The sequence below is a fragment of the Tauraco erythrolophus genome, chromosome 6 (genome assembly GCF_009769465.1).
Source record: "Tauraco erythrolophus isolate bTauEry1 chromosome 6, bTauEry1.pri, whole genome shotgun sequence".
NCBI classification, from domain to species: Eukaryota; Metazoa; Chordata; class Aves; order Musophagiformes; family Musophagidae; genus Tauraco; species Tauraco erythrolophus.
In genome coordinates this window covers 23,820,860-23,965,038 of record NC_141470.1, presented here as the reverse complement: position 1 = coordinate 23,965,038, position 144,179 = coordinate 23,820,860, and the positions used below count along the sequence as shown (strand labels likewise).

Here is a 144,179-nt window from a genome sequence, read left to right as displayed (position 1 = left end):
GAAAACATTAAAGCTCTAATTTGCAATAAACAGAAAAATTGAAATGATTGGAGGCTTCATTTTACTTTTATTGAATGCAACAAAGGAAAAAGGCCAAAATTAAAGGGTTTTGTGAAAAACGAAAGAGCATTTGTCTATGTGAGTTAGTCTCTTCCTGTGTACATCCTTTGAGACAACCTGCATCTGGGCACAAAACTGTAGCTCTATTTGTGGCAGAGATCTGAGAAAATATTTTCCATTTAAAAATTCATCAGCAGAGAGTAATAAAACATTATATAATCAGATATTTTTAGAAACTACTCATCATTTAGTGATTATTTACTTTTATGATGTCTTTTATTCACTGAAGATCTGTTACAAAAGTGTAGTTCACACAAATTTACTTAGTGGTCACAACTATTTTCCCCATTCTTGATATTAAATATCAGTGATGATGAGTAATTCATATGTAAATAGTGTTCTCAGTAATGAGTTTTGCTGAGAATTGAGATATCACAGAATAATCTGCAATTCTGGATGATGATCCCAGCATTTTCAGAATGGTTAATTTTTTCTTTCCCTGTGCAAATGTGTTGTTATCTCTGTTCTAGTGAGATAAGGAGAAAACTAAAGAACATAGCGTTTACGAGCAAAAACTGAGAAATTAGTTTCTTCTTATGGACTTTTTGCCTCAAAACCACTTTTCCAGTCGACTTACCCAGCATTCACCTGCATCTCTAACCGTGGGGCTTTGTGATGCTCCACGTATCATTATATTTGTTTTCGCATTATCTCTCAAAAAAAAGGTGTACATTGGCAAATTTTATGTCAATCACTGTAAACTTCATGGTGGCTAGGCAGGAGCCTGTGTAAAACATGACCAGTGAAAAGGCTGGCATTGCTGACCAACTGGTATGGCCATATGGGCTTTTCTGGGGAAATGAATGCAAATGCAGGTGTGCTGTTGCCAACACTTAAAAACTGATAAGGCTGCTTTTGTGGGAGACTGGAGGAGAGCGAACGGCCGTCTTGTCTCTGCCTGTGTTTGGCTGTGTGTTGCAGAAAATGGGGTAATTAAATTATGGTGCTGTTCAGACAAGCTGGGTTTCTTAGATGGTCTAGAAGAGATTGGTAGCAGATTACTATTAGAAGAGCTGCTCCTAAAATCAGTTTGATTAACATGAAAAGTTGAGAGAAAAGGGATGTGAGCTTTTTCTCCCAAAGGCTATGGGAGAAAAGGCTTAGGAACAGCTATGCTTCTGCAGGTGTCTGTCTGGGCAAAGCTAAGGGAAATTGAATTTGGAATTGGGTGCAATTGGGTGCAGGAAACAAGTGCTGGAGTTCAATGTGGTTTCTGAGTATTTTGCAGAAAAGCTGACAACCAATGGCTTTTGCAGGACTTCTTGAGATCAGATGGAAGGTGACAGCCTTGATGAGGGAGGGCATGACAGAAAGCCTCTTGGGAGTTTGAGCCTGTGCGTCTTCAGAGAATATCGAGATTCTTGTTCAACACATGCCGGAGAGGCCCGAGGCAGCTGTAGCTGTGACTGCAGACCTCTCCCAGAGCCGGTCTGAACTGTGCCACAGCTGCAGGAGTAGTGAAAGTGAACCTGAGTTACGGGATATGTGACAGTTTGCAGATCTGGGTAAAGAACTGTTGATTGATAGCTGCAATAGTAAAGTGGGTTCCAGCAGTGTCTGCAGTTAGATTCTGAAGCTGACATAGGCAATTCCCCCACCTTGCCTGGAATACTTCTTATACTTCTTATATTCTCAGTGGGAATTTGTGTTAGATGAGATTTCAGACATAAATGCCCAACTGATTTCCATTACAAATTTAAAGAATGTTTTCTGAAATTGCTGGAATTCTGGTGACCTCTGATTATTTTGGAGGCTATAAAGACACTGCGATATTCAGCTTCACAACTACTGCTGAACCTGTTGAAATCAACACCAATGTTTTTGACTTAGTGTTTGTTGCCCCTATCTAAATGTGCTAGAAGTGAAAGTTATATTAGAATTCCAAAAACTCTGCAAGTAATATTCCTCTGAATGTTTAGTTTGCATTTATTGCTCTCTTGTCTCAGTCTATACATAATCTGCTGTAGGTTCCTTGAAAAATAAATTCCTTTTATGTCAGAAAGATCTTGGGAAAAAACATCTCATGAAGTGGTTGAGAGTTAATTCTACACAAAACTCTTTCAGAAGCTTTGTGTTTTGGAAGTCAGTATCTGGGCCTGGAACTCCAATAGTAATCTGCAACATTTAAAAATAAATGTAGTAAACAGCAGTGGCTGTCAGACAGAGAACATGCAAGGCCTGGGAAGGGTAGTTTGCACTGGAAATGCGTGCCAGGAATGCTCAGGCTGGTGTCCGTCTAGGTTAGTTTCCTCTTCTTATCAAACTTCTGCATCACAAATAAATATCCATACAGAAATTTTAAACATAGGGGCTGCATCTTGTAAGATGTTAAAAATTTTTGTGCTAGCTGAGCAAAACACTTTGTAACACATGTGCAGACTGTGTGAAGTTCTACTTGTGTCTTTGTGATGGATTGGGTCAGAACAAGTCAGCACCTTGCAGGATCAGTCCTTGTGTTTGTGTAAAGCATTCCTGGGCAATTCAAACAACAAAAATATTGATGACAGCCTGCAGGAAGTCAATTAAAAATACCCAAAAAGCAATAACCAGCCACATCTGTTCATGTATCCTGTCTTCTAAAGGTTTCTGGTAACACTAATGAAAAAGTGATTGGAATAAAAAAATGAGACCCATGTTTAAATGTGCGCTGCACCTTTGGTGTGCTGCAGAATTTTAATGCTGCAAGTCTGAATTACTGTGGGAAAACTGCTTTCAAGAAGACAGCTAGGTACTTGCAGTCTTTTAAGTTTCTCAACCTTTGAGCCTCTTCCCCTCTATGAAAGTACTTCCTTAGAAAATGACAACCATAAAGAGTTGTGAAGTGCTCAGAAACTACTGTAATAAGCATTATCTCAGTAGTGTCTCAGTACACCCTCTGATATGTTTTGAAATGAAACCGTATGCAATATGGGGATGATTCAGATGATACACACCAAAAAGTTTCATCTTATTGCAATGCATACTGAAGTTTCTAAGTTTTGGCTGATTTAAAACTACTGGTTGCTCTGAAGTCTTTCTAGTACTTTCTGGTTTATTTACTTCAAGGCTCATAAGATTTTTCTGTCCTCTGCACACTGAGGGCTTCAGGCTTGTTCATACACACCTATGCTTTTTGTTGTTGAACCTACAGAGCAAAATGTACTTTCCAAAATATGGTTATGAAGAAGCATGCAGTTGAAAATAAGAATAAATTAATTAAATGGGAAGCTCATTTTAAAGATAAGAGAATGTGTACCTGACTAAATATATACTCTACATAATTATTCTATATCTATTACATAAATAATAATGGATATCAGACTGAGCTAGCCTGAGAGTTCCGTAAGTGTATCCCATAGGGGCAGCAAAAAGCAGCAAAGATTTCCCATTTCATTAAACCTTTAGACAATTTTGTAGATTTCAGGCCTGCTGGGATAAGAGATTGGCCTTATGTGACTTTCTTGGATGAGATGTAGTGTAAACACTCTTCTTTGGCTACAGTTTTCACAATGTTTTACATGATACTGGATATTCATGTTTGGATGAGCAGGCAGCTGGCAACTTGTGTATGCTTTAAGCAAACAAACTACAAGGCATCATCAACCCTGCTGAATACTGATATCAGTCAAATGTAGTAATGGTAATATTCTGAGGAACGTAAAGAGGGTTTTGGTTTGTGTGTTTCTGTCCATCTGAGATGCTATAGATAGTATGTCCTGCATTTAGGCAGTTGATGAAATAATTCATGTAATATGTTTGCTGAAACTCTGTCAAGCACTGTAAGATCTAGAATCTAGTGTCCTTCTTTCACTCTCCTTTACTTACTTGTCCATGTAATCAGTAGAACCTTATACATTTTTCATTACCGTATGTTAGCAGGGTCTGCAATGTTAAGAAAACTGAATGAGATCAGTAACTCAGGATTTGTTTAGGTAATTTCTCTGATTATTTCATAAAGAAGATAGTAATCAAAGATACCTTTTTACCAGGAGAAACAGAAATACAGTAGCAACTCATATCAACATTTTATTTTTATTGCACACAAATGTAGAGGCAACGTTACTACAGCTGCTGAATATGTTTGAGCCAAAATCTTTAGTTACCTATTTTCTTTAGTTTTTCACCCACTCAAAACCATGACTTGACAGTTTCCATGTCTCAGGATGTCCACAGTGCTAATGATATTCAGTGCTGAAAAAAGCTAAGATCCTCTTGATGTCTTTCTTGAACATGGTTATAACTTTTAAGTTCATTCTAAAGAAATGGTTCTGTAATTAAGAAATAAGTTTTAAATTCTAGTGGTGCACTTCCTTTGGGTCCCCTACTCTTCAAAATTATGAAATTGTTCAATAGTGTTGTTAAGTGATTATAAGTATCTCCCTCTGTGTTTTGAAATAAATGCTAATTGAAAATATATCCTTATATATAAGTAACATTATAGTAGAGGTTACAATAGTCCTTTAAAATTCCTGTCGGTGACGTACACTTTGCTTTATTGCTCTGCTCCTTCATGTATCAGTTTCCTAAGCTTTCAAGATTCAGAGGGTGGAATTATGCACTAACAGTGCTCAAGGGGCCCCTACTAGTCTTTGATTATGATCTTTTCTGGGTCAGATTAATAATTCATATAATATTTCTCTGTGAAAAGAGATATGTTGCCTGTCATCTCCTGTCATCTTTTTAAGGTTTCTTTCAGCCTTCTAATGGAACTGAGGCCAGATAAGTTCATTTGAGGATTAAACTTCAGAAAAAGGATAATTACTAGTTTATATGAACAGGCACCAAGTAAAAAGCGTTCATAACTTAGATGTGTTTTCTGGATCTTCAGCAATTAGACTGTGGAGCAACTTCTTATGGAAAATGTTGGAAGATTCGTTACATGAGGCACTTAAAATGCAATTGATAACCCCTGATGGGGAAAAAAAAAAAAATCACTGTGGGGAATAGTTTTGCTCTGTGTAAGAGCTGTAGATACAAATAAATTTTGCAACATTTTTTGAGGGAAGTGATACATTTCTCCTGCACCCTTTGCCTGGTTCCTTTAGGCCATTTAATTACTCTTAACATCTTATATGTTCTTTGGGATATAAAAGATATTTGATGAAGATGTCATATGTTTTAGATTTTAAAAATCATCTTTGATTTAAGAAAAAATGGATTACTTTACCTCAATTTTCAACTGAGGAAATCTATTTTCAGGAGAGAGACTCAGGTATTTCATAAACATGGGTTTGAACTGAACAATTCAGAACAGAAGACAAAGCCCAGGGATTTTGGTTAGCTTTACATTATCTCATAGGTGTTTTGTTTTTTGGTATTTGAGTTTTGTTTTTTTTCAGTTTGCCTGTAGTACTTGGGACACAGATAGTGTTTTGATAGTGACAGTTTCCCATCCCTTTGCCTGTCGCCTGCTTTCAAAAGAAAAAGAGGCAAAGCTTAGCTTGACAGTCTCATTACAGTCCTTATTTTTTGAAATGAGGTTGAAGAAGAAGTCTGGAAAGGGATGAGGAGAACCTCCCTGTGTAGACATCCATGGTTTGGCTATTCCTTCCTACAGAGCAAGGGAACAGATGAAGAGAAAGGGTTGTCCAGCCCAAGACATGACAATGCTGATTGAAATCTTCATCATATAGTGGACTTTCTGTATGACAGTGGGAAAGCTGTCTGGTTTCCCTGTCCACTGGTAAAACAGCCTAATGTGAGGAGAAATCTGTTAATCTGGCATACTCTGTACTAGAAAAAATGGGGCTATGTGTATTCTTGTTCTCCTAGAACCATGCTGTAGGATGATCCTGGCAGGGAAGGAGAAGGCTTCTACTTCAAAAGCAGTAGTGATTAATTCTTTTACTAAAGAATATAGTATTTTAGCTTCACATTGAATCTCAGTATCCCACTCTAAAATTATCTGGGACACTTTACATTAAGTTGAATGAAATAACTGACGTATGATTAATATTGCAGTTTCAAGATAAGGTCTTGATGATGTGTTGTTTGAAAGATAAATGAATGTATATAACAGCAATAAAGTTAGTATTTTCTGCACAGATATTTGAGGATAACTGTTTTTTCTTTCAAATTCCATCAGCCTGGGAAAGAATTTTAAAGTATCAACAGGGATTACAGCATAAAATAAACTGGTATATGATAGACATAGTATTCCTGTATTTTAAATTTATTATTAAATTGCAGGTAAGAGACTAAAACTTTTTATTATAGCAGTATAAAAAAGTAGATGGGGCTAACTTACTCTTTGAGGCACGAATTTCAGAAACATTGCGCAATCGCAGAGAGGATAGCAATATAACTTACAAGGAAAGTATTAAGGACAAAGAAATTTATGCAGAGATTTGAAGGTCTAATCACATATGTAAGTATTTAATCTGTGGCAAACCTTGGGACAGCTTAAATTGCATCTGAAAAAAAAAAAAAAGTAGGCTTTGAGATTATCTGTGTTATACTTTCTAAGTAGAACCCAGGACATTTTTTGAACACTAAAACTATCTTGTCTTAACCAGCAGCACCTGGTTAACATGAGCTGGAATTAAAGGTATCCGTTACTGCAGTCTCCAAAGTATTGGCTTAGGGAGAGCTGTCAGTGTTTGCTGTGTTCCCGGCTCCAATTTCTTTACATTGCTCTTAATTTCTTCCTCTACTAGAAGGATGAGAAATGACTTGTCATGAAATTTGCCCTGCCAGTTTTGCATCCCCTGAGGATTTCTTTAAGCTGGGAGAATCCTGCCATTCTCAGACAGGTTTGAAAGCTTTCTGGAGGTGTTTAACTCAGATATGTTTGCCTCACACAGCAAAACTTGTGATGTACTGTGTTTGCTTGCTGTCTGTCAGAACTAGCTACAAAAGGAAGGTTCATATTTGTAACAGTAAAGGAGGCTGTAGATCATAGAATCATAGAATCATAGAATGGTTTGGGTTGGAAGGGACCTCAAAGATCATCTAGTTCCAATTCCCCTGCCATGGACAGGGACACCCTCCACTACACCAGGTTGTCCAAAGCGTCATCCAACCTGGCCTTGAACACCTCCAGGGATGGGGCAGCCACAACTTCTCTGGACAACCTGTTCCAGTGCCTCACCACCCTCTGAGTGAAGAATTTCTTCCTCATATCTAATCTAAGTCTCCCCTCTTTCAGTTTAAATCCATTGCCCCTTGTCCTATCACTACATGCCCTTGTCAAAATTCCCTCTCCAGCTTTCCTGTAGGCCCCCTTTAAGTACTGGAAGGCTGCAATAAGATGACTCCGGAGCCTTCTCTTCTGCAGGCTGAACAGCTCCAACTATCTCAGCCTGTCTTCATAGCAGAGGTGCTCCAGCCCTCGGATCATCTTCGTGGTCCTCCTCTGGACCCTCTCCAGCAGCTCTATGTCCTTCTTGTGCTGAGGACTCCAGAGCTAAACACAGTATTCCAGGTGGGGTCTCACGAGAGCAGATTAGAGGGGCAGAACCACCTCCCTCGACCTGCTGGCCACGTTCCTTTTGATGCAGCCCAGGATATGGTTGGCTTTCTGGGCTGCTAGTGCACATTGCCGGCTCATGTTGAGCTTCTCATCCACCAGCACTTCCAAGTCCTTTTCCTCAGGGCTGCTCTCAATCCATTCTCCGCCCAGCCTGTACTTGTGCTTGGCATTGCTCCGACCCACATACAGGACCTTGCACTTGGCCTTGTTGAACTTCATGAGGTTCTCACAGGCCCACCTCTCAAGCCTGTCAAGGTCCCTCTGGATGGCATCCCTCCCCTCCAGCGTGTCCACAACACTACACAACTTGGTGTCATCTGCAAACTTGCTGAGGGTGCACTCGATCCCACTGTCCATGTCACCAACAAAGATGTTAAATAGCACTGGCCCCAGTACTGACCCCTGAGGAACACCATGCGTCACTGGCCTCCACTTGGACATTGAACCGTTGACCACAACTCTTTGAGTGCGACCATCCAGCCAATTCCTTATCCACCGAGTGGTCCATCCATCAAAACCATGTCTTTCCAGTTTAGAGACAAGGATGTCTTGTGGGACAGTATCAAATGCTTTGGATAAGTCCAGGAAGACGATGTCAGTTGCTCTTCCCCTATCCATCAGTGCTGTAACCTCATCATAGAAGGTCACCAAATTAGTCAGGCATGATTTGCCCTTAGTGAAGCCATGTTGGCTGCCACCAATCACCTCCTTATTTTCTACGTGCCTTAGCATAGTCGCCAGGAGGATCTGCTCCATGATCTTGCCAGGCACAGAGGTGAGACTGACTGGCCTGTAGTTCCCTGGGTCTTCTTTTTTTCCCTTTTTAAAAATGGGGGCTATGTTTCCCCTTTTCCAGTCAGTGGGAACTTTGCCAGATTGCCACGACTTCTGAAATATGATGGATAGTGGCTTAGCAACTTCATCTGCCAGTTCCCTCAGGACCTGCGGATGCACCTCATCAGGTCCCATGGACTTGTCCACCTTCAGGTTCTTTAGATGGCCTCGAACCTGATCTTTTCCTACAGTGGGTGGTTCTTCATTCTCCCAGTCCCTGCCTTTGCCTTCTATGACTTGGGCTGTGCAGCTGGAGCTCTTGCCAGTGAAGACTGAGGCAAAGAAGTCATTGAGAACCTCAGCCTTCTCCATACCCCGGGTAGCCAGGTCCCCTGTTTCCTTCTGGAGAGGGCCTACGTTTTCCCTAGATCTCTTTTTATCGCTGACATATCTATAGAAGTTTTTCTTGTTGCCCTTGATGTCCCTGGCCAGATTTAACTCTATCAGGGCTTTGGCTTTCTTAACCTGACCTCTGGTTGCTCGAACAATCACTCTGTATTCTTCCCGGCCTACCTGTCCTTGCTTCCACCCTCTGTAGGCCTTCTTTTTGTGTCCAAGCTGGTCCAGGAGCTCCTTGTTCATCCATGTAGGCCTCCTGGTGTTCCTACCTGACTTTCTCTTTGTTGGGATTCACCGCTCCTGAGCTTGGAGGAGGTGATCCTTGAATATTAACCAGCTTTCTTGGACCCCTCTTCCCTCCAGGGCTTCATCCCATTGTACTCTACCGAGGAGATCCCTGAAGAGGCTGAAGTCTCCTCTCCTGAAATCGAAGGTAGTGAGCCTGCTGTGCATCCTCCTTGCTTCCCTAAGTATCTTGAATTCCACCATTTCATGATCACTGCAGCCAAGGCTGTCCTTGAGCGTCACCTTCCCCACCAGCCCTTCTTTGTTGGTGAGAACAAGGTCCAGCAAAGCACCTCTCCTCATTGGTTCCTCTACCACTAGGAGAAGGAAGTTATCATCCATACATTCCAGGAACCTCCTGGATTGCCCTTGCCCTGCTGTGTTGTCCCTCCAACAGATATTGGGGTGGATGAAGTCCCCCATGAGGACCAGGGCTCGTGAACGTGAGGCAGCTCCTATCTGTCTGTAGAGGGCCTCATCCACTCGATCCTCCTGGTCAGGTGGTCTGTAGCAGACCCCCACTGCTATGTCCTCTGTCCCTGCTCTCCCTTTAATCCTAACCCATAAGCTCTCAGTTGGCACCTCATCCGTCCCCAGGTGCAGCTCCATGCACTCCAGCTGGTCTTTGACATAGAGGGCAACCCCTCCTCCTCTTCTCCCCTGCCTATCCTTCCTAAAGAGCCTGTACCCTTCTATTCTGACTCTCCAGTCATAGGATTCATCCCACCACATCTCCGTGATGCCAATAAGATCATATCCCAACAGGCGCGCACACACTGCTAACTCCTCTTGCTTATTCCCCATGCTGCGCACATTGGCATAAAGGCATTTAAGTTGGGCCCCAGATGAATCTGACTTCCTGGCTGGAGCTGCTGGAATTCCTTTCTTCCGTTCTTCTGTTATTTCCAGCATATCTTCATCGTTCTTGATATTATCCCCCTCCCCCTTTGAATCTAGTTTAAAGCCCTGTCAATGAGCCCTGCTAGCTGTTGCGCTAAGACCCTTGTTCCTCTCTGAGAAAGGCAAGTCCCATCTGGTGCCAGTAGGCCTGGTGCCATGTGGCCCGTCTCATTATCAAAAAAGCCAAATTGTGGTGATCACACCAGCCACGGAGCCACATATTAATGGACTGAATGCATTTGCTTCTTCCAGTGTCACTGCTTTCACCTGGAAGGATGGAAGAAAAGATAACCTGTGCCCCAGATCCTCTTACCAGTTGTCTCAGAGTCCTGAAATGTCTCTTGATTGACCATGGACTCCGTGTTTCAGCTTCATCAGCAGCCACATGGAAGAGCAATAAAGGATAGTAGTCCGTGGGCTGTACCAGGCTAGGAAGTTTCCTAGCGACATCTTTAACCCGGGCTCCAGGGAGGCAGCAGACTTCCCTCTGAGCAGGGTCAGCCCAGCATATCAGATCCCTAATGATTCATTAGAGTGCATATTTCTATCTGTTTGCAGACTGGGACAACTATGGTTTTATGGCTACAACCCACTGTGCCTTTGTTACTTCCTCTAATACTTATGAATAACTACCATTACCATCACCATAAAGTCAACTTACACACTGGAAAAGCACAAAACTCTCTCTCCACTGTTCCGGGTCCTCTCTGGTACAAATATTTTTACAGTATTTTGTGTTTTATACCATATGTTATAATATTGTTTAGAATATAGTAAAGTAGTTAGATTGTATAGTTTTATTGCAGTCACTAGAGCTTCTGAATAGATGATTAAAATATTTTTTATAAAAATGCAAAAAGGAAGAAGATAAAAGTCAAGCCTTTTTACTTTATCAGAAGCAAGTGCCAGTATATTGTTGAAATAAAGTACCTTGATATCATATAAAAGAAATGACACAGTTTAAGCTGCAACTTTCTCCAATAGAGTTTATTGAAAGCAGAGTTATTTCAATAAAGTATATAAAAATATATACTAGAAGTGCAATTCTTGTATATAAAGCAGTATTGTCAAAAAGATCTGAGCTAACTACTCAATCTTAGGTTCAATTACTGAGATTACTCTATTCGCTGTTTAGAATATAGAATCCACCTTCAGAAGAGTTCTAATGAATATCAGTACAATACCACTACACATTTCAGAAAAAAAATCCAGCACTGGATTTCTATCCTGCTGTGAATTTTTCTGACTTTTCACTTATACATTTAGTGTGCTTCAAGAGGATTTTACCATGTGGTTCTTAATATAATTTCTGAGTTTCACAGTCAAATCCATGAGGCTCAAACAGTAAATTCGCCCCTTGTGTTATTATAATGTAGTTTCCCAGGAAGAAGCTACCCTGCTGCCATATTTAATGAAACCCCAAACAAACAAACAAATGAGCCAGAAAAAAAAAAAAAAAAGAAATGAGAGACTGGAGATGGTCACAGTTGTTTTACAGGCGACCTATCAATTTTTTGAGTGTAGAATCATAATCGTTTTCAAGCCTTTCTATAAATGTATTAATTGAACAGCTCTTTAGTTTTCACAGAAGTAAATAATTTGTGCATGGCAAAGCACATACCCGTCTGGCAAAATCTGATGGGTTCTTTTGTAGGTAGCTAGCTATGTGATGGTGTATGTTTTCTCCAGAAAATACCCTGGAATGGTGCTGGAATCTGGGGTCAACTACATCTCTTACAAATGCATTGTTATATGAAGAGACAGTATGTGAAGAAGCATTCAGAAGAAGGATATGCAAGCCCTTCTCAGCTGACAGTCCATTATGACAAACCTAAAGAGAAGAAGCATGTATACCAGTAAGATATTTTCCAGATGGTAGCTTAGAACTATGACTGTCATTCAAAGAGAAAGATTAAAGCTTTCAGAACAGGATTTTCTCACTGATGTGATAAGTTCTCACAGAGCATGCAAATTCCCATGTTTCTTCCAGGGAACATTGTCAATGCATCAACAGGAAACCTGACTTCAGCAGAAATACAGAAATTCTTTGAAGGAGGCTACTGATGAAGAATTAGTTTACAGAGCTCCCCATCTACATGTTGTAAGGCAATTTCTTGAACAAGCCTCTCATCTTTTAGATTAACCGTCACGGGGTCTAACAATGAGCTTTGCATGATTTAAGATCAGGCCCGTTGTTAAGTGAGCACTGTAACTTTTTATCTTTTAGCTATTGCTTACATTGTCATCTAATACCTAATCTCATTTTAAAGATTCAGTTTTTGGTGCCTGTTTTGTTTGTAGCTATCTGATTGTCATTTTTAGCCAAATTAGGATAGTGGCACAGCTGGTGCCCTAGTTCAGGAGTTTTCTCGGTTTTTAAACTTTTATTGGTGACAGTTAAACAACTGTATCCTTTAAGAGAGAACACAATTTTATTTCTAATTCTAAAGACCATCACTTAAAACCATGGCTTGTTATGTTCTGAAATCTTTTCTTAGTTTTCATTTGTCTGTAAATATAAAAATAAATGAAACTGAAGAAATTTTAGTACATATCCATTGTTTGTGCTTTCATGTGCCATTTTCACGTTTCTGATAAGCAGAGGCACAACCTGGTGAATATGAAAGAGCTAGAGATACCATTGTCCCTGCATCACAATGATTCATCTTATGTGCTTGCTTCAATAAATGCACTGGGTTTTGTTCCTCACCTATGTTATTTTTTCCATCAAATTTTTACTTGCATTTTTTTTGTAGTTCATATGTAGACAATTTCTTGGGTTTAAGTGTATTTTGAGGCTTTAACTTTCATTTGTTCCATTAGCATTTCCTGCTAATAGAACAGAATTTTTGGAAGAATGTTGAACCACAATTTTCAAAAGGAACTGAAGCTGATGACAATGCTGCCATAAGACAGATACATATGGTAGTATATGCTGCCAGCTTGTCCCTGTCCAAGGAGTCCTGGCATGTTAAACTTATAGCAGACCTGCTTTGTCATGGTCAGGGCAATCCTATGGTAAGATAATATTCTATAGTTTTTTCTGTGCAAAAGAAGCTCTTTGGCAGATGTTGTTTAATAGGCACAGCATTTACGTAATTCAGGGTTTTGTCCATACTTTGCTGTTATCCACTAGACATATTATGCTGGAAGTAGGACAGTGTTGGAAGACCCTCATTCATCTCAGCACATCTTTAATGATCTCCATAGCATGTGATTAGAACTTCTAGTTCAATTTCAGAAATAAGGTAAGGGAATTGCATCTGGTAGTTCCAAGCAGTCAGCTTACAGGAAATTCGTGATAGTTCTTTTACACTACAGTTTTCTTCAGTAAGGAGAGAAATCACACTTTTTGTTTCAGATCTTTTATAGATTCATAAAAGTCCTTTTGTATAGTTTTGCATTTTGTTCACACCATTAGCAGTGCTTTTATTTTAGGCTGAGATTCTGCAATGAAATTTTGCAGTAAAGGAATAAACTGTGCATCTGTAGTATTGCAGAACAGCAAGAGGCCTGCTGGATGGCAGAATTAATTACATATGGACTTTCTGTGCTGTATGATGTCTTGCTCAGTAAGGACATGTTGCTCAAGATTAGTAGTTATTAACTGCTTAGTAGAAGAGGAAAAAACTGGATTGTTGCCTCCCAACTCTGTCTATTCTTTGATAAAATTGTTGGTGGCACATACATGCACTTACACATAAAGCAGGTTTTCCTATATCGCATGATTCAACATTATCCTTGGAATTTAGGTTCTGTTTACAAACGTTGACATGGTTCTACGAAAATAGTAGGTTAAAAAAATCATAGAATCATAGAAAAATCAAGAGGTACTGTGTAGTGTCACAAGGAATAAATTTGGTAGGTAATATGCAGTTCTAGATGAAAAAAGACTACTATTTATTTCATAATTATTACTATATTGTAAGAACTAGGCTGTGCTCAAAAATTAATTGCTGCTAGAATTTACAGGTTTTGTTTTTCATTTCACTTCAATCAGAATGTCATTTTATGAAATTAATTTTATTTAATGCTTGCTTTCTGTGTTCTCTTTGCACATTATTTTCTGTTTGAACTTACAAATTGTCTTTTCAAAATTTCAAAGATGCGAATTTGGGATCAATGCTTTAATAGAGTAAGACACATGAAAATAAGATGTAAATGCCTAAATGCACTTTTAAATTATCTGACACTCTTCATCACTGCTGATGACTAAGTGTAATAACTTATTAGATACATCTTAAAAAGGATTTGAAATTACCTTTTAATTCACATTCTATCAAATACACAGTTTTCTGTTTTATGAAAAACATGTTTAAATGGTAGCAAATTGGAAATGTGTAAAAGTATTTTAATTATACTCTTTAAAAATTGCATTAATCAACAAGGTAGAACTTATGGATTGTCATATTCCAGAATTTTAGTGTTCTGTGGTTTAATTATAGCAAATAATCTGTCTCAGAGTCAAGTCCTCATGCGTATATGAAATTTTAGTACAGAATCACAGAATCTCCCTTAAGCTGTGAAGCACACTGAAGAAAAATATTGATAGGAAAGAAGAAAACCTGTTTCTTAAATCATACAGTATGATTGATCACCCAGTAAAATTACACTTCTGACTCTCTCCAACATTAATAAAAGTTTTAGTATTTTCCAGTTCATCTCTGCTCTCTCCCCTTGTTTTGCCTGTCTTTGTTTATTTTTCTAAAGAACATAAAATAAATTGAATATAAGTTTAATATAAGTTAATATGCTTTCGTACATTACAGGAGTGTGCCACATGGCTGAATAGTTGTAGGTGTAGGAGAGAAAATGATCAACATGAGAAGGACCTAGTCTTTCTGTGTTAAACCTCATGAAATCTCATTGTAGAACCACTGCAGTGTTTTCAGGAAGTCTTTCTATTTTGAAATATTCTACAACTGAACTGCTGCTTTTTTAGAGAAAAAACATCTAATGAGTTTGATAGACTAAGGAGGACATCTCTCCTGTCCAACTGCTAAGAGATAAAAAAGTGCATTTAAAAATGTTCAGTATAATTTACCTTGGAACATATGTCAGTTTAGAAAAGATGGCACTTCCGTTAAAGAGGATATCCAGATTGCTGTTCACAATGTTAAAGTCACAGTTCTGTTCCATGATATCCATTTAATACCTTTTGCGAATAATATTTCAAGAAATATTTTTCCCTTACTGATAGTAAATGTACTGGTTTATAGCTTGGTGTCTAGGTACTTGGCTTTCACTGATAACATTTGTTTTGATCAGATCTTTCCTCTCAAAGAGTAAAATACTTCGTAGGTTAATGCTAAGTATTTTACTAGAAGAGATAATTAAGGGAGATGTGTCCAAGGCAAGCATAGCTCAGTCGGCAAACCCAGCACTTCTGCAGAGCAGTCATTCCTTTTACAGACTTGGCCTGTCTTCCCTGAATGTACATTACATCAGTGGGGGGGTTAGACAGAAAGAGGGCTAAAAAATCCTCTGAAGTGGGAGTGACTTAGTTACTATTGAAGTTTAAATGAATACACTGTCATCTCTGACGTTCTGCATATATGTAATATGAACAGGGAAGAAACTAGCAGCAGTAAAGGTATAATGTAGTATATTTTCACTCTTTACTGAATTTTTCACAAATCTCTATTCTTCTGGATTCCTGAGCTGTTCGTTCCCCATTTGCTCACTTACTGAAATTTTCTTCAGCTTCTGCTAATAAGTAGAACAATGTTTAAATTGCAGACTTTGAAGTGATTGTGATTGTCAACACTGAATGCTGCAATTCAGTGTAACTGTAAGAGCCTATTTGAGGTACCAGGAATGGGTTAGTCACAGCAGCATCAATTAAAGGCAGACTGATCCTCAAGCCACACAGACTTTAGTGTGTATGGTTCATTGTTATTTTTTAATATCTTTTATTGTTAAACAAGCCATTATGTAGTGCCATTGCTAATGATCTTCTGAGATTATATTTGCATTTCAAAAATAATAATTGTAAAATTAGTTCTGTTTTGCTGCATAGGATCTCAAAACGTTTTGTAACATGACATTAGGTCAATGCACAAATGGAAAGTTTATCTCTATTTCTCCTAATCAGAATTATTTCTGGAGACTTTGCATACTCAGATCAGAGCACTAGTCTCCAATAAGATCTACCAGCTTGTTTTAAAGAAAAGAAGAGGGGAAAAGGAGATGGAGCTGGAAAAGGAGATGGAGTTGTCATTACATTGAAAACCTACCAAGAAATATGTGTTTCTTTTATTTACATTAAATTATATATGAAAATGTATTGAAGCTAATTGGTTTCCTTTGAGAAATAGGTTCAGACAGTTAAAGGAAGGTGTAAATTATTAGAAATACAAAGATTTTAGGTAGATCTAACAGTCAGGAATAGCTCATTTCATCTGAAGTGTTAAAAGCACATAACAGCTTTCAGCCTGAGTGATTAATCTCTTGAGGTTTCTGTTTGGAAGCATATAGTCTTTCCAAAAGACCGTGCTAATAATAATGTGTCATTAGATCCACAGCTCAACACAGTGATGTAGGTTAAAAAGTTAGTAGAATTACTTTCATGCACCCCTTAACGAAGGAAAGATGAATAGATATCCTGAAGGCTACAGAATTCAGCTTCAGTGTGTATAATCATGAATAGGGAGCACTGTAAAATCAGAAACACAGTCTTTATCTGCTGGAAATATGTTCTTCTCCACAAATCCTTGATTACTCTTTTCTAATTAGAGTTGACTTGGGATAACAGCCAAGAAAAAATACTGTTTTCTTCACTGAAGGTTTAAATAAAAGCTGTAAATATCTTAATTTGAATCTATTTATGGTGGTCCTGTTTGATGCCTTACTTTTCACTGTGAAGGACGTGTGGGAGACCATGATCTTGCCATGATCTCAATGAAGCTGTAAACATCTGTTACTTGATGCTGGACATTCAACAAGTGCTAAGTTCATAGGCATCATCTGTGGAAGGCCGAAATCAGCATGCAGAGAACCCCTGTATGATAACAATGGAAGCGGAGATATTATATTAGAAAGTGTAATTTAAAATCATGTGAGATTCACCTAAGATCTCCGTGCTTCTTCTGCGTCTGCTTGCTATCCTATAATGAAAATACAGAGATAGTCTGAGATAGTTATCATATTTAAATGAATACCGTTGTTCAGTCAATTTAAATGTGTATTTTTCTAATGGCTTTCTGTAAAAATGAGAAAATTGTCATCAAGAAGGTTATTTATAAAGTGCTTTAAATAACACAATGCGTTATAAAAGAGCAGGATGTTTGAGTTTATTGGTCTTTCTACACAGGAGTATTGCTGCTATTTGTCTGGTTTGACTTGTGTTAATATATTCCATCTGTATCTTTCACTTACAGCAGTTCAGTGCTGCTTTCACAATTTCTATTAATGCTTTGCCAATTGTACCTTTCTCTTGTACCTAACATTTTTTTTACAGATCGTTTCATTGATCAGACTTTTTGAATTAATTGCTGGTTTCTTGTGTTTTATTTTAGGTTGCCGTCTAAATCAGCTAATGGTCTCCTCTGTTTACAAAAATGGAAAATAGGTAGGAATATATTTGAACATAATTCTACACTTTATAGCACTTTATGAGAAGACTGTGATGTATTGCTTTTTACGTGCTGATATTATACAGCTGCAAAGAGAATCTAAACCACATATATGTATATGTATATGTGAAATGTTATGAAGAACAGAACTCAAATGACTGTCAAAAGAGTGTAGGTTTCAGGTTCCCAGCAGTAACTTTTGCTCTGCAATCCACTCCTTTTGAGCCTTATTAATGCCCTGCAGACGGAAGGTCCCGTGGTTACAAAATCCCTTTCTTCTAAAGCAGTAAATTTTGAATGACATGGGCCTTGGCAGAGCTATGAGGCAATGTGACCAGGAGCAGCTGGTCATTGCCATCCCACAACCAAAACAAGTTTGATGAGCCCTGTTGTTACCTCCAAAACATCAGAAATAAGAAATTGCCTCTCCCTGACTCACTCAGTTTCAAATAATGCCTGACAGTTTGGTCCTTTGGTCTCCATGTATAATGGCCTGGCGACTTTGGGACATTGGCTTAGTTTGTGATACAAGTTAAGGTAACTCCGTCTAGAACTAGTAATATTACCTCTATAGCATCTTCATCCTACTATTATTCTAAAGCACCTTCATATATGAAGGCCCTGCAAGGTGTCAGTCCTCCTGTGCACCCTCAGAAATATTCTCAGCTCTTGTGCTGAAATAATCCTCTCCAGTCTGATTCTGAGCTTTGAGAATTATAGGCCTTTTACACACCTTACAGTGGTCTGAGTAGTGGACAAGAATTAACAGAAGTTGTGGTGTAAACAAGATGATAGATGTGAGAATTATGTTTGAATGTTAAAAGCTGCACAGAATTTTAGTAGGTGAGTAAATGTGTTCATGGATAGATTTGCACATGTCAGAAGATCTGAGAAAAGCACATCTCTAACTTTCAAGGTTAGTCTGATAGCATGGCTTTTTAGTGAGTACTGGTTTAAACTTACTTCCTATTATTCACTTCCTCTTGTATGTCTGCGTGCTTGTGTACTTACTGAATTTTGGTGCAAGTGAAATATGGTGTCTGAAATCCCAACTGGATTATTTACATTGCATAGTTTAAAATCACAGAGTCATTGAAGTTGGAAAGGACCTCTTGAGATCATCTCATCCAATCTCTATTTTTTAAAAATGAAGTTACTAAGTTTTATAAATATGAAAGGTGCAAATATTTCCAAAGAATAAAGTCTTTAGCATGTGGAATTTACAGACTTTTGCAGAACTTGTATTTTTCTGTTGCCCTTTGTTGCACACTGTTGAACAAGGACTGTGATTCATAGACTGAAAATTAGTAAGCAGCAATTTTTCAGGTAATATTTGAGTCAGTGTGGAACACTTTTTTTTTTTTTTTTTTTGCTAGGAGCAATCTATGTTACAAAAATTAATTTACATGCTTGCAAAATCAGAAAGGTCTGAAGAGAAAAAAAGAGAATATTTCTGTCCTATCTAAGTAGCTGTATTTTTTAATCCAGCATTAAAAAGTCAAAGCTGAAGGTTTCCCTTCTATAAATTCAATTTAAAATATCAGAATGAAAAGATATTAATCCATAATCACTACGTTTGAACACACAGTAATATATACTGGATGAAAAAATACAGAGAGCGCAAATAATTATTTCAGCAGATCACTGCATTGCTGAAACTCCAAAAGGTTCAAATTAAAGTGTTTGAGAGCCATCCTGTAGGCTAATTGTGTTTCCTCAAGCCCCAAGGCAACTCATGATGTCTCCATGGCAACTGTTCTTTACTTTTTTTATTTAGAAAACTGTTTATGCTTCGTACTTCACATATTATCAAGTATAATGAAAACCTAATGCTGTAGAAGTCTAATAGCAGCTCTTCCTTTTGCGGTATTTCCCTTAGTGCAGGTATTACAGTTGTGATTTCTGATCTTAACTAGATTTTCATATTTGAGTGATCATTACATTTTATTTTTGCACTGCAAAATATGTATTTGATAACAAGGAAAATGATGTCATGCTTTCTTACGCCATTGTAGGGGCAACTCAGCAGATTCTGGCTGCCCTTCATTTGTGTGTAATTTTCATGGAGTTTAGCAGAGGTATCACAGCTGAGATAGTAATTGACATCAATACTAAATCTGAGCATGAAGAACCAGATTCTTTTTGGTTTTTCAATCCATGTTGTTATGATTGGTACCTGGCTATTTTACTCACTATAACCTGACACAGAATTAGGACTGATATACTGAAATTGAAAAGAGAACCCCAATTACCGGGAGTGAATAGGAACCTGCAAAAGCTCTCTCCAATGTTCAGGCTAGCATATTCAGGAGATGAACACCTAAGTATATTTACCTTTAAATGAACTTGCTAAATGACTGCAGACAACTCATTTCACCTCTGTAACTCAGTTTCTGCACCTATAGGTGGTATTAATGATTTGTTTTTCCAACACACTGCAACATCTGCACTTTTGAAAAGAGATGAATTACAGCTCAAAGCTTTTCCTTCTTGGTGAATGCTAACCAACTTGCTTTCTGAAAATATTTTGACATTGTCAGTTCTTGCCTATTAGTGTTTATTTACGCCAGTGATACCGAGACTCTGTGGCCATTTCAGTGACCTGCACAGCTTTTGTAGTTGCAGTCATTCGAGAGATCTACTCAGCAATTTGAGTTCTGCCTTCCTGATCATTTTCATCAATAAAGTATTTTTGCTATGGCTACCAAATTGTATTTCTTCGTATGTGGCAAAGACATGGTTGGAGAGTTTTTGGCCAGCTGTTACTACTACCTGTGCTTTTACCCCACAGCTAAAATTTGTGCCAACATAGCTCATGTCATGCGTGCTTAAAGTGATTGGAAAGGATTACATTATCTTCCGTGTGCTGCCTTCTGGAAGGGACTGTGGCATGAACTGAATGAAGAGGGATAACTGAGAGTGACTCCTGCTTGGAGTAGGATGGTTCTTGACCTTGTAGCAAGACTCAGCTGAATTCAATAATCAGTTTGGGGAGGCAGTGGTAGTGAGACCTGTGAGCAGTTGTAGCCGAACATCTGACAAGGATGTTTTAGATATGGTTGATTCTCTTGTATAAATTGGGATGGGCAAGAGATCTCTTTGAACTGTTGGGGTTCCCTCCATGCCCATTTTTACAGTTTTATGGTACTTTTTAATAAGGTGTATTTTTTTTCAATTTTTTTCTTTTTTTTTTCTTTTTAAAATTCTTGCTTTATTATTTACTGAGAGTTTTATTTTTCCTTCAAAGGTCTGAACTTAAAGTTCATGTGAGTAAAACTCCACTTAATGACAGGCTTAAGTGTAAGCACTTGTTTAGATGCTTTATCAAATTGAAGTTTGTCCTCTCAGTGCCCAATTCTGTCTTCTTCACCCTCTCCCTGAGAAATATGAAACCAGCCTGGTGGTGACTAATCCTGCTGCTATTGTTGTGGTAGTGCTTAGATGCATCAGTGTAGAATATTTTTAAGAACATTTGCTAGTGTTTGAATTAATCTTTAATAAATCAGGGAACAGAAAAACTGCTGTGTGTCCTTGAACAAAAATAACACAATTCAGATACCTAATATAGAGGAAAAAGTTCCCAAGAGCATAAATTGTTGGCCTAAAGTAATCATCCAGTAATGATCACATCTATAAAGAATCTGTTATTTATTTTTATGGAAAATATACAAACAACACCCTTCCCCCAACTGTGTAATAGTAATAATTCATTTATCAGCAGCAGCTTGATAATAACAAACTGCCAGTCTATATTCTGGCTTGTACTAATAAGAAATTTCAGTCTCCTGTGCTAGTCCTAGAGAAGTACAGTGGAAAGCAGAATTAGGCACGCGTTGTATATGCCTGAATGCTGATTGATTACAATACTTCCATTAAAGCAGCTAAAGAATTTGCTCGTGGTTTTTATTTGCTCATACAGCCCAGTTATAAATGTGCACATTTCAATGAAACTGAACACAAGCTAGTTGTTAAACAGTTAGCAGGAGGGAAAAGTATTGGCTTAAAATTTGTTTATTGTAGTCTTTTTTGATTTGTTTTTCTAATAGCAGTAATAAGCAAGAACATGCTATGGAGTGTCTTACTGGCATTGTGTTTTCTAAAACCTAGTACAATAGCCTTGGTGGTATTTACTTAATGTTTACATTTAATATCACCAAAGAGATGAGCTCTAATATTCTAGGAATATTACAAATATATAATAAACAATAGTCCCTGCTTAAGACTCTCCGAGGATCTATTTAATCTAATTTTGATTTGTTTATATGCCTTATTTATTACAAATGACATTTCTTGTGTTTGACATCTCCATCTCTAAAGTCTTCTTTTAGGTCAGGAGCATTCAGAGCTAAGGCTTAAGTTGGTTTTGTGTGGTTTTTTTTTTAAATAGAGCGTGATCTGCTTTAGGAGTTTTGGGCCTTCTAAAGAGTCCCAAAGACAGCAGGGGAATTGCACACTATTTGTTAGAGAGGTAACTGTAGAAATCAAAATACTTACTATACACCTCCTAAAGACATCTCTGCAGACAGGGATCCTGGTAGAAAAAAATCTGTTTGCTTTCTGATGTGTTCTCAGTGCTCTTATGGCACAAGATAGCAATAAAGAATCTGCCTACAGAGTTAATGGTAATACCCATTGTAGATATTTTTAGTTATTCTAATGGAATCTATATCTTTAGAAATGCTGAGTTTTGTCCCTGATACAGGATATTTCCAAACAGATACAAAAAGTGAAACTGTATAAAACAGAAATGAAAATGAAAATCATTCAAGAATGCTAATAGCAATTTTAACTCCTTTGGTGAAAGTCCAATCTCAGAAACATGAACCTTGACTTCAGTAAGCATTCTGAGCATGGCTCTTAAATTGTGTTGAGCCCTCTCGACATAATTTGGAATGAATAGAAGTTGAATACTCAGTGGAAATCTCTCTTTCTTAAGTAATATTTGTATCAGGTAGGATGTTTTCAATTAAGAATTTAGATACCAATTAAAACATTGTCATGGTTTAACCCCAGCTGGCAACTACACCCCACAGAGCCGCTCACTCATTCCCCCGCAGTGGGATGGGGAAAAGAATCAGAAGGGTAAAAGTGAGAAAACTGCTGGGTTGAGATAAAGACAGTTTAATAGGTAAAGCAAAAGCTGTGTGCATAAGTAAAGCAAAGCAATTAATTCGTTCACCACTTCCCATTAGTAGGCAGGTGTTCAGCCATCTCCAGGAAAGCAGGGCTCCATCACACGTAATCATTACTTAGGAAGACAAATGCCATCACTCGGAACATCTGTCTCTTCCTTCTTCTTCCCCCAGTTTTATGTGCTGAGCATGACGTCATATGGTCTGGAATATCCCTTCGGTCAGTTGGGGTCAGCTGTCCCAGCTGCATCCTCTCCCAACTTCTTGTGCATCCCCAGCCTACTTGTCGGTGGGATGGGTTGAGAAGCAGAAAAGGCCTTGATTCTGTGTAAGCACTGCTCAGCAGTGACAAAAACATCCCTGTATTATCATCACTTTTCATCACAAATCCAAAACATAGTCCCATACACGCTACTATGGAAAATATTAATTCTATCCCGGTCAAAACCAGCACAAACATAAATATGCAGGGCAAAGAGAGCAATGATCATTGACCAATAATCTAAATATAAAATGATGGGACTGGGGTTAGAGATACTGAATAAATTAGAATGATCCTAAATAAGAATATAACCTTTTTTCTTAGTAAAAACTTATGTGGAAGAGAAACAAAAAACTAAACAGATAATTAGCACTCATTTCGTAATATTCGTGGTCTGGAGGTCTTTGTATAACTTGCCTTCAGCCCAAGGTGCCCTTAACTGTTAGAAGTCTCAAAGTCAGTTTAAAAAAAACAACAAAACAAAACACAAAAACATGGTGTAAGTAATGTCTAACATCAGTTGGTGTTCTTTTATTTTTTACAGAGCTTGACTGTAAGCAAAAATCATAGTTTTGTTGGCCCAAATATCAAAATCGCTGATCTCATACAGCATTTACCTCATTTTATTGACTAGTGCTGTATTGACCCCATTTATCGGTACAGCACTAAACTTTGGGGCAGTAATGGTGGGAGGGATGTGAAAGACGAAAACAGAGGAAAATGCAGAAAATGTAGAACAAAGAGGTACAATTTATTTTCTTCATAGTTTTATTAGTTTTCCATTCCTTTTGTCTGTGTACTAAGACAATGAGATAATTTGTATGACTGCCATTAATTGACTAATAACCTTAAAAATAAAAAGACTTGTTAATGTTAGGTGCAAGAGGAAGTTTATGGAAAAAACGTAGCTATGTGGTAACATCTGGTTGCATAGCCTGGAAACAGAAGCCCTGCTGGACCTTCAGCTTTATTGCTGCTACCCCATCATATTCACTGGTGCAAAAATGGCTTGTAACATAGAGATTGCAACCAAACATAGGAAAAGAGCAGTAGGAATAGATTAACTCATAAGAAAAAAAAATCTGATTTCCATAAAAAGACCTTAATTAAAAAAGGGGTAGAGCAGGGGGAGGAAAGGAAACAGAACTCACAGAAACAGATTGCTTTTTATGGCTGTATTTTTAGCACTTTTCATGGGTGACAATTACTGTGGAAGAGGAGCTTCTTAATACATTTTTTTCTGATGCTGAGTATGGTACAGTATGTGTGTGACTACAAATATACATAGATACAGGGTTAATGTTGAAAGATTCTTAGCATGACTTCAGTAGTTCAGTACATATATCAGTTCTCATTTAAGCTTTATCTGATCTTGTCTTGTGAAGCTAAATTTCTCTAGAAAGGTAACAGAAAATAACATGTATTGTTTTTCATCAGTTACGAATCTCATCTGCTAATTTAAGCCTACCTTGTGTCGGTTATTCTGTATCATATAGGTACATAAAAGCAGATGTGATTATCAGAGAAATAAGCACTATCCTCATGGGTAAAGAAACAAGTATATTCCTTCTGATATGCCTGAGGATGTAATGAAGCATCAGAAAACCCAGTAGATCCTACATTCCTTTGATGGTGCAACATCCTCCTGATGTAGGTCAGGGTTTAAGGACCACAGCAGAGTCCTCAACACGATTTGCACTTTTCACTTCTTCTGAAGTGTTCTTCCTTGATATTGTAGATATATTGATTACAGCTGATTGTATTAAGAAAGCATATTCCTCCTGCTCACCAGCATGGGAAGAAGCCACACGTGCACGTGTACGCTTGCTGTATGTAGTGCAGTTAAGCAGAGTAATTAATCAACTTCATTGTACCAAGAAAAATTAAAACCGTAGCATTAGAATGTTTTCTTAGCTTCGGAGACCATGGCAGCTAAGAATATTTTCCAGGAGGAACAGACTGGAGAGATTTTGATGCAGATTCATCTTTAGAACCAATACAGGCTGAAGATCTGATAAACTAAAGCAGCATTTCCTAAACTCCATTTTTAGTTTATTAGGTAGAGTAGTTTGATTTTGGCATCCTGAAATAACAGATGAGATACTTCACTCCATTTTCATTTCTATATATATTTATACGGCTCTGGGGTTGTTTTTTTTTTTTTTTTGTTTCATTTGTTTTGGAGCCTTTAGAATTCTTTGACAACCCATTAAAGTTGTCAGGATTTTTTCTACATCATTGCCTTTAATTCCAGTCCTGTCTCATTTTTTCCATCATATTCTTCTCTCCTCTTCGTCTCTCTTGCTATTGTCTTTTTTTTTTCCTCCCAGCTCTCTTGCTACTTTGCTTTCTGATTCATTATTTGAAATAAATTTTTTCTCCATATGATGAAGAATCACAGGCATGATTTACATGATATTTGCTTTCTTCAAATACAGACATTTACTCCAAATTCTGGACAGGGGCCTCTGAGTAATGTGGTTTAAGGGTATCTGTTGAATCCCTGGAGTTTCAGCAGAACATTTATTACTACTCTGATAATGTTGTTCCAAGTTAGAAAGACTGTCAGAAATGTAGAAAAGAAAAGCTAAGTGGGAAGACCATTCTGAATTTGATGTGAGGAGAAAGCACATTGGAACAAAGTAAAATCCCTTAATAGCAAAGCCTTATAAAAATAAACAAGACTTAAAGCAGAGGATGTATTTAATATGGCATTTGTTGCAGAAGCTCAATACATATATTTTTACTCGTGGTCTCTTGAATTACTGGGAAATATATCAAATAAATACTCTTTATGTATAAAGTAAAATGTCTTAAGTAACAGGAGCTGTTTAAAATCATACCTCTAAATTTGTTGCGCTTAGATGGAACAAGATTTTCAGAAGTGATGAGCAACCTACATTCTCATGTCAGAAAGGAACTTGTGCTAAGCCCTTTCTGCAAATTATAATTATTTCTTCCCCTAAGTAAATTCCCAGCTGGGCACACCAAAAATGGAAGCACACTGAATCAGTAAAAGCTGTTAATTTTTCTTTAAAAAGAATTCCAGTAGAGAAAATTCTCAGCTTCCTCACCTGGGGGCTTCTGATGCAGAAAGGTCAAGAAGATAAGGGGTTTTATAATGAGAGGACAAGACTAGTAAAAAGGATCGTTAGCAGTATTAATTACTGCTCCTTTAGTGGTGTCCATGTACTAGCTTGGCAGGATATGGGCAAAATGTTTCCATTTAATAATATCAATGGGATAAATGGCCAAGAAGGTTCTGCAGTACAGTCTTCATGTGACTGCAGTGTAACTCATCTGAAAATGTAAGTGAATTAATTGTAGAATGACTGCTTAATAGTAACAGAGCTGTGTTCATTAGATTGCATGGTAAGTCACATTTGCTAACTCATGACTGATAAGCCCTTGGGAAAGTTATTAATTTGTTGTTGAACACTGTCATTCCAGTCTCTGATGGTCTGAGGCAACAGAAAATAGATGTTGAATGGTTAAAAATGTGAGGTGGCAGGAATTGCCTGTGGTTCGTGATGGATCTGACAGAGACAATTAATCCTTTCCTTTGCTACCATCCAGTCATTCTACTTTATTCTGACATCCATGAGTGCAACATATCCATCCGAAAAGGATGGCTTGCAAACTACCCAGTTAATAATACTAAGTTAGTAATATCCTTAAACAAGGATTTAGTTCTTTTAATACTGAACAAAAAGAAGCACTGCGGTCTTTTGTTCATGTCCTAGCTCTGTCTGCCTTACGTGTTCAGGTCCTTGTATTTTATGTATATACATAAATGAACAGACATGCACCATGTTAAGCAACTTGTTGAGTTAGTATTTTATAAACTGAAGCATATATTGAACTAGGTATTCTTTTTTCCTCACTGTAGTCAACGGCAATATTTCTGGTAGTGTTTGTGAGTTGTAAGAACAGGCCAGAAAGCTGGTTTTGCTTGGATTAAGTGAGGGTACAACAGATTATTCTTTCAAGAAGTTGGAGCCTATTAGAAACATTTGTGGTTTTTTCCTTATGAGAGCAACATGCAGTCATTGTTTGCATGAAAATTGCACTAAAACTTGACTGAAATGTTTTAATGAGTCACTTAGGGACTCTACTAATGCCTTCATCTGTTAGGTTATATGCAAAATGAAGAACTGTCTCATTCAAGCTCAGTGCTCTGAAAAAGAATGTAAATATCTAACAGGGACTGTTCACTGCAATTAGAAAGAAGCAACAGTTGTTTGAAAGACAGAAGCTCCATGTTGGTCTAGACTGAAGGCCTTCTAGCAAAGATAATGGAAAGCTTCTTTCAGAAACTAGATGGAGCCAGTAGCACTTTGTGGTTTTTCAGTTTCTCAGCAGATGGCCAGAAGGTCTCAAAAAACTAAGTATGAAAACAAGAGCTCTAATTCTGTCATTTCAAAGGACTTTCTCTGAAGACAGGGACAAATCTTTTAGTTATGACTGTGATGAGGTTACAGCACAGCCTGAGAGCACCACCGAATCACACAATGAGAGCTCCACACCCACCAGATACTTAAAACTACGCAAACAAAAAAGGCAAAGTCTGTTCGACAATGACAAATTCAAAAATCATAGATCATGTGAAGATCACATGAAAATCACTTGAAGTCTATAAGTAACTAATATGGATGGGTTAATTTACTCTCTGATTTCTGAACGCTCAGATTTCTTTATATACCTTCTCAGAAACTAAGTGAAAGCTGAGATGCTTATTCAGTATCTTGGTTCTACCTGTGATTTTAAGAGAAAATGCTGAACATGTAACACTGGTGAAAAAAATGTGGTGGTTTGTGTCATTAATGATCAGAATGGATTTAAAGGCATGAAGTAGTCATTTGGATGGAATTTAGGTGCCTAAATTCAAAGCTGCAGTTTTGAGTATATTTGCTCTATTGAGATATTCACGTGAACTTTGCAAAATCATTAGATCTGTGAGATACCAAGTGACTTGACAAAATTATATGTGGAGAATCAGTGGCTGAAGACGTGGATATCCAGTTATATTTTAGATGAAGAAAACAATGAACAAAATACAGAAAGAGCCTTGGACCAGATCATGGACCAGAACATCAGTTTGAGTCTTCCAGTTAACATACAGAACCTTTTTTTTTTTCTTTCACTTATTCATACATTCCACATCACTCCATTTTTTCCCTACAAACTTCAGAAAAATATAGGGTAACACCACACTCTCCTCACATAACCTGTTACCACATTATAGTTTAACCTATTGCCACATGAGTTAGTGGCAGCTTGTAGATTTGAAACCCTCAGCTGACAAAGGACCTGTAGATCCTATATACATTTTTTATTTCTCTACTATCTGCTCCAGTTAAAGAGAGTATGGCCCTTGATTCAGATCAGAAGTTCATGTTTTCTTCATAGCATCTGGCTATAGCTATCTAATAGCTACAATTATTACAAAAACTAGTTTATGCCTGGCTGACTTGACTCAGCTCCAATTAGCATCCCATTGTGAAGTGTGCATCATCCTAACTCCAAAGAGGCTGTTTTCATGAAACATCGAAAAGGATCATTCATTACAACACCCTTCATAATTGTCAAATGTTTTATTTGTCATTTGATGGCAAATAACTGCATAATGCTGAAAAGAGACAAATAGCTATGCAACGATATGTTAAAAGATCTGAAGCAGAGGAAATTGTTGTTACTTCAGAAAAATTACAAGCTATGATACATTTTACTATTTCATTTTAACCATAACTTATCTTGAATATTTTCACATTAATTACCGAAGTCAGATTTAATTGACTGTACACCTGCAGATCTTGTTCAAATCTGAAGAGGTAATTTAGGAAATAATATTAAATTATAAAACTTCTCTAATAAAACATTTTGTTTTGTTTTATAAGTTTACAAGTATTTTTATGATTTCTATTATTACTGTCCTTTAACATTGCCAGTAATTTGGATGATCACACTTGTAAAAAATTTTGAAGTTTGTAATGTCTTAAATAATGTTTATTTTGTTTTGTGAATGTTCCCTTTTCAAATGTTTTTTGAAATTTAGTGGTGCCTTATTTACAATTGGGAACACATAATGATGGGTCATTAAAAATCTATGTCCATTTTCTCTGAATTAGTTTTGGGAACAGTTTAGATTAATAAAGGAAAAACAACATTTTTTTGTTTGATTATAAAATAAACTGTCAGTCAAATACTGTATCCTTTGCCATCTACACAGCTTGATATATTTCACAGATGAAAATATTTATCCCTGATTTACAGAGGGGGAAATTGAGGTATGGGTTGATGATTCGGACTTGTGGAAACCAACAGCATAAATGGAGGAATAAAAGCCTGTGTTCTTGTTCCATTACTAACACACTATTCACTTCATCATCCTGACAGAAGCCAAACCATCTAATGGGATTTCACTTGAAGCTGTGGACAGCAGCTTATACCTGTGAGGCAGCACTGGGGTCTGACCTCAGTATAAATACCTAAGAACTTTTATGGATAGGCTTGGATCTGGAGCTAAACTTAGAGACTTACATCTAAGGTCTCATTTCAGTGATAGGGAATACTAGAAACAGACTCACAGCTGTGCCTCTTGGAAATGATTTCTAATTGATCTTCATTTCTATGGTTATGTTTAAGGCTTAGAGCTTCAAACACATCCATACGAAGTTGTTTGAATATTCACATTGGTATGACTGAGCCATGCAAAATTCATTCAAAGGTGTTATTCTGGGGGACCTTTTCTGATGCAGCAGGCAGGAACACAGGCAACATTACTTCTTGCTGAGAAGATAAAGAAAAATGGCTGATCCTTTGAAATTCATTTTGCTAGAGAAGACGTGATTAGTGGGACAGATTTTGAATAAATTCTGTGTGTCTGTAGGTGAAATATTTTTCTAATGGAAAATACCCAGGGAAAACCTTCGAAGTATGTGCAGCCAAAGGCCTTACAGGGAGGCAGAGAAAGGAGGAAATTACTTGTAAAAGGATGAATGAAGTAAGATTATTTTGAAGACAAGAAGTGGACCTATGCAGTACATTTATTGCTCTTTCCCAGGATACATCCTGTTTTTGTCATTTTATTGTGGCTTAAGGGAAATGAATTTAGCTTTTATTTCCAGAACAGAAATCATTGCATGGAACAGGAATGGCCAGAGTAGGTAGTGCACAAGAAAATGTCAGGGACCAAAGGTGTAATACTCAGATTTCATTTGTTTGTCTAAAGTGGTGCTGGTTTGATTAGTTTGTCTAAAGATTTGCTTCCAGTTTAGCAAAACCTAAATCTTTGTCTCTCAGAGATGTAGTACAAGGCTCTTTTCACAGACGTGATGCAATAAGGTCACTTTCATTGGCTTGATTTTTTCAATATTATCTATATGATCAGTAGTGATGTCCATTGCTCATGACACCAAAAAGTTGAAAAAGGATTTATGACTAATGTAATTAAAAAAGATGACATGAAAGAGAATTTGTTTATAGGATTACCTAGCAAATAAAGGTGGTGATTAATAGTTAAATATATCCCAAAGGAAATACTAGAAAACTCTGACGTGCCTATATTGGTGGTACTTACTGGAAATGGGGCATTACTTTATCTTTGTGTCCCTGCTCTTGTTGTGCCTAGTGCATTCTGCCAGAAGGTTAATCCCCTTCAGTGTTGCCACATATGTATGTTGTGGGAGCACTCTAAGGTGCTTCAGCTTTGAAAGATCAAAAATATTACTTCTGTTATTACTTTTGTCATTAAAAGTCAATCCTAGAAGGATTCACTTAGCCTGGAAAAAAATATGAGCAGAGAGGAAATTTGCTGATGCTCTGAGTGCTCAGCTTTGGACTTTTCACATTGGATTCCTATTCTTTCTCCAAGTGTGCAGGAAATCCTGAAGTAAATGGAAATGTAACAATCTGAAACTTTCTATTTGTAGATCTAGAGGAAAAATAAAATAAAAAGAAAACAAAACATCCATGCACAGTACAAGTGATGGATGTACTGTTTTTTTTTTAAAAAAAACAACTGTGGCCCCAGCCACTTTATCAGCTGTTGGGTATCTCAGAGTGACTCAGACTAAAAGGAACTGAAAGCAACAACTCTTCGAATTACCAGAACATAAGCACTGAACAATAGTAATGATCATGTGAAGTCTGAAATAGTCCTGAAGCTTTTTGATCTCTTGCTAAATGAGGACACAGCTGTAAATGTAATTGTCAGTTCTTTATAGCGTGGACGAGGCCATACATAGTAAGTGAGCGTGAGTTAACTGCTGCTTTTAGAAATGAAGCTATGACAGATTTCTCTTCACATTTCTGTTGTTGAGAGGTGTGTATTTCAAGTGTCTATGCAGATTGCTGGAGAACATTTGATGTATGTACTAAAACGGATCAGAATAACATTTCTTCAAAGATAGATATGTAGTCCTTGGTTTCTGTTGAAGTAGCTTTGTGACAATAAAGCAGTTTTGCCAGCGGACAGACAACAGAAATTTAGTGACTTCAGCAATGCTATCCTTTCTAATTATTTTTCTCCCATAGCTGTACAACATTGGTTAGGTAGCTGAAAACCCAGACCAGTTGGCCAGCTGAATTCCCAGGCTCCATTTTTGTGCTGTTGAGAAGTAAACGATGTAGCTAGGTTTATCCTAAGTGAATGAATGAAATGTCTGCATAGTTAATTTTTTTTGACAGATTTCTTGCCACAACCTAATTGCAGCACAATTGGAGTCAGTAGAATGACACTAAGGGATGTTGGATAACGGTTCCCCTTCTAGATACCTTCCTTTGCCGTCAGTAAAGAGAGGAAGAATTCCTTACACTGAAGAAAAAGAAGTCTTTGTGTCAGAGATGATCTGTATTAAAGACAATGCTGCATAAGGGAAAAAGTTGAAACAAAGTTCTCACACAGGCTTCCCAGAAGCTTCAAGGCACTGAGAGTGGTGTGAAGGCTTTGAAGGCCCATCAGAGAAGAATAAATGCCTCTTCCACCTACTCCAGTCTGGTGGTTCTTTCCACAAGGTCCCCAAAAGGGAACACTGAGTTCTCTGCTGACTCCCTGCAGAGCCTCCCTGGCATTATGCTAGTTTTGAGCTGTCACATTTGGCATGTAAATTGTGTCAGTTGGTGGAAGGAGATCAAGAAGAGATCAAGCATATTTCCTCAGGCTCTTCAAATATGAAACGGTCCCTTGAGTTTGTCTGACACACAGCCCTGGGCAGCACAAAGACAATGTGTGTTTTGGCTACCATTCTACTGTCCTGTTCTTTTGGAAAGCATATCACAATGAAGAACTGGGCTCAGAAGTTTCATGAGTGTCAGATGTGTGTGGCCAGTTGCAGGAAAACAATATTGACATCAGTGAAGGTAGAAACTGTGAAGTCTGGGCAAAATTCTGGAGTGCAAAAGCTATTCTACCAGACTGAAGTTGCGATGGCAGATGTAGCTGGGATTTGTGTGGTACCCTATAAAACTCAGCATTGCACATAGGTTTGAGTGGAATTGGCCTTTATCTCACCTACCTATAGTGCATAAAAAATACTTGATTTTACTCCTCAATTAGCAACTTGGCAATCGTATGTCCTTTTGTCGTGGTTTTAGGCTGATCCAGCAACTAAACTCCACGCAGCCGGTCTCTCACCCCAGTAAAGTGGAGAGGAGAAAAATATAATAAAAGGACTGAGGGTCGAGACAAGAACAGAGGGAGCACCCACCAGCCATGGTCCCGGGCAAAAGCAACTCAGCTTTCTTAAAGCAAAACAATTTATTAACAGTTACTTAAAAGGACAAAGGGAAACAAAACCGGTTACTTGAGAGGGTAAAAAGAAACAAAGCCAGATCTTAAAACCGACACCTTTCTTCCCTCCCGCCCCCTTTCCTTTTCCTCCCAACTCTACCTCCTCCCCCAAGTGGCGCAGGGGGGCAGGGACTGGGGGAGTGCAGGTCAGTTCATCCCATGCTGTTACTGCTGCTTCTCTCTTAAAGGAGGAGGAGTCCTTACACCCTTTTCCCCTGCTCCAGTGGATCCCCAACTCACGAGGAAAAATCCACAAACTTCTCCAGCGCGAGTCCTACCCGCAGAATGCAATCCTTCCCCATCAGATTGCTCCAGAGCGGGCTTTACCACAGTCTCGGATTCTTAGGGAATTGTTGCCACTCGCTCCGGCACGCAGACTCCAGATGCCTCTCTGCCTTGTCGTGCATCCCAACACGACCGTCCTTAGGCTCAGGCATCTCCTCTCCATGGTCTGCGAGTGGGTCTCTACTCCACCAAGGCCGTCCTGGTTGCAGGGGAAACTCAGCTCCGGCACACCTCCTCCTGCCCATCCTCACTGACCTGGTGTCGATGCAGCCGTTTCTCTCAGATCTCAGTCCTCTCTGGGTGAACTCAGCCCAGTGGGCACCCCGGGAGTGGGGCACTCCCCGAGTTCCTCAGCCGGCTCCGCCGCTGCCATCCTCAGTGGGTGGCACCGGCCCGACGCAGGCGGCCGCCTGGCCGGGAGCCAGGGAGCAGGGGCAGTGCCCTCCGCCCTTCTCTCCTCGCTCCCGGGCAAAGCACCTTTTCCGGTTCCGTTGTACCGACTTAAACAGGGCAATTTGCAGAGGCGCCGATTGGCTCAACCCCAAGGGGGATGGGAATCTGATCTGGTGGCCAGAACCAGGTCTAACCCGGTTCCAAAACCAGGGAAATCACAGGGAGCAAAGCCCCTCTCCTGCCACCAGAACCTGCCCCCCCACATCAAACCATGACACTTTAATTGAGAAAAGAGTTAAAAGGCTTTACTTGCAGCCCTGATCTCCATAGGATCATCCTTTTCTTAAGTCCTTCAATAAATGTGGTAATTTTTCACTTGGAAACAAATTTTTGTAGGTTCAGGAATTTGTGAATCTGTGAAATTCCATTTATGAGCAGGATTAGATGGTAGTGATTTAATTGATGGTTGAGCATGTGGACAAACTATGCATACAAGATATTTTCAATAATCATATCTTTTCATGGAGAGACAGGTTTTTGTAATTTAGGTCTCAGACAGTAATTACAAACCAGATGCTATTTTAGGCACAGTCTGCAGCACACCCATGGTACTTATTTTGGAATTGAAAACAAACATGAAAACACTGTAGGAGCACTTAAGGCAGAAAGATGAATTAAAGTCACTTAAGGTAATGTGATGTCATGCATAGATACATGAATTGCTACAAGAGTACTATATATATTATTATAATAATCTCTATCTGGGTTCACTGTCGTGGAGCATGACAGTATTTTTGGTGGAATCATTTTCTAAGCTCTGTGTTGAATCTTCTGGGTCAAAAAGCTCAGGTTTCTTTTGCAGACCGTGTTGCATAAAAATCAACTGTGTATCAGTATTTGGGGGCTTGGAAGAGTCAGGGAGAATTGTTTCCTGATAAAAATTGAGGCTTGTTAAAATACTATGACAGCTCTTCCTGTAGTAGTATGTTAGGAGAGCCTAGATAAGAGACATAATGCAGCTTAGGAACAAGATGATGTCATATTCTACCTCTGCTCCCCACGCTCCTGCCATATTTCAAGCAGACTGCATTCTCTGGAATAATGAAGGATGTGTGGTAATTGTGTGGTAATTGGTTGTCTATTAGACTGCTGCCTCATTTGTTGAGGCAGCAGGAGGGCTATGGTATATCAGGCTGGGAATTCTCCAAAGAGAAAGGAGGGTCTCCTGGCTGAAGGCAGTCACTTGGGGTGCTCTGTGCCTGCTTTTCCCCAAAGAGTTGCTGTACAATGCTAAGGAAGTCATTTATGTCAAAGATTTCGTGATTCATCATGCCTTGTATTCTGTTTATGTCCAGAGTGCTTTCTTTAGAAGGAGAACACTGAACTCTTAGGATAGCATCTGGGCTTGTTCAGACCTCTACTTTGTGGAAATAAACTGCTCCAAGATGCTTATTATTGCAAACCCATACGTTTAGTTTTTGAATTGGCACCTGAATGAGTATGTTATTATTATTTTCTCTGTGCTCCTGCACTCTGTGTATAAAATTGAGATGATATATCAAGGTATTTTCAGCCTTCCTTTACAGCAGCTCATTTTATACCTATTGCTCTGTGTATAGGACAAGTAAATTGAAATCTGTGTTCTAGAGAGCCATGTAGGAGAATACTCTCAAAAGGTGCTATAGAAATTTGTTATGAACTTAAAAGGCAGGTTGTTTCTGTGCTGTTGAGGCTGATCATAAAGTCAGCTCATGAGGGATTGACTTTAAATTTCTGTCCTTCTATTGGTTTACCTCTACATGGAAAAGAATTGAGGGGAAGCTACTCCAACATGCCAGCTGTTAAGGAGATAGGAAGATCTTCCACTCCTGTATCTTGTTTGTCATCTGCTGCTCTGAATGATGTAGAAAGAAAGTACTCAGACACATTTTTCTTTATAGTAATATGTTTCTATCTGTAAAACAAAGGGCTAAATGACACGAGATGTGAGCAAAAGTCTGACAGTATATTTATATTCCTACAGGAAACCTGTTTAGGAGAGAAGGGCAGTGGTGACTGTAAGCTGCTTTGATGTTTCTCATGTTATATAGGAGCTATAATTTTGTCCAGAGCAAAATAGACTCAGCCTTCCAGACTTAGGATTTCCCTAGTTCTGTTTTCCATGACTTACTATGTACCCAAATGTTTCTCTGATGTACATATGGGATGTTATCTCTGTATGGCATATGAGCATGTGTATTGTACATATGCTGTTTCCATGCATGTTTTCAAGAAGTTATTCAGAAGGATATATCTAAAAAGATGTGAAATGGAATCTTGACGGAAGAACAGAAAATCAGCTAATTCTTTTACTTCTGTGAATAGCTAGCAATCATTAGTACTAAATGCACGATATTTCGTATTCCTCACACACTGAGGAGCTGCTGACTTGTCTTACCCCCTGAAATGTGCTTTTTACTCAAGTATCTCAAACAAATAATGATTTAGAGATTTTAGGTTTTTTGCTTTGCCTCATGTTATTAGCCTTTTTGAAGCAGTTCTTTACAAGATGCAGCATGTGACAAAGGGGGAAGGAAATTAATACAGCGCAATAAATCCAAATCTCCTTTCTTTAGAGGTCCTTTCTTTTAAGGACAGTAACATTAGAGGTTTGCTGTGCTTTTGGTTTAAATAAAACTTCCAGAAACATTTCTCAATTAATTGTATATGGGCAGTCGGTTAGCCTAAGTATTACGCCAGTTCACCTGAATCCTATGGTAACACCTTTTCTAAACACAGCTCTCTCGCTCTCTCGCCTGTCCATTTGCTCTCTGTGTTCCTGAACATTACCTTGGACAAGTGTCAGAATGCTCTGACATTTATGGCCTGAAACATTTTGTTAATGTACTTTTTCAGACTTCACATGTATTGACAAATATTTGATGTCTTTAGGAACAGACATGAGCAACTATTGATTTTGTGATTTGCTGTCACCTTGGATTTCGCAGCATTCATCAAAAGTGTTTCAGGCCTGGCTATTGCTATGAACTCATTAAACTGCAATCTGGCCATTTATTCTATCGTGCTCTGACATTCTGTAGCAGCCCTTATGTCCCTATACTTGTGATCTGTTACCTGAAGACAAAACACACACCTTTCTAAGGAAAATCTTATTGCTGTGAGGTAATAGCAGACGAAACATGAGTAAAGGTTGAAACAGCTCATTACCAGCCTTGTCTGTTGGACCTGGTCTCTCTGGGAAAACTGCAGGAGAAATCAACATGTTTGGGAAAGTTTTCTTATAAATGAAGAATGAAAATGACTGAAGCCATCTGTCTAGTAAAAATCACTGAGGAAAAGATGATGAGGGAAAGGTTTTGAGGAAAGAATAGGAGAAGAAAAGGCAGATATCAGAAGTGAAAAAAAAAAGTAAAAGCAGCAGACAATTAAAGTGAAAATCTATTAGGCATGTGTATAGATGCAACTTAGATGTTATTTCTACTTGCAACAGAATTTCCAAGGCAAAGTATTTTAGATCTTGTCTGAAAAGCTCCAGAACTTTTGAAGGTTTAACTGAAACGTGCTGTTCTGCCTTAGCAGCGGGATAGCAGAAAAGGGACTGGGAGAGAACGGCACTCCAGTCCTCAGACAGATTGGAGGAAATGAAAAAATGATTCAGCAGAGCCTCACACCCAAACCTAAAGATGCTCCTAAAGAAAAGAAGGAATTTCTTTTTTGAGTGAGCTCAGCCTATTATTTGTTGGTGATTGGAACAATGAATTTTAATTTGAAGTGGATTTAAAATAAGAGTAGGAGGAAATAGCTTCCTGTCCTTTCTCACAGAGAGGAGATTCAGCTCCAGTGTCACACTGAGAATTCCTCCTTCTGTTTAAATGCACTCTAACTTTTTGAGTACTTCAAGTAGTATAGAAAGGGAAGAAGTCTTGGGACATCTACAAACAACTAGGTAAAGATGCAAGAAAGGAATTAGCTTGGGAAAATACGACACAAAACCTTATCTCCTGCTGCCAATAGCAAGAAAACCATCCATACTAGTAAAATGTTTGTTCTCAATTACCGTTGCTGGAACTGTGTGCTACTGAATAGAGTATAATCCTCATCTCATCTCAGGTGTACAGCAGGTTTCTGATACTTTTGATGTATAGTACAAATTTAGGGAGTCTCCTGCCATTTATGATGACCTAAACTTACTTTGTTTATTGACCAAAAATGTACCTATGTTTCTAATTGGTGCAGCCACAAGAATTACAGATGTTTGCAGTTCCTGTAGCTCCCAAATTCCTTTTTCATTAGATTGAAAAGATTTATTTATTTGTAATGTATTACTAATGAAACTCAAAATGAAGCAGAATCTCTTTTAAAAGTTATTTGAACTTTACTACTATGTATGTTGTTGCCTGGTCTGCCTAAGCTAGAAGCTGGTGAGATTCCTCAAGGGTAGCTGAGGAGAGAGGACCAGGGCCAGACTTACCAAGACTTTTTGAACTCTTAATGTTCTTTTCCTGAAACATGTGGTAGATATTAATACACTTTGAACAGAAAGTAAAATACCATCACGTTTGGAGAGCTGAAGTTTTGAAGTAAGGAAATACTAGTAGTATGATCAAAAGAGTGTTTTCAGGAAGAAGGAAGAGGTATTTCTACTAGAACAGTAAATATTTGGAACAGAGTTTCAGTAAGATATACGAACTGATTGATGAGTTTGACTTTTTTTTTTTAAGCTAAGTTATGTGATGATTTATCGAATGTTATTTAGGGATTTATTTTTTTATTTTATGTAGTGAACCATCACCTTTTAAAATAAAAGTGAAAGTAATTCAGAAGTTCTGAAATGGTTGCATTTTTTAAAAAATGTTTCTTAAAATTATATTTCTTTTTTTTTGAGTCCTAACGTAGCTGAACTCTGTTAATCTATTAAGAATGTTGTTTTGTCAGTTACCAGAATATAAATGATGTAGTTATAGTAACATTCCAGAAATAGAATTCTGCCAGCTAAACTGAAAATTACAAAACTTAATAAAGGATCAGTATAGAATTTTGCTGTTATTACTAAGAATGATTTCCCCAACAAAGATATTTTTATTGACAGTTTTTCGTTTGGGTAAAGATCTAACACTAGCTGGCCTATTGACATTTCTCACACTTCTAAATGATTCTTTAATATTAAAGCTGCTTTAGCTAGGCTCTTTGAACCAGACCGTCTGTTCAGGCACATCTTACGTTACGGAACATTTACAGATTTTCCTACTTGTGCTTGTATTGGAACATAAATCCACCAAATGTTATTTGCAAGTTATTAAGTGGTTTAAGGCCATGACCTTTTGGGTGGTGTGGTGGACCAGATTGAAGTGTGTGGTTAATTAATCTGGAAATGCTTAAGTATAGCCAGCGAATAATTTGATGCTGTTTAAATGGCACTATTAGAATAGCAATCAGGGTGCTAAAAACAGTGGCTCGAAGTAGACTTTGTTCTTGTCACTACTAAAGGACAATTTCAGCTCTCAATTTTGAGTGTTGGAACTTCCTATTTGCACAAGCCATCCAGAGGAAAGATTCAGCCCCAATCAATCTACTAATTTCTGTTTCAAGGCAGAGGGGTGTTTTTTAATTTTCTTGGAATTTACACCACAAGTCTTATAAAAGTTTGGACGTTGCTTATATTAGAAACCTCTGTTAGGGCCCACTGTGATGAATTTCAGTGACAATATTGTCAGCCGTGAATGGAATAAGTTTGCAGTACAAAGCACTATGTGATTTCCCTCCCTGGAAAGGTTAATTTTGGAATTAAAAAGTTTGCCAACCTGATCATATCTTCAGATGCAGAGTTTCGGCCCTGTTCTGTGTCTCTGCTGCTTTCAAAGTTACTGATTTCTTACTGTAATGGCCAATGCCTTCGGCTTTTCAGGAACATCACTCTGCACTCGGATTCCTGTTCGATTACTTCAGGTGCTTTTTACAATTTGTTGTGTGTCATAGAATCATGGAATGGCATAGGCTGGAAGGGACCTTAGAGATCATCTAATCCAACTTCCCTGTCATGGGCAGGGACGCCTCTCAACTAGACCAGGCTACTCAAGGCTCCGTCCAACCTGGCCTTGAACACCTCCAGGGAGGGGGCATCCACAACTTCTCTGGGCAATTTATTCCAAAGTCTTACCACCCTCGTACTCAAGAATTTCTTCCTAAGATCTAATCTAAATCTGTTCTCCTTCAACTTAAACCCATTTCCCCTTGTCCTATCAGTGGACACTCTTGTAAAAAGTCCCTCCCCAGCCTTCCTGTAGGTTCCCTTCAGGTATTGGAAGGCAGCTATTAGGTGCCCCTGAAGTCTTCTCTTTTCAAGGCTGAACAATTCCAGCTCCCGTAACCTGTCCTCATAGCGTCCTCACTATGTATCTCCCCTGTATAAAGTCATAGTCAGCTGCTAGTAAAACTTGTTAGTAACAAGGTATATCTCCCTTAATTTGCATCTAACTGGATATTAGCTGTGCAGGATCACTAGGCTTCTCAGGTTTAACGTTATGTGAGATGTCTTACTTGCTGTTGATTAGGCTTTTTCAGTGAGGATTCTCAACCTTTGGCTTCTCACTTTCAGTTCATTAACAGGTTGTTGAAATCAGTCTTCCAGCTGTTCCAGTCTTAATGGAGTTTTGTTTCAAGTCTGTGGGCTACATAAAAAGGCTTAAAGGATGATTCTGCTGGAAAAGTGTCTTGAAAGAAGAGATGTGTGGGCCTGTTTTGACAGAAGAAAAGGCTTTTGCTTGCTTTTTAACAAAGAAACAGAAACATGCAAAACAATATTTTTGAAAGACATTTAAAACAATTTTGAAGTTCATACACTTCCTCTGCTCTAGTTTAGTTTATAGTGGCTTATGGGACAGAGAGTGATAATTAGCACTACATTCACTGCCAGGGACAAAATGCCTATATATGTGCCCTTCCTTAATCTTCCATCTCTCTTGTTATCCTAGCACACCAGCTGTCTGGAGCAACGTTTGCTTTGCAGGGACCTGTACGTAATGCAGAAAACAGGAGTCTATGTAGGGCCTAAAGGATTTACCATTATTAATGATAATATCAACTTCAAAACTACAGGCCTGTTCTCGTTTCTTTTCCATGTGTCTGTGATATCAGATAGTCCCAAGAAGAGAAGAGAGCTATATTAAATTCTTTCTTAGTTGCATGAAATTATTGTTTTGTGCTAAGTTTTGTATGGCAATGGCCCTTCATCAGTGCAGTTTGTGCAAGCAGGCTAGATCTTCCAAATGAGAAGAGACTGAGCTTACCCCTGAACAGACAGAGAAACTCTGACTTAATTAGATGTCATGCACATGTAGAACCCTTGCTAGTGGAAAAGCAATTTCAGTTGGTGTGAAACAAGACAAGAAAAAAGGATAAGAGTATCACCTTTTTAGGTGCAGTTTGTGTGGTCATATCAGATACATCTGGCTCTCTTTTCCATTTGTTGCTGGGCTCTGCCAGGGCATCTCTGGGAAATTCCATGAGTTATATATCAGGTGTTGACAGGAGGATTGCTAATTTTGCCAGCCTGCCTTGCTAAATACTAATTTTGGTAATTTAACACACTGTCACTTGGTAGAAACACTTCTGTAGCTCCTTGATTTTCTTCATAATATTAAGTATATATGAGACAGATGTTCGATATCTTGAAAAATCTTTTTATAATTATGATTGTGGCCAGGAGATGAAACAAGAGGAGGTTTCAGTATCCAAAACCCCAAATTATGTTTGATTGCTGTAAAGTAACTGTCATGTTAACAGCTTTGTCTCTCTGGTTTCATTTATTTTATCAAAAATCAACATGTATGGAGAAGAATTGAGTTAAAACATTTCCAAAGCATTTGCTGTCTTTCTGATTAATGGACTGAACTTTAATATATTAAATACAAAATAGTAATAAATTGCAATTGCACAATTTCTTACAGAGTTTTTATTAAGATCAAAACTTATTTGTTCAGACTAGATTTATATAAATAAATCACAGTACATTTTTACTTGTGTTTAGAAGATTGTAATACATATTATAAAATTAAGAAATTTTTTGTCCCTCAAACCAACACTGCGAAAGGAATCATGCATTATTTCTATTAAATAAACAAAATGCCCACCTAAGTGAGAGAGCCTTGATACAGGTGTGGCTCTGCTCTCCAAATTTAGACATGAAACATTGAGATACCAGGACTATTTATTGAACAAGAAATAATATAGTACAATGTTCATGTGTTATTGAAACCAAAAGTATACCAAAACAACACACCTCTCTTCACACACCTTTGCAATGGGTATTAAAAATGACAGCTGGCCAGCATGCAACCGAGTAAAACATTCCAGTTTTACAATGTCTACATTTGAGCAAAAGAAGGAGGAACTAAAAAACCTAGACAAAACAAACAAACAAATGAAGAGCCCAGATGCTTACAAGTCCTCTGTCGTCTTCCCCTCTGTGCCATGTGTGCTGTGTTGGGTCAGCAGTTGAGGTATGTCCTGATGATACCTTTCCTGAATAGTGTCCATCACTGCCATCTGGATTAGTGCCCTTTACGGACCTTCAAGAAGATGGAGGTCCTTTCAGAGAACTGCAGACCCTGGAGAACGTCCAGCTGTAGTTCCTTGCCCAACCCACTGCATTAGAAATTAACTGTAAACTCTTGGAACTGCTCAGCCTTGAATGTGCAACGCCCTTGCAAGATAATTCACGCCTTGCACAGCTTGGTTCACATATTGTAAGGCTGTCACTTCAGAACAGAATCATGGCTGCAAGCAAGGCCTTGCACTAATTACAGCAAGATTCAAGGTGATGCTGATACGCAGTCTGTCCTGCTGCCATTTTTCCCAGCACAGAGGGCTTCTGTTACATTCTACAGTATTGTGGATCACTTTCTTTACATGCTTTTTTACTTCTAGATAAGGAAGCCATTGTTTTCTCACTTGATACGGAGATGTAACAATTTGACAATGCACTATTCTAAAGGGAAGAAAGCATTTAATTGATGACACTTCAGATTGAGTCACCTAGTCTATGTTTTTTCACTTCTTTCTGTTCAGACAAAATGCTAAGAGTAATTTCAGATAGATTTCTAACTAGGTAAAACAGATTTTTCAGCTGAATTTCCAGTCCTCTTTCTCCCTTCCTGATTATTGTTTGTTACTTTTCAACTAAAAGAGAGTTTGCAGCTATTTTTTTTCAACAGCAAATAGGTCCCCTCAGTGCTCAAATGTTGCCAAGTGATAAACATGTAAATATGTCTCTTCTACCTCCGACTTTGGGCACTCCTGTTAATATAGCTACATACTATGTTTGATGTTTACAAACACACAAATAAAACCAAACCAAACAAAAAAAAACAAAGAACAAAAACAAACGGAAAAACCCAAACCCCAACTATCCTCTCAAGCCAAGAAGAGTGGACTAAAATAACCTCATTTTTCATTCTTTCACATTGCCCTTTGCTGTTGTCTCACTTTGGATTGAACTGGCAGTTCCCCTACTGGTAGTTACATTGGACCTCTATAGAACAAGATTCTCATGTGTACTGCTTTGGTTTTTTATGGATCCGCTGGCATAGAAAGGTGAAGTGTGGATTGACTGGTAGGAACAGTTTGAGCACTGGGTCTTTAATACTACATGTTTGCTTTCTGTTCTGGTAGTCTCTGCTTCCCTAGATTGAGATGTATGTGTGTTCGTCTTTTGCCAGGATTATTTATAGGGAAAAATGAAACAAAAGAGAACAGAAATGCTTTTAATGTCTTGTGATTTCAGTAGAAACAGATAAAGAAATATTTGAGCACTCAACTGCAGAAGGGTTGTGCCATGAGTATTTTGGCATGGGATTATCACAGAAGTGCTCATTATACTCTTCCTCAGTGTCAGTAGCTTGGAAGGCTTTCCCATTGACACTCACTGCTTTTTCATAAAATAACATCTGAAATGGTGGCTTGTTATGGAAAACTAAAAGTAACAGTTTAATAGCACAGTGTTAATGAGAGAAGTGGGATTAAAATCTTGCTGAGATGAATTTCTAAGGGATTTCCTTTTCTATTTCAGAATTACAATACTCGTCATACAGCATAATTATGCATTCACAGGAAATAAAAAAACAAATGAGGGTTGCAGCTTTGAAATTATTCTTGCAAGCCTTCTACTAATTTACCTCTGAGAATTATAGTTCAGAAAAGAAGGACTGAACAGTATTGAGATCATAGTTTTCTCTGGGTTTCCAAGTGATTTTGTAGCAGTATATCCTCTGTTGCTTCCAATGTGCTGTTGTATTATTGTACTATAGTCCAAAGACAGCAGCAGTCTACTCACTCATAACGTGAAAATATTTCAGGTCTCGGGAACAGCATTGGTTAAGTGGCGTGTATGGGTAGAGAGTGATGTATTCAAATATAGAAAATAGCTATAATTCCATATATGCACTGCTATGAGAAGGCAGATATTTGTAAAAAGCACATAGTTATGCCACAGCCTGAGTAACAGTTTGCAAGTTATGAGTCAGCAAGAACTAGGAGAACTTAAAAAAAAAATTAGGTTTTCTTCCTCATCCCTAAACCTTTGAGGCATGCTGGATTTCACTTTAAATGCTCACTGAACAGAGATTTCTTTTTCTTTTTTTTTTTTTCTTAATAGAACTGTGTTCAAAATCATTCTCTTGATGCTAGACTCTTAAGCATTAAATAAACTGAGTATGGTAATAAAATAAAAAACCACTGGCAATTATAATGATACTACTTTTCAGTTGATGCCCCTTTGAGTTGCTAAACACAAATCTTAGAAAGGCTTCTGAGCTCCTCCATGGACCCCAAATGAGCCTGCTGCCTAGCTGTTTTCCTTTGCTGTTGCTAACGTTGCAGTGGGAAAGCGTGCGGCTGCCTGCTCTGCATTCCAGACAGGGATGCATGTATAATGATTTGTCCAGGAAATCAAAGACCTCTACTCCAAAGGAAGAGGTCCTCCTTCTTTGCTCATGCACATCTCACCATGTTGACTCCTGGGAGATGAGCCTGAGTAGAGTGCAGGATTTTGCCTGAAGTGAGGATCATGCATGAACAGATATGAACATTGTATTTTATCGCTGTCCTGCTGAGAAAAAACTTCTGTTGAAAGTGCAGTGAAAGAGTTTTGGCAGGGCAACTTTATGTATGTGGGTTTTGTTCTTCTGGAAATGCCCAGTTACCCACCTGAAATTTTGCTTGGGCAGGTTTTGAAGAGTTGTTTAGTTTGCCAGGAGTATCCCTGTATGTGGCAGCTGTATTCTTCATAGCATGGCATAAGAGTTTTGAAAACCACTGTACTTACAAGACTTCGGCTTTATAGCTGCAGCGCACATTTACAACAGATCCAAGATTTCACGCTAGGGCCAAGCCGTGCTTTACCCACTAGCAATTTTGATTTTCTACAATATCCTCAATTGATAAGTTATAAAACTAATTTTTCAGATTTTGGATCAAAATTTCAAATATTTTTGTCAAGCTGTGCATGCATATTTGTGTCAGCAAAACTGCAAATCCAAAATGCTTGGTGAGCATTCAATACGTACAAGACATGAAGCAATGTGTATGCACATAAACTTATGTGAACTATACGTAGAGACCAGGGCTCCCTATCTGTGAGCATGTAGCAGGCAACTAGATTGTATAAAATACCCATACTTTGCCTTTGCATTTTTTAAATAAAAATCCCCACATAAAAACTTAAATCAAATTCTCTCTAGAAAAACTAGAAGGAAGAGAGAACTCCATGCACGGATAAATAAGTGGCAAAAAGTTATCCCAGGGGCTCTTGTTCCAGGGCATAGATTTCATCATGTGAAATAGTTCACTGCTTTGTTTTGTTTTGGGGTTTTTTTAATGGTCAGAATTTGTCAGCATTTACAATATACCATCATGTAAAATAGCCCTGTTAATTCTACTATGAATACTAAAGAAAGTCCTCATAGGCACTACATATTTGGAACAGCATTTTACAATGACATCGCGTGCGTGTGCACATGCGCGCACATGTGTGTTCTCGTTTGTACAACAGAGCGTGGCCGCCTGCGATGTGCTTTCAACTTTTTGCAGCGTCATGGACACAACTAAGAAACATCAACTGGAAAATCATCTACAAAGGTTGAGAACTAACTGCCTCTATGTTATACAGATGGCTATCTTCTTTCTAAAAGAACATACTGTCATTGCAAATACCACATGTATCTTGTTCTCACCCAACACAACCTTTTTTCGATTTTTCAGATTTGAAGGATTTCTGCAAAGAACCATATTAATTTATTTTCATTTAAGGTGAAAGGAGGCACCAACTGAACCTGAGGACACAATTTGTCATCAAAATATAAATGTCTGATGACAATCATGCTTGAAAAAATATGATTTAGAAAGCTATCCATTCACAATACTGCATCTTTTTTGCAAATACACGAACCGTATTTGTTACTGCTTCCCATATTTGTTGTTTTTCATTGCTATCATGTTGCTTGTAAAACCTGGGTTATTCTAATGAACAGAAATTATGACTTGAATTTGGGTAATGCTTACGACCATACAGATAATCTATCAGTAGCAATAGTGTCAGCTGGAGAATTAATGCTACAAGTGGATAACATTACGCTACTTGAAACCAATAGCTCTTCACACGGTAGAAGACTGAGGGTCCTATTCAGCAAATATTCAGGGTCCTATGGCTGTGGCCACAGAGGTTCCAGAAGCTCTCGCTGAGTCTAATCCTGATTCAGGAACCAAAATGATATGCTGTGTATATATTTCTCTGCACAGCCTGGATGCGCTGGACACCCTCCCCCACTTGATTCCTGGGAAGGAAAAAAATATGTCTCTGTTTAGCTCAGTGACATGAAAAGCAATCCACAGTAATGAAATCTAAAGAAGTTAGCCAGGCATGTATGAAAAGAACAGGATGCCTGTAAAAAGGGAAGAGCTGTCAAAACCTAATTGTGGGCTCTGGCTGCAATAAAATTTATCAAAGAGGGAAGACAGGTAGGATATAAGGATGTAGACAACTTCTGCTAAGAGACACTTCTCGAATTCTGGGAAATGATCACCATTACACTACTCCTCATGTGCTTTGTCAAGCCATTCCTATCAATGCTTGGCTACAGCTGAGAGCTTGGCGATGTGTTTTCTAAACCCAGCTCCCAAATGCCCAGGTAGGCATTTCAAGTGTGGCACTTCAGTCCATAACTAGCTTGTCATTGAGGGCACAAACATCTAGGCAGAGCTCCCCCACTTTTCTAGATCTTCTTTCACAGCATACTTGCATGTTGGCAGCACCCATGCTCTGAAAAGGCACGGTGCATTCCCACTGCAACAGAGCCTGTGAGCACTCAAAGGTCTCCCTGCTAAAACTGCGCTGCTCTGGTCCCCAGGCACCAGTAAAGGGAATTGCTTACGGACACAGGGCAAGACTGGCTGTGGTATAGTTGCCATTTTGTAGCATCTTCCTATTGCCTGACAATTACGTATGGAACTGCCTAGGGTTAGTGCTTACAACCAAGAGGTAAAGTCCTCAGTTGCATTCTCGTAACATGGCAGCACTCTGATGCATAAAGTATATGCAGAGAGGCTGTGTACTGCCTTCCTCTGTATATTAGGTGCTTAATTGTTCATGGCTTGATATGAACACCATGATCTTTCCTGTCTTTCAGCATTGGGGGTAACATTGTGGCTGTTCATAAATAGTTTCTTTTTACTGGGATTACTGCCTGATTTAGCCAGTGATAGCAACAAGAAAAGTAAGTCATAGTAACTCTTAGGAAGCAATTTAGTTAGATGTTTGATGAATTTTTGTGTCTCATGAATCAGGATTAGCATTCCCTGTATTGGGGAGAGGATTAGACAGAGGGATTAAAAGGACATCTTTACCCCACTGGACTCTGTGGAATAGCCCCTGAGGATATGGCTAAGAAAGAGTTCAACAGGAATGCCAAATTTCTGCTGAATAGGTTAAAAGGGTGAGGAAGCCTCTTCGGCAGCCATCCAAGCGCAGAAGACCTGCATAACATTTCTGCTGAATAGGGCCCTAAAGACAAAAAACAAAACAAAACAAAACAAAAAAAAACATAGGAACCTTGAAAAGCTTTTCTGATTGTGTGGCTTCTTATCAACGCCTCAGATCTCCAGAGACACTTAAACATTCTTTTTTTCAGTGTAGTTAGGCATCCCTTGAGATGTGCTAGTGGCATGGATGATATATTCTTACAAGAGAAGAAGTCAAATTAGGTTGTTACATAAAAAAAAATAGGTCTCGGTTGTTCTGTAAACAAGGTCCATTTCTTTATATCAATTATCACTGAAAGTTACCCAAGATCTTATTGAGAAACAAAACCAAACCCTTAATCTAGTGTATAATTTTTGGTGTTTTCAAATATATATTAAAGACATTAATTAATTTCTGTCCCCCTAAAATTGAAAGAGCACACTTAACTTGCATGTTATGTTTGACTTTTAATATTGGTGTTTCTGAGCCCTTTTCTAGGAATTAGCGCATGCATTTGGATCTTGGTGTTGTTCATAAAATTTTAGCCAAATTCTAACGCCATATGGAAGAATATTCACAACTATAGTAACAGGGAAGCAAGAAATGAAAGTCTTACCTCTGCAAGAGGATGCCAGTGAGCAATGGGTTTCCGAGGGTACGAGAGCATTTCGTTCCAGTGGTCACGACCTAGGCTTTCTGCATCATTGCCTACTTGACATACTCCAATGACCTCATTGTGACCTACACTGTGAAAATGTTCCATAATATTTTTTTCTTAAAATTTTACTTTAGAACCATACCATTGACACATTTCATTAGAAACAATAATCACGGATTTTTAGAATGAATTCTTGCCTGAAAAAATGCAATGAACTATAAAATATGTAGGTTTGCTCTTTGCATTTCCCACTAATCAGAATAATTTAATATTTTCCCCATTATAACATACACTGTGTGTCTGTGTGCATTTATTTCTCATTTTTGCATGAAGAATGTAAAAAGTTCTTTGCCTGTGTTCTGTAACTAGTTGCAGAAGTATACTTTAGGCCGCAATTTTAGAAATGAAGGTGTGTGTCTAAGGGGTTAGTGTAATTGTGCACAAACAGAACATCAGTGTGTGGACTGTCTGATTATATATTGAGTTATTTCAGTTCTGGTAAACATATATGCAGCTCAGTTATGTCAGTTATGGATGCAAATCTATACTTCAAAATTTAGAACGAAAATTCTGCCTGGAAATACAAGAAAGTTTAGTCTTCTACCAAAATCAACATGATATAAATTTCCTGTTTATTGGGAAAAAAATAATAACTTTGTTTCTGGATGCAAATCTACTGTGCAAGATTTTATGAGCCAATAGATGATGTTATTTTACAGCTACAGGTATCTCACCGGTCATAATCCATAACAGCTATCGACAAGTTAATTTGGTCAATGTTTTCTGGAGGGACGTCAAAGACTATGGCTTCATTGTAAACGGGATTAAGGGTATTCCTCTTGGTGGAAGTTTTTCTTTTCTTTAGTCGCCTTCCTTCACACATTAAAGAAACCTTCACGTAGGGATCTGTGTGAATCATAAGAACAATATTGGTTTTCTTTTGTTGTTTTTAAGCAAACATAAAAAGTGAAGGGAGCAGCCTTCTTGTATGCCCATACCTGCTTGCAGAATTAGTCACCTGGACCTGATTGGAATTTGAGCTTCTTTATTACCATGGCACGCCTGGGAGGCAGCGGAGCTTTGAAAGCTTTACCTGGTTGACTGCTTATAATGAACAATTTAGGTTCAAGAAGCTCCTTGTTGTGTACTGACTTCTTCAAAGGGTATTAAAATATCCACTGAACCATGTTATACATGACTGTTTTATACAACAGCCTGTGTATCAGCCTATTTATAACAGCCTAATTACTTGTACAGATTCGTAGGACAGACAGAAGATGACAATATTTTACCAATTCGGATTTACTGATGTATGGTTAAATATAGTTCAGAGTGTAACAATTAGTGGCTTATAGTTCTCAAGAGAATTATAAATATTTTTACACTCTTGGATGTAGTAAAAAAAGCTGGGTTTTAGTAGCTCCTTTCTGGGAGCTCTACAACTCCCTGGTAGTATTTAAAAATTATCTGTGAATTCTTAGTTCAATTAGTTTTGAGTTTTCATTATCAAATCCTGAAACCATTGCTGAAAGGAGTCTGGGATGATCATTGTTTTGTCCATATGCCAACGACAACAGAATTGGCTCAATGGCACTTGGAGACTGTCAGAGAGGATCAGTCTGCCTCTGTGCCATAGTTGTAACAAATAGTCTGCTGTACAAACAAATTCCCAGTGTTATGAATGCAGTTTGGCCAACTCATGCTATTCTGAATCACAGTGGCTTTAGAGATAATGATCTTGTAGTCTTTTTAAGAGCAGGTTATTTTAAACTCTTGGTTGCAAGCAAACAAACTAAAATATGTTTTTATTTCTCAGAAACTCCTGTACTCAAGTAACTCAAAAGCTTGCAACATAAAAACTCTCTTCTCAAAAATGATTCTGGGATTTGCTGATTTCTGTGTCTCGAGGGAAATGGGACAGAAATCCACACTGACAATTAAATTCATTCCTACCTGATGCTCCTGTGATATCCATTGCCTTTAAATTTCTTGCCTTTATTATTGTAATAGTTAGTCTACCAGCTGTTGGAAGGTAGCAGAGTGAAAACATCAGGTCACCAAGATCCACGTTATCCTGTTCCAAGCAAAGAGAGATAATGTGAAGCAAGAATACCCTACCCATAACAGATAAAACATACCTTTGGGAATCTACAGTTACGCAAGCAAAAGCTGAATTCTTATTCTGAAACATACCTGAAAAAACAGACATTCATCTGCATACAAGGTTCAAGTCGCTACATTGGTTGCTAGACCACCAAAGTTCTCTCAAGTGTTAAATGTGGTTATAGTTCCTAGCACTCAGTCCTTGGAGATGAAACACATTTGCAAGTGATGAGGTACAGCATGAGGCATGGGAATACCTTTGTTCTATTTTATGTTTTGTAGTGATTTGCATGTATCATTGGCAAGCTGCAGCAGATCTCTGTGCCTTTCCTTCTGGTCTGCAGAAGGATACCCATAGAGAGATTCACTGAAAAAAAAACCACATTGGTTGCGCAGGGCAAAGTTTTATGCAACTCTCAAGCTTGCATAAAATCAGGTGTGACAGGTGTGAAGTCACTGTGGTGATGGGGTAGTCTCCATCAGCAGTAAAGTAAGGACATTACTTCCTGTGCTTTGCGCAGACAAGCTCCCTCAAGTAAGCTTATCCACCTGTTTCATTGGGAGAATGGTTTCCAAGCCTTTCTTGTGTCAATGGCACCAGGATTTCAGAAAGGTAGTAGAAAATGAGCAAACCCTGTTTGCAGTTACAAAGCATCTGTCTTTTTTTTAAAAAAAAAAGAAATCTGGCCTTTTTATTAAAAATATAGTGAATAAATGATTGTATTAAATGATTTTTAGGATTTGATTTGTGGTTTTTTGACTGAGCAGTGAACTGGTACTTTCACAGACCTATTTCCTGTAACCTAATATTTCATTCTTGACTGAAAGAAGTTATCCTGTCCAGCAAATTCAAAGCTGCATTCTAGGTCTTATAGGGAAGGGAAATAGATCTATTGTGGAATATGTGTATCTTGCCCACTTAGCTTTGCACAATAGCTTCTCTCCTTTCCCAGGCTGGCTCCTGCATCAGTCACCAAAAAATGAAGGATGGTGGATAACCTAGAAGGTGAGTGAAAATACCTTGAAACAGCATCTGACAAGTTAGAGTTTGTCTCTGAGCTAGCTGCTGTATAGACCAATGCCCAGAGCCTATGCAGTCGCTTTATGTAGCTTTATGAGTTAGCAGGGGAGACATGCAGGACAGAAAATTGCTGTCACAGAGTTGTAGAAAAATGTTATGTCAGAAGGGATTTCTAGGTCACTTGATCCAACCCCTTGCTCAAGAGAGGCATCTTCGCTTTAGTTTTTAGTTCATGCAAGGGAAAAAAAATCATGCACATTCATTCAGACACAGGTCCTTTCCTTGTGCTGTTATTGGAGAGAGATGCTGTCAAAGAAGGAAAAAGCTGATATTATGGGCCCTTTGTCAGTAATAACTAGCTTTTAACCCTGACTGGACTTCATTAGCTGTAATCTTTTCCATTCTAAAGATCAGTGTTTAATGGTAGCTGTAAAGCTAATAAAGGTTGTGACAATATCAAGATAGCTGTCATGACTCACCCTGTTGAGTGTCTCTTGATGGCTCATACTTGGAAGCAACCTGCTGCAACAAACTCTGTGTCACTGACTCACTTTGACTGTGGGAGGATCAAAGTACTGTTTGAGAAGGTGATGCTGTATGAAGTCCTACAGGCTCAAGTGATGTCAGCATATCCAGGAGAAATTTCTCTTGGCTAACACCTGCACTTAACGTTACAAGAGAAATAACTGATCTCTGAAATTTTCCCAGTGGTCAGCTGGAGCTTGATACCTATAACCCAGGGAACAGGAAGCAAAGATTTCACTCATCCTTCCCACTGTGAGGAAGAACAACTGCCAGAATTTAAGTGTACTTCCCCCCGGCTCTGAGGTGCTGAGGTTTGTAGCTGTGGAATTGTCTCTTATGCGGCAACTCTGAGGGGAGTAGCATTTCATAAGCCATTTAAAGAAATTAGCAAGTGAAGCCACCTTTGGGCTATTTGGGGGATTTGTCACTGTTGCAAATTTTGATTGAGAGGTTATTTTTCATGAACTGGTCACAAACTTTTAGGAGACGATAGCATTGTTGAATCACTCAGGTTTTCCCTGGCCATAAAGAAACCCATCAGGCATCTGTTGTTTAAGTGTGTATCTTGGTATTCCTAGATATTGTCAACCACGGCAGAGTCAGTCTGTATTCAACTCCAGTGCTCCACATGGTGACCAGATAATTCGTTATGTGAGTGCTGTAAATGCTTTACTGTTACTACCAAATACAAGAGTTTCCATTCCAGACTTGATCATCCTGAATGAACATTTTAAAACCCTGTATCAGTTCTTATCAAGAAGTTCATAGGTAAATGAATTGCTATACAATTGTTTTAGCTAAAAATTCCCCCCAAAAATGTTAACCCTCTGCATAAATCATAGAATCATAGAATGGCATAGGCTGGAAGGGACCTTAGAGATCATCTAATCCAACCTCCCTGTCATGGGCAAGGATGCCTCTCGGCTAGATCATGAACTGGTTAGGAAGGAACGGATCACATGTTGAATGCATTGTTAGGAATTATGCCATAATATATTTATCCACAAGCTTTGCCTTACATTTGAAAAATAATCATCATTACAATGTGATGTATTTTTTAGGAAATGCCTCAATGACAATAATAATTTGTTAATGCTTTTTCAAAAATTGTAGTGGGCATTATACAGGAAAAACATTGTTAAACTGCAAACAGAGCCTGTAATTTCTCCAGTCTTTTCCAGTCCTAGAAGTTGTAGGTGTTACAGCAATAGATCACAGATGATTGTGAAAGTCAGTCTGTTCATAAGCCAATGCTAGTAGTAATCTAACCATGGCAGTCAGAGAATGTAATTGAAGGAAAGCTTGCAGGCAGCAGCAGGAAAGAGACATACTCTTTGGCATGCAAATCCTTCTCTGAGTCTGAAAAAGAAGACGTGTCTTCTCACGCTTTCATTTTGATTTGTAGGGAATTAACTACTACTCCATAATACTGGTTACTTGCACGTTTTCTTAATTTTGGAAAGATAGATTTTCTAACAGAATGAGCCTTTCCCAGTGCCCTGGCTATTCCACCCTGCTTACTCTGATTTTCTGTAATCAAAGGGCAACATTTTTAACTGCTCCAAACATTTTAAATTTTGCTGTTGTGGCTTCAAGGTTCAACTTAATGAGAGAATGTTCTTCAAAGAGTACCACAAACCATGACTGCACCACAGAATTTGCATGTGTGTGTGTTTGTCTGGCTGACTGCAGTGGAACAGGCAACATGCTCTGACTGGAGACCAGTGGTGTCACAGGCATGACCATTACATCCAGCAGACACAGGTCCTTACTATAAATTCAGTTTCTTAACAGAACCAAGGTCCATGTAACAGCACAGAAGGGATTATTGCACATCTTCACTAGTTTAAAATCACTCAGCCACATGACTTAAGCCATGGATTGTCACTAAAGGTGTACTGTATTATCAAGAAACAGCTTTAAGGAACAGAATTAACAAGCATAGAGGGTAGTACCTTCTGCAAGGATTATGCTTCTGTTTGAATTGAGTAATTGTGTATGACTATGTGTGCTTGACAAAATGGGGCAATATAAATATTACACTGTCTGAGACATTTTAAAATTCCTGCTTAGGAAAAGATTTCATAACATTGTAGGTTATCAAGTCATGTATTTTGTACATTCCAAATTTGTGTCTTAATTTTTTTTAGTGTGGTAGTAACACCATACTGTGTTACAATGCAACTATGACAGCCTTAATATAACCAGATCAAAAAGCTGCTTAATATTATTGATAACTTAAAAGAAAATATTCACAAGCTAATTAAATTGCAATAAGAATTTATTTATATGAGTATGGCCTATATTATTTTTCTTTTGATCCTGTTCAGCAGGATGTGTGTTGTAAGAACTGAATAAATATGCTGTAATAAATATATTTAAGGTCCAAGCTCTGCTCTCATTGTCCTCAAAAACTGTCCACATTCAGAGGAAGAAAGCACTACCTCCATTTTCAGGCTGTAACCTCCTCACTCCTATATTCTAAAAGAGGTATAACAAGATCGGTGTCTGCTTTGCTTTTCCAGTGCCCCAGGCTTAAGCCTCAGGCTTGGGGTGCCTTGATGTTGTTAGCTGTGCCTTACAGTGAGCTGTACAACCTGTTCGTTTCTGATAATCCCGCCTAGATTTGTCTCTGAGCCTTTGTTCTGTTCATGCAGTCCTTTATTCAACAGGACAAGAGCATGAAGTTTCTTCGTGAAAAATTGCCCAGTGTTACCTGGGAGAGTTAAATGTGTTAAATACTGGGTAAGCAGTCAGCGGGAGAGTTCAACCCAGAGGTGTAAATCACAAGGTTTGCCTGAAAACTGTATCTTCACAAAGAGAATGAATCCCTTACTGGAACTTCAAGATAAATAAGACCCTTTCATTGCTGTTAGGAGCATGGAAATAGGACCTCCCTCCTATTACGCTTCCTCCTTGTTCCATTTCTGGTGGAAGTACTTAATATATCATAAAAATCATATTATTTGAACCATTTTCAGTGGCTTCTACCAAAATGCTTATTGTTTGCCTTTGTTTCCTTGGAGGATGCCTTAAGAAGCTCAGGCAGGATCAAGCCTTCTCAGTGAAACCTGGAAGTTACCTGGTAGTTAGGGAATTTCTGACAAATGGGGTTGACATTTGGAATCAGTTTTCTCTGGCAGATGGTTTACCCCTTCTCATAAATACATTTGTGTGCAGAGAATGGGTATGTAAAATCATGCCAAAACAGGCAGCAAGACAAATTATAGGTGGCAACTTCTGCTTTTGCCTCTGGTGTAGAAGAAATATGCCGTCCTTGAGTTAGGCAATCAAAAGTTTTGTGTTCATGTCTTCAGAAACTTGCATTTTGTATTTCTGGAGCAGACAAGCTGTGATAGGCCTGCTATCATGCAGTGCCTGTGCCACTCTAATTAAAGCATATGTCTCAATTATACCAGGTTCCTCAGTTCCCCATCTATAAAAAGACAGACACTCCTTTTTTACTTTTTTGGTATGTCGCAAAAATAACGCTAATTATGGATTGTGAGGTGCTTACATGTATTTTTATGCGTCTCATGAACTTACCATTAATGGGAGCACTTACAGGCAGTGATGCCCTTGCTCATTTCTTTTAAAGTTGCTAACTGTTGAAAGAGGTTTTCAAGGCACTAGTGATTTTAGAGATTTTATAAATTCTTATTGCTACATCACAGCTGTACAGCTAATGCAATTGTTAACTTTGTATACTACCTCCTTCAGCAGTTATACATGTCTCTCTGCAAAGGTCACTGGAAAAGAGAAAAATAGCAGAGGTTTCATGAAACAAGATACTATCATTCGAGTTTCTGAAGCACAGAAAGGATTGATTACCAGTATTTAATTAAATTCTCTTTTTTTCTTTAACTCTTAGCTAAGGAGCATTAGTTATATTTTAAACAAAAAAAAAGTCTGCCTAGCTATTTCATAATCTTTACTGGAATTAATGGAATTATACTTCTGTAGTGCAGACAAATTTTACTGTACATCGTTCTTGTATTTGATAATGTCACATTTTTAATTTTGCAGGGATTTATTTTAGGGGCCATTCACTCTGTTAAGATGAGAATAATTTAAGTATACTAGGCATATGTATTAAGTCTAAATGAATTTAAAAGTACTTTAAGAAGTGTTATCTGCTTTTTGGGATATAAAATTTATTAAATTGTTCATCTGTGTTGAGCAGTCTGGATTCAGATTTGAGTGAGCTAAAATTCAGTTCAGGTACACGTCCAGAACATAAATATTATGCAAATACCATACTAAACAAATTTAACACTCTAATCTGTTTGAGAATGATTGTAAATCTAAAGTATCTAACATAATGAACTCATGAAGTTAGCTCTAAATTTTTTATTATTTCATCACAGAATTAGTTATATGTATGAGAAATGTATTTTGAGAAAAACTCTTTAGAAATGTTTGATTTTAACTGAATTTGCACGAGACTAGAAGAGTGCCAGCGGCCTTCTCATTATACATTTTAAGATGAATAGAGAAGATATGACTAGAAAATTCTATTTTCATGACATCTTAAATCAAAGAAATGAACTCTACTAAAGTAGGCATTTATTAATGCCTCAATCAAACTATATCTACAGAGAAATGATTAAGTAAAGTTTGTGGAAAATGGGAATGGCCTATCTTTTACAATTATTCTTTCAATACATCAATGTCAGGCTATAGTTCAAGTTTTAAGTTAATTTGCAGATTGTATTATTTTCTCAGTGTGATTCCATTTTTTGCATTTCATTGTCTCTATTTTACTCATGGTTTTCTTAAAAAATGAAAGCAAACAAGTAAAGAAGCTTTTACAGCTAGGTATGCTAAAATGATGCTGATTTCACTTCCTAGGAAAGAACATTAAAAACCAATTCTGAAGCTTGGCTTCACTACAGTGAAGGAATTTAAGAAAGCTGAAGTGTTTGCATGTAATTCACTCTGGATTTTATAGTGCTTTGGGTACACAATGTAATTTTCAGGTCTAGTCACAGACTGGCTATCAGCTTGTATGCCTTTACGGCTGTATGACGTGTATATATAGAAGCCAATCTGATGGTCAATGGGATGATGTCAATGGGATGGACAAAAAGGCAGCATAAGAAAGGGCACCTTTGACCCCTCGTACTCTCTCCATGCGCTTGTTTGTGGCACAGCATTTGTTACTTAGCACATATTCATAACAATGCTGGACCTGAGAGATTCTCGCATGACTCATACAGTGAAAAGTATCACCAGCTAAAGAATTTAAGCAAAGAAAGCCTTACAAGGGGGAACGAAAGCACTTAGGCCAATCAGCCAACAGAAGGTGTTTTGTGTTCTATTTTAAAAAAATATATATTATCACACAGCTAAGGTCAACTAACTAAGTATGTAGCTTGACTCTTCTCTATTAGGATTTAGATTAGTAATGCCAACATAACCACAACCGAGTTGCTATTACCTTTTCTCTGAGGTATTCTGGAGCACCTTATAGCCAGACAGACGTCTTGCCCGACAGTTCGAATACCACAACTTCGTGCTGTACTTCATAGGGACTGAAAGAAGTAGAAATCCTTCCTCCAGACTGGGTCATAGAGAGCTACTATGATTATCAGCTCAGGGAGTGTATGTTCTTATTTTAACTTACTCATAGTTTTGCCTAGAATCTTGGTAATTTCTATATAAAGGAAGTATCAAAAGTAAAGCATCCATCAGAGAGCAAATCCTCTGTCTCCACTTCAGAGCCTGAAGATCTTTTGATATGGATTTTTTTTTTCTCTCCTGTTTCCTTCATCTTTGTATCATGACTACTTTTCTTTAAAGCAGATCACTGCAGTCCACACAAAGAAGATCCTCCAGATATGACTTTGTGTTGTGCTCTAGTCAGTCAAATATCTCATCATATGGGTAGCTGGAGTCAAAGCATAAGCCTTTCACCTTCATATATGTTTCAGAACAAATCCAGTTAATGTCTCTGAGAAGAACGTACACGTAACTTCCTCTTGCCACAATGTCCTTAGTAAGTCAAGGACGGAGGCCTTTCCCTGTAGGCAGTCAATGTACTTGTCTCTCCAAAGACCCAACACCTCCATTGTCATAATTTTTATCCTATAAATAGGATGGCAGTGATTAACTGAAACTGCCTTTCCAATCGGTTAGCTGCATATTGTCCTCAGTTATCTGAATGTGTTTACAGAATATATTTGTTCTTACTGAATCATTTAAGACTTTATTGATAAATTATTCTGTAATAAAATTCTTACTTAAAAAAAGCCTCCAGTCAGTAAAGATAAACTTCATGCACATACTTATGTTTAAATGTGTGCTTCAGTCCTTTAAACATGGCTTTGAATCCTTTACATAGATTTTCAATTCCTGACAAATAAAGTATTTTGCTGAATCCACGTCTAAGAGTGAATCTAATAAATTATCCTGTAGCTATTGAGATAGAGATAATGTCTTAATTTGTTCCAAACTAAATTGATGAACTGGGGAGATAGTCTAAATTGAGCTAGGGAAAATTAGTAGAGACATGATTGGAAAAGCTGGAGTACTTATCCTGTTTATGTGTGTGTGTGTGGCTGCATCAGAAATTGATTTCACAGGAAAAACAGAATTGAGGAATTCTGAAAATAAAACTTCTGTAGAAAGTTAACAAAAGTAATTTTTAACTTCCTCATTAGTTATTAAGAGGAGGAAGGAGTGTGTACAGATCTGTTTCTGAAGGCTTGCTAGATGGCATTGTTGGTCAGAGAAGGAAGTTAATTAAAGTTTAAGTTTCTCCTTGCAAGTTAAACTGTTCCTCTGAAGACTATTTTATTTTCTTGAATTGTTACTGCTTTATGCGACTCTTCCATGACTTGCTGCTTTCTACAAAATACAAAGTTCAGTACAGATGTAATAATTCAAAAAACTCCTCCCCGACTCTTCTTTTCCAGGCGTTGCTGCCTTTTATTATTTTGACTGTTGCTGGGAGGCAGGGGGTTGTATGTGTGTGTGTGTGGAGGATAGGGAACGCCTGAAAGCAAGAAAAGGTAATTATATCTTCCTGATCTAATATTTAAAAATGAAAATGTCATAACCTGTAAGATGTGAGTTTACAAATGAGGTGCTGTGGACAGATTTGCTCCTCCTTTTCTTCCAGTATATCCCACTTCAGTGTATTCCACCTTGTCAGTGTTTATAGGTTGCTGCCTTTGGTATTGTGCTTCAAAACTCTTTTGAAAGGGAAGCCTCTTGAGGGTGGGTTTGATTTCACAATGCTAAAGCTTTAAAGGAGATTACTCTAGCACAGAGTTGACGCAAACCTTTCTCACTGCAAAGAAGGCAGTGGTGCTTTAGAAAAGCTGACAAGCTTGTGATCTCTAATGAAACGTAAATTGTTCTATACAGGAATAAATGTTTGGAGGGCAACTGTTTACTCAGGAAATGTAAGGGAGAGCTTCAGCTGGGATAAGAGATTTGATGTTAGGTGAAGATGGTAAAAATGGAAGGACGAGTAAGTCAGACAGACAAGGTATGCCTCACAGAGGGCAGTTTCACGAAACATTCTAACATTGCAATTTGGAAAAATGGGCGGTAGTTTCCCAAAGTGACGACCAAAGCTTTTAATGAATATCTGTCAGTATCTGTTATGTCAAACCCCATAATTTTTCAACAGGCTGTAATTGATTTGGATTAAACCTCTTTTTTTTTTTTTTTTTATTAAACACTGAGATTGAAATAACAAAGAAAAACAGAGGATAATGGCATTGTAGTGTGCAGTATTTTACAATACAAGCTAATCTGGGTAGGCCAACCTGGCTGACTTAAAACTCTTGATGAACATCACGCAGATAGAAAGAGATGAGAAAATAAACCCTCAGTTTCAAGGCTAAATGCTGGCTGGTTGTAAGAAGAGGAGGCTAAATTACGTGTTAAGTGTTCACTATCTCTAGGCAAACGTGAGCTTGAAGAAAATGAAACAGCAAATCCATTCTAACGCATAAAATTATTTCTACCATGAATTATTTGCCCGTTACCTCTTGCTTCCATTCTGGCATAAGTTGAAAGTAATGTTTAATTATCTCAATATCCCACTAATAATGAAAATCTCAAATACATCCAAGAAAAATTGCAAGGGAAGAAACTGGTTTTAAAAATAAGTTCACTAATCAAAATATTTTAATCCAAAATATCTTGCCTGTTAATATTTTTTCCTAGTGTGTTAAATGTAAATGTCAATTTAAATTAAATTTGTATGCAAATTAATGGACTGGCCTTTCACTTTACCTTGAGTTACAATGGCTGCATGTGAATTTACAGCTCCACTAAAATATCAAAAGATGCTCTATCTTCTAACCCCACTCAATTATCTCTTGGTGTACAGGGATTGAAAGCAATCAGTATGCCAGAGCCCTGAGGGACTAACAGGCCCTACTGGCCCTGATCACTTGCAGGGCCTCCCCCACCCTGCCCATGGCCCAGGACCCCATTTCAACCCAGCCCAGGGCTGTTGGTCCCTGCCCCAGCGCCACCATGGTGTGCTGCTCTTCAGCTCCCCACAGCCCTGCCCTGCCCAGTCACATAGGCCCACGTCCTGGCCTGGCTTGGCACAGCCCCAGGGACCTGGCTGATGCCAGGAGCTGCCCCCAGTTTCCTGGCCTGCCCGGCTCCCTGGCTGGGGTGGTGGGACAGGACCTGGCTGGCCAGGTCTTGCCCAGCAGCACCAGGGTCCTCCACTGCTCCTGGCGTCCCAGCCCCAGGCAGCAGCCAGCCCTTGTGCCCTGAAACAGTCTTAATTAAGGATAAAATCTTGCAGAGCAGCCATTCTGTATAAAAAAAAAAAGCTAATATAGACACAGTGCTGAAATGAGATGAAGTTAATGCTTTGGGCCCTAATAACAGTTCCTCACCTTTCCTTAGCACTGAATGTCATTCTCAGTGCTTGTATTCCGTGTTGGATAAAGCAGCCGCCTTTTATTTTGAGAATTCTGAGTGCCTCATTCTGAAAAGGAGAGAAACTAAGTATCTGGGTAGTGCTGAAAAAAGATGGAGAGAGTCATGGTATCAGGAAAAAATAACGTGTTCTTTTCAGTCTGCATTAGCATCTATAGTGTTTTGTGGATGTATTCCTTATGCTTACATCAGGTGTTTGCTACCGACTTCCCTTCTACTCAGGCCTAGGATAGGTTGTACGCAAAATGGGTCATAAAGAAAGGCCATTTTTTAAATCTGAATGTACTTTTAGTCGAAGTAAAAGTTTGCTCTACACTTTTGTTCTTGAAGAGGTTGATATGAAAAAGAGAACGGTCCAAATAAAATAGAGTACTTGAAAACTAGAAAGCTAATGTCAAACTTTATGTTGCAGTAGCATGGCTTTCTTGCCATTCCAGAGGTTTTCTCTGAGATACGTTTTATTTGTTTATTTATTTTTAAATCAAGTATCTCCTGTTGGGTTTTAGCCATCTGCTGCATAATTCCATCCCAGGTCTGATTTCAGTAGAGAAGGTATGGTGGTCTTGTATACTTGTGTCTGTGAACATGCCCTGGGAAGGCCAGAGGGGATCATTCTGCTCACGGCTCTAGTGTAATGAATGCAGAAGCTGGAGAAGCACGTATGCATTCCTCATTGTAAACAGGCAGTGAAGAAGCACTTTGCCCCTAGATTTTGACCACTTGAATATAATGGGCTCCTTCCAGAGACCACTAAAATAACTTTTAGTGAACAGTGTATTGCCGTTAATCCAAACTCTGTCTGATTATTTTAAAATTCTTGTGATATCTGGAAATCAAATCCAAGTTCAATGAAATCCCTGATGTGCCCTTTCTCTCTCTCTTTCTCTCTCTCTTTCTCTCTCTCTCTGATGCTTTTTGGCCTCTCATTCCATTAATAAGAATTATTACCATTATTAATAAGGTATGCCCAAGGCAGACTTTTCAAAAGTAGTATTTTCTATGTCCATCTCTCTTTAAGTGTGGTGCATGTTTAGCAGGTGGGGGAAGAAGCATGTTTTTGTGAATCTATTTCTCCTATTTTTTTTTCTATGAGTTACACAGAGGTTCTCTTGATCATGACTTAAAGTTATTTTTTCTTCCAAATAGGTAACTTTCTTGGGTTTCTTTGTGATTTTAAAGCCAAGGATCAAGTATCTTTCTGTTGAAGTTTCTCCACGTGTTTTGTTTTTCTAGAGACAATTCTGTTGTGTCCTGTCATGCACTCCCTCAGGTCAGGAACTACTGAGAATACTTCATGTTTTTTGCTGGTAAAAAGTAGCCTTTTTTCTAGAGTTCCCTGATGTTGAAATCTTGTTACCTTTGAAATTGACTTGATTACTATTCAGTGATGTAACTAAATATAACAAGTCAGCTTGTGATCTGTCACCTGTGCAAATAATAGCACTGGTGCCCTGCCAGACTCAAATGCATCATCCACAGAAAGTATCAATATAAGAGAAACGCTGAAAAGTGATCATTATGGCTTAAAAACATGTCTGAGAGCATTGCACGTAACCTTCCATTAGACTGCAAACACAACTAAATTTCACAACATGCATTTTACTAGTAACACTTCTCTGTAAAATTACCCACTTTTAACAACAGTAAAGAAATTTCCATAGAAGTTTCATTTACTTCTTAGTAATTTATTTAAATGGGTCATATAGAAAAGAAAATCACTGCAAATTTCAAAGGGAAGCTGCCAAGGTAAAGAGACTACTTCACTGCTAGCAATATTCTGTTAATGGATTGGGTGAAAAGATGCGCAGTTGTACTGCTTTGATTGTTCTTTCATGGCAATTCCATTTTAATTGCAAGTTAAATGGAAGAAGAATATAATCGTGGACACTTGAGTTAATCCTACAAAACACATTTATTAACTATGTTGAAATAGACAAACTTCCTACATCTTCAATACTGTAAAATTGTCTCATTTTTACTTTAGAATCTCTCTGGTTTTCAGATACAAAAGGAATTAAAATAATAGAGGGAGGAAGCAAGAAAGAGAATGACAATAAAATTAATGATAACGAGGTAGCATCATTACGGAAGCATAAGAAAGGAGACTGCTTTCATCCGTTATTTCTAAAACCATGCTACAAAGACTTCACACTTGAATCAGGAGAAAAGTTGAGGTTTTGGTGGTTCTTTTCTCGACAGGGGACAACATGGGAAAGAAGAGAGGCTTTTCTGTTTCGTTCCAGAGATGCTACTGACAATCTCACAACAGACTTCTATGTAAAATCTGCCAACTGCGTAACATGCCCATATGCTGTTGCTATATAACCCTCTCAGGGAAAACCTCCCTGACTGACCTCCTGAGTCAATGCCATGGAATCCGTGGTGATCTAGCAACAAGGGGTTGCTTTTACCATTTCTCTTAGGCAATGCCAGGAACATTTCAGTGTTTCTCAGTGTCTTAGCTGCTGACGCTGCTCAAAAGCTCATGCAAATCCAGCTACCCTCTTTTCTTCGGAGACAGTTCTGGACTGTTGCCATTAGGACACTTAGACTATGTGGATGAGGTGAAGGAAAATTTATGCTGCTGCTGTGTATCATTCACCTACCTTGAAAGTAAATACAATATTTTAATCTCGAAGCTGTTAGGCAGTTTACCAGTCCAGTACTGGTAATTTGGAGTGGTACAGAAAATACAGCTTTAAAATACAACTAAAGACTGTGAGGAGGCTGAAGGAAGGGGGAGGAAGAAGACAGAAATCCATTTTAGAAAATGCAGACTCTCAAGTCAAGTGTATCATCCAGGTGTCTACAGCGTGAGCAGGGGAAGATGTGATTGTGTAGAGTGTGATAACAGTTCTTTTTCTGTAATACTTGTTCTCTATCAGATACACTCATGCCTCCCTATTATATTTAGATGTGTACTGCAGGCAATTTTAGGACCACTTTAGTGAGCATGTTTTCTCTCTCAAAGAATGCACAGAGGGTAGTGTAAGATGTGAGATAAAGAGTGCACTAAATATTGAAGTGCTTTAGAGCTTTAAGTCCATAAAAGTGAGTCAACAGAACTTCCTCCTCTTAGAAGACTTTTCTTCTAACTTGTTTTACATGTGCTACATGTGAAATGTACCTAGAGAGGTAACTGTTTGTTGGTTTTTGGTTTTTTTTCTGAGGCTTGTTTTACTCTCTTCCTGATGTCATCATGTGCTTTTGTGAGGTGAGTCTGGGTGAGCTGCTCAGACTTTTACTTGGTTACATTTATATTCAAAATAACTGGTGTTATTATGTGCATACTACCCTATGTGTAGGAAAAAAGTTGCATTTTTAGAAAGCCTGTGAGTGACTTAATAAACAGTACTTTGCAGTCAGTTTGGTGCCTTCTCAAATTTTCAGTTTATTTGCTTATAATCTGATAGTTTTGAAATGAAAGAAAGGTTGTGAGTTGACTTGTCCTAAATGGTGAGTTCACTTTAGAGCTCTTTGTTACTTTGAGAATGATCAATGATTTGGGGTACTCAGACACCTTAAAAGGACCTGACTTCAGTCTTCTGGAAGCAAGTATGATTATGAAATAATGTAGTGTAGTTATCTCTGACCATCCTGACTCATAACTTTTGGAGCAAGACTATCTGAATAAAAGGATAATATCCTTTTTTTCTGTGCTGCTTTAGCACTGAAAGGTTTCCTGAAATAATCCATTTTTGAGGAGAACAAGAGAGTGACTGGATGAGGGTGAAGAGTGAGCATCTACTGCTGTATCTACTGGTTTGTTTTTAAAAAATATTTGTATTTTGGTGAAAAAAAAGTATTGCAGTTACAGACAGAATGAAAAGCTTTTTATGTCTTGTTCTATAATAAAAGCTTTGTTTTGAATCAGTTGTTTCTCATGGCTTTCCCAAGAATGCTGACACTCTATATCCTGAATAAAGTGAAGAATTTGGAAAAGGAGCTGACAAATGAGAAACACTGCTACACTACTGAAAGGAATGGGTCAGGGGTGCTCACTGCAGAAACCTTGAGGCAAAATAATCTAATCTGTTTTCATTCTATTAGGACTGCTGCAGCCAGTCAAAAGTTGAAGATGTGGATGTAGAACAGACCATTTCTGATGGAGGGATTTCTATCTGCTTTCTCCAAGACCAAAATTGATAGCTCACTCATATTTTAACTGTCAAATTTTGGGGGAGGGGGAGGAGGAGAAGATTTAAATCTTTGTTGAGCAAGTAATTGTCGTGCATTTATTTTGCAGAGAGGAATAAAAGGATGGTAATTTGCTTGTTTTGCTGTTCTAGCGAATTTTCTGATGTACATGTCAGGTGATTTATTTATATTATTCCATGTGGCTTTTTGTACTGTTTACAAGATACTATTTCCAAACTCTAGCAAGAGGGTACGCATGAAATCTGAGTTTCAGTAGGAATTCTTTCCCTGACTTTACAGTGGACTCAAGATCTCATCTAGAGTACTACTCATTTCTACCTGCATAAAATGTTGCGGTCCCAACAGAGTGAAGTTTATTGTTAGATTAGCATTTACTGTAAGATTCTGTGCTCAGTTGAGTACAGGCATTGAAAGGTTTTCATTATTTTAAAGTGATTCCTTTCTTCCTGATGATCATAAATGACTCTCTAGGGGGCTCGAAACCAAAGTCTGCTGCTTTCTTCCTATCTTTTTTGTACACACTTTTGTTTCCCTTTACTGCATCGTAATGCTGATCAGATGGTTGATTAAACCACAGCTGGCTTTTAAAAATGTTTATAGAACCCCAGCATGCTTTTAAAAAGAAAACATGTGGAGTTCTATGAATTCTGAAAACAAATATACAAAATACAGTGTCGGAATTTTCTTTTTTTCTTCTGTGTTAACTTGCATAGCCTTTGGGTAGCAGTTTCAAGATAAATAGAACATATTAGATATTGCATGATATATCTAAGTTCCTATTCACTGCTTCTTTTAAAATAATTTTACTGCAGGAAACGGAAGAGGAAATGTTAGGTAGGAGGAGCAGTACATTTCAGCCACTCATACTGTGGCTGTTAGTAAATGGTTGCCTTACAAGCAAAGTTGTTTTCAGGTGTTGTGATAAACTGCTATTTTTAAGATGCCAGATTTGGCCCAGCAATCTGAGTGGGGAATTTTATCCCAACAGTTCATATCATCAACTGTGAAAATCTCCAGCTGTCAGTTGTTTTCCGCTTCCCTGCTCATCACAAGCAAGATGCCATCACTAGTCAGAAATCTTCTTCCAGATGGCGTGTGTAGCTTTAATTTTGAGTTTGTCTGGTGAAAGGAGTAGCGAATGATTAAGCCCTCGCTAAGGTAAGCTGTAGCTTGTGACTACTGTTTTCTTGAGTAAATAGAGCAAGGTGTTTAATCAAGCAACAAAGTGCCAGAAACATGTAGTTATACACATCTCAAATGTCATGATACCACAGACGTCGCTAATACAGTCTCGTCATTTGAGCCTGTCACTTCACCAAAGTACACAGTGTGGAATACTCACTCTAATTCTCTGCTAGGGAGCCATAGGAAGGCTCAGACACAGCAAATGACTGTATGCTTCATTTACCCATGTGAATACTTCCAGTGACTTCAGTGGGACTGACTACAGGAGTTATTACATCCGTAATTCTAGAATTTCGGTGTGCATGGCAAATTGCCTTTCAGTGTTTATGAGGACCAGGGCAGAATTCAGAGGTTTGCATATGTTAGTAATTTAATCCTACCCAGGCAAACACAAAGTGATGTTGCAGTGGCTTGTTGGACTTTTTCAGGAAACGCTACAGTTTATACATTGTTCCTGACACACATGTATCTCTTGGAATGTTTAGAGAGATGTATATGCATGAGGAGAAATTAAATAACATAGTGAGTTAAAATTAAGATCTCTGCTGTAAAAAGGTAGTAAACGTGGGACTAATAAATCTTGATAAAAACCCTTTTAGTCAAGTTATAAGTCCCTCAGTTTTGCCATTGTTTCTTTAGCTATACTCTCAGAAAAATAGCTCAATTGCCATGAAAGAATGATGCCTTTCTGTCTCTCTTCCCTTGGATAGTTTGGCTGCCAGTAATCTATTTTTTACAAAGTGAAAAAATGGAAGAGCATAGCTATGTATCTTTCTGCAATAATCTGAGCAAGGTTCTCTACAGAGCCTCAGAAGTGGCCCTCGTGCTCTGAAGGGCCAGGAATTGAAGAGAGAAAAGCTGTCGCACATCTCTGAGGCCTCTCAGGGACAATTAGGGCCTGTATAGTATCTGGTATTATTCTTGTTGACCATATAACCAAATCTTGACAAAATGTATTGCGTGGTTTTTTAAGTTTCTACTCTCATTTACATTAGTTCAGATGTTTCATCTTTTATTTCTTTAGAACTACATGATCAGCAGATAAAAGTCTCCTAGACTTGTAGGAGAAAAGCTAGAAGAGCAATAGATACATGTATAGGACATATTGTTCCTGCAATATCTTGTTCTCCACCAGTCAGCTCAAATCTCAGCTGCAACTTCTAATATTTTCCCCCTGCAAGGACAGTGTGGAGGTCTGAAGAGACCCCTCGTGTGATTATTTAGCAAACCGTATAGCCTTTTCTTAATTTCAACAAGCTCTATAATTTAGCCTGTAAGCACAAAAACCACGCCACCAAAGCAATACAGCTATGGTCCAGTAATTCCTTCCTTCTGTACAGACAATGTTTCATCCTCTGTAAGAGGACTCTGGAAAGATCCTGGATCTTGAACCGTTAAAGTGTGAGGCAGGTTACATCCTCTAACAGGAGTTTGAAAAGGGACAGACAAAACTTTTGGTGAGAAGAGGAGCCTGTGTATAGTGGCACTTTCTTTTCTACCTATTTACCTGGGACACAGGTGTACTAGAAAAGATGAAGTCAAGACTCTACCCAGCAAGTATACATTTTAGGTAGTGATAGAATGCCAGCCTGTCAGGTATGGTGTGCAGGAGGTGCTTCCAAAGGAGCTAGGCTATCCCCTGCACAAATATTCAGTATGTCTTGGTAAGAGTTTGGAGCTCAGTTACAGTTAATCCCTAAGTAAATAATACACAAAACCAAAAAAGTCTACTTACTACTTAAATGTGAGACCATGGGAAAATAACAGGAGAACTAGGTAAACAGACTGTACACAGAGGAAAACTGTAAAAATCTGAAATGTCCCGTTCAGTGGAGAAAGATGCCTGATGGCTGTGATATCTTGTGGGGATTAAAGACTAAAAATGGCTTGAGGCTTTTCACATAAGCACAGTATGTTCAGAGGGAAGAATACTTTCAAGTTGGGCTCCAAATATTGAAACTAAATTTAAAGAGTACGATATTTCTGAAATTTTGATGAATCCATAAGCTATTGAAAGGCTTTCTGTGACCTCTGCTAGCAAAAAAGACAAAGTAAGCATTCCCAAAACTGTTCAATAATTAAATGCATATTTGAAGTGATTTTTTTCCCTGCCTGGCTAAATACATGTTTAAATTGAAAGTTATATAACGCTGTAGAAAAAAAAAAAAGGCTATGGCACAGCATAATCTCGAATTATGTGCAGAATTGTTACAGCCAGGATCACCTTAATACAGCTATTTTAGCCTTAACGCTGTGTGAGTGCTCTTTGCTCATTTTGAAGGATTGCTGCCTATGCATTGTAATACTAGAGCAATTTTTTTGTGTGTGTTTGCAGCTCCCACTAACAATTTTGGATGGTATGACTGAAGGACAGGCTTGGCTGACCGGGATCACATTTTGGCTTTGCTTTATGTGCAGCTTGTGTGTTGTTGTGAGCTGTTTTACTGAAGGCTGTCTCTGAGAACCCTGTTTAGAGAGGGGTTTCTGGAAAAAAGGAATTGGCAGAGGAGGGCGAGAAGAAAGGGGAAAGGAGATGTGTAGAAAAGGGACAGTTACAGAGTCTTCCTCTAATGTAGAAAAACAGGAATTTAGGATTGGGTCTAACCTTTTTTTGCATGCGGCTTATGTGTGGAGGAAAATGTTCTTCATACACTATTGCTGTTCTGGGGCTGTTGCACCAGGGAAACATGTATGATACAAAGACAAAAGAGAGAGCTCAAGAATATGCAGCATTGATGGGCTGGGGAAGAACAAGAGTGGAAATGAGGATTTCAACTTCGTAAGGAATTCTGAATTATTTCCATTTTGACGCAGAACATCCCTCACAACTTGCTTTGATAAAAAACAGGATGTTTTGTTCCTATTTCAATTTTCAAAATATTTTAAAATATTGCAGTATAAGGGCATTCCAAGTGAGAAACCAAAACATCTTACTCTGAAATTTCAGTCTTCTCAAAATACTGACTTAAAAATAAAGTTTCTCTTTTAAATTCTTTAACCAAAAATGGTCCCATTTCTTCTACATGGTTTTCCATTTTGTCTGCTTTAGTTTTGACTTTGTTTGTTTTGTTTGTTTGTTTGTATGAATGTTTTTTGTAGCAAAATATCCAGACTGAAGAAGCTCACTTGGAAACTCTGATGGCCATACTCCTGGGCTCTGTAAACTTCAAGTGGTGCATACACATATACACAATTCTCTGAATTATCATTTTCTTAAACTAGTCCCAAAACCCCAATAAATGTTAGCTGAAGCTTCAGTGATATTACAAGATTCATCCTGTTTCTGACCATGCCTGTGGAGCTACCAGGCTGTTAGGTAATCACTTGCACTGAATAGTCACCATTATTTTTTTAGAGCCAAGCTTGGAGTCCTCATACCCCTGAGGTGCCTAGCTGCATCTCAAACCATTGCTCTTCAAGGCATTTGACATGTTTTTACTTCAGACCCTTCCCAAGTTTTATTGAATGTTATTCTCACAGTTACCCAGTTGCTCCAAACAGATTAGGCATCTGCTGTCTTTAATTTTTCAAAAACACATGTCAATATTTTAACTCTACCCTATACAATTGTATGCAACTGTAGCTGTCTTTTATTTAGCCACGCTGAGTGCTGTCTCCTAATCATTTAAACTTATGTCATTTCTGATGAATCTTCTCCTACAAAGTAATAAGCAAAATCATTAGATTAAAAAAAAATCATAAAAAGACAAAAGTAAAAGCCCAGTTTTTAAAATGAACCACTTAAACACCTTGTTATTAACAAAGGTGAAAATCACAGGAAAAACACTGGTTGCAGCTGTTCTCCACTGTACGATGACTACTATACCTGTTGTGCCGATGCTGAAGGCTAATAAATTTCTTTTTCATCCTTACTGTGGTGGTCCTTAGAAATCTGAAGTATGAAAGATCTATGTCTTTTCAGCATCTTTTGTCTATGAAATGACTCATCACACATGGACTTTTATTTTTTCTGTACATTCGATTAAGTCCGAAAAAATCATGAAACAAAAAGTGACCTTGTGACTTAGGAGAAGATGAATATCCACTGATCTGCCTCTGGAAGGCAATACTGTTTTCTGTATTTTTTTGAGTACTTTTGGATTTAGTTGTGGGTTTTTGGTTTGTTTTTTTTTTTTTTAAATAAATCTATAATGTAAGTGAGGTGAATCTTACCTCTTGTGTTTACTGCCTTGATTTGTGTAGCCATGAAATAATTGTTGTTGCTTCTTAAGCTTTTAGCATGCTTTAACATAGGCAAGACACATGTTTGCAAATCTGTCTCTTCTAGAGACACTTGCATTTGCAAATCCATTAAACAGTACATGTCCACATCAACAACTGATTACCTCCTGATGCCAAAGCCTACTAGTTTTAAACAAATGGAACGTCAGGTTAATGCTGGATATGCTTTCTGTATTATAAAAATAAATAAATAAATAAATAAACTAGTGTTTCCCATTTACTGCTGCAGTCCTAAAAAGCAGATATGGCACTTAACATTGATGGTGTGGATTTGACAGAGCCAGAGATTTGGTTTGTTTCTGTTCCTTCTCAAACTGTTGACTCAAAAATTTTTGTTAACTATTGCAAACATTTTAAATGCTTTTCTGAGATCTTGCTCAATGGCATCGCTTTTCTAAACCCAGCAATTTGCCAGAACAGGAATTTTAGAAATACTAGCTAAAACATCTTGACAAGCTAAACAGTTTTAAAAATTGGAGTAGGTGGACTTAGTTGACTTACTGCCAGCCTCAGTATCTGTACACTGTCACAGAAGATAAGCATTGCTACATAGAGTGGATTAAGGCTGGTGCCAGGAATCTGCAGATCCTGGACCTGGTCTCATTTCTGCTATTAAGCACTGTCATGTCTTAAGCAAGTCACAGCCGTTTTGTCGAAGTCTGTTCCACTGCTCATGAATTACAGACAGTATTTATCCACTTCTTTCAAAGAAGGAATTTTCTTTTCCTCAAGTTTTGAGGGTGTAAGCCCTAAAGATTATGACCTGCCCCTACGCATGTACATTTGGCATACATTAAATTGCTCATAGCCTCTTAGCAGGAGTGGTCCTGAGCAATGCAACCTTTGGGGAAGTTTGTTTTGCAGTTTGAGGAAAGAATAGTTTTGAACTGCAGAAAATCTGGTAGGTTTGGTCAGGTTTCAAAATTTAGACTTTTATCATGCCTTCCATAAACAACTAACTCAAATAATTTAGTCTCTTTTTGTCTCTCTTGCACACACTGTGGTTGGCATTACCATCTCTGACACCAAGAACTTGAAGCTTCCTTCTGGTGATGTTATGATTCCAGTTGCATCTCAGTTATACAACAAAAATGCCTAAAAATACAGATTCTCAAATCCATCTTTCTTGGGCAAACTTGAGAAAAACAGCAGTGAGCAATTAGCATTTCTAGAACGCAGAATTTCAAATACTTATAACCATCCTGCTTTTTAACTCTTTGTCAAAACACTAGCATGTATATCAACATGCAGCTTAATTTTTTTTTAAATATCGTTTTTACTCTTTCTGTGCAAAAAGAATTCAGCATTATCTGGCACACTGTTGTATCCCTGACCACTACATATGCCCTAAAAGAGCTTGAAGATTCTTAAAAATGGATGCAACCAATTCCTTGGCTTTGCAGCTTTTAGCACATGCTAGCTCTTTCTGGATGTAATAGTAAACAACTTGATATACAGCTTGTGTTTCTTTATAGCTTTGAACTCTCCATAAAAATATTTCGGATTTTCAGTGAACCATATACATTCTTTAAAGTTCATGACATGTTACTTCAAAAATTCTGTATGTATTACCCAGGGTTTTCTTTCTGCAATCTCTTCTCTCTTTCTTTCAGAAATATTTTTCTTCTATATTTTCAGTCTCCTTTTGTACCCTGATATATTGTTTTTTAACTTTAGGAGCTGGATGCTACAAAGCATTTCTAGCTTAGCTAGAAACAAAAGCAGAAGTACTTCAAAATAGCCATATTCAAAATAGAGTAACTTTCTGAATCCTTTGAAATACTCTGATTGTTTGCAGATAAAGAATAAACCATGGTTTGCATCTGACCAACTGCTTTCACCTTTATAAGACTTTCAATTTACTTTACATCTGTGCAGGAGGTGGATACAGCAGAGAGCCTCAAAGGAACCACAAGATAAGGATAAATGGTAGCAGTCAATATGGTAGCTACTATTTATAGAATATTAGGTGCATAATCACTGCAAATCTTGCAAATATCCTTTAAGAATAGAATGTTAGGGAAAAATTCATGAAAACAGGTTAGTCTTGGATGTTCAGCCTTGGGGTGAGATGAGAGAAACGTGCCAATGGGGTGTTACAAATAAGATTTTCTTTTTTTAAGTGTATATGTAAGCTTAAACAGTTAGAAAAATAACACTTTTCATTGTACCATGCCTACATCTGAATTATAACTATATCTGACAACTACAAAGATAGCATCAGTGTCAAAAGAGATATATATATGTATATATACTCTAAGACCGAAGTCACAAATTTTCCTCCTAAAATGAGTACACATTTTGGAAATGCTGGCCCAGCTAAGAATGGAAATTTCCATTGTTCTTTCTCACTTCCATTATTCCGCTGCTTTAAGTGGAGGCAATTTTTGAATACTCCCCTTGTCCAGAAAGATCACCTGCTTAGCAAGTGACAAAGACTGAGCATTTTGAGATTCCAAACAACCAATATGAACCAGAGCTAGATCTCCAGTTCACAGAAGTCTTTCTCTGTGCCCCAGAGCTGCCTGGTGATGTTTAACGAGCAATTCTTGAGAAAAGATTTTTTTTTTCTGGTGCACAGTAAGTTATGTAAGTAGATACTTAGCATCTTCTGAAAGAGAAGGTTCTCCTTTATCTGAAATGGACTGGCAGATTCCTGTCCTTCACAGTTGTTTATTTTATTTTGTGACAAAGCCATGTGTTTTTGCCTGATCACATCTGAGTTTGAAGATAACAGTGAAGGAAATATTAACAACTCCTTTCTCTTCAAAACATGCCATCAGTCTGTGAACATTACAAAACTAAACAAAAAAAAAAACCACCCTAAAGCCTTAATATGTTTTAGAGGCTGCTAAACAGAACACACCAACTACTGAAACCCAGCCTAAACATTAAGAGCATCGTTTTTTCTTGATGAGCCATAAACCAGTGTAATCTGTCTGGTAGATATACAAAAAGCTTATCTAGTTCATTTCATGTTCATCTAAAGTTGATCCACTTAATTATTTCTTCCATTAAACAGCCCACTGCTGCTTTTTTCTGGTTGGAAAGTGTCAGTGTTACAGGAGAGAGATTTTATGCTCAGAGGACCTGGGATTAGAAGAGCAATCATTTTGATATTGGAGATTTGTGTTTGGAGGCAGATTGCTTTTCATCATGGAGAAAATTTTTATGCTGACCCCCATCTGTGTTATGAAATAATTTCTAACTCCGGAATGGCAGAAGACGTTATAGTCTGAAGAATCAAAACTGTTGGTTTTGGATACAAAAAAATTCTTCCAGCGAAGAAAGCACATGGCATAATAGTTTGATTTAATGGCATTGTTTGCAGTAAAGCTGACATTTCAGGCATAATCTGCAGTGCTTACGTGAAGTAGGCCATTTTGCTGGGCAGAGAAGGGTTTGATGTATTCTTTTATATTACTGTGTCAAATTGGATTAGAACGTAATAAAATGGAGAATGTAAAATAAAGGCCTTTGGGATTGCTGGCTATGCAGTATAATAAGATGTACAAGGAATTAAAATGAATGTACTCTTCAGAAGTATGACAAACTTGTCATGTAGTTGCGCGGACTTTCTCTTTTTCTAGTACGTTACCTTGGTTTATCCCTCCAGTGCTGCACTCTCTGTTGATCTACATTAAGTGAATTTCCTTCAGTAAGTTTGCCCAGCATTTGCCTGTTTTTTAATTGTTATTATTTGACAGCAAGACATTCAAAGATACAATGATTGAAAACGTGCTACAGTTGATACAGTTTCTGTTTGCAATCATAAACTGCCCAACAGTGCTCAAAACTTTGCTAAAATTTATTTCAGAGATTCACTAATACTGCCTGCTGGACTGGTTTGGAGTGCAGTCACAGGAGTATTCACTTCCACAGCTTCACTGAGTAGCCTGTAGGATTCAGGTTCTGCTGTCAGCCTGTGAGATATCTAAGCTACACAGACAAGAAAATGTGCTGAAACTTGGTTTCTTAAATGATGCTTGGAGGGTTTATCAAAACTTTATGGAGTAAGTTCTAACCTTTGAAATTTTGGAAATGTTAATTAGTAAGCTGAGTACTCCAAACTTTCATTTATCTGATACTCTTATCTCAGAACTCACATTAGCCAAAATTGGATCGTATCTCTTATGTACTATGAGTCATTTGCTTTGAAAAAGTCTCCGTTAGCTGAAAACCCAGTGGCAAGTCTGGGTGGCAGGTCATGAGTTCTGTTTGGATATACAGGGTTACACTTCACATAGGAATTAATATTTGTAAGAATTAATAAATGCCTCATGTTTCAGTCCTGGATTAAATTTCAGAGATTACAGAAAATCTGAAAACAAATTATACGCTGCATCGCTTTTGAAATTTGGAAGGAGAAGAGACTAAAAAGAAAATACTAGAGCCAATCTTTTGCCTAAGTTAAAGCATGGAAAAGGACCAGTACGTATCAAAGCAACCCCAGCATGCCTGTGCATTCAACTTTCAGTTGATTGTAAAACCGAAAAGTTGAGCTTGGGGCTCTTAGTGCTGTACGAAGGCAGGCTTTCACTTGGAATGACTGTCATCTGCTCTGTCAGATTCTTACTTTTCCCTTGTGGTTGAAGAGCAGTAACTTTTCATAGAAAAGGCAGGTTCATCTTTCCCTGACACTGTGTGTCCATGCTCCCGCTTGTGCCTTGAGTGAGGGAACTGCTCATGCTGTTGCTGAGGTTCCATCCTAGTGTGGAAGAGGTTTGTGCAGCGGGTGCACAGCTTGTTCCACACACGGATACGTAACACTAAGAACACTGAGAAATCATCTTAAAACAAGGACAATATCAATTTTCTAAAAGAAATTCCAAACAAAAAACTTGATTTAGTCCATTTGGTCTGTAACATAGCATGCTACCAGAGCACAGAGGCATAAGGTGAGGGTCTGAATTCAGGAAAGTATTTGTCTTAGAACATCTTTAACTTTTCAATGGCTTCTTACACTCAGCTAAGTGTATGCTTACACTTTGATCTTACTGTTAATAATGTTTATTTGACTCTAAAATGTGCACTCCATTTGAGTATGGTTTGATATAGCTAATGAAATATTTACTGACTCTTGGCACTAGTAGCTTCACCTTTGTGTATTTCTGTAATCTATCATTCTCATTGAAGGTCTGTTCTCCATAGGATCCATAGGAAGCACATGATTAATTTCTAAGAGCAATACAAGGAGGTTGGCTCATGCTTTGAGAAGAAAGCGCTTTCTTTTCCAAAAGTAATTTTTGTGGTTTTGTACCTAATCACTAATTGGATTCCTGTGTAGAATTTGATACCAGAGACTTTGGGATAACAGAAATATAGACTTATTTTATACATTTCCCATTTCCCTGTGTAACAAAGTGATGCCAAACAAAGAGTTAAACCAATTCCAGTGTGTTTCATTGCTTTCACGGAACAGCACTGTCTGTAATTCTCTTTGCCTGGATTATAGACGTGGTGTTATCTCTCTTTATGAGAATACAGTCTTTTGAAGGACTGAAGATCACTACACAAGAAATCTTGAATCTGCAGTTCTGGCTGATTAGTATGCTGTAATTTATGTGTCGAATCATGCAAAACACGGAAAGATAGGCAAAATAAGAAAAGTAGTATTTCCTTAAGTAAGTTTGAGATTAAGTAAGATTTAGAGAAAAACATTCTCCAGCTTTTCTACCCTGTCAGCAGGGCAATGACTAAACCCACTATTTCCTACATAAGACATTCTTTAATATATCCAAAGAATGAGAAATGAGGACTGAAAACGTACTGTCAATTTCCTTGGATTAAGGTCAAAGCTTGAGAAAGAGAGAGAATAGAATATTTTCCTTCATAAATTTACCATACAATTTCAGTTATAATCAGATTAAGGAAATAAATTCAGAAACAAAAAAAAATCTCAAAAAGAAAAATTATAATACTTACATTGGTGACATATTCAATATCCTTCCAAAGATTACATTCCCTGGGAAAATCTGCCAAATCTAAAAAATTATCCACTATCACTTGGCCGATCAAGTCATGCCTGGAGAATCTGTCAAAGTCATACACAGAGAAATGGAGTTTCCTTGCGTTCAGATCATTATATGGGACAGTAAATAAAAAAACTTCATCAAATACTGGATTTAGGGTCTTTCTATGCACTTTAGTCTGGTGTTTGGTTTTCCTATCAGGGAGTAGATATATCTTCACGTATGGATCTGAAGTTCCAGAGAAGTCCTTTGCCGGCAGGTTGATGGCCTTATGTATCTTCACTATCAGCTGCTCTAAATCACAGTCATATTTCAGAATAAAGTTCAGTTTTCCACATGCCTTGCTGTTACTCCTCCGGCCATCATCTGTGTCCACTGATCTTTGTTTATACAGCTCCGGCTTAATGCGGCCAATCCCTGTCAGTTGCTCCTGTTTCTGAACCTGCTGGATGTTGAAGTCGGGGTTGGAGAGGTTGAGCTGTCTTCGGATTGAATTATGCCTGAAGCGAAAATGAAAGAATTGAAATAGAATGCGTTGAAGATTATAAGAATCTGTGCACACACACTAAAGATTCTGTTCTCATTTGACAAGTTTTGTAATGTACGATGGGATCAGGTTTTCACTCGCGTCAAGTGATTAAGCATGATACCCAACAATTGTGAGAGCTCACCTTCACCGTTAGACTGATAATAGCACATAATTTTCTGTTTCTGTGTCTCAAGCCAGTGTTACGCACTCTCCAAACCTGGCTGAAGAAAGTAACAAACGCAAATTTGTGGCCACTGCAAATCCAAAGATCTGCCTTATTGGCAAGGATAATGTGATATGATAAGAACTGTTAGTTATTCTTAACAGTTACCATTTTCAACTGATTCCTTTGGATTATTGCCAATGAAATGAGTAACATTATATAAATGGCAGCAGGATCTGGCCTATTATGCCAGCTGAGTTTGCTGATTTCTGGTTCTAAGATAAACCTGGACAAAGAAGAATGCTTCTTGACACCTCTGTATTTTAATTACTTGTTGATCTCTATGACTACTTCACTTACAAGTGAGCTGTTCTGGTCTGAAATGGTTTGTTGACCACCCCAACAATGGTTTTAGGTTTTTTTGTCATACCTGATGTAATAAGCTCTGTGGTACTTTGGCTGAAAAGCTCCTTTAGTTTCATTACTCTGAGGAGAGAAATTTGCTTTTAGCTTCGGTCCAGTGAAATTTATTACCTGGAGCCTCTCAGTTATTGTGATTGAAATTTCCACTTCATGAGATGACAACAGAAATCAAATTTGCAAACTCTGTCGGGGTAGTGGGATGTGAAAGTTGGATTAGGTAAAATCCTAATCTTATATGAGTTAGTTGGATTCCACTTTTTTGTCCTACTCATATGCAGCAATCATTCAGTGTATTGGAGCGACATGAGCCGTGGTTGAACACAGAAAGAGCACGTGGAAAATGGTAGCACAGGATTAGTCCAAAGCTATTTATGTTGAATGTAATCAGCAATAGTTCCTCTGTTTTCATTGTTCATTCATTCCTTGTAAATATGTTTACACATGCTTAAAACAGGAACAGCCTCTTACCTACTATCCTAATTTTTTTCCCTTGTTGCATAATATAGCTATACATTAGTCATTTCCATGATAAAATATTATCATGTCACAAAAAAAAAGATTTTTATTGTTCAACCCTTAAATGTCTCATCACAGTGGGAGGTGCAGAATATCCTGGGGAGGAATAAAAAGGAGGACACTGGAGAGACAGCTTAGCAAGGATTGTAGCAGGGGCAGGTGCCTGGTCTCTGTGGTTGCACAGGAAAGGCACAGCTGGCTACCCAGCTGTGCCAGAAAGCAGCAGACACGAAGGGGAACAAATGAAGGATGCAGTACAAGGAAGACGGGCCCCTCCTGCTCAGTGAAATGAGTCTTTAGGAGAAGGTCAGGGCAAAAGCATGGGACAATGAAAGAGAGGCGTGAAGAGCAAAGCATGTATCAGCAAACATTGTAGGGCAGGGATAAGACTTGGACAAGTCTTGCTCTCGTGGCCAGAGAGCCACTGCAACACCTGCTGGAGACAGCCAGACAGGGAAAAGTTGCCAGAAGAAAGATCTGCAGAGATTCACAGGAGTGAAGACATCGTCCGTGCGCTCAGGATGCTGAGGCAAGTTCTTTGAAAGACTGGGATTGCTGTCGCTTCTTGTGAGATGACTATGCTGTGGTGATACTGTGTGTTTGTCCTTGGATTAAGCATCAGGATTTTGCTGCCCTGTTGTAGCAGAGAAAGCCTGTATCTGACTGAATACTTTCACAATATCAAAGACACACATGAGAGAGCTCTTGGTTAGATGTCAGATACGAATCTTCTGTTGTTAGTGAATCCCATGACATGCTTATTTCCCAGCACTCTGAAGAGAGCAGCACTAACCCTGCACTGTACATCTGAACTATTAGTCCTGAGTTGGAATTCAACCTTGCATGTGGTAGGGTGCAAGCTTGGGTATCCATAATTACGGCTTTGACCTTCCCATAGATTCCTACAACAAAATGAGCCCAGGCCATTCTTCTACTAATCTAAGAAGGAAGGGCTTTTTATGGAGCTTTTGCTGCATAACATCACTGCTGTTCTGGAGACTTCTCAAATTCTTTCTGACACACGTTTTGAACAACTGGCAATTACTGAACTGGTTGCTGAATGCTGTCATTTACCCATGTTCAGGTGTGCCTGAAGGCGAGTGTCTTGGCTAAACTCGCTCTCCCAGATGGCCAGAAAGGAGGCTAGCAAAGAGCAATTGGGCTAGTGCTGTACCTTCTCCAGCTGAAGTGCATCTGCTCTGACTCAGAAATTTACTGTCTCTTCACATGCTGATCCTTTTTCTTGCTGTGTGAAACATAATCCTTTTATCACCTGCCCCTGCACACACTCTCATCCTCCCTCTTCCCTCCTGTACTGGTTCTCCAGTTCCCCTGGAGACCTCTCTGACTCTTGCTCAGTCACTTTTCCCACCCCCCAGTCATGACTGTGACTAAAATCTATGATTTTTAATCCTGTTTCTAACTCTTGCAAGTGTTTCATTGGCTTGCTCTACATTTCTTCTTTGGCTGTTTTAAAAATCTTTGAGGAGATATTACCGAGTGTTCAGCATCAGTGATAAGTGCAAATGAATATGCTTTACAAGCTAAATCTAGGCTGTTCTGGTGCTTTAAGGGACACACACAGCTTCTGAGGGAGAGGCACAAATGAGACAGTAGCTGAGTGGAATAGCCTTGCGATCCTGCCCTTTTAACCTAAGAGGTTTATGCACCTCAAAGAATAACTTTTGTGTATTTTTTTAAAAACAGAATGTGACAAGTAAATTATGCATTTTTAATAGATCAGTGTACTGGGTAATCAAGCTATGCCCTTTTGACTGTATCTCTATTCATTAATATCAGAGAGAAATTGGAGTTACTGACCGAGCAGAAGAGGTTGGTTCAGTGATCTGACGATGCATTCGCACATTGTGTACGCAGTTCTCCTTATTTCCCGCCTGAGCATCTAATGGAATATCAGGGGACGTGTGGCTGATCTTCATGGAGGACTCCGGATAGGCTGTAGGCTGACCCAGATAATCCTCACTGTAGTCATGGTCATTGGTCTCTGTATCTGTGTAGTTCAGTGATTCTTGTTTGTTGTCTTTGCTCCCAAAGGGCAGACCACGCTCTCGCCAAGGGATCCAACAAAGCTTCCAGGACACGAACAGAGAGACACCAAAGAGAGCAAGACCACAGGCTGTGACAACTAAGGATAGTAAGCTTATCGAGATATCTGCAAACAAGAAAAACACATGCATGTCACATCTTTGTGCTCTTTGGAGCATACAATATGGGAAGTAAACATCTCCGGATTGCAGATCTACGAAAAATAAATTCTGGTCCCTGCAACAGTTATATAATAGGAAAATACTATATGTTCTGTTCTTCTTTCCCCCCCTCCACCCCCGAGAAAAAAAAAAAAACAAACTTTGTTTGGAATTCAGTATGAGGCTCATCTTGATAGAACTTAATTTATATTTTCTGTCCAAAAGCTGGGTAGCATGAAGGGTCATTCCAAATATGAAAAGGGCTGTTCATTTGTTCACTCAGCTTTCTACTGATGAAAGAGCAGTGCCTGCAGTATTTTTTTTATTACTATTTTTTAATTTTCTTTTTATGTAGTGCAGTTTCCTCCACCTCCTTTAACAGATCTTATTCTCTTCTCTTTCAGAACCTGTATTATACTTACACAACCATGGGCATATCCACACATGCACATATGTAGCATGATTTTTTTTTAGGTATTCAACTGAAATATCTTGTTTCGTTACTTTAATCCCCTTCTTTCTAATCTTAGACTCATTCTTATTTTTGCAAATGATTTTTGACTATCACTACATGTCTTGCTGGTCATCATTTAGTTTAGGTACCAATATCTCTTCAAAACTGGTATTTTTCTGTCTTTTAACTCCAAAGGCTCTTTTTTCTGTTTCCAAACTTCTGGTATAAAAGGAATGTGGACATGAGTTTTCTGTTGTTTTCCCCCACATTATCCTACTCCATAATCATATCAACACAAAGTTACAACTGGGAGAGGCTTTTTCTCTGTTTTGCTTTGTTTTAAGTTGCACATTGGGAAAATGACTCAGTGGAACAGCTGTTTTTATGGTTACAGTGTTTTTGAAATGAGTTTCTCTATGGATTACACAATACATCATGCCTTAAACAAAATTAGTAAGAACTCTATTTTGCTGCCTCAAATTATAAACACAACCTGATCAAAGTGATTTTTCACACTGCGTGTAGGTTCAGAACGTCAGGCCGCATTCCTCTAGCTAACAGCTAGCCTAAGTTTTCAAAGGATGGCATGCGGTTGAAATGTACTGCTCCTACTAGGACAATTATTTAAGAATGACAATTCAGATGAAACAGCTCGGTCAATTTTTAAAAAAAAAAAAAAAAAAAAAAATTCTGAAAAGTCAATACCTTCTGCCCCTGCTGTGAGTTTCATTCTCACTAGCCAGACAGATGAAATTTCTGCAGAGGGAGGAGTGACACTATCATCATTTTCACGCAGGAGCTATCCAGTATATTTTGCATGCCGAAAACCAATTTTAAGCAATTTTAGCCAGCATGGCCCTTTCTGTCCTTCTCCCAGTTCTATGAAGACAAAGCTCATTAACAGTGGGGACAGCACAGCAGCTGTTTGGAATTATAGCAAAGTGCTTCAGAGCTGAAATTAATTAAAGAAATTCCTCCCATGCATAAAAGGCAATTTGGGAGAAAGTAGAATGGTGGTTCTTGATATTTTTAGAATATTTACTGGTAAACAAGTCTGGCAGTAGAAGCAGAGCACAACCTCTCTGTTTGATTAAAAAGCAGAGGAACTGGGATGCAGTAGTGAAAGACCTTCAGAATAAAACAATTTGTCTTGGATTCCCAGGAGGAGAAGGAAGAAATACATCAGAGGTCTGCAGAAAGGTCACTTTTTCAAAGAACTGATTCAAGTAAATGATCCAGCATTGAAAGAAATGAGAAATTGGGAGTTGTCAGAGCCAGCCAGAAGATTATAAGGTGAGAACTGGAGACTGCCCAATGCCAAGGATGTGTGAAGGTGAGGAAGAATTTGAAAGGTAGACCAACAGTCCCCTACCTTGAGGATGTCTTTAGCAGATGACACAGTCATTTAGAGAACTCACATTATGAGGAAAAAAAAAAACCAAAACACGTGAGCAATTTGAACTACTTTTCATTTGGAGAATTTGAAGGGCTGTAATAATATATCTCTGCATTGAATGACATAATACTGAGAACTCTTCTCTCACAGCTTACTTACAGAGAAGCCAGGTAATAAACAGTTCAGGTAACTTGCCAAATTGCAAAATAAGAAGGGATTATTTTTCATCATCTTGATTTTACTTCTATCTGACTCCTTAGGAACTGTTTCTGTGTGAAATTCTTGTTTCTGTGAATGGGAAAGAGACCATCATGAATCTATGAAAGACAGTGGGGCTAAAGGGCATTGTTCTAAACTATTACCTTTCATTGGACTGTAATTTTCGGATACTGTACACGTGGCTAGCAATTTTCAGCAACTGCGCAGATCCAATGTGAACAGCTGGGGTGAGTGCAGTCCCAAGTGAAAAGAGTTCTGGCTGCATCCTAGAGCTGCTTTTACATTACCTATTTGTACTGTCACATACTGTATTTTCTGTATAATTTTTACTCCATCCTTCCAGATGTCTCAGTTTTTCTAAGCCTGTTTATCTGTATTCCCATGTGGTAGCAATACTCATCTGATGCCAGTGATTTCCTCTGCTTTGTAATGAGAGGCTAAGTCTTTTCTTGTTTGTCCTTGCAAAAATTAGAGATCTGCAGTGAAGAAAGTGTTCCTCAAAAATCCAGCTGCTTCTCAGTTCACTGTGCTTTGACCAGAATTACTGCAATGTGTTTTCCAGAGCAGTATCTGATGTAAGTCTAAACTGCAACCATGAATCAAAGTGCAGGCAAGCACTACAGGCAAGGCTGAGCAGTTTACAGGTAGAAACAGACATTGGGAGCATCTCATCTTCAGATTACCTTATTAAACAGAATCACACAACTGTTGGGGAAGGGACGGGACCCTCCAGATCATCTAGTTCAATACTCTGCTCAAGCAAGGTCACCAAGAGTAGGCTGCCCAGGACTGTACCCAGACAAAATTTCCCCGATGGAGACTCCACAGGCAACCTATTCCAATATTTGACCACCCTCGTAAAGGCTAATGACATAGTATTTTATCCCTACCAAAATAAAATTAAGTGGGTAACAGTCTTTAAATTGCAACACAAAAATTTCAATAAAGCTTTAAGATGTAACGGCACATTGCAGTTTATCTAGTAAAAAAAGAAACAAAATTATGCCTCTGTTTATACTGCACAGGTTTTTAATATAGATCTACTGAACATAAGCTTTTATATTGATTTGGAATGAAATCATAGATTGTTCCAAAAGAACTTGAGTTAGTGTTGAATTTATGCATATATATTTTATGTTTCTTGTTCAGCATTGGAGGTTATAAGGCTAAAGGTAAAGGTATTTCCATTCAACTTCTGACAGCACAAAATTGCAGACCTGTGACTTCTTTTTTTCTGGCATAAATGGTTGTGCCTTACCCTCTAAGACTCTGATGTTGAAAACACCAAAAAATTAGACATATGAAATACAGAAATAATAGTGGTGTTTCTATCTGTTCATGTGTGAAACAAGGAATGAAATATTTTTTTTCCTTCTTCTGTTTAAGTTTGAATTGCTAAATATTATACAAAATCAAATAGCAAAATTAGCTAACAACAGGAGACATCAGCAGCTAATGCAGATTAATGCACGTATCCAGATATGCAATTGGAATTACAGAGTCAAAAAGCACAAACTAAACTATTTGGATTCATGGGAATCCAACAGATGCAAATAACAAACATATGAAAAAAAAAAAAACCAAACACAACCTGGATTTTCTGATCAACCAGGCATAGACAGGACATCTGATCAAAGAAACTGCTGAAGAACAATATAATTATTTGGGTAATGAAGTTGTTGTTGTCTAGATGTGATCGGTGTTCAATCAAACGGACTCGTTTCCCAACAAACTGTAATCTGGTTTAATTTGAAGCTGAAAGAGTTTTACCAGAAATCCTAACTGGGAGAGTGCTTTTAACAAGTTCTTATTGAAATAAAACAAGCTTTCTCCTTTTTGCTTACTTACTCTTCTCTTTTTATTGAAATAAGTATTCAGATATTCCAGAATTATTGTAATACACAGGTAAAGTTTGGCTAGCAAGAAGTGAAATAAATCTTAGCAATTTAAAATCTTGCAATATAGATATTTGTAGTCCAATACAATAAATTTTTTCTGATTTAAGAACCAAGAAATTTCAAAAGGCATTCATTTCAACAGTGGAGTCAAACAGAAAATGATAAAATTAACTTGTTCTGAATAATCATGTTATTAAACTTTAGGACATATTGGGACAGATCAATCAATCTTTGTTAACATGATTCAGTCCAAATTCAATGATAATTTCAAGCTGTTATTTCCAGAGAAAAAGAAAATGCTCTTCCTTTCATGAAGTTCTTTTTGCTTAGGGGGAGATTTTAAGGAATATGAAGTGGTTAGACATCTAACTTCTTGAAAAACAATTGAAACATCAGTGCCTATTGCTTAAATCCTAGCTGTGGCTTTGAAAATCTAAATTGCCTTTATTCCATGCAAATACATCTATGGAAGGTTAGCCATAACCATTTCAGCTGAGTAATTGTTCTGCAAGAGAAACTTTTTTTTTTTTTTTTTTAAACCCAGGAGTCTAAGACCCTAACTTTTCCAGAGGAGAAGTGCTGTTTGGATATTGTTTGATCTGAAGTACTCACTGAAGCAGTTTTAACCTACTGTTGCCGCCTAGTTTCATTTGTGCTTCCCAAGTTTTTCTTAATTAACATAGCTGGCCCTTGTTCAGAATGAAAGGTGTCTCTTTGCAAAGACTCCTGAGACAAAAGAATAATTCTCAGCTAATATGCTCTTCTCTGAAACATTCCTGAACAGAGTTAATTATCCTCAATATTGTGTTTAGAAACTTTCTGGGAAATTCTTTAAATTTAAGGCAGCTGAAAACCAAGGGAGTGAATCTCAGATTATATTAATGTTATTACACTTAAACACTCTAGCTCTTATCTGTCTGACCCTGAAATTTGTGAATGTGGACCAAGAAAACAGGCCTAAGTGAGATCAGTATCAGGGTTTCACATAGTAATAACATTTTCCACAATCTAAAAATGTGCTTGTAACTGGGTTTTACCGGTATTTGAGGCTGTTATTAGTTTTCAGTTACTATATCTTTTTCAAGTTGTGTTCTGCATCCTGTAGGTAAGCCTTAGGGTATGTAAAGCTCTTGTGTTGGTTAAGACACTGTTCTAATCCTCTGAGTGACTTGCATATATTTTTATTCCTAAATAGTGTTACAAATTCCATTTTATCTGTGTGTGCTTTCTCTTCTTCTACTCTGCTTATGCTACAAATTCATGTAATATTTTTCCAGATATTGCTTAAAATTAACTAAGTTTCATACATGAACGAGATCAATGAAATATAATCCAAGGACTTCACCAAGGTAATTATCAATTGGTTTAAGTGTACATAAATTTCATAGCACAATTTCAATATGAAATCAGAATTACTAAATGGCCATACAAAATACTCACAAAAAAAGTGCATGAGCTACACAGATTTGTTTGCTCAGAATATTTTTCCAGCAGCAATTGCTGTAATATATTTCCAGACTGACACAGGATTGACATAATAGTTTATTGGCAAGATCACAAATTAGAGCTTTAAGCAAAAATAATTAAAGGGAATTGTTCATGGATATTCATAAATAGTAAAAAAAAAAGATTCGAAACATTGCAAAATATTCTTTTTTTTAAATTTTGTAGCAGCAGAAAGATTTTAGTTTTTCTTATCAAGAAGAAAACGTATGGCAGAATGTTTTGCTTGTAATTCAGATAAGGTGACTTCATACCAAGACAGTGGATTAATTGCAATCAAAATTGTATGTGGGCACAACACTCAACAGTATACTTGCTGAAGAAAACTGATCAGTGTCCATGGTAAAGCTGAACATCTGTAATCCAATAAATCAAACTTGTTCTAAGAAGAATTTCTTCTTGTTTGCACATCTATTTCCTCTTAAAATATTTAGTCTGCATTAATGCAAATGTCCTTGACAACTTAGCTGACATAGAATATTCTGCTAAAGTTTGTAAGTGACAAAAAACATCTTTACTCATCAGACAGCTGGCTGAATGAGCCGTGGTTCTTAAAGACAGACTTGAGAGGAGCTCTATGTTCAAGAGCTTGCATTTTTCTTTCTGACGTCTTGCAGTAGTATCTACTGACAAAGAATTATGTTGTTCCTCTTGTGAAAACTAAAGCTTCTGTTTCACAAGCAACATGAATACAAAGAAAGCATAGTAGAAAACAAAATTTATCATGACTGCTTATTACACAACTGTAATAAGTTTTAACCAGGTTCCCATGCCTCAGACTTAGTTCTTTTTGGTTGTTACTGTGTTCTCTTTGAATACATACTTGCACAACTGATAAAATATGCAAAATTACTGTACACGTTTAGTCTTGTAATATCCAGTGAAAAATACTATGTAGTGTAATCTGGAAAAATGCATAAATACCAACAATAGAAGAGAGAACAACCATTTTAAAGGTACCATGCCAGATTGTCAAGTACACTGTGTGTAACATGAGATGGAGGTGGCTTGAACGGCTTTATTGCATCTTGTTAGGCAGAATCAGTTGGGGTGCTACAATTGCAGGACAGGAAATGCAGCTAGAGCAAACATGACACTTTCTAAAAGCCATTTGGCATTGGAGAAATGCTTATTAGCTTCTTAGCTAAAAGGGGAAGCTGGTGATATGCTGAGTGGGAAAGAAATTTTTGGGATATTCATTTATATTGCAAATTCATATGACCATCAGGACTGTTCAGTCTTTCATAGTGCAAAAACTGAGTAGCTGTGCTTTGCAAGAGTTACAGTTTCCATGACTGTAGTCAAGTACTGGAGTGCAGATGAATGATGAAGAATGAATAAAGAACAACTATGCTTTCTAGTAGAAGTTTTTGGACAAATTGCGTGTGTTAAAAAGTATGAAACTTCCTAGATCTGTGAACATTTTCATGAGTCAGCCACTGGAGCAGACATTAATCTTGAATGTTATGACCCTCTGAATAATAATGAAGAGAAATTGCCATTTATTTCTGCAGTATATAGCCAGTAGCAGGAAGTCCCCAGGTTATGGAAGAATAGCAAACAGCTTATTTGAACCATCCCAATAAGCTTTAAGTTCCATTATAGTCCTTGAAAGCCCAGTAAGTTGCAATAAATAGTAAAGAAGCATTTGAGAGCACTAAAAGAAATGAGAGAGAAGCATTTCCCACTTGTATAAAACTGTATAGTAATATTGTACCAAAGTGCTCAAAACAATAGTAACAGAGATATGTTATAAAAAATAATAATGAAGTAGCAATATTTTCTGCAAATTTTTAACAAATGCCTTTTAATTTTGATCCCCTTTACGACACAGTCTTTCCAGAAGGGGGCAAAAAAAAAAAAGTACTTACATGTTTCATTAAATGGCTTTCTTTTGGTGGGAAAATTTGTGGAATTAAATTACTTTAAAGGACAATGGGAGATGTGGACAGACTGCTAAAGGGTTTAAAGGGCCATTGGATCTTGAGCAAAATTTAAGTTTCACATTCGTATCTAAATACATGTATATGTAAATATATATATACACATGCATATCTATAATGTGATGAATATAATGTAATATCATGAAAAATATTTTCACAGAACCAGCTATAATTATTAATAGGAGTTGTCATTCATATAGTGCTAGAACAAATCTATGTAACATATATTTCTTTCAAATTTCCATTTTCTTTTCTATTGGAAGCACTGAATTTCATCTACCAGTTGACTATTTGTCCCTTTAATTTTCTTAAGCCCAGTGAAAACCATTAGTCTAATTTTGAATAACCTAAAAAAACCTATTTTTTCTATTTTTGAACCTTACTTTCTTCATTTTGGTTTTTTTTTTTTTTTTTTAGGAAATAAACATGTAAGAAATACGAAGATAGTATTACTCTTCTGGGCAATTTATGTAGAATAAAAATGCAAGCTTCTCTTTAAAGTCAGATTGCTTCGAATGGAAATGAGGTCAATTATTTCATTAGCTTCCTTTTCAGAATAAACTGCTCTAAGCCTGTATTATGGGAGTTTGGCACATCACAGTGGTTCAATATTTACAATTCTTGCTTTACATTTAAGGAAGAGCCAAAATTCTTTTGCTTCCTGTACACTGGCAGATCATAAAAAGGTTGCCACAAGCATTGAAACCTCACAAGGGACTTCAGAAAAGTTGCCTGCATAGACTGATACGGATAGAGAGGAAATTTATTACTTATCTTGACCTTCATGAACCTAATGAGATGTTTGTATCATTTTTCAGTTTGGCTGGTGTCCTCGTCCCCCCCGCCCTGAATGACTGCACTCTTGTCCCCACATAATATCCACACTAGAAAGATAGTTTACAACATTCTCAGACTGCTCTGGTTAGGACTTCCTCATGTTAACTGATTGTCCTGGACTTGTTACACATTATTCTTCCTGAAAAGTAAACTATCACAAACCACTAGCATCTTAAACTGATTAAATAGTCTGATTCTTCTTTTAAGGGGGAGCTACTGGCATAAAGGGAAATAAAGACAGCTTTGAAAGTATTTATCCTCAGGTGAAGAGCCAGATGCACCATAATGCTCACATTGACTTTTTTTAAAAAAAAATATTTCAGAAAATGATCCATGGTGAATGTATTAGGTATCTGTTGTTCCCATTTTATAAAATGAAGCTTTTTGGCCTGATCCATATGTATTAGGGTTTTATGGAAATCTTACTGACAGGAATATTTACTACTAGAAAATATAACGAATGAGTAATTTATAATCAGATCAACTTTACTATGAATTTACTGTTAGAAAAAGTATATGGAACATACTTCTTTTCCATCTACACTCCTCCTCATCTCCAGAGAGCAAAAGAAACAGGTTCAAGGCTTCTACAGACAATTACTAGTGGGTAATTCTAGAAATCCTGTCTGTCTAAAATACTGTCTAAGAGAAAATTGTAGAACAGACATAAAACCAGAGAAACTAACAGCAGAAAATCAAGAGCTATCTAAAGTAGAAACAGCTTAACAATGTAACAGATAAAGAATAGAATTAAGAAACAGATGTGATAAAAAATTATCATTCAGACTGCTCTTCTGCTTTTTCATTCCTAAAAGGTGATTCTTTTAAAACTGAGATGCTCTTGGAAGCCTTCCAAGTTTTGGCAAATCCAAATACAAAGGAGAACTTCAACTCGCTTAGTTTTGCAAAGCGTATACTAAATAATGTATGCTTTGTGTAAGAATTGAACATATCTAGATTTCTGCTTTCCTGGGTGTAATTGTACAGTCATGCCAGACATTCCTTATATTAAAAGGAATCTGTAAAAAGAACTGGTAGCAACAACTCTTTGAAGTTTTCTTATAAACTACGCAATTTCATGATGTACTTTGTTGTGAATGTAAAATCGAAACTGGACAGCTTGAGGGGGTTTTCTTCTTGTATTTAACTAGTTTTATAGAGAGGAAAGCTGATACACTGTAATTACGGCCAACAAAGCAAATATTAAACACCATGTAGTAGTGACAAATGCCCCACCATCCCAGATTAATGGACCCACCCTGATCAGTATCACCAAGAAGAACCTGTAACTGGGTCACAGATAGGAACACAGTGGAGTTTTGATATTGAGAAAGATGGCAATAATCTTCATGCCCAACAGTTACTTTCTGAGGCTTGTCAGTATTCTTACGCCATATTGTGCAGGAGGCATCCAAACATGGGGCTTTCTCACTGAGTAGCAAACTGGCAGGCAGCTTGCTGTACTGTAGGGCTTTACTCTTTACAGCTGCTGATCTAAGCACTTTTATTGAGCTATAATAGATTTTAAAAAAATAAAATCAAGATAATAAATCAGAACAGTGCATTTTAGCATCAGTCAAACAATCATGGGATTGCTGCTCTTCAAAATGTAGATGTTCATAGCCATGATGTGAACATTATACCTGGAGAAGCCTGGCCCTACCACATGGTCAAAGGGGCATGCTCAACAAATCAGTCACTGTGAAAGGTCAGGAGTTTCTGAGAATCTCTTGAATTCACAGGGAAAACAGATCTTCAGGAGACAGATGGGGGACAAGGGACAAAGATGAAATCTTGATACAACCCTATGTGCTGTTAACTTCCAAATTTGCCAATCCCTCTTGTACTTTCCTGTCAACAGTTCCCATAGCTGTGTGCTTTAGAAACCATCAGAAAGAGATAGATATAATATCAATGCCAAAGAAAAGTATCAATAACTAGTTCATTAAGGCTACTAATTCTGGCAACTGTTGAGATTGAGATGTTTCCGCTTTTATGGAAAAGAGCTTATTTTTGCCCTTACACCTATCTGTAAAAACAGGGATGTTTTCTAACAAAAACAATCCTTCAGAAAGGCCTGCTGAGTCAGAAGTTAATTTGTTTTTCATTCATCTTGACATAAAGGTCAAGATACTAACGCTTCAGCACTTCAGGGTTTTAAGGCTGATAGTAACTTAACCGAATACATTAGCTTTGCATCTGTTTGGAGGTTTCAAAAGCTGCAATGGCCTCATGGTGCATTTTGCACCTAAGAAAAGCAGGAAGTGTTTTTATTTTAGATATTTAAGAAACACTGTGAGCCTTTCTGCACAAATAAAGAAACATCCACTTGTGAGCACCAGAGACGCCAAGGTCAGTGAAAGGATCAGAAGCCCTCACGTTTCATACAAGGAGTCATTTATAGCAATGACTGCCTGTTGAACCCTATTTACCAGCATCAGCCACTGTGAAGAAGCGCGTTACTTCAATGCATCTAAAAATGTTCCGCAATTAAAAATTTAGCAGTTAATATTTTAAAAGTGTCCTGAACATTTTCTTGATCTACTTCCCTCAATGATAATGGACAGGAGCAGTTCATACACTCCATTTTTCAAACACTGCAGACCCAGGCAGATGTCTCCATACTGATTTATATTGGTTTGTGAGTTCTAAGGTTTCTCCTTTGCTTTGTGTTCTTCTCCCTCCCTCCCCTCCAATACACATGCTCACACCTATATATCCCACGTCTAGGATACATCACTGTAGGTGGAAAGCTAAGATTCTGAACTATATATTAAATGCATAGAAAGTGACCGCTGACATAAGCTTAATAAATGATGTTGTCTCTAGGCCTTGGTGTTTTAAAAAATTACTAAGTTCTGATAAGTAAGATAGATACTGAGGAGGAGAACCTCTCAGATATTTAAGTCTGGAGCCACAGTTTACTGTAGAGACCTCACTCTGCTGTAATCATCCGAGTTGTGATGAGTTGTGTGAGAAAGCATTGCCAAATGCAAGCTTCCCTCCTCGATCATATAGGTACTGAGTCACCTCAGTACCTATATACCTCCCTGGAGGTATTTAAAAGATGTGTAGATGTGGTGCTTAGGGACATGGTTTAGTGGGAACTTGGCGGTGTTAGGTTAACGGTTGGACTCAATGATCTTAAGGGTCTTTTCCAACCTGATTCTATTCTATGATTCTTTGAAAAAGTCATCGATTCACGATTCATCACAGTGAGGTCAGAATTACAGAAAGAAATCCTCTGTGCACCCAGCATACTCTGATTTTTACTAGCAGCTAGATGCAGGCTTAGTATATGCCCAGGAGTGTAACTATTCAGGAGTGAAACTATTCAGGAGTGATTAAGATAAGGGGTCCCCCGACATCTTTCTTGTCAATGTTTTCAGACCACCTCTCTGATGCGCGATTCATCATTACTGTCCATCAACTAACAGTAAGCCTCCTGCCTTCTTGGATGATGACAAGAAGGTCCATTAAAAATAAATATTTTCCGCCAGTAATTTCAAATATCAGACGAATCGGAAAAGAAATGCAAATCCAGATTTTTAAGAGAAAGACGTAATTTAAAAGATTTTTAAGATAAATTGGCAAGCTTTTTTCAGATTTTGCCTTTATTTAAAAGCTTAGTGACCTCTGCCATATATCTATGAGACATAAATGACAGCCTTCTGTCCTTATTTAACTAATTAGTAATGTTGCCATTTCTGATAGGACAAGTAAATGATTTTTTAAAAAATCAAGGATTATTCATTAAAGTTTTGCATGTATTCTCTCCAAGTGTCTGGACATACACAGTTAAAACCATTGGGAGTAAATCTGAATCTGACAAATGTTAATGGAACGTAAACAGTGCAACAAATGTGTTTAGAAACCCTAATGGATATTTGAATAATTGTTTGTAATGTTTTTCTATCCACATTACCAAGCAGCTTGTAGAACAAAGCTGTTAAATTATCACAATGATTATTCTGTTTATCACTAAGTAGATTTTTTCCTCCTTCTATAAATGTCAAAGTTATTTAAATGTCTGCATTTAACAGACATGGACAAGACAAACCAAGATGCAGCACAGTTGCTCAAGGTGAAAACAGGTATATCAGTTGAAAAGTTAGAAATGGAACCTGCATCTTCTCACTTCTAATTTTGAGCCTAGCAACTTTCCTTTCGCTTCTAGTGAAACAGCATGCAACCAAATAGAACGGGATGCAGAGAGTTTAATAACCATTGCTTAGCACACAAGCAGGATTTTGACCACCAAACAGATGGTATGGCTTTTTCAAATAATCTAGTTATAAATTAGTTAATTAAATAATTGAGTTCCGAGAAAGCTGTCATCTCTCCAAACGTACCTGCTTTCTGCGAGACAGTAGGCATATTGCCACCACATGTAAAGTACCAACTGACACAATGAACAGACTTTTAGGGAAAGAAAGTGGTACAGACAACTAAAAAGCTGTGTCACCATACTCTGCAGCATAAAGGGACTGCTGAGCATCAATTCTTAGGTTGTAAACTGAAAGAATTTGTTTTTTTTCACAGTAGATCCCGGGAAGTCTGAAATACCACAAAAAAGCAATTACGATCAACATCTGCAATAAAAAAATGAAACATAGGTTTTGATAAATATAACAATGCTGGAAGATCTAAGCAGAAAATCCAAGCAATGGTATTTATGTACAATCCTAAATGATTTCTACAGTAAAGATTTGTACTAGTCTTCCATACCCCATGTACACGTATTTGCTATCAAAGTTAATAGCCTCTTTTAACTTGGAATTCTGCAGATTTCAATCTTGCTATGCTTTCTTCTAAAGCAAACTCTGCAATATTTCTATTATTATCTTTTATTATCAGAACACCATTTTACATACTATAAAAGAACTTTAATCTGATAATTGATCGAATGGAGAATAAGCAAATAATTAACTGGATTAAAAGTAAGCTCTAAAATAGTATGACTGTGCAGGAAATCAGTCCATGATATTTAGGCTTGTCTTTCCACTTGCAGTAGGTAAAACAAATTAAAATAAAATAGGCTCTCTTTTCATCCTACATTCTGATAGAAGATATTTCTAATATTTCAGATGAGCAATTATTGCCATTATTTGTCATATCCAGACTCTTGGAGAGATTTTGTGTTTCCAGCAAGTAGAATCTATACTCTCATTCTACTGGATTTGTATTTTCTTTAATTAAGTTAATTTAGCTAGATCTGTATCTTATCTCCTGAAATTTTCTCCAGAAAAATTAGAACAGCTAGTTTCTAAATACGAGGAACTAAACAGTATCCTCTGCTTTAAAAAGGACAGCAAGGGCAGTTATGATTAGCTAGCTGTTCCTTGAGCAATCCACTATGAAATTAAAAGCGCAGGCGCTGTCTGTCTAAACTTGAAAAACAAACCTGTGCTCTAACATCCAAACCCTGAGTGACATCAGGAGACAACGTAGCTTTCCATTCCCATGACGGAAAATTTGCAGACTCCTCTCCTTTGTCTTTAGGAAGGGCTTCACTTTTTTGCTGTCCTAGACTGCTTCTTGGCAAAGCCCTTTCTTTTACTGAGGTTTCTAGACAGTCCATGCTAATTCTGGAGCTTTGGCTGTTTGAATAGAAAATATTGCCAGGCTAAACTGGGAGATGAATTGATGTGAGCAATTCAGTGCTTCTTCCACCTTGTAACCTAGAATATGTAAAGGAAATATATTCCTTTCAATGATTACCGTACGGTTCCATATGCAGAAAACAATTACCCTGTCTTACAGACAGACTAACAATTTGTTTCAGCATCTTTAGCCAGAGTCTTCCTAAATAACACAGGATGTGTCCACAGGAGTGATTTAGCATTGGAGGAGGGAGGGGGAAGGACTCTTTTTGGTGCAGCTTAGCCTTGTATCTCTACTTGGAGCCTGGTGGTACTCACTTGAGGGAGACACACCACTGGTGGGTGTGTTTGACCAAGTTTTCCCCCTGGTGGAACCAAGGTTGAAGCTAGACTCCAGAGTTCAGCACTGTGGACACAGGGTCGTCCTGCAGCTGGTGCCCTAGGCTTGCCTGATGGGTGCCTCGAACTGGCAACTGGCACCAGTTTCACTGCTGGTAGTGGCACAATGGGGACATTCGGTCCTATAACCAGAATGGTGTGCAGCAAATCAAACTCCTCTGGTTTGATCACACAAGTTGGTAATGTAGATTTACCTGTCGTATCTTTATGCACAAGTTACTCTCCTTGAAGTTAGTGAGATTTCAAATACAGGAGGACTATGAGTTTGGAAAATGAACTATGTTAAAATCTTCATATTTTTCTACTCTGAAAAAAAAAAAACCACCTCAGCACAAAGATTCCCTTATTTTGAATTGTATTTTTGTAAGCAGTTAACTCCCCAATTTTGAGCTTCAAGCAACAAAACAACAATATACTGTGCACTTTAGAATAACTACAGTATAGCAATTACAGTTAATTGCATATGAGATTCCCAATGAGACCTGGGATGAAACAAAGGTGACAAGCAATTTAACAGACTGCACTTTCAGTGCCAAAATCAATTAGGACATTCCAAATTCTGTAAACATTAATAGTAATTAGTAAGCTGTGTGTCACTGTGCGTCTTTGACTGATGTCCAGCATGTACTGTCGTGTTGTGTTTAGCTACAGGGAAGACTTACTAACAAATCTTTTAAGAGACAGTGCACAGAACACACTTATAGAGAGAACAAAATATCTGCATGTATATACTCTGCTACTGCTGCTGCCAGCGGCTCGAGCGTGTTCAGGCCAGCCTCCGGATGTCATTGATAGCATAAATACAGAATAATAATAATTAATTACTAGGCAATGCTAACTAAAACAGAATGAGGTTGAATATGAAGCTGTGTTCATAGCACTGAGCTTATTATTCGATTTGGCTCACTATTAGATGATGTTAGTACCAGGGGATTACAAATCCCTTCAGGGGTTATTCTGCAGTGAAATACCACCAGTTGCACAGTATTTTACTTCTTCTAAAACATAATTTCAAATGTATTAGGTTCACTCAAGCAATAAATAAGAAAAAGAGGATAAACAACCTTACCAGAGAGAGAAATTATAATGATGACATACAGCATAGCTTTTTTTAAGACTAGTTTAATTATTATCACTGATATACCCTTCATGCTATGCACTAGTGTCTGCAGGCTGGCGTACATAAACAAATGGGATGTAGAGAAGGGACCATCAACTTTGAAACCTTCTCCTTGCAAACTCATCGCTGCTCTTCCTCAGGCCTGTTCCAAGGGGAGAACAACTGCTCTCTCCTTACCTTTCTCTCAGAATTACAATGAGAATGTAAAGAAGAAAATGTTGGCAGCAGCCCCTTGTTCCCAGAAACACCACATCAGTGGGATACTTAAGAAAACAGTGTAGAAGCACTGACCCACAGCTTTCATGTCTTCTCTCCTCCCCAATGAATTGCTCAGCTGGATTGCTCTCAGATCTGGGGAATTCCTTGGGTTTTGAAGAACTCCAAGAATTCTGCTACTTCCAAGGCAAAAGCAAACATATGTGACAGAGTAAATGGATGGTAAATTTCTAGCCACTATTTTGCCATCTTCTGGTCCCTACACCTTTTATTCTTGCCCAGAGAAAAATACAACTAAAAATAATAATGTGGGTTTCTTCTTAGCTCCCCAGAGACAGCTACAACCCACTTCCCTTGCTAACTGGAATGTGCTGATGGGATTTGCTAATTTTTCAGTTACTTCAGCTGGATGATTGTAGGATAATTTTTTTGAACACTTGGTAATTTTTTATTTGTCATCCAACATCCATAGGCAGATAAGGCACCCAGCAATTTCCACTACTTATCTTGGTCTCACATGGCCCTCAAAAATAAATAAAGAAAATGAGGTTAAAAATATTGCGCCATATTTCTGGTAGTTTGAGTATGTTAAGAAAAAATAGACATAAAACCATATTACATGAACATTATTTTAAGTCTCCTCTTTAGAATCAGGTGCTTGTATATGTCCTTCTCTCAGGAAGTGGCTGTGATCCTATTTCCTTTCAATTAACACTATTCCCACCCTTGGGTTGACATTTAACAACCTGTATTTGCCTCACTAAGTTAGTAAAGATTACTTTTCACAGTAACTTGTGCTGAAAGTGCACAGCATTGAGGGGAAAATTGATCACATTCTATTTTTAAGGAAGAATTTGTTTATTTCTTGTTATTGCATACATTTATCATTCAAGTAACACAAAATGGAATAAATGAGATGAGACCATTATAATACTGGGATAAGTATTTTGAACAGCAGTCATTTCTTATTTTATGCAACCACAAATGATAAGGCTTGGATTTTCAAAAATACATGAAGGGCTTATATATCAAATTCCCACTCCATTTCAGTGAGGTACGAGTAGTTTCACTCATGTACGTTTCTTTGAAAATTTTCATCTCCAAGATTATTTTGAGTGAAAGTTGTACTACAGAAGTCATGAAGTCAGATTTATTGGCTCTGGTTTAGCAGCTTTTGAAATCTGACTTATAGCAGGATTAAGTTTTGTCCCAAGATTAGAGAAAATCAGATGAATGTAGGAAAAGAGAATAATTTTTGAGTGACTAAAATGTGAACATTAAGAAAACAGAAAACATTTCACTGGTAAGGATAAGATTATATTCACTTAAGAAAAATACTGACAAAAAGGAAGAGAAAGGCAAGGGGGAAAGGAAGAAGGAGGGGAAAGGACCATGCACTTCAAAGAGCTGCATGTTCCGAACTTTCAGACTTGTGAAGTGGGGCTGTTAGTGGGTTGCTGAGTAGCTACCTCACTGTTAAACAATTCCTCTGGAGGACTTTCATGTAAGGTGATTCGTATTATAAGTTTCTTAAACATGAGCAAAACTTGTTTTGCAAGAGAGATGCAAGAACATGAGCATGTTGAGGTATACAACTGAAATTAATAAACAAATATATATCCTTAATAACAAGTAAATTAAGTCAGTAAAAATACACTGCTCAATCCCAAGTGAGGGCGGGGGGGCAAACTGGAGAATGAGGGCACATTAAAAAGGCTTCTCCCTCCAAGAAACATACTTTCTATTGTGCATTTCTGCTACAAAAATGTGTACAGAATTACCTTTATAGTAGTCCTTTCAGTTTCAGTCAAATGGTGTCATGCCAAGACGTGCATTTGCCATCTAACCCAGGCCATCAAAGTAAGTGTTTGAAACTCTTATGCTGGAAAAGAGGCAGTAAATGGCAAAAATGCCGGGAGATGGAAAAGACCACTAAAAGTTACCCTGTTAGTACTGTTGCACAGTCAGGTGCAGGCTAGAGTGTGGGGCGGGATTTTGGGCTGGAAACATAAATCCAAGCTTGCAAACAGATATCATGAATAAATTCCATAGCTAAATGTTCAGATTAAGCCCAGCAGAGAATTAGAGGTTTTGAAATCTTCCTTATGCTTTTATTTATTCCCATTTGAATGTGTATTCCGTCAAATCTCTGCCTCTCAATTACGGCTTCCTTGCTGGTAACAGAGGCACATTTCTATTTGCCAACCTCCACAGGAGGAAAATATATTCTGTTTATTATTTATAAGAGTAAAGTGCTGAGAGGCCCCGACAAAGGACAGGCTCTTGTTGCCTGTTCACTATGAAAACAGAGCGCGCCATATTCACGACGACTGCTTTCCACCTAAGTCCCTGCGCCTAATGTTTTCTCTTGGCTGCTTTTTAGGCAGTTTTCTGCTCAGTGCTTTACCGACATCACACTTGAGACATGCCCTGCTTTCTCTGCTGATTATAGACAGGGGATTAGCTGGAATTTTAACTGCGTGTCGGTACTGAAAGGGCAGGGAAAAGGCAGCACTGAGATTTCTCCAAGATGACACCCAAGTGACAGGCACAGTCAAGAAAAGAGCCTTAGTTTTCACAGTCCCTAACTAGCAATCTATTCCAGTCAACTGTATTACTGTCTCTAAACGACATGCCTGAATCAAAAAGGTCTGCGTTAACATAATTGATTTCGCAGGATTTACAGCCAGCTATCTCCTATGCCATTTTGTATGTTCATAGTCCTCCTTAGCCGGGGCTAAGTCCTCCCATTATCTTGAACCAAGTGTCAGCATCATTCCTTTCATTCAATTGTTGAGTCAGGAAATACTCTGTAAAAGCTTCCTTTTTTTACCTTCTTTTTTCTGAAGACTATCTAATAGGTAAGAGAATAAGCAACATTTGGCTTTTTAAACTCAACAATATTATTTATCTCAGAAGTACTGAAGGACTTCATGGCAGGGGGGTTGGAACTAGATGATCTTTAAGGTCCCTTCCAACCCTAACCATTCTATGATTCTATGACTTAGCACCTATTTGCTCTAATTTACTGGGGACCACACTGCTTGAAACATTGTAAAAGGGGTCCTTCCTTGTTAGTCAAGGACTAGTTACACAACTCTTCTGCATCTAACATTTTTTCTACTCCTGTCCTAAGAAAACAATTTTTATTTATTATCAACATTTCCAGATTTAATAACCCTGGCACGTGCTATACTATTTACAATAAATACGAGATCTTATGTGAATACCCACTTTGAGGTGATGTTTCCTTTAATATCCATGATGTTACGATTGCAATAAATACACTGGAATGGCTGCCAACCATGTTTCAAACCACTGAGACTGCTACAGAAAAGTAAGAATTGCTCCTCTTTTATGGCTTTGGATGTTTCATACTGTTGGAGTCCATGGACTTGTGTATTTCTCAGATGGAGCTGGCTATTCTTCTGTCATGCATTCTACTACACTCCTTTACTGATTGGTTTATCACATTTAGTTTGCTCATATATCTTTGAGATAGCATTTTAAGGTACTAATTTTACAGCTTTCTGATCCGTTTTGCTTACTGAGAAAATGAAAAGGGATTTTTACATAGTAAACATACTAGGTCTTGATGCAGCAGTGATGATAAAAGGGAAGATAGCAGAGGACGGAGGGACTGCCCAGCTTCTTTACTCCTCCACCTCCTATACAGCATACATTATACTAAATACTGTTCACAGGGCTGAGGAGAGGAGAAAGAGAACAGAGAGAGAACAGCAAAGGGAAGAGAGAGGGCTGAACACTGTTAAATTTACCCTTGGAAAAAGTATCTCACAAAGTCAGCAAGACTGTCCTGAGAGGAAATCCAGTGTGGGAAACAATTAGGGATGCCGCTCAAGAGAAAAGGGCCTGGTGAAATAAAAGGCAGTACGGATTCGGGGTTTTGAATTCCCTAATTCCCCTCTCCTCCTCCCTGGCTCTCATGATTTTGAATGAAACATTAATACTGCTTCAGATGCTTCTTCCCTCCAAGGCCAATCAGCTGCTCGGCAGGGCGTGAAGCGGTTGTTCATTTGAACAGCTAACGAGGGAATGGAAGGACAGAGCTAATTCTAAGGCTTTTCCAGCACTGCTGAAGCTCGCATTTGCCTTGGCTCACGGGGAATGACCTGAAGAGCCTTTCTCCACTTCAGAATGAGAGAAGTGGTGCTGTATTAATTCTGCGTAAACAAGCCTGGCTTGTCAGAAGAGATAATTTTTCACGATACGACCATAAACATAGTTTTAAGATTGGAGTAGACACCTCGTCCTGCTTAGTACCATGGCAACAACAACCACTGGAAATCTTCCACGTAAGAAGGGTACAGAAAAAGGAGGTAAACCAGCCAAACCACTGAAAATGTCAAATCCCAAGACTTCTATCTTAACCAAATCTCTGTTCCCTCTTCTCTTGGTACATAAAGCCTCTAGGATGAAAAGTGAAGATTGCATTTTAGGTGTTCCTGAAGGTGAAAAATTGCTTCCCATCACCATTTGGGAAAGAAAAAAAGTTGAGATGGCTGAAGATGTTGCTGACGCTGTTGCTATTAAGGTCTGTTCTGGTTTCCAGCTCCAAAGAAAAAGAGAAAAGAAGGAAGAAAAATACATAAAAGGAAGAAAGTACAGTTTTTATTCACAGTGCTGAGTCTCACTTGCAACACTAAACCACAGAAGGACATATACAGTAATTACTATCGAATCGCTCTGGCAAACCCATACCTGTGCACTGCTATTTTGGGCGCTGCTTTTAGCTATTTTATCATCACTGGCTCATATCAGCAGTAGGAAAGAAATCATCTTGACTAGTCAAATCACTCTTTATAACATAACGGCAACAGAACAAGAGACAGGTAGAGAATGAATAAGGTAGGCAGGAATGTGACATTAACTTGAGAATGAGAGCAGATATAAAAATGTTAGACCTTCTGCAGTTAACAGAAGCTGGCAGGAACGGTGATGCTGCTGCATAGGAAAGAGCTGAGGTGAAGCCATGATGGCCAAGTTTTCTCTTTTCTGATTAGCCACAGCCCTACTGTCAGTGTCAAACTGTGCCTGCTCAGACAGGCTTAACTCAAAAAAAAAAAAGCAATGAGCATCTGATGGGACCCCAACTCAGCCAAAGCATTTACACAGATCCACTTTTACCTTTTCCTACAGTGAACTCCCCAGAGAAGTTCAAAAAAGGCCTTTAAATTCAGAAAAAAAGGCAAATTTCACTGTAATAAAACCCAGAAATATAACTTCTTATAGGTGTGTATATATATGTACACTTCTTAGAGGTATAACAAGGTGTACCCACAACTTCTCCTGTCTGCTATGTCCCTCTAGGCAGGTCCTCAAGATCTCAGTCTTCAATTCAGTTAACTTCCAAGTGACAGCAAATCTGCTCGATGCTCTTTGGTCCCTTAGGAACACGAGTGATATCTCCTTCTTCAGAGGCTTGGCCGCCTGTTCTGCTCCTCCTGTCCATCTCCTGAGCAGCACAAGCAACAGGCTTCCTGCTCATGCCTGCTGCACCAGGAGGTTTCACCTCTCTTTCTCTGTGAGCCAGCAATAAATTTAGAACAAACAAATCGAACCAAATAAAAAAAAAAAAATAGGACAACTCCTCACCTTTCAGTTTATCAGCTAAGCCTAATTTCTGGTCTCCATTTTCCAGTTCTATACTCATTTTCTTCATTAAACCTGATGATCTACCTCACAGTCCTTGAATTGGATGGAGAAAACTTTTTACTCGTTAATCATCATTAATATTTGTCAATTAAAAAAAAAAAGGAAAAGTTTAAGTTAGTCTTTTGCTACCACAGATGCCTCAGTGGCATCTGCGGAAATAGGAGCCTTTCCTGATGGCATGATCTACTGCAGAAAAGAGGACAATCATAGAATTAAACAACATTGGAGCTCTTAGTTTAGATTTGTGTCTTATATTACCCCAAGCAAATTGGTAAAGCTTAAAAAAAACCAGTACTGATAAACAAATTTCCTATTCAGAGCTTTCCATATATTTTTAAGCAATACCAGATCTGTTTTCTCTTGTATTCGGCTGCTAATGGACCTAAAAGCTCTTTTCAGCAGGTAAGAATTGCCATAATGCCACTGCTACGCATCCTACATCAGCCGTACTATGGGGAATAGAACGGCACTCCGTGAGAACCAACGCAATACCTGCTTTATTTCCCTGTAGCCAGACTCAGGAAACACTCTCTTCCTTTCTGCTGTGCAGAGAGACCTTAGCATAATGAATGCTTGAGATCGCCCATTTATGGTAGGCTTCCCCAAAAAAACCCAGAATAACTAGGCATTAATTTCATCCATTAAACCTCTCTAGGGGAAAATAAATAAATAAATAAACTTTTCTTTTAAATGAGTAAAACATCTGGTACAAATGGAAAAAGAAGATCATAAGACTGTTGGTCTCATTGATCATTTTCTAATTAGCATTATACATTGCTATTGTACTATATATTATAGTAGGATAATTCTTACTGAATTACAAGTTTTAATTATTTACATAATTAGATAGATGTGAGAAACACCTTTTGTAGTACCTTAATATGTATTAGTGAAACCATTGACTCCATAGGCATGAACCTCTTGAAAACTAAAAAATAAGTAGAAAGTTTTAAAAGGGAGTTCTAAAGAGAACTTTATATAGCTGTGGCCGGATGTCCAATGAGATGATCTGTGTGTGAGATGGGTTAAACACTATATATCGATTGATTAAACAGCAATACAATTACACTCTGAAATTACACTAAAAGTGAAGAGAAAACAAACCTTATTCCTGAGGTCAGAGAATTAAAACACAGATTAATTAAAAATATTAGAAATATTGGCAATAAATAAAATGAGATGCTGCTTGAGAAATAGAGTGGGAACACCCAGATGAAAAAAAAATCTGAAACACAGTCGTATACACACACAATCTAGAAAACAAATGGAGAAACCAGACACAAAGTAACCTGGGTAGGAATGATGAAGACTGGTTTACAAGAAAAAATTTTAAAATATAAATATTTAGTGTTTTGTATACACACAAAAAGGCTCTTCACATGGGCAAAGGAAATATTTGGGAGTTTCACAGGAAGTAAGATGGAATTAAGAAATTTTGAACAAACTTGCTGATGGAAACGTAGGAAATGTATTTCCAAAGAAAGTCAGGAAGGCCTTCTTTTCACATGCGTGTAAAACTGAACTGGAAAAAAAGAACATGAGAAAGCATACTGGAAGGAATGATCCTATTTCAAATCCTAATTCCTATAATTTTACATGCCCTTTGAAAGTTTTAACTCCAAAGTCATTAATGCCTGACTTTGTTGTTGTTGTTGTTAGTATGGTGGATTTACATCAATAATCCAAAAGCTTTTTCTGACAGATTAGGTATTCTTGGACTCTTCCAACATTTATCTTTGGTAGACACACATCAACTGTAAATTGGCTCAAGATACGGACACAGTTCAGCTGCATCCACTGTATTTCTGAATTCCAACTAACCATAGGAAGAACACAAGATAAAATCCTGTAAAGTACATGTCTGCCAAAGGAAGCCAAAGTGCTTTTACTTGGCTAATGAATGTCTAAAATATAAAAAAAAAAAAAATGCAGCTGAACATATTGAGCAACTTAAAACACACAAGATTCAGTGTGATTACAATAGCTACTGTAACAAATGTGAAAACCACCAGCTGTTACACACAGCATTTTCTTTATGTGACAGAATTTTTTCTGAACTCTCCAAATAAATGGATCAAGTACTCACTACATAACAGTACTACAGAACATGCAAAAAAGATTTATCTTGTAAGATGATGGACCTTAGGAATTACAGATTTTATAAATTGCAATTGACAGCATTTTTATGAAAAATCCTTCCATCTGTAATCAATTATTCTAAATTCTTATCCCTTGAACTAAAATTTTGTTAGCAATATGAAAGGGACATAAAGCTTTAGACCAAAATAATCTCTCTTTATCTCTTTGGTCTAAATAAAACCACAAAAGAGCTTAAATTAATGACAAAATATAGCAAAAGATGCACAGTGCAATGTTCTTAAGTACAGCTTTGCACTAAACCAACAATGATCATTATTTTCAGTGAGAGAAGAACTAAAACCTAGAAACGTGGTTTTAAGCATAAATACATAAATCACAGTTTATGATCCACCTCTACTTATGACACACCAAAGACGGTATAGTGCTGCACAGCCTCAAGACTGAATTTAACGGGATCTGCTGTTATGACAGCAATAATTTTGGACTTAACATTTCTAGGTCCCTGAATTGTCAGTGTAATTAAACTCTCACAAATTAGTTCAGAAAGGAAATTTCCAGAAAGCTATCTGGGGGAACATGTGGCTGATCATCGGTACTTGGGTCACTAAATGTATGGATCATACAAAAGCTTAAAAATTCAGAATTCTACCAGTACTGAAAAATGGCATTATTGTAACCCAGGTTCATGTTTTCTGAGGAATTGATGACCCATAAATCCATTACAGTAACACCTCTACTTAAGTGATCCGAGCTTTGTGTCTCCAAACGTAAATTGTTGCCTGCGGAAAGCTTAAGGATATTTCTCAGGAAACTATAATAAGCAAATTCTTTCCCCTCTCCCCCCTGTCTAGGAGGGATGTGCAAATCCCACTGAAATAAGAGTTACGACAAACGCAGTGATAAAGTTTTAGTGGCATGTACGGTTGTATGTACAAGGGCTAAATTTAGCCTACTGTTTTCATCAGCAAAACTGGCATTTTAGATGAGAATTCACGTGTAAGACAGACCGTATGCTATTTAGCCATCCTAATTTTTAAAAGGTTGATGTTTTTGTCACTACTCTTTAGGCTATTTTTGATTATATGTATTTTTGTTATTCACAATTCAAAATAACCATTTTCTTTAACATTCACCGCACATTTGGAAGAGACGTGCATAAACTGTAGGATGACTGTAGAGATAACTGACTTCTGATTCAACTGGTATGTTAGTCTAACTTTTAGGATTACTTCACAAATCTGCTTGCTATGACTTCAGGAAATAAATATTATATATATATGTATACAATGAATATAGTATACAAATAAACATACTTTTTTGCATTAAATACAAAGGGGTGTAGTTGGCATCAGTCTGTTAAACACAAGCATAACAGAATGTTGTGCTGTATATTCAGTCTGGAGAAGAGAAGGTTCTGCGGAGACCTTATTGCAGCCTTTCAGTACTTGAAGGGGGCTTATAAGAAAAACAGGAACAAACTTTTTAGTACGGCCCGTTGTGATAGGGTAAGGGGCAATGGTTTTAAACTAAAAAAAAGGTAGATTCAGACTAGATATAAGGAAGAAATTTTTTACAATGAGAGTGGTGAAACACTGGCACAGGTTGCCCAGAGAGGTGGTAGATGCCCCATCCCTGGAAACAGTCAAGGTCAGGTTGAACAGGGCTCTGAGCAGCCTGATGTAGTTGAAGATGTCCCTGCTCATTGCAGGGTGGTTGGACTAGATGACCTTTAAAGGTCTCTTCCAACTCAAACCATTCTATGATTCTATAGCTTCAGTGCATAAGTGGATACTGTAAAAACCAGACATTTGGTACAATTCCCATGGAAGTGAGAAGGATAAACAAAATGGAAATGGAAGCCCCAGAAAGCTCTTGCTTTCCACACCTGTACTGAATATGGGTGCAAAGGCCAAGAGGCTAGAAGCCACCTTCCTCTTGTCTTTTTCTCGCACAGTTAAACTTGCTCTCCTCTCACAACATCCAAGAGCAGCCACAGGACAGCAGTGGCATGAATCTTGGTCAAAGATACCACAGAAAACCTACTCATGTTTGTCTTCTCAAGTTAGAGGAAAGCACTTCTCCACTGAAGTTGCTCTGCACCACTGAAAAATGTAAAGTGATTTCAGTAGTGCAAGGATCTATCCTTTCATGTTTGAACAATGTTTAATATGACTATGCTGCAACCTGATCAAAGCTCAAGATCAGTTTTATTGTAAGAATGATCTTTGTAGGCTTCCTTTGCTCTGGTTCCAAAGTGTAAATTATAACTTAAACATCTATACATCTTTAGGTTACCTGTAAAAACAACAACAACAAAAAATATTCTAGGAAAGGTTCTACGAAGTTACATTAAAGTAAAATCTTTCATTTACTTTACTTTTACATAAATTAATTTACTTTAATTACAGCTTCAAGCCATTATTAAGCACACAGGTAGCCCCTTTTCTTTCGACATAATTTGTTCTTTTCTACACTCTGTTTCAAACTTCAGAGTTACCTGTTTAAAACAGATTTCCCTGGAAAAAACAATACTAAACTCTTTAAATATGACAGGAAAATCTCTGAGAGCCTATTTGTTTACAGAGAATTAAACTAGCAGAGCATCTTAGAATACAGGCAACAAGAAATAATTATTTTTACCTTCTGAAAACTTGTTCCTGAGTTTTCAAAAGAGAAAAAGAATATATATTTTTAGTCTAAAATACATAACATCACTATGGTTTTTTAAACTTTTTAAACAGTACTTTGGTTCTTGAAACCCAAAGGAGCTTGAACCTCATACTTTTTCATTCATGTCAGTGAATACGATTCATACTTGTCCTCTATCTTGCAAAGAGTTTTGCGCTAACATGTCATATAGGATACTATCAATTTTGAATGGCTGCATTTTATATTCATTTTGCAGGAAGAAAATAAAATTTAAAGTATGGAAAGCAATGGCTTATAACGAGTAAAATAGAAATAAAAAACATACTGAAAGTTATTTCACCCACTCAAATCTCTCTTATGTCTTTACAACTCTGAAAATGCTTTTTGCATATATCTAGATAAATCTAGATGTATTTAGGATCTTGATGAAACTCTGTACCTTGTTACATTCCTGGAAGTTGGAGGGGGATAAATCAGTAAGTCATGGAGTTGCAAAAATTTAAAAATGCCCTCTTCAGAAATTAAGCTGCTTTCTGAAGATTGTTTCTAAACTCAGTTCTGAATTAAAGGGAAGCTTGCTGGGTTACTATTCAGTTGCAAGTATTAGCTTCCTAGAGTGTGACGAGCCTGCTAGAATGACACTCTCCACAGAAAACCTTGATTCCACATTCAACTGGTGGGCTAGGAAGCCACATTTATGCCACTTAGGCTTTTTGTTTTCTTCATGCTTTTCTATTTCCTCAAGTTGAAAGTATACATTAAAAAATACAGTATTGATTAATAAGGTTCTTAAATTCTACTGCAATACCCTAACTGCACCTTCTCATACATTGTTCCTTCAATATCCATCACATCCCATGCCCACATTTTTAAGTTTCTTGATTGTCAACTATCTTTACCTCCATCAAATACTAAAATCTGACTTTATGTCACTGTACAATATTGATCTCTTACTTATGACCTGTAACATACTTTATGCCTAATGGCCATCACTATACCCACAATATTCAGCATGTATTCTGGTTTAACATCTATTAGTCAATTTAAAAGCACATAATTAAGAATATTGTAAGAAATCACTTGGCTTATGCTCAAAATGTGCAATCCAGCACAAGAGAAAAGAGTAAGAAATCTTACTTTTTGTTTCCACTACAACATTAACAAAAACTCATTATGATTAATGGCTTAGACATTTTTACTATCCCTTATCTTCATAAGCATCTTTTTTATCCAGTTCTCAGGTTCAAAACAGCTTCCTCTGACCTTCCTAAATTTTTATTCCTAGTGTTCAAGGGTTGCATAGTCTTTAACTAAAGGAAGAAAAATTCAATCTGTATAATGTGCTAAGGACATGAAGTTTTGTGTAAGGGAGTCTCAGTCTCTTTTATACTTTTCTTTTATATAACTTAATTTTACTGATATTGAGCAAACATATAACTATGCATTAAGCACTTTGCTGCTATATCTAGCAGTCACTGGAAGGTATGCAGGCAGTGCAAGTTGCTGGAAAGTTGGCAAAACACGACAAGCAAAGGCAGTGCAGAAATCCATCAGGTCTACAATGAGCAATGGCAGTCTACCACTGCCATCTCTGGGAAAGTGTTGCGTTTTTTTTTTAAAAAAAAAAGATTCACTACAGAACAACAAAACAAACCCCCAAAAGACCCAGAATCACCTACACCCAAGAACTACAACAACAACTAGAATCATAGAATCATAGAATGGTTAGGGCTGGAAGGGACCTTCAAAGGTCATCTAGTCCAACCCCCCTGCAAGGAACAGGGATATCTCCAACTAGATCAGGTTGCTCAGGGCCTCATCCAACCTAGCCTTGAACGTCTCCAGGGATGGAGCATCCACCACCTCTCTGGGCAACCTGTTCCAGTGTAAAAAACTAGTGGCAAAAGCTTTAAGGTTGATTTCTGAAATGTCTGAAATCAACTCTAAAGCAATCAAATCAGCTACAATGGAAGTGTAATTCACATCATGTACCAGGTAGACTGAGAACAGGGCGTTAGCTCCAGCTACCAAAAGACTTTCTTCCTCTCTTCTATGCCAAACTCTAAACGATCCTAAATCAAAACCATGTAACTCTTTCTCTTGATTTCCCCCTGCTCCGAGTGTACATCTTTTAAAAGTCCAAAGTCATATAAATGCATACACCCTTTCTGGAAGGCTTGATTCATGCCACACCAAGTTTTCCAGTTAAGAAGTTGCAACGTAAATCTATTACAGAAATGGTCCAAGCAACTTTTTTTGGTCTTCATTCCTCTTTTAATGGTCAGCCTCTTCCTTAAGGTTTTCTGCCTTCATGTTGTTTTTTGGTTGTGTTTTATGAGTTTTTTACACATTAGTATAATTCTTCTAGTCAAGGAACTTCCCTTCCTCATCTACAATATTGGCTTCATCTGGTGCCATGAGGTGACATTATGTGATCTTGAGTGATTGTTTTCAAATGCCGTATCATTAACATGGTTTTCACTTGAATATCTGTAAGAGGCCCATATGACTCTACTTTATGAATGTATTACATATTTTATGTGCTCAGACTTAGAAATTTACCCTCATAAAACCCTTCTCTGATATAGAAATATTATCAACATATTACAAACAGGGAGTGGAGGAATAGAACAGAAAAAGATCCAGCTTATTAAGGTATCTAAATGCTTAAGGATGCCTATTGGGATTTTCAAGGGTGCTCTGACATATAACTCTTATTGAATTAATTGAAGATTTTTCACTAAATGCCTAATTTGCATTTTTAGTTTTCTGAAAATCTTTAAAATCTGACTCACCCATGTCACCCTTTAAATCCAGCAGACCAGCACATTAAATCTGAAACTCATTAGCCCTTAAACTTATGCTCTAAGCACTGTGTAGTACTTATCATAATAGGGAAAATTACATTAAAAATAAAGATGCTGTGCATACCACAAGCATCCAGTCCGCTCTGTCCCCCTCCCTCCTGCCCTCCCTGCCTGGGTCACACACCAAATACTCAGACGGCGGAGAGCCACACAGCCAACTGCATCAGATGTCAGGCAAGAAATGAGTAGATCTCCAGGGATGTGGCTGCCAAGGGCTGAGACTGAGGGGCGCCGGGAGGTTAAGTTTGTAGACAAATCCCATTATCAGGCTCAGCAACCCCTCAGCTCACTTCCAATATTTTTTCAGTAGCTACTGCACCTGTACAACCCCTCCTACCACTCATGTAGCAGAGCCAACATACATGAATGGCTCAAACCAAATGTGCTGAAAATCATCTGTATCCACCATGTAGTTGGGTTTAGCCACTTTATTGCAGAAAAACTTCTATAAGCATGGGGAAATGCTTTAACTCCTGTACAAAAGCTAATCATGTATGTTTTCTAGCTACGCTTTTCTCAAATCTAACAAAGTTGTACACGCTTTTAGATAGGTCTTTTGTCTGGCCTAAGAGGAAGATAGTGAGACTAATGCAATCACCTTCACACAAGAAAAAAATAGGTTATAACAAGTAATGCTTTATCTTTTGCCTAATTCTGCCAAGAAGATGCTGTCTTGCAGCACAGGTTTGCTTCACCCTCCTATATTGGGACCACTAGTGGCTGGAAAGGGAATGGATCCGCTGTCAGGACTTTTTAATGACATTTCACCAGTGAAGTCAATGAAACTCACCATGTAAATGACACGGGATTTGGTCAATGTACCACCCTTTGATTGTGAATCATATTACTTCTTTTTGGAAATCATGTACACTGCCTTCTTGCAACCCATACCATCACATCCAAGGATCAGCTAAATAAACCTCATGGACAGCCAGTTTACTGAGACAATGTATGTATTTTAAAAAAAGAAATATAAGACAAGGTAAATTAATAAATTCCTGACATTGCTACCCTACAGAAGTGGTTTCCGAGTCAGAGCTTATGGATAACGTAGCTTATGCTAGACCCTCTGAGACCGGTTGCAGCTGCAAAAAATAAAAATGTTAAAATTGAGGCCAATAGGAAGATGCTGCCTGCAGCGTAATTGCTCACTGTTGTTGCACATTGGCTGGAGAAGGTTAAGGACCGCTGCTCTGTGTAATTGAGCAGGTTTGCAACAATACTGGAAGGCTGTTGTATAACAATGGTTTAAGCAAAACAGGTAGAAATAAATACAGATTTTACTTTTTTAAATCTTTAGGTAGAGGTGATAAATTTTTACTGAGCACAACATGTTTTAAAAATGCTCCCAAACAGATGCCAGGTACGCTTTTTGCCGGAGGCTGATAGAAAAAAGCAGGTAGCTTCTGAAAGAAATCTGTAAAGCTGTTATCCAACTAGCTGAGGTTAAAGTCCCATATGCATTTCAAGTAATTTAGTATTCAAAGTGAGCACTGATTTAAGCAGACATTTTTGGAAACATCACCTGATATACAAATATGTGATTGATCGCTCAGTAAATGAAAATTACAGAAAATCACAGGTGTCTGTCACAAAAATTACTGCTTATATGAACAAAGCAATTAAATCTGCCTATATGAACAAAACAATTAAATTTGCCTAATTTTAAAGAATCCTTATCAAACATTGCATTTGAATATTTTTAAGTGAGCAAGAAGCCAGAATAGCTGCAAATAGCTTTGGATGCAAGCAAACTGAATGTCAGAAAATTCCTTGTTCATTTATTGTGATAGCAAGTCTCTTTTCCCCATTTTTTTTCTCTTTTTACTTGTTTCCTCCAGGTCTTTTACCATATCCAAGCATTTGTCAGTAAGTTGCACTCTGAGTGTTACTTCAGACTCACTAAATTACAGAAAAATATTTAAGAATAGTGTCATTAGAGTGCCCTATGCTACATTAACTGATTTCTTTCAGAGAATATTAAAGAAATTAATACTGTGCTGTGATGATCAGCTGATCTAACAGCAAGGCTTTCCAGTACTGCAAACGTTTATCAACTTCTCTTTTAACTCTCTAAATTTCTCCTCATACTGACCACACTCAACTTGATGGTGTAAAAATAAATATAATAAACTCTTCCTTCAGACTGCAATTTGCCTTTCCCTTATGGCCAGAGACGTACAGAACATCATCAATCTTTCAACATTTTTGAGCAGCTGGAGCTGAGCTTCCTTATTAAAAAGCTTCCTTGAGGTAAAGTTTTTAAGTCAGAGTGTTATGCCAACATATGAAAAGGCAACCATAATCCAGACACACACACACACAACCCTCAGTGTACATCTTGTCAGAACTACAACCCCCACATCTGCTACGGAAACGCAAGAAACAGTCTTTTTAGCTTACAACTGGAAAGTTAAGTTACATTGCGTCGCATTTAAGCTGAGATATGAAACCCCTCTGTCTTTTACAATTAAACCCAGAGCGAAGGGGAGGGCCACAGGAGCTCAAAGCAGACCCCCTCCGCTTGTGACACTGCAGCAAGCTACCGAGGAGGCAGCGCTGGGCAAGGAGGCTCCGACCCGCTCCAGGGCCAGGCTGCGCCGCGGCAAGGGGCCGGGGCACGCCGGCCAGCCCAAGGATAAAGTTGCCCGCCACCCTGCCCGCACCCCGCGCTGCCGGCACTCGGGCAGTCAACACCCGGCTGCAGCGGGGAGCGCTGCCGAACGGGGGGTCTGCATCGCCGCCGGACGCCCGTAACGGGGACCCGGCAGCACCGCCCGAAACCACCGGGCGCAGCGGCGGGCGGCCGAGCGCGGACGAGCGTCCTCCCCCGGCCAGACCGGGGCAAAATCCACCAGCCCCTGGGAGCACCCCCTCTCCTGCTTCCCCCCCTTCCCCCCGGCCGCTGGCACCCCAGGGCAGTTCCCGCCGTGCCGGCAGGCCTCGCCCCGCGGCACCCGGCCTCCGAGGGATGCCTGGCGATGTTCACCCTCCTCCTGTAGCCAGGAGACAGGGGAGGCCGCCGGTGCCCGCGCCGAGCCCGCACCCCTAACGGCGGCGGCCGTACCTGAGTCGGTGAGGCGGGGCCGGGCTCTGTCCCGCAGGTAGTAGATGAAATCCCGGCAGTTCTCGTTCTCCACCGCCCCGACGGAGCACAGCTCGGCCAGCAGCTGCAGCGCTTTCTGGCAAATCTCGTCCTCCCTGTCGCCGGGCATCGCCCCCCAGCATCCTCGGGAGCGGAGCCCTGCGGTCAGGCGCCGCGCCGCTGCCCGCCGCCCGCCTGCAGCCGCCCGCGCCGCCGGGCCGCCACCCGCATCCTCCGCCAGCGGCGCCCGCCCCGCCGGGCCGGGCCGGGCCGGGCCGGAACGGGCCGCCCGCTGCTCCCCCCGCCCCGCTGCCGGCTTCGTCCCGCCGCCTCCTGCGCGCCGCGCCGCTGCCAGGGTCGGAGAAGTCGGATGGGGGGCGGGGGGGGGGGTCGTCCCACCAGTTGAATGCGAGGGCGGGGAGGGCCGGCGCCGCGACCGCCCAGCCGCGCTGGCGCAGCTCTCTCCCGCGGCGGGAGCGGGCGGGGGGCCGGCCGTGCCTCCGCCTAAGGCAGGGCTGGCCCCGCACCCCGGTCCGCGTCCTGCCCCGGGGGCTCCGCTCGGCGGCGGGGTCCGGTCGCGGCACCCTCCGAGCCGAGATCCTCGGCCGTGTCTGAAAACGCGCCGAGGAAAAAACTTCAGAAGCGGCGTAGAGTCCGGTGACGGGCGGTCCTGAGCGCAGGTGCTGAGGGGCAGCTCCTTGGCCTCCTGCCCTCCATCGCCGGCCAGGCCCGAACCTCCTCTTCGCTGCTCCGCGTTTAATGTTAGCAGTGCGTTAAATACCGGATGCTTTTTGTGTCTCACTGCCTACTCCTATCCAGAAATTATTCCATTCACTCAGCTAATTGTCTTGACATTGCTCTGTATAAACAAGGCGTGCCCTCAGTGTCCGGAACCCGGTGAAGGGGAAAATGTTAGAAATTGATTCTCCTGGACGGAACCGCCTTCTTCAGCGGGTTCGTCTTTTGGCCTGGGCGGTGGGTCAGAAAGAGTTAAAGCATCGATGAGAAATCTCAGGCACCTGAGAACTCGCCATAGCTTGAGGGGAAGGCAGGAGAGCCTTCGCTGGAGGAGGAGGAGGCTGAGAAGGCGTCTGCCATTAAGCATGTTTATCCTCACAAGTAGGAGATTTGTAAGGTGCTGCTTCGCTTTCTGGATTTGCAGGCAGGGAGGCTGGTGGGTGTCATGAGGGGAAAAGCTGAGAACTGGCTGCTCCATTTAACTTAACTTCTCCCCCCCTCCCCCCCTCCCTTTTTATAATAGCTTAAGCAAATATCAGAGGCCGTGATGAGCTTGGGAAGTTCAAACTGGTGTGGATGTTCAGCCTACTGATAACAGTTCTAGAAATAGTGTAGACAGCAACATAGAAGCTTTTTTCTTTTTTTTTTTACGGAAAAAAGTGTATCATTGAAATAAGTTAAAATGCATTCTGCGAACGGAGTGGATGTTAACAACAAAAGTTGTTTACTAGTATAACTTGATGTCTCCTACTGCTTTGGCAGCATTTCTTATGTCTCAAAGGCATGACTTCTTTTTCTTCACTTTTAACAGAAAAATTGTGTCTGTAAAACGTGATTGTATAAACGAGGTAGAATTTCATCAGTAAACAGGCAACTCTTTCACGCTGGCTTGTTCTTATTAGGAATTAGTAATAGATAATGAAATGGTATGTAGCTGTAGTCACTGAGGTCATATTTTTGAAGCCCAGACATTTTTGTGACGTAAGTATATGTTTTCTTATCTAAGCATGCATAAACTTCCTACTAGTCTCAATAAATACTGCACAAATATTTGTCTTGGTGCTGGAAATACCAACATGATTGCCGTGTTTCTCCAAGCATGCAGGGAGGGAGGGAAGAGAGACAATCCTGAAGAGGTGCTGTAAATCACAGCTCTTTCTCTGAAACTAAGGACCAGGCTTTAGCAGTACTGTTGCTCTTCGTGTTTCAGTGAAGAAGGGGTAAAATTTAAAGAACTTGGTAGAACCAGAGATACCAGAATCCCTTTTGGGGACAAACAGCTTCAAGAGGGCTAGTGAATTATTCATACGTATATAAGGTCTCTGGGGGTAGAAACTTTCTCATCTATAACACAAAATCAAGTCCTGGCCAGTGCTGGTGATACGTAATAAAGAGGAGGAAAGACAGGGGAGCTGTCAAAGACAACTGACAAAGACATCAGTGAAGAACACTCCAATTAGTCCAGTGATCATGTGTGATCAGATTTTGAATTACTGTACAATTTGTGCATTGTGACTCATTTAGTCAGATTATTTGGCTGTATTTTGGTAATTTGGCACTGACCTAGATGCCTGTGCTGTTCTATAGCTTGTACTCTGTCCAGGATAGTCAAATATATCATCTGCAGTGATATTAATGCATTTACTAAAGTGCAGTTTTTACCCTGTGGGACCACAAGCCATGGCTAGCCTGGGATTCTAGCTTGCCAGAGTGAACTCTGGACAGCCTACTGATGAAGCGGTAATTTCTTTATCTTTCTCCTATAACTAAAATATCTTGTCTCATTTTTTAAATGGCAGCAGTTTGAAGGTGTTGAGATGTTTGTAATGCAGATGGTGAGGATTGGAAATTTTTCAGTCTGGTGGAGGAAAGACCACAAAATTGTTTGGACATCACTGCTAGTAAACAAAGTCATCTATTCTCAAAAGCTCTGAGCAAGTACTAAGTGCTCTGCGTAAGCAAATGCCCATGTCTCTTTCTGGAGATAACAGCAGTAAATGTAATCAGCTGTGTCTAAAAGCAAATGCAACTGTTCCTTCCTGTGGTTGTTTGTGAAAACTGGATTATATCTGCCATTTTGTTGTCATTGATTGCGTGTTTCTCTTCTTGCAGGCGCCCCTAGTTGTGATGAGTTTACTCGTGTCAGCTGCAGATTTTGCCCGTTCAGGGGATTGTGTTATGTTTGAGATCCCTAGTGAATGCTGTGCTAATTAACCTCGGTCCTAAAAGGGCATTGCATGATGCAGTGGGACACTCCTGTTAGCCTGATCTTGAGAGTTACAACTTGCACTGACCATAAGTCTATTTTTTTTCTGTTTAGCTCGGAGCTGCCCTCACACAGTACGATGTACTCAGAAATTAGATAAAATCCCCTAGCTTGCTGCACATGGAGTCAGAATGTTTGACCTACAACAGTTCTGTCTTCATCAATTGACACGTTCTTCTTTCTTTTCTTGAAATAAAGCTTTTCCCCAGTGTTCTGGCAGTAACACAAGGGTTGCTTGGCAATGAAATCATCTTCAAAGTTAAGACATTCATGAAACAAATGGTTTTCTGGAAGAAAGTAAGGCGGCTTGCATCAGAATTTTTATTATGGCTATACTGCAACTAGAATTTATCAAGTATTTGCATCAAATATTTATAATTGTTTGAATGACGTTTGGCCTCAATAGGCAGATATAGCTCATCATGATACTATTTTCTTTAACAAAAGGGCAAAAAGAGGCCATGTGTATTTCAGGAAATCAAGGAAACATGTAGAGCAGTAAACCTAGTAAATACAACATGACAAGGTATTGTTTTGTTTTTTTTTTTTTTCAAAAGTGAAAGTGGGTGAACTAACTGTGATTAAAGACTGGGAAGAAAAGGCAGAGATCACCGAGTACATTGTTGTGGTTAAAAGGTGTCATTGCACTAGGGGCAGTCACCTGAAGTCCAGGCTGGAGAAGGAAAATGTCACTGTAGGATCAAAGACTGATGCATCTATCAAATCTTTCTATTATCAGCTATGCCAGACTCTGTGCCTCACTCTTCCTCATATGTGTATATGCTCTCTACCTTCTGTTCTTAACAGATATATCTTTTTATGCTATTGAAAAGTAGAAAATGCTTAGGTGAATATATGAGAATTAGGAATGTGGTAACTACTACTGAGTTGTGAGATGGTGCTTTTCTGGGCAGCTTCATTCTTGAGAGGCATTAGTTATTCTTCACAGAAGGTTTTAGGAATTCTTTTAAGGGGAAGGTAGTTAGACAATAGATATGCCTCTATCTGGGCTTTTTACTCATCACTGACTGTTAGAGGTCATATGGAAACAGGTTAATGTTAACTAAAGGAAAGGTGATATCCTTTTAAGAATGTCTTATAAAACTTTGATAGCTGTTCTTGGGTGCAGCCAATAATATGGAGACATTTAAAGATTTTGAGATCAGTATTAAATAATGTGATGAAGGAATATGAGAAGGGATGGTGATGTATTTTTATTATGATATTTATAAAATCTTAAGACATGGAATCACATGTCATATATTGACATCTGTTCAGATTTTTGAAACATAATGCATAAAAACAGTGTTAAACATTGGATAGTACAGAGCTTTGTTTTTTCCTCTGCAGGAGGCCTGTGAGCTGTTTGTACATCGGAATTAGTGAAATGCTATGACAAAGATTTTTGAATGATGGTAGGTAGGTTGCTTTCTTGCAGCAGATCCCAAAGGAAAAGCAAAATGTCTATCCTGTACTGAGCAGAATAAAAGTATGTCAAAATCTCTTAGATATCATCAAGCATCCTCAGAAGCCACGCTGCGTTAGAGGATTAGGAATATACATCTGACAGCCAATGTCCTGATACAACTGGGGCTCAGCTACATTTTATGAAGTGAATTGGAGGAGCATAGGTAATGAACGAGTTGTTTGAGTGAAGGTTATGAGAAAAAGCAAGACAGCTACTTTAAGTCTACTGTGGCTCATCAGTGGGATTTTTTTGTTTAGTTGCTTTTCTTCCCATGTTGCCATTGCACAAAGCTTCACTGCCTAGGGAAAAGGAAGAGATGCAAGCTCAAAGTACTGCCCAGAAGACTGTAAACAGTGTAACATCAATACAAGCTATTTCAGATGATGGATCACTTTCATGACCTCTTTATAGCAGATAACAACTTTTTTTCCTGATCTTCATACCCCTTATGTTGTTAATAGAGGGGACTCTGGGTGCTGTAGCTTATTATCTGCTATTTGAATCTATCTTAAGAAAGCTTCCTCAAAACTAGAGAAAGAGGGAGGAAAACACGTCTTCTGTTCTGATTCAACTTTAATTCTAATTTGGCAATCTTTTCCTTGACAGCTTTTGCAGCCACTACTGAGGAAAAAAGTTTACTGAATAATTCAGCCTTGAGAGTGAATTGAGCTTGAGGAGAACTGTTGAATTCCCAAGTCTGTGGTCTGTGGTTTTTGTTATTGACTGCTCACATGGATTTAAAGTCCTGTCTCCGCAGTCAGTGGTTTTTATCTCCCCTTTGGATGCTGCAATTTTGTCTAGCTTTCCATCCCTTAATGCCAGCTCTCTGATCTTGGGAATAAACATATGAAGAACTGTCGAAGGACCTGCTACCAAGGGGAGCCGTAGCTACCACGCTACACCAAGCTCCTTTCTAACTGCAGTCCTGCATATATTTGTGCAACTATAAACCAGAATTTGACCCTGGAATCTGAGTGTTGAAGAGAGGCCAATGAAGCTGATGAAGTCACACGCTGAGTATGAAGACATCTTTTGTGACTTCTAAGGTCTGGTGTTTTTTTTCCTGTTCTGTAGGGTGTTATTTATGACACTTTCCCTTAATATTTGCCTGTTAGTTGATGCTGCTTTTATTACTGGAGTTTTAATCATATAAATACACATGAAGGCATGGTGTGAAAGAAGAAAATTGATATCTCAGACATAAACAGGCAAATGGACACTTTAGTTTTACCTCACAAATACAGGATGGTCAAATAATCAAATTATCATCTGCGATGTCCTTCTTTTACTGCTAAAATATGTTCCTTAAACTGCACTATAACTATAGCTAGGTTGGAGGCACAACACCATCTTGCTCTCTAATAGCTATTCTCAGATAAAGAGCAAAAGCGTTGATCTGTACGTTGCTTGGTTGACTATTGTTGGAAAAAAGCAACATGCTGAGAAGAGTGTTCCTACATTAACCTGGACAACCATCACACTGTTCTTTTCTGAGGCATTGCTCTAGCATCCTCCCCTGATATACTGAAGCATCCAAGTCCTTGAGGAAGATGAAAACTTGATATCAGGAAAAAATCCGCTGAAAATGGGGTGATAACAAGATAGGAGTTAGTCCTGTACTTTATGCATCAATAAGTAACAAAAAAAATCTTTATATCATGTGAGTATTTGTAAATGCATAAAAAAATAGAGCCCGTTTTCTGCAAGCTGGAATGCTGATGTGATAAATGTCAGTGAAAGTAGCTTGTCCAGAAAAAACAGTATGATAGGAGTCTAGCTAATACTCAAGGCTATATATAAAACCTGAACCAGGCTTACCAAACTTTAAAGCCTCTGAATAAAGTAAATGTTATTATCTCTAAACTATCTTTTTTTTTTTTTTATTTCAAGAAGCACAATCATCTGGGACAATAATGAGTCTCAAAATTGGTATCATACTGTCTAGTAGGACCTTTATATAATTAACTGTTATTGATGGTCTCACTTAGCGGTACAGTTCATATGAGTAAATATATAAGAGCTCAATCATAATGTGGACTGCAGGAAAGCTCTGCTAATGTATTTCCACTCAGCTGCTTACAGCTACATGTTACTATTTCCCAACCAAAAGAAGGAATAAAAATGTTTTGTGGTTTTATGGCTTATAGCTTGATGAATTTGTAAGAGAATGCTAAGAAAATAGCTTTCAGTGAGGAGAATGTTGTCTCTTATCTTTGAACCTTAAAAGGTTACAGAACCTTTAAACAAGAAAAAAAGAACATCCAAAAAACACCCTTTTTTTTTGATTTCTGGTAATTTAATGCTTTGTAAATTTTAGCTGTCACTAGTGTTTCTGTAGTTATGGCCTTCTTTGAAAGTTAGTTAAATTTAGAAAACATTTTTAAGTGATAGATCAGATGGGATCTGCTTGCAAGTAAAATAAATCCACAAGTTCCCTCGTGGATTGATAAAAAATTTTATTCCTTTTAGGTCTACCTTTAGTTCTGGCTATATGCTCTGTAACATATAATCAGATAAGCTACAGTCCATCCAGAAGGCAGTAGTGGTTAAAAATAGTTGATTAATTTCATCAAGAATATGCTTTCCGCTAGGTGTTCTTGAAGTAGGAAGTGTAGAAACAGTAACAGAAATAATGGAATAAATGAATTCGTATTAGTGTGGTTTTGAGGGTTCGCTTGAACAGAAAGTTCAACTTTTGTATTACAAGAACGTGAAAAGTCCAGGTGGCCTCATTTGGCACATTCTGTTTCAGATGCGTGGTCTCTAGCTAATACTGTCACGAGCAGACATGGACTGACGCACCTCTAGTAAAGAAAGTACAGGGACAGAGCGAGAGAGTGTTGGTCCGCTTCTCTTCAGGTCTACTGAAGAGCAGCGTTTTCTTGCTCAAAGTTGTTCCTGTCGCTTTATTTTAAACAGGAAAACTTCATGTTGGTTTGGTTTTAGTCTCATTGGAGTTCTTCATTTTTAACATGAATTTGCTGCTTGCTTTCTTGTGCTGGGTTTGTGTGGTGGGATTTTGGCAGCAGGGGAGGGGCTGCAGAGATAGCCCCTGTCAGGAGATGGATGAAGCTTCCCTGGCTCCAAAACCAGTCGGACCGGTCTGTGGCCAGGTCGGACTGGTCTCTGGCCAGGGCCAAGCCAATCAGCACCTCTATGACTGCCATATTTCAGAAGGGGACAAAGGGACCCATGCCAGACGGTACCTGTAGTGAAGAGAGAGGGGAGGTGGGAGGGCTGGTCTCCCTCCACCTCAGCATCCTGGGCAGGTGGCTGCCCATGCTGGGCCACTACCGTGCGACTGGAGATGGCCGTGGCGGCGTGGCTTGGAGAGCGCCGAAGCACCCCCTGGGCACCCGCTCCGCGGAATTCATCCTGCCAGGAGTGTTTGAGGTTCGTCAGGACTGGTGTGGCTACAGCTGAGGGCTGAGATCTGAGAGCAATGGCTACACAGTGAAGATGAAACAGGAGGAAGTGTGCCGGAGCTGAGATTCCCCTGGAGCCTGTGGTGAGAGGCAGCACCTCTACAGCCCATGAGAGGAACAATGAAGTGGAGATCCACCCACAGTCTGTGATAACCCCTTGCTGGAGCAGAGATCCACCCACAGCCTGTGGAGAACACCACGCTGGAGCAGAGATCCACCCACAGCCCGTGGAGAACCCCACGCTGGAGCAGAGATGCCTACGCCCAAAGATGTTCATAGAGGACCATCTCCATTGAAGAGGTCCGCCATGCTGCCGGAGACTGACGGTGAAGCAGAGATGCATCTACAGTCTGTGGAAATGGACTCTGCTCCGGAGTGGGTGACTGTGCTCTAAGCTGTGACTCCAGAGGGAAAACGTGCATTGGAGCAATCTGATGGGTAAGGATTGCATCCTGGGGGAAGGACTCACGTCAGAGAAGTTCATGGAGAACTGTCTTTCATGAGGAGGGACCTCATGTTGGAACTGCAAGGGTGTAAGGAGTTCTCCTCCTTAAGGAAGGACAGCGTGTGACGAACTGACCTGCAACCCCCCATTCCTTGGCACACCAATGGGGGAGGAGGTAGAGCCAGGAAGAAGAGAGGGTTTGGGGAAGGTGTTTTAAAGATTTGGCTTTGTTTCTTGTTATCCTCTCTGAAGGAGCTGTTAACAAATTAAATTGATTTGTCCCCGAGCCAGTTTTGCCTGGGGCCATGCTTGGTGGATGATCCCTCCCTGTTCTTATCTTGACCTTCAGGCCTTTTGTTGTACTTTTTCTTCTGTCTATCCCGCTGCAGGGATGGGGAGGAGTGAGTGAGTGGCTGCGTGGTAGCGTAGCTGCCGGATGGGCTAAGCCATGATTCTTTTTATATTTTATTGGATGTACCTAAAAAAGGAAAATCTGGAAGAAGGGGAGAGGAAGTTATGAATTTGGGTTTTGGCAGTAAATATCTCTGTTTGTACCTCTTATTTTTATATGCTAACTAAATTTTGGAAAAAAAGTGAACACAGTAGTCATGTTGTTGCAAGTATGGTGTCCCAACAGGCGTGTTGTACCTTTGGGATTGGGTCCTTATGTTGGAGGTAAGGGATAATATTACTTAGTTACTTAATATTCTTTTTTCGTAATAAAAGAGCAATATAAAGCAGAACAGTGACATGGCTTTTGGCCACAATATAGATAGTATTTAATGCAAGCCTTAATCTTACCTTTTTGAGAACCACTCTTAACTGTTCTGAGGGTAATGATGTTGGCCACAGCTCTGACAACACTGAGAACAGAAATTAGTGTGTATGTGTGTTTCAGAAAGGGAGGTGTTCTGCACCGGAGTGAGAGGGGAGCAAGATGGTGCAGGGATCTCTCTGGATCTCAGTAAGAAATGCCCATAAGACAGAATATGAAGAGGGATATAGATACGTTGTGGTTTAAACCAGCCAGTAACTAAATGCCACGCAGCTGCTCGTTCACCCTCCCAACCTCCTGCGGAATGGGAAAAAGAATTAAAGGGGAAAAAAGGAGACTTGTGAGTTGAGATAGGAACAATTTAATAACAATATCAACAAGAATAATAGATTAATAATGATATAATAATACATCATATATAATGATAATAATATACACAACCAAGCAATGCACAGTATCATTATTGCTCACCATTTGGTGACCGATGCCTGTCCCATCCCTGCAAGTGATCCCAAAAGAGATAAGTCCTGACACCTCAATCCTGGATGAGTGAGAAGCCTGAAAACAGTGAGAGAATTCTGAGAGACTTGAGAGTCCCTCAGAAGAGTTCAAGACTTCTCGGTCCCCTTTCATCTATATATAATGGTCATGACGCTGCATGATATGGAATACTCCATTGGCCAATTTGGCCTTCAATCCTAACACTAAGTGCAAATTGTAAGAGGAGTTCTGGACAGATTGCCCAGAGAAGTTGTAGGTGCCCCATCCCTGGAAGTGTTCAAGGCCAGGATGGATGAGGCTTTGGGCAACCTGGTGTAGTGGAGGGTTTCCCTGCCCATGGCAGGGGGGTTGGAACTAGATGATCTTTGAGGTCCCTTCCAACCCTAACCATTCTATGATTCCATGATTCTATGACCCTTTGTCCCGACCAGCCTCTTGTGCTCCTGCACACTGGCAAAAACACAGGAAGCTGTAAGGTCCTTGCTGTCTCAGTACCAACTGTAAACATCAGAGCACTATCAACATTCTTCTCCTAATGAATCCCATACTGAAACCAAAACACAGAGCTCTTCTAACTGCTAAAAAAGAAAAACTAACTCAGTTGAAACCAGGACAAGATAGTAATACTTACATCCCTTTGTGCCGCAATGGATGGACCCTGGATGGAATTTCCCATGGCACACTGCACAGAGCAGAGCAGCTCCTGTCTGTGGAGAGAAGCTCTCCCTTTTGGTCATCCAAGCTATTACAGAATGTCCTTACAAGGAAACAACTCTATTCCTAAAGGACGCTCCCATGAGAACCTGTTGCTGCACTGCCAGGCACAGGCAGGGCCAGGAGAGCAGCGCAGTTGCTGGTGCCGAGCAGGAGCTGCCCACAGCTTCTCCACTGCAGTGAACTGGCCAACCTTGTCCTGCAGCCAAGGAGCTGCGAGCGTCACACAGGCACTGCAGCAGCTGCACACCACCGCCCGGGCATGCTCCGGTGAGCTGTTAGGTGCATCACTGCCTCCTAAATGTGCAATGGTCTCTCGGTCAGGGTGAGGAACATACTACTGCTCTCCCTGTGTGTATAACTTAACCATACGGGTAAATTGCGACCATCTCAAGTAGGGGACAGTATTCTGTTAAACTTTTCCTTCCTTCCAGGTATTCAATGAACATTTTCAAAGTGTGCATGTACCCCATGAGCTGATGGTGTCTGAGGAAGTGTAGGGGCTTAAAGACCTCTTTTCACTTTTGATGTGACATTATGCTGTTTTTAGGAAAAGTTTTGTCTTTAATGTGCAGTTTTCTTTTTGGAAGTTTCCTTGGCTTGACTCTTTTTGTAATACCTCTGGAGCATGTGTCATGTCCATCACTGTTCTGGGCTCAAGGCAGAATTAGAGTATGTAAGCCCTTTTCCCAGAAGTGTGAATTCAAATCAGAGTAGAAGCACGTGCATGTGCATTGCCCCACACACCAGAATATTTCTGGTTTTAATTAAATGGGAAAATCTGTGTCCCTGAAGTTAGATCCTTCCCAAGTATCACTCCGAATGAGGACTGCCTACAGTAATGCTCCTGGACTGCTGGTTTGAGTAAAGATGGTCAGATCTTTTTCTCAAATCTCTGGCTGAAGATGAAAAGCTTTATCCTGAAACTGCCCAGCTTTTCTAACAGCTGACTTGGTCAAAGCTCTGTACTAAGCAAGCGAATGACAGAAATAACATTGTTCAATTTCTTCTGTTTTGCTTAATTCACTAGAAAAAGGAGATTAAGGAATCCCAGGTGAACATGACGTTTTGGCCGCAGTGTAACTTGTGGTGCTTCAGTGCAATGGCTGCTGACCACCTATTCCTGTGCAATCACAGGACGCCGTGCTTGGCATAAATCTGTGTCAGATGGTGAGAGTTTTATGGGTAGCTTGGACATCTCTCTTCCCAGCACACTAACAGACAACTTCTTTTTCTATTGCAGTTGAAACATCGGGTGAATAAATGAGCTGTGCTGCTGTATGAGATACTTCTGAGGGAAAAAGAGGTAAGCTGTTTATTTGGTGTAGGCATAACTTAAACTTATGACTGAGGCCTCATGTGTAAATGAGCTTCTTCAAGACTTACTAGCAACACAGTGATAAACACTTTGATCAGAAAAGTAGTAGGTTTTTTTACATATCTCTCTGTGATGCTGAGGCAATAGACTATAGCTACTTTTTCTTCTCTGAGGATGTTCTGATGAAGCCGATGGATGCTATGTGGTAGGTCCTGGCCACCTGCTTTACTTGCTCATGTGAATGCTTTCTTAAGTCATACTCCCCAAATGTATGGTTGCCTAAATCTAGGGAAGACTAGCAATTGGTAGCAGTTGAACTTTCATATTATACCAGAGTTTATGTTAAAAATAAACTCTTACAAATTATCAGTGTCTGGAAAACACATGGGGTTTTTGCTAAGAAACAAAGGGTGGTAAGCACCTAGTTTGCTGTGTGAGAAGGGATTTCTCTTGATATTAATTACTCCAGGGAGAAAAATCCACGGTAGACCACTACATAGGAAATTGAGATTCATTGTTCAGTACTTTTCTTGTTGAAGCTGTCACAGAAATGTTCCCCATCCTATGTCAGTTACTGTTAGCCTAAGAGCCTTGTTCATTCATCTTTAAGCACTGTGAATTTTCAGTTATTTTCAACAGAGGAATATCATTTCAGTCAGAAGGGTTAAGGTTGCTTTAGGAAGGTGGGGGGCACAGAGTGTCTGCAGGTGGGCTGTCAAATTGTTCTATGAACCAGAACCCATGGGCAAAAATCTTTTCTGCAAAGAATTGACGCCTGGTCTTGCCTCTTTGAAATATGATCCAAGTGAGATGCTGTGATACTGAGGTCCTGTCATTTTGTCTACTATGTCTTTTGATTTTAACCTCCTGGAAGAGTGACTGTCTTTGGGAGAGGGTTCTAAATGGTATTCCAGGTAGATGATGGAGTCTACCGTTCAGTCTGGAGTAAAGAAAGGGAAAGTGTAAAATATTGTACTGGTCTCACCATTCCCCTGGGATGTCTCTGCAGTAGTACTTGGAGCGGGCTGACTGCAGCAAGCTCCTTGGTCAGTAATTGAGCTATTGTGGATTTTGTTGAGATGTGTGCCTGTCCCCATGGATTACGTGTGAAAGTAGGTGGCCCTTTTCCCCATATTAGAAAGTGGAAGGTGAAGAATGCATTATCCACCCTATACTTGTGCTGTTTGGAATAACTGACTAGAGCAGGACTTGGAAAACAAACTTAGGGTCATGGGGAAAAACAGAGTGAGTTGACAATGTGAAGCTATTGCAAAAAGAGGCAAGTGTGATTCTGCAGTTTATGATCAGGAATACTACATGGAAGACAAGGGGCACAATTATCCTGATTTGAAATTGCTGAGGCTTCATCTAATGCAAGTTTTGGATACTGCTATTTCAGATACAGACAAGCTGAAAAGTCTGCAGAAAAGAGAAACAAAAAAAAGTCTTAGACAACAATGTTTTGTAAGCATGACCTGTGAACAAATGCCAAAAGAAACAGGAGTTTTCATAAGCTTTTCTAAAGAAAATGATCTTTTGACTGTGCTAAAGTTTGTTATGGTTTCTGGCTGCTTTAAATAGAAGATGAGTATGATTACATAGAAAAGTGGGACAAAATATAATCAACTCAACAAACAGTAAAGAAAATGCACTTTTCTGTGCAATAGAAGGCTATCTAACTGGATAAGGAAGAAATTGAAGTGCACAGTATATTTTTGTCTTTAAAGCTAATCATGCAAAAGCATTTTGTCTCGATGCCTTAGAAATGGTTTAGTTTAGAAAAAATTTATTTTGATTTAAAATATTTTTTCTTGAGTAAATAAGCATAACTTTGCAGTTGCTGTTGAATATATATTAAGCTTAGACAAAACATAAAAGCTTGTCTTATTGGTTTCAAAAGCAACCCATCTCAGACCATTTCATATCCAGTGCAATTGCCACCGAACTCACTGTGAAGACTATGGTGACTACCTTTACACTATATAACAGCCTTTACTCATAAAATTGGATAAAAGCAAAGTAATCTGTATGGGTGCCTGTATTTGATGCTATTTGGAGCAATAGGAACATTTCGGTAGATTGCAGCAGTCAGTTCTGAGATTTGTTTGTCTGTGCGTGGTCTGGGGATTTTAGTTCAAGAGGGATCTCATCTAGTCCTCCTTGCAGTTCAAAGCTGATCAATGAACCACTCATGGTTTCAAACTCCCACTATGGTTGGAGAGTGTTTAGTGGGCAGCTGGAGCACTTCCCTCAGAAGCAAACTTATTTTATTCATTTCAACTTTGAACTGTCCTGGTGTACTGTAAGCATGGATAATTAGGGGATTCACTTCACTGTTGCATTGAATCAAAGGACTAGGAGATGAAACCGTTACAGTTCCTCCTTCTGAATCACACAGTGGAAATTCTTAACTTATTACTCTTCTATTTTTACTTCAAAAACACAAAATTATTAAACCAGACAGATATGCCTACTTTTCAGTGTGTACTTTATCACAGTACAAATGTGAGCAAACTGAGGAATGTGTGATGTGATTTTTGTATTGGTAGTTCTCCTCACTGAACTGTCAAAGGTGACTTAAATTTCTCAACTTAACAAAGAGTTTATTGATAATAACTGCTTTTTCTTGGCAGACATGCCAAATATCAAAGGTACTGAAATTTGATCTTATTATTGATAGCAACTAGAAACTTTTAAGATATTCATCAAAATGATCTTTGAACTTTTTCTTCCGTCCAACAACTTGACACTCATAAAACAGGGAGAAATTCTGATAAAATGTGAGCAGCACGTTTCTTCCAAGGGCGCGTCTGTCTGTCACAGGAGTTAGTTAACATTTGATCAAAGTATCTAAAACCATACGGTAAAGACCTCAATAATTAACAGGTCGAGATTTGCATTCAGTTATGTCTCACAACACAAGATGTGTTTGTTTGAATGTAGAAGCAGAGTCTTCTGACTCGATTTGCTGCTTCCTACATTGAGAACTAACATTGCTTAATAAATGTTACTTAACTTACTGTAGCCTTACATAATCAGTGTAACTTCTTAAGCTGACAGTTTCTGACCTTAAAGTTGTATTTATCGTTTGTATCTGAATCCAATTTTTCCTTCTGTTCATTATAGTATAACCAGAGTTGGCTGAGAAATGTCTTTCCAATTTTTTGAAACTTTGAGGAATTTCATGATGACTTCTGTTCCAGTGTGGGCAGAAAAGATGTTTCTTTTTCAGAGCATTTTGGGGTTTTTTTTGGTTTTCCTAATAAAAATGAGACTTTCTTCATTTAGCCAAAGACTTTGGCAGTTAAAACACACCTTGGGAAGTGAGCACCCTGAATCAAATGCCTGATACCTCCTTCTATGTGGTTTTCCGCACAGCTGGTTTTGCTATATGCAGCTGAGAGGGATGAAAGACCTAGCTTTTACATTTTTTTTTCTTTCCCACTCTCTCAGAAAGCTTATTTTTCTTATTAACATTTCTAAACCAACAAACAGATTGGCATTTCCTTACAAAAACTTGTTGAGTTAAAGCATTCCTGGCAATTTGTGGTGCAGTCTCTCAAAGGCTTTGGCAGAGTAAGGGGTGAGTGGAGCTACTCTACTCTAGTCCCAGCTGTGGGATTTGAGTTGGCTAGCAAGATTCTTCTTCCTCCCTTGAGACCTAAGATGACTTCCCCTTTCTCTATCTTTTTTGGTTTTGTTTTGTTTTTTTTTTTTTGTGATTTTTTTTTCCTCTTGTGCAGCTCATAAAATCTTTACTTAAAGACATGAGGCGTTGATTATCTGCTTTCCCTAGGAGTCTGAACTCTTCAGTCCTAGACTCCTTGTTGCCATTAGGTCAGCAGGGCTGGTATGAGCTTGCTTGCTGCAGATTGGCTTCACCCAGTGCATCCAGCTATTTTTCCCTCGAACCATGTGGAGAAGGAGAAATGATCCATAGCCAGCTATAGTCTTTGTTTTTTCCCTGCTGTTATGTTTCTGTTCATACACAGGCTTTTCAATTTCATGAAGCCAGCTTTACATGAAAGCTAAAATGTAATTGCATCCTCCTGAGTAAAATGGACGATTTCTGTGCCAACTGCGTTTTTAAAGAAAAAGATTACAGCATTCACTCTGCTGTCTGCTTTCTTTGCTGATGAATCCCTTTGCTGATGTAAAGAGATTAAGTATTCTAAAACACTAGCCAGACCAATTCTTTAGAATTCCTTCAGTGCACAGAATAACACCTTCATTATTTTTATCAGGGGAAGAAGTAAAGCATAACAGGTAGGTCTCTTCTGATACATCTTGTTTTACTTCAGCAAATGCTAGTGAGGATTCAGTTCAGTATATATCATGCTTACTGTTCCTCTCAGCTTCCATGTTAACCTAAACTTCAATTTCCTTGTGGAATTTGTGGCTTCTTCATATACTTTGTAGATGTAAGGCAACATAATAAATATTGTGCTGTTTGCATGGGGTTTTTTTGGTTCGTTTGTTTTAAAATTAAGACCTTAAGTGAGATAATATTTGTTTATGTCATGGAAAAAAAATAATAAAGGTACATGGTTGCACACAAAGCAGTTTAAAATATCTTTTTCCTCCCTTTTTTATAATTTCTAGCATTCTTTGTATCGGTCATGATACCTTTGCACAACCTCAGGAAATGAGTTGCTTTTACAGAGTTGAATTTAGATACAGTATTTTGTCCTTCATTGATCACATTTTATAAGATTTCCAGGCTTACTCATGCATTTTATGCTTGCCTATGGACAGCCATAAAATGGTTTACTTATAGTTACCTTGTGAACATAACAATGCCAATATATCTCACTTTCTTTCAATAGTGTACAGACTTCTCTTTTCCCAGCCAGATGATGTTGCAAACTTACCTGAAAGAATACTTGATAGCAAGATTATGTAATGTGGTTCTTGTTCCCAAAAGTGTGCTTCTCCATCTCAGGTCTGCGCAATCCTTCCCTTAATATTGGAATTTATTCTTTGAAAGCCATCTCTGATATCCCCCAGAGCAGTCTAAACCAGCTTAATGAATAGAGATTAAGAAAAATGGTACCCTAACTGTTTAAAAAAGATTTTATTTGCAGAAATGGGAGAGGTTCTTAAACTCAGGACAACCTAAACTCAAGCACTTGGGCTATCTGGGGTAAAATAGTTCTACTTTGGCACAACTAAGATAACTGGAAGTATAGTTAAACTGTAAGACTTGTAATCTCCTTCAGGAGGTGCTGAAGGGCTAATTCCCATTAATGTCCAGTTAACAGGTTCAGCATTGGTTCTGTATCATAGAATTATAGAATCATAGAACGGTTTGGGTTGGAAGGGACCTCAAAGATCATCTAGTTCTAATCCCCCGGCCATGGGCAGGGACACCCTCCACTACACCAGGTTGCTCAAAACCTCATCCAACCTGGCCTTGAACACTTCCAGGGATGAGGAATCCACCACTTCTCTGGGAAACCTGTTCCAGTGCTTCACCACCCTCAATGTAAAAACTTTCTTCCTTATATCTAATTGAAATCCCCCCTCTTTCAGTTTAAAGACATTACCCTTTGTCTTATCACCATATACCCTTGTAAAAAGTACCTTCAGGTACTGGAATGCTGCTATAAGATCACTCCGGAGCCTTCTCTTCTCCAGGCTGAACAGCCCCAACTCTCTCAGCCTGTCTTCATAGGAGAGGTGTTCCAGTCTTCGGATCATCTTCGTGGCCCTCCTCTGGACTCACTTCAGCAGCTCCATGTCCTTCTTGTGCTGAGGACTCCAGAGCCGAATGCAGTATTCCAGGTGGGGTCTCCTGAGAGCAGAGTAGAGGGACAGAATCCCCTCCCTCCACCTGCTGGCCACGCTTCTTTTGATGCAGCCCAGGATACGGTTGGCTTTCTGGGCTGCAAGCGCACATTGCCGGCTCATGTTGAGCTTTTCATCAACCACCACTCCCAAGTCCTTATGAGATGAAGGGGGTGACAAGCTACTTCTCCTTCAGTTTTTGTCGCAGCTGAGCCATTGTAGCTACTGATTACAGCTACTGCGGGAGAAGACTCAGTGGTGCCACACCATTGACTTTTTGAACACTGTGTGCGGAACTGTGATAGCCATAGCCAAAACATGGGCATGAGACCTAATACTGAAGGAAGTATGTTCGTCTCAACTAAGGAATCCTTGGAAACACAGCAATAAGCAGATGAGCCCTAGGGAAGTATTATGTCTATAAAATAGGATTATGTTCTGAAAGACGCTGAGCATGAACTCTGAATGAAATCAGTAAGAACAGAGAGTGTACAGGGCAACAAAAAGCAATGCAGAGGAAGTAGTGTAAGTCTGAGAGCACTGGAAGTATGAAACGGTTGCGCAATTAAAAACAGTGAGATGTATATAACTAAACTGCAGTAGACTGGATTATAAACCAATGTGAGCAGTGGTACTTAGAGGCTTGAGGGTGGAGAAGGTGGGTAGATCGTCAGAAGAACTGCAAATGCCAAGAGAAAAGACTAAAACATTGTAGTACTGTAATATCCTCATATAGGGTCAAATGAAAGAGTGAAACTTTAGAATGGAAATTGTCATCTATGAATCTACTTCTGTATGTGGAAATCTAATGGATTCTGAAAGATTTCTTAATGTGCACTTTTTAAGGAGATTCTTTAACTCCTATTTTTTCCCACTACTAATAATAGAAGTCTTCTTGCTGAGATGTAAGGTGCTACAAATGCTGTGATTTATTTTTTTTTCCTCATTAGGAATCACAAAAAAAGGTCTATAGTGCATTTTCAGAGAACAGCTGGGTCTTTACAGTATGTTTTCTTACTGTTAACTTTACTAAATTATGAGAGATGTAACTAGAACCATTAACATGATTTTAGCCGAATTAAAGCTAATTTACTGTTCAGTCTCTACCCTAACAAATACATTCATCAGTCATCTTCATGATTTAGCAGAATCCTGAGATTTCAGGCAATTCTCATGCATTGTATAACCATCTGCAGATCTTAATGCCAGCCATCTTCTGGCAGTGTCTGTCTAAAAAGAAAAATGGTTCAAAGCTGTCACAGGAGAGGATGGAGTTGAGTTTTCTTCCTTCTAAGGCAAAACTTGCCCTTCTTCCTTCTTAGCACAAGTCTGTAACTATTTCAACCTCACAACCTCTGCATTTCAAGAGATGCTTTCAAATTATAGAGACGTAGTACTTGAAATCTGAAGCCAATGTTTTTTCTGCCATCTGCACAACTTAAGGTGTATTAAGACATTTGTTGAATGGTAAAAGCAAGAGCACTTTATTGGAGACTGTTGATGATGACTTGCTTTTTGAAGCACTGATTTTTTTTTTTTTTGTGATATTCCTGTACAGCATTACTTGAGTCTAAAGTTTCAGTCTTCTATGGCAGATGTTTTTGCCAAGCCTTTAGACCATTCCTAGTCTAGTTGATCTTTGAGAAGACAGAGCATATACTGTTGGACAAATGCTAACTGAACCAGCCTTTCACCTTGCTTAACACTTGAGAAGCATGGGCTCTCATTTCGCAAGATTTAATCCTACTCTAAATCCAGTCTGATCCCTAGCATAAACTGGTATCTGTCTTAAAAAGAGTGGTAGCTCAATTCCCTCTGCTTCCTCTAGCCCTCATTTTATCCCTGTGAGCTTTTCAAGAGTCACCATTAATTTCCGCTTTCCAACTATCCATTCCCAACTTTAAACCAGCCTCATTTCTCCTCTGGATTGTTACCAGAGGCTTTGTATCTGCTTTAGCAGGAGGAGTAATTCCTTTATGGTTTCTTCTAGATGTGTTCATTTTAAATCGTTCACGATCCATGACTAGTTTCACCTCTGGAGTTTCTTTTTTCCTGACCAGGCACAGCCTAACCTGTACCCACAAGTCTCATACCTGCTTTAGAAGGAGTGACATTACATTTCTTCCTGTTTCTTCAAGCTCTTGTTTTAGCCATGTGAGCATGTCAAGATCTATCACTCCACTGCACATGGTCTCCTTTTTCAAGCTCTATCCTTAACCTAAATCCCATCTTTCAGCAAGGCAGTGGCACTTGGCGTATCTTACAGCCAGTGGCAGCATGTTTACACCTCTGTCCTTCAGTCCTCACATCACCCTGAAGGCTCTCAACCGACAGCATTCATCTCACTACTGCTTCTCTGCTTTCCTGAAAGCTAACTCTAAATGTAGTCACAGGGCTAGTTAGTACTTGCTTTAACTGGAGTGACAGCTCATTTAGCCCCACTTCCTTCAACTCTCATTTTGGGAGCATCTGTAGAACTGAAGGTAGTGCTGAATCTTGAAGGGCTCATAGGACTGAAGTGAGAGCTATGGACAGGAGAGGACAATACAGTCGTTTGCAGGATTTGAGAGAAGGGGAAATGCATACTAGATTTTTGAAGACCTGCAGGGCTAAAATGGGGCAGGTATAAGTCATATCCAGTATAGCTTCTAACCTTATTACATACATTTTTATCATCCTTTTACCTGTGGTCTCACTTGTGTCTAGTGATCTAATGCCCGCTTCAGCTTCAGAGGCTCTCCTTTCCTGAGCAGACCCTAACTACAGTCTAAGCCATGACCATCGAGCTGTTATTTGTCTTCCCATGCTAGAAACTCTTTATAAGATCTAGTGCTAAAGGTTTTTTCCTCTCATCCCTGAATATATCCCTGCCATATGGCTAATTTAAATGATAAATCATTAACTTGTGCTTTCACCGTAAATGTATCAGATGGAAGAAAGCTGTATCTCTTACTCAGGTTGGAACTAGAATTAAAGTTACATTTTGGAATATTGTTCTCTGGAAGATGTCTAGCTGAAACAATGAGTCTAGATTAAACATACTCCAAATTCCTATACAAAGACAGCTTTTTTTCTCATTTATCATTGCTAGCATCTATGATCATCTTAGGTTTTTAGCCCTTGCTTTCCTGATCCCTGCTCATAGTTTGGTCTGAGCCTTTTTCCAAGTAGCAAACCTAGCCCAGTGATACTAACCTAATTCTCTATGTAGTGAGGCAAGTAATTTTTTTCCAAAATAGAGGACTAATGCAATAATAATCCTACGTTTACAGCTCCTCCTATGCTGATCCTTAACCTTACTACTAATTAGTCCAGCTGCTCCTCTCCTCTTCCTAACCTTGAGAACTCACACCTTCTCCTTGACTATCTAGCCTAGCAATATATAACTATTACTTTCTATGATGTGTTTACTTTGGTAAATAAATAAATTGAGCTTATAACTCAGTAGCACAAATCATAACTAAAATTTTAATTGAAAAGCATGCAGAAATAATGTATTTACATAAATAAATCAATATACTTATACACATTTTTATGCTTAGAGATTACTATCTCTTTTACAGAAAGTTATCATATATATTAATAGAATCATAGAATGGTTTGGGTTGGAAGGGACCTTAAAGATCATGTGGTTCCAAACCCCCTGCTGTGGACAGGGACACCCTCCACTAGACCAGGATTCTCAAAGCCTCATCCAACCTGGCCTTGAACACTTCCAGGGATGAGGCATCCACAGCTTCTCTGGGAAACCTGTTCCACTGCCTTACCACCCTCAGAGTGGAAAATTTCTTCCTTCAATCTAACTGAAATCTCCCCTCTTTCAGTTTAAAGCCATTTCCCCTTGTCTTATCACCATATACCCTTGTAAAAAGTCCCTCTCCAGCTTTCTTTGTAGGCGCCCTTCAGGTACTGGAAGACTCCTGTAAGGTCACCCCAGAGCCTTCTCTTCTACAAACTGAACATCCCCAACTCTCTCAGCCTGTCTTCATAGACAAGATGCTCCAGCCCTCAGATCATCTTTGTGGCCCTGTCTGCACTCACTCCAACAGGTCCGTGTCTTTCTTGTAATGAGGACTCCAGAGCTGGACACATTGCTCCAGGTGGGGTCTCACGAGAGCAGAGTAAAGGGGCAGAATCACCTCTCTTGACCTGCTGGCCAGACTTCTTTGGATGCAGCCCAGGATACGATTGGCTTTCTGGGCTGTAAGCACACATTGCAGGCTCATGTTGAGCTTCTCATCAACTGATGCCTCAAAGTCCTTTTCCTCAGGACTGCTCTCAATCCATTCTCCGCCCAGCCTGTAGTTGTGCTTGGGATTGCCCCAATCTATGTGCAGGACCTTGCACTTGGCCTTGTTGAACTTCATGAGGTTCTCACAGGCCCACCTCTCCAGCCTATCAAGGTCCCTCTGGATGGCATCCCTTCCCTCCAGCGTGTCCACAACACCACACAGCTTGGTGTCATCAGCAAACTTGCTTAGGGTGCACTCGGTCCCACTGTCCATGTCACCAACAAAGATGGTAAATAGCCCTGGCCCCAGTACTGACCCCTGAGGAACATCACTCGTCACTGGTCTCCACTTGGACATCAAGCCATTGACTGCAACTCTGAGTGTGACTGTTCAGCTACTTCCTTATCCACCAAGTGATCCATCTGTCAAATCCATGTCTCTCCAATTTAGAGGCAAAGATGTCATGCGGGACAGTGTAAACTGCTTTGCACGAGTCCAGGTAGATGACGCCACTTGCTCTTCCCTTATCCACCAATGCTGTAACCCTGTTGTAGAAGGCCACCAAATTTGTCAGGCACAATTTTCCCGTAGTGAAGCCATGTTGGCTGTCACCAATCACCTCCTTATTTTCCGCATACATTGGCATAGTTGCCAGGAGGATCTGCTCCATGATCTTGCCAGGCACAGAGGTGAGACTGACTGGCCTGTAGTTCCCTGGGTCTTCCTTTTTTTCCCTTTTTAAAAATGGAGGCTACTTTTCCCCTTTTCCAGTTGGTGGGAACTAATAAAAAAATATTGGTTTTTGTGTATAGCCTATTCCTGTGCAATTACATTACATTTTCAGAGCATAAGGAAAAGGCTCAAACCCTCCACCCTCTCCCTTCCCTTAGGGCTAGGTTTTTCCAAGAAGCTCCTCTGTTTGAGAGGAGCACAGGGAGTACTTTGTGTGCTGTGGTCTTTTGAAAAATATGTCAACATGCTATGATCTCTGTGTGGCAGCTGATCTCTTTGAAAATCTGGCTTTCATCCAAGTGGACCAGCATATGTGTATGCAGTACAGCCTTCCTCAGTGGACATATGACGAGCTTATTAAAAAAGCTGTATACCTACCGTGATTTTTCATATAGATTTAATTCAGTCTAAGCACATTTTCACTGATGCATTCAAAAATACTTCTCAAGAAGGGGTGTTTCTAGGCAGCTGCTCAAGTATGTTTCTTCAACCATTTGAATGGTATAATTTTTAAAATATTTAACCCTTATGATGATGAAGAGTATTTACAACATATATGTCATCTTGGAAAAACTAAGATCACTAATTTTGCAAAGGACTCACTAAGTGCAATATCCTAGCTCTAAATAGTAGAATTTAGCTGGGAAAGTTAATATTCTCAGAGTAGGCTGGAATCAGAAAACTCAGATTAGAACTAGTCTATAAACAGAGTTTTTTAATACGACTTCTGTAATCATAGAATCATAGAATGGCATAGGCTGGAAGGGACCTTAGAGATCATCTCATCCGACCTCCCTGTCATGGGCAGGAACGCCTCTCAACTAGACCAGGCTACTCAAGGCTCTGTCCAACTTGGCCTTGAACACCTCCAGGGAGGGGGCATCCACAACTTCTTTGGGCAATTTATTCCAAAATCTTACCACCCTCGTACTGAAGAATTTCTTCCTAAGATCTAATCTAAATCTGTTCTCCTTCAACTTAAAGCCATTTCCCCTTGTCCTATCAGTGGACACTCTTGTAAAAAGTCCCTCCCCAGCCTTCCTGTAAGTTCCCTTCAGGTATCAGAAGGCAGCTATTAGGTCCCCCCGAAGTCTTCTCTTTTCAAGGCTGAATGTTGTGGGTTAGGCTGCTCCAACAACTGAACCCCACACACAGCCAGTCACTCACCCTCCCCCACCCCCAGGAATGAGGGAGAGAATTAAAGGATAAATGAGAAACCCGTGGGTTGAGATAAGAACAATTTAATACAGATGATTTAATACGCAGTGTAGATGCTCACCATCCCCTCTTATGTGAAGCTCGTCTCGTCCCGAAGCTACAAATCCCGGACGAACGCGAGGCCCCGAAATAGAGAGGGGCAGAGAGAGAGAGAGTACTATGAGAGTGGGAGTACTGGGAGAGAGAGGGAAAAAAAAAAAGCAATAGAGCAGAAGCGCAGCAAGGGCAAAAGAGCAAAAGCGGCGAAAGAGCCAAAGCGCAAAAGCCCTTCTGTCCGGCTGCCCCTCACTTTTATACTGGGCATGACGCTGCAGAATATGGAATACTAATTGGCCAGTTTGGCCCTCAATCTTAAGTTCCACCACAAATCACAAGGGGAATCGTGTCCCCCTTGTCCCGGCTATGCTCCCCCCTTATCCCGCCGTGCTTCTGCACTCCGGCACACTGAAAAGTCCTTGGAGTTTCACGTCCAACTACAAACATCAACTTGCTATCAGCATTCTTCTCAGGGCGAGCCTCTGAGTAAAACCAAAACACGGAGCTCTTCTAGCTGCTAAAAAGAAGAGCTAACTGTCCCAGCTAAAACCAGGACACTGAACAATCCCAGCTCCCACAACCTGTCCTCGTAGCAGAGGTGCTCCAGCCCCTGTATCATCTTTGTGGCCCTCCTCTGAACATGCTCCAACAGATCTATGTCTCTCTTATGGTGGGGACACCAGAACTGGACGCAGAATTCGAGGTGGGGTCTCACAAGAGCAAAGGGGGAGAATCACCTCTCTTGACCTGCTGACCATGCTTCTCTTGATACATCCCAGGATGTATCTGGCACAGCCGGCTCATGTTGAGCTTCTCATCTATAAACACCCCCGAATCCTTCTCTTCAGGGTTACTCTCAACCCACTCTGTGCCCAGTTTGTATTTGTGCCTGGGATTGGCCCGACCCAGGTGAAGGACCTTGCATTTTGACTTGTTGAAGCTCATGCAGTTTGCACTGGCCCATTTCTCAAGCCTATCGAAGTCCCTCTGAATGGCATCTCTTCTTGTAATCTTCAGTTGTAATAAGAAATCAGTTTTCAAATCTTGAATTTTCAGACTGAACAAGACCTTAGCACACTGTAATGAGCTACTGTTAGATTAGATTAGTTTTATGAAGAAATTTCAGTAAATGCTCTATATCAGGCAGGCATACACTAGGCTAAGTGCATTCACATGGTTATAGTCAACTTTTAACTCTTTTCTAAAGGGGATGATGAGAAGCATAAAAGATGACTGGCAATGTTCTGAGTGCTAAGGCCTTGCCAGCATCCTGCTGCCTTAAAAGATCACCAGGCTGATGGCTGAAGACAGTGATGTTCAATGATGTTCAGCTAAGGAGTTGCACCCAGCAGCTGTGAATCCCTGGAAGACTTTCTGCTACAGAGATCCTGTGCTGTCCTGGGAGAAATTAGAGATAACAGGAAATTCCATAATACAATTTACTGCAGGTAAAGAAGGTCCTTTACTTGCCTTGGATTGAGATTGACATGCAACTGCAAATATTTCTTGCCTGTTTATTGGTAAATCATAAAGGGCACAGACCTAAAGAGCTTTGATTATAGTCAAGAAAAAATCCTCATTCTTAGCCAAATTATACTGCAGCTTTTTGATTTATAGCTTTATGGCATACTTGTGGTTTTGAATCTGTTACTGTGCTTTTAGTTTGACGAGTTTTGAACATAGACAGATGCTTTGTTGCCTGCCAGGAGGAAAGAAAAGAGCGTTTTGTAGAAACAGCAATTTTAGTGAGAATTCCGCGGCTAAGGTTCGTACAAGTCTGACCTTTCTTTAAACTGTATGCGGCAGTCTTCTTTTATTTTTTATGAGATGAAAAGGATTGATAACTTTGCTTAGCCTTGCTCCATGCTATGTCATTTACCTTAATAAAATACCATTTTGCCTTGGGCTTTCTGCTGACTGTGCTGTAAGACTTGTACCCCAAAATGTGTTTGTCAGTATGTGTCACATCTCTTCTTGTCTAGTGTGGTCTATCTGCCTATTTATGTAACCTTCTGTATCATCAAATGCTTATCAGCACAGGGATTCTGGAAAATGCTCTGTCACAGAGATATCAGTGCAAGAATCCTGTGTTTCTCGTCTTGTTTCTGTAATGATGCTGCACACCTGTGTCAGGTTGTAACATACAGCTGTGAGTGCTAACAATCTCATAATTAGGTGAGGCTGTGCTTCCAAGGAGAATGAAGAGTGAGCACAGGGCTGTGAACACTCAATGTTTGATTTCTCATTTGTTTTATTTTTCTTTCTATCTGTGTAATGAGAGTGCTCACAGTAGCAGGAAGATGCTATATGAGTGAGCTATAATAAATTTCTCAGAGAACCTTGAGGACAGGGAAACAGAAATGGTAACTTCAGCACTTTAGAAATAAATTTCTGTGAGTAGTGACTCTTTGTCTGTCCTGTACAGACAGGAAAGACTATCCTTTTTGCAAACCATTGGAAAGGTGAGAATTACAAACCAAGTAAGAGTGTAAGGCATGCTTGACTGATCAAGGGATTGAATAGGATACAGTAATATGTATATGTTGACGAAAGGGTGTAAAAGTGTAGAATTCCGTAGTGGAACAAAGTCTGAATACAGCTGACTGTAAAACTCGTCATGAATAGTGGGGAAGTATATGATCCAAGTAGGTGGTGAGTAAAAGAGCCTGAGTGACAATTCTGTTGTTGAGTTTGTAGTGGATCAAAGCCCTGCTTGATGGTAGAGGTGCTGTAAGTGTTCCCTAGGCCACTTCAATGTGGTTTTTTTTTTTCCTGTTACTTTCTCTTGTGTATGTTTTGTCAGCTGTGGGATCAAGGGGAAATAGAATAACTAGTTATCTTTTTCAGTAAGGTATCTTTATGATTGTGTATGTTGGGGTTTTGTGTGGTGATGTTTTTCTCTTTTTTTTTTTTTTAAAGTATTTTCTTTATTCTGTTTTCTCTTATTACCAATTGTGCTTAATATCTGATCCCTTAGTCTTCTTTAAAGGTTAAGCGAAACAGGTAATGTATGTGTTTGGGGTTTTTTGCATTTGTTATTTGTGTTGTTGGGCAACAAGGCCTGGACTTGCATTTTTCTAGGTCTTGTTTTTTATGTTTCTTGTTGTTGTTTGTGTCTTTTTGCTAATCCATTTTGCACTGCAACCCCCGATTCTGGCATTACATGCTGATGTTTTTCTCCTGTGTTAGCATTGCGCTTCATTTAATCCATCTGTGAGTTTGACCTATAGCTCTCTTGTTGCTGTTCATCTTCTCTCACTTCTTATTTTCCTCAGAATCATGGGCTTTGTGTCTTATGATCTCATTCAGAACACCTTCACACATTTATATTCTCAAATGCGTTATTAGTCAGGTCCAAAATAACTGTCTCTTCCAGCTTTTTTTCTCTGTCTCCTGAAACAAAACTTTTTCTCAGCATATTTCATGAATTTTTTTATTGGTCTGTGCCCAGATATATGTTCGGGATGCAGGGACTTATCATCAATGGTTGTGAATCTCTCAAAGCCACTTTCCTAGTCTTACCACACAAGCAGTACAAGGCTCTAAAGCTAATCTTGGAAACACCACTAAGAACCTGTTAGTCTACAAAGCAGAACTGGTATCTAGGGTTTTCATATAGTTTGATGATCTCTTGGTTTCCTTTTATTACTGTCAGCTGAGATAGATTAGGACAGACTGAAATTAGTCCTAACTTGCCTCAGGCTTGCTATTTGCTCACAGCAGCACACTGGAGTCCTGCAGCTCACCATCTCCATCTCTGTGCTTCTGTAGAATTCTGCCTGAAATGAATATGTGGAAGAAAGACAGCAGGAAAATGAGAGTAAGGGATACAAAGAAGTCAAAGCCTATGCAGATGCCTGGGAATGGATGGTAAACTTTAACTGGAGAAACTTGAAGCAGTTTCTCCAGGAAAAAACTAGTTCAATTTTTATCTAGTATGTTGTAAATGTGTGAGTGATACTTGATAAGGAAGTGAGGGAAGACAAAGAATCTCTTTAACTGTATGCTTTGTCAAAACAAGTTTGCTTTTTGTAGATTAGGAGGGCATTAAAAATACGATTCTGTGTACTGTGGGTTCCAGTAGGTTTCCTGAGCTTGGCTGAGGAAGAAAGTAGAATCCTCCTGAGATTCTTAAGGACTAACATAGGGAATTGCTGATACAACATAAACGTTTGTTTCAAAGAGTTGCTGATGGACTGTGAAAGGACGGATTTCAGATCATGGGAAGTTTTGCCTCATGTATGCTCAAGTTAGATTACTGCCCTGATCATTTTTTAGTTGCAGTATGCTACCTGTGCTTTCCTATTCAAGCAGCCTTTCTTCACTGTATTTTCCTTTCTTTAAAATAAAGATTGGCGATATCTATTACAGTGAATGCTCTGTTAAAAGGAAGCTTGTGAACTGATGCCAGCAGTGAAGCTATATTGATAAACAAACTACCCAAGTTATGCTTCAGACTAACTTCAGTTTTGAGGAGCCGATTATAGTGTTGAGCTAATTTCTTGTGGCTTTTATGGCTTTACTTGCTATGATACGACTTCAATACACTTGTTATGAGAAGCGTATAGAGGTCACTTGTCTCCTTGGAAACCAGAAGATAAAATTATGCTAGTTGTATCTGTTGCCTGTATTTTGATATAAATAATTTTTTTGTTTCCCAAAGCATAGCTACCTAGACACTGAAGCATTAACCACTTTGTAATGATTTTCTGTCTTCTGCTAAGGCACGGGGGTCTTACAGTGGAAGAACAATAACCGTGCTCTTAATTGAGCAGCTCGGATACGCTATTTGTCTCAAGCATTTTGCATTCTAATTAGAAATCAAAGCATTACAAGGTGTTCCCTTCACCTTGTACTCCTGACAGTTTGTGGAGTTTCTCTGCCTTTCATCCAGCCTTCTCTTCAGTGAAAGGTTGCTTCTGTGCAAATATTTTAAATAAAAGCCTTGTAGAATGTGTTCTTTCTATAAAACTTAGACTGCTAATGGTAAGGAGCTCGTTTATAATATATGTCAGTGAGGTAGTTGTTATTCCCATGGAGATACTAATGCTGCACTGCAAGGAGAATGAACATGGGAAGGTGCTAAAAGTCTGATAACTGCAGGTCAGAAACACTTTAGTAGGTGTAAAAGAAGAGCTATGTTCTCTTTAAAAGATAGATATGGTGTGACAGGTGATTTTTACTAATAGCGTTGTGATAACAAGAGGCAAGTAGACAGCTGTGGTCTTGGGAGGTGTTTTTTTTTTGTCTCTAAGCATCTTTATTTATGAGAATATTTCTTGTACATTGCAATGTTTAACACAGGGGAAATTGACCACCTGTGGTGAGCCGCTTGAGTTTGATCACAACTATTGACCTTATGACTTGCTTTTAGGGATTAGAAAGATGATAGTGTAATAGGGATGTTCTCCGGTGTAATAAGTACATGTATGTGCAGCGTATGATGAAAGATAATAAAATTATTCCTGCAATGCAGAAAAATTCATTATTTCATCCATTGGTCTATCTTTGATCCCTCTCCAGATGCCACCTATGACGTGTTACGTAACAGCAAAGACCTGAGGTTTTTAACTGATGTCCTTTATGCCATCCTTTGGTTATAGAGGGAAACCACAACATCTGCTTCAGTGCTAGACTTTTAGGAGAACTAGAATGAACCCGTTTACAGACTGAACAGAGCAATGTATTGGTATAGGTTTTAATTTGTGAAAATTCCAAGTGAACGAAAGTCCAGTACGATTTCGAGTCGATCAGAGGAATTGCGTGTTAAGACAGTCTGAAATTCCTCTGGTTGAGCAAACTAGCACTGAAAGTGTGTATCTCTGTGGAGGAGGATGTGTTTTGTTTTTTCTTCAAACAAATTGCTAAACATTTTCTTTAGAAATAGCTAGTTTCATTGGCACGAATGTGTTGCACCGTTCTAGAACAGCGGCTGTGTTTATGCTGTCTCATGTGTCTCTAAAACTGACTTTGTTTCATACATTGGAATTTATTGTGGGCTAAGAGTGTCCAACTGGCAGATCATTTCTCTAGTACTATTAACAATTTGTAATTAGTATAGCATGACAATGCACATTGTCTCTTGTGGAAAATGCAGTCTACAAGGCTTCTTCCATTTCCAAGCTACTGAAAATTAGGGAGAATTACTCTGCTGGTACATGTAAGTTTCCTTTCTACTCCTTGTTGTGTGCCCTAGTTTTTATTGGGCTCTCAGATGCTGTTGGTGATGATGGAGCAGGAGCACACTACTTCTGGCAGTGTTCTGACTCTCCTGATTTTTCCCGGTCAGTAGATTTTCTCCTATCACCATGCCAACCAACTGCAGTTCATCATCAAAGATCTTGTGACTGTGTCCACTGAATGATGATTTTGGAAGTTCAGATTTTGCATTGTTGAGTTCTGCTTTGAGCGGGTTGCTGTAGAGCTAGAAATGATTTGACTGAAAACGGTGGATCTGAAAGTGAAGTTGGGGGTTTGGGTGAGTAGTGTGGCAGATGTTAGATGGCAAGAAATTGTGATGGCATTGGAATAGTTTACATACATGTTGTTTCTGTGACTTACCAGCTCAGGACCTGATTATTTTGGTTACTTTCCATGTTCATTTGTCCTGATAAACAATGTATGGAGCCTAGCTTGCAGTGCTAGGTTGATAACCCTGAAAGGAAGCTTATTGTAATCTGAAATAAAAATATGAAGTAAACTACTAAGTGTCAACTACTTGCTAAAGGGGTTTCTAGGTGTTAAAATTAAGCTATCCGCGGAGTAACAGACAGCAGCCCCTACTAGCATTTACTGTTCTGCAGTATTTTTCTGTGGTTAACCATTAGTAACTTTGAAAATGACAGGAATGTACATGATGACTAAATTGTGCGAAGTGGTGGTCTTTTGTCACTCATATGAAAAAGTTACTACTGTTTCTTTTTCCTGACTGATAATATAAGAAGGAATAAAAAATAGTGTAGCACTAAATGTAGAAAAAGAAATGCCTGTCTAAAACCTTTCTTAATTTTTATTCTTTTAGTCTCATGTTACTAGAATTATTTTTTTTTTAAGGGATTCTGACATTAAAACCTACCTGTTTGGAGTGTTCTTTGATTATTTTGTTGTTGTTGTTTTTTACATTGTAAATGTTTGGTAATTTTGGATTTTATTTTTTTTATTATTCAAACAAGGTTGCTGGAAACACAACCACAGGGGAACCTTAGGTATATGGGAGCAATCCTGGTAATAGTGTCAGTGCTTAGCTTAATTTCTTTAGCTAAAAGAAAAAGTCCTAATAATCTAAGGGAATCTGGAGGTACTGAGTGTTTTGGAGTAATTTAACAGTTTTAGTATGACCTTCTCAAGAAAGTAAAATGATCTTGCATTATGAATGATTGCAGAGGGTATATACAAACATTACTGATTGTCTATATTGCATTTCCCATTAATTTAAAATTTTTCTGACTCTATATCACAAGCTCGTAACACTTACCAAAGCAGAAAAGAGTTTAATGGGAAAAGCTCTGTTGAAGGGCTAACACAGCTTTATGTTTGTAATATAAATTGCGAACTTAATATTACATCATAATGCAGCTAGCTAGCATTAAGTAAAAAATGCAAAACGGAATTCACCGTTTTAGAGAATTAAATTCTGTTAAATGTAAGGCTGATACAGCTGCTGTGGTACAAAGAAAATCTCAAATACATCACTAGGTAAATGTTGGTTTGAAATATACGGATTTGACTTACAGTGAATTAATGACAGGTATAGTAATATATTAGATGAGCAAAAACTGAAATAATAAACAATTATCTAGATCAGACTTCTTTAATTACTGGATAACTAATCATAGCATACACTTCTAATGTACTTTTGATAAGCGTCTTCCATTGACTAATTTGTTTAACATGGTAATATAAAGCCTAGTTATGTATGGGTAAACTTGAATGAAAATCAATAGGAAGACTGTCATTAGACCTTAGCTAATTCCATACCTTATTAGTACCATCTGTGAGCTTTTTTTTTAATTCTGTAAGATGGTCGGTATTTAGCTACTGCAAGTATTTTTTAGAAAAACTCCCTAAGACTTTAACATACAACACAACACTCTAAAAAGCAAATGAAACTATCTAGAAGCACAAAAATAAGACATACATTTGAAAGTCAAAGTTGCTTTCCAAAAGACACCTGAATTCCTATCAGAAAAGATATTGTCATGTCTTTGGATGAAAACTAACAGAATTTGAGAAGCTTAATTTTATTAACTGAGTCATCAGTAAATGGAAAATGCTAGAAGCAAGTGCTGTAGTAATCTAGAGTTGCTTACTTTTGTGTCCTTGTAGCCAACACAGTGTTAAGGTCTCTATAGCTTGGTGAATGATGGATTAATCTCTGTGGGGCTTTGCTGGTCTCATAAACTAGCCTTTGAATTTGATCGAGTGACTCACTGGGCAAATATGTCCATATTACCTGCAGACATGACAAAACTGAAGAGTCTCTTGATGCTTATTTTATTCCCAGAAGAGTAATGGAATGGAAACTCTTAATTTGGATATATAGTGTCAGTGGCCATGATATTGAAAC

General features: G+C 38.7%; 1 protein-coding gene across 1 annotated transcript; it reads right to left on the bottom strand.

The window, feature by feature from the left end:
* Nucleotides 1–47,309: 47,309 nt before the first annotated feature.
* On the bottom strand, nucleotides 47,310–112,088 carry SYT9 (synaptotagmin 9). The gene is made up of 7 exons (XM_086613389.1): nucleotides 111,941–112,088; nucleotides 79,608–79,959; nucleotides 76,109–76,655; nucleotides 49,987–50,107; nucleotides 48,768–48,939; nucleotides 47,992–48,121; nucleotides 47,310–47,417 (listed from the first exon to the last, which is right to left on the bottom strand). Exons 1-7 carry the CDS (start codon nucleotides 112,086–112,088, stop codon nucleotides 47,310–47,312), a joined length of 1,578 nt encoding a protein of 525 aa, XP_086469515.1.
* Nucleotides 112,089–144,179: the final 32,091 nt, after the last annotated feature.

What these genes read in the sequence shown, in the direction of transcription:
- SYT9 (XM_086613389.1), bottom strand. Translation starts at nt 112,088, where the DNA reads ATGCCCGGCGACAGGGAGGACGAGATTTGCCAGAAAGCGCTGCAGCTG. An exon ending in GGATATCACAGGAGCATCAG is followed by an intron (nt 48,940 to 49,986) that starts GTAGGAATGAAT and finishes TGATTCACACAG; the next exon opens with ATCCCTACGTGAAGGTTTCT. An exon ending in ACTGGCATCCTCTTGCAGAG is followed by an intron (nt 47,418 to 47,991) that starts GTAAGACTTTCA and finishes TTTTGTCTTTAG; the next exon opens with GGCCCTATTCAGCAGAAATG.